Source organism: Eucalyptus grandis, chromosome 3, assembly GCF_016545825.1.
Source record: "Eucalyptus grandis isolate ANBG69807.140 chromosome 3, ASM1654582v1, whole genome shotgun sequence".
Lineage (NCBI taxonomy): Eukaryota > Viridiplantae > Streptophyta > Magnoliopsida > Myrtales > Myrtaceae > Eucalyptus > Eucalyptus grandis.
Window position 1 is genome coordinate 23,652,613 of NC_052614.1, and position 144,179 is coordinate 23,796,791.

Here is a 144,179-nt window from a genome sequence, read left to right on the forward strand (position 1 = left end):
ATATGAGAATCCCATACTTCGTGGAAATGAAAAAAAAGCTTCAGATGAAGAGAAGCGCTTTGGTTCTGATGTTGCAAAGGTATTGAATTCTTTTTTAGCAGTATGTCTTTTGTACTTTAATGTAGTGGTTTCTTCATTAAATGATTTGCCATCTACTTGCCAAAGAGTTAGAAATTGGGCGTCGCTAAGTCAGATGAGTCAGAGCAAGAGTTGGGAATACGGGCTTGACTAAGTCAAATGAACTAGAAAATGCTGTATAAACGGCATCATGGAGTCAGAGTCAGAACAAGAGTTGGGAATATGGGATGAATTACAAGAACACTGTATAGAGTGGACTCCATTATATCTTTGTTTTGATGGAGGCTGCTCTCTGTCCACATGAATCATTGCAGATTGCCGATATATGCTTTCCAAGGAACAAGTTTAATGGCAGGAAAATTAGGACAATGGCTCTGAAACAGGAGCGACTTACTGAGCATATTTCACACTTCACAGTCTTGCAACTTATAGATTTTCTTTTGGCCAGTGCAGAGGCCCTATAACCTTGGTATAGGCAATGTTGAACCATATTGTATAGTTTTCTGGTAAATCCTACCAAATTAAATTCTCTGTTGGAAATATGAATTGCAGTCTTGAAAGTGAGATTTTGTCTGTTCATTGTCTTGTGCTACCGCAGTTTCTGTTGACTATAAAGCTTAGTAATTTTTTGTCTGTTCATTGTCTTGTTTCTTATTATGCCGGGACTTTACAAGTCGTTAGGTTGTCTAATTCTAAGGCATAAGTGTCCCTGCATGAGAAAAAAACGAAGCCACTTAAGAAAGTATTGGTACTGTTGAAGTTTGAGCTGAATAGATTTCTCTAAATTGACCTTGTCTGTTGATTATTGTGCTTCACTCAAAACTTTCTTGTAAGTGTTAACTTTCATTTCTCTGTTAATCATGTGGGGTTTTTTTTTTTTTCCTTCTCTGGTTTCATATTGTATATCAGGTACTGGCTTGCTTTACTTCTGTAGAATTTGTGCCAAAAAAAAAAAAAAAGATCAAAAAGAAATGGTGGAGTAATTCCTTTTGCAACAGGGGCTGAGGGAATGCATTCAACCTTTTTTTTTGCGACGCCTTAAGAGTGAAGTTGCCAAATTGTCAAAGAAGAGTGAACTGATTGTGTGGTTAAGATTGACAAATTGTCAGGTACAAGTTGCATTCTTCAGCCTAGGCTCTTATTGCATGGTGTTGGTCCCAGGGTTCAACATGCTGACCCTAAAATTTTGATATTTGCAGCGACAATTTTATGAAGTCTTTCTGAACAGTGAGATGGTTCGTTCTTCCTTTGACTGCTCACAACTTCCTGCATTGACGGTATCCTCTGACTATTAACCTTTGTCTCGTTCTTTCTTATGTGCTCTAACTTTCTCTGTGCATGAGTAATGGCTCATAAAAAAGTGAAATTTATTCAGCATCCACTTATTATGCCTTGCTAATGTACAATACACCAAATGGCATGATGCATTCTTAGACAAGTGATGAGTGATTGAAAATAAAGTTTCATCTCATCTGTTATTTCTATCTCTTTGATTGCTAAGAGGATAGATGCAAATCCTATTTCCTGACTGTAAGTTTATCATTCTTTCTATGCTACTTAAGCCATTTTTAGCGAAAACTTAACTTGTTAGAGAATGGGCCCCTATATTTGGCGTATTTTTCAACACTTACTCTTGTGTTTCCATTGAATCTTACATGTGAAACACAAGTTGTGGATGTAATCACATTGACAAGATAACCAAAGACCAGAACTACGAAAGCTAAGGGCTTGTTTTTTTGTGTCTTTTAAAATGCAAAAAGCAACTTTTTGCCTTGACACCACAATTAAAATTACTATCCAAATTTCAAAAAATTTCGAAAAAATTGTATGGGGATCCACGCGTCAAAATTTGTGTACTTTGAACGTTTTCAGGTGTTTTAGGCTAAGGAAAAATGAAAGTGAGTCGGGTGCAAGATTTAGATTTTTTTAAAAAAGTGAAGGGATATGTGCAATGAAAGTCCTAAAACTGGTCACAATATTGCAATTTAGTTCTACAACTAAATAAGTGCGATCAAGTCCCGAAACTTTCAAAATTACAATCAAGTGCTATAATTTGTTACGAAAGTGCTATCAAGTCCTAAAATTTTCAAAAAATGCAATCAAGTAAAACACTTGATTCGACCAATTGAAAGTTTTAGGACTTGATAGCACTTTCGTGACAAGTTGTAGCACATGATTGTATCTTTGAAAGTTTCAGGACTTGATCGCACTTTTTGAAGTTTTAGAATGCAATTGCACTTTTGCAATAAGTTTGAGGACTTCTAGTGCACTTATCCCAAAAATTAAAGTATATCCATACAATGCCTTATTAGAATAATAGTAAGAGAGAGTGCCAAGACTCACTCTTGACCTGTGCTAAGATGTATTTTAGGCAAATTGCCTTTTTTCTTTTCCAAAAACTCAAGTTGTTAGAAGACACGTAGACAGTATATATCATACATATAATTTGACAGTACTGTTTGGTTTGTTTTGTTTTCAAAACAAAAGCTTGTAACTGTACACTTCTTTTGATCAGAATTTGAAGAAGATATGTGATCATCCACTGTTGTTGACAAAGGGAGATGCTGAAGATGATCTTGAAGGGATGGCAGAGAAATTGCTGATGCATATGGCTGATGGTGAGAGAGATGAATTTCAGGAGGCAAGTGACAGAATATCATGCAAAATATCTTTCACAATGTCATTACTGGTAGGTTCCTGCATATCTATAGTTGATTGATGAAATTGAAAGAGACTACCATAAATACATTTTGACGCTCTTTTATAGGACAAATTAATTCGAGATGGCCACAGTGTGCTTATCTTTTCTCAGACTCGCATGATGCTCGATCTTATCCAGGTTTGACTTGGCTATGCTTGGAACTACTTTTGAGAAGTTGCAACAATGATTAGTCAAGTTGTTTTGGGGAATGCAATGTTTATCCTTTGCTGGCACATCTGATTATTCCATGTTGATTTTAAATCTCACGAGGATGAGTGTATATAGATATATACCACTGGTTTTTATTCTCCACTGATACAATGAGATTCTCCAGCAATACAATGAAACTATGTTTTGATATCCTGTGGTGGTTGATTTGCATATTGCCTTAAGGCTTTTTTTTCCCTGCTTCCTTATTTTACGTTTGGTGAAGTGTTCATATTGGTTTTCGACAAAGAAATTTGTCACAATATAAAATCAGTTGTCGAGAATTGGCTTGTTGGTTGTGAAAGTCTATTGAGATCATACTGAACAACTATGCTTATTTGGAGCTTTTCTTTGTGCAGTAAGTAGTTCGAGATTTTAATTTTCCCCTTTTCCAATGTTCAATATTGATACTGCATTTTTCAAGTTGAAATATCTCCAAACACTTGGGGAGTAGTAAACTGTTGATTGGCTCGATACAGGCGATTGATTTTTCTGAATCCTTTTGCAATTAGGCTTCCTTACTGTCCCGTGGCCATGAGTATTTACGCATTGATGGTACAACAAAAGCTAGTGACAGGATCAAGATAGTAAATGTAAGTATCTCGCTAATTTATGTCTGGCTTGTAAATTCGACATGCTTATGTGCTATTCTCATCTTATGAACTTAGAATTTCCAAGAAGGCACTGGAGCACCTATATTTCTCTTGACATCTCAAGTTGGTGGTCAAGGCCTCACCCTTACAAGAGCAGACCGCGTGATTGTTGTTGATCCAGCATGGAATCCGAGGTACCACTGCTTATTTTATTGTCAGCCATGAATTCAACTACTTTTGCAAGTATATGAAAGAGGAAAGAAGAAACGGAGAATTTTTTTTTTTTTTATTACATTGTAAGGTTATATTCAATGCTATTCCTTTATTATAGGATTATTAACTGTTCCACAACTTTTAAGTAGGAATCTGTGTACCGTTTGAGTTCTAACTAATACTTGTCATAGGTAACATCATTATGATAGATGATACAAGTTCTTACCCAACTTTAAGCTTCACACTGTTATACTAAATAATATTTCATGATACCAATATCACTGAACTAATGATGCAGACGCATGTAATAAACATCATGTCAGCCTTGACTTGATCCAATCATCAATTTTGACACGAGTTAACTAGATGCCCCCTTAGTTGACTCAAAAAAAAAAAAAAAATTTGACGCAGCTAAAAGCTACCATTTTAATGATATAGTCTTATGTTGTTATTAGCATACTCCCTGGAAGGAAAGGTACTTTCTTGACATTAACTTCTACTCATAGGCTTCTACATATTGCTTCAATTTAAATTTACTTGGAGAAACTCATGGCACAATACAAGTTTGTGCTTGCATCGGCTGTTATTTATTTTCTGATGTCCTAATAGTGTTATCACTTACTGCAAATTCTTTTGGTTATTTGGCAAAAGGTGTATTTATTACTTTAAAGCTAAGTTCTTTTTCTTTTTTTTGTGGGGAGGAGGGGGGAGGGAATTTTGCCCATCAGTTTTCCTCCTCTCTTTTCTCAAACGTAGCTCAGATGTTTTGCAGCTGTTTTTTCAAATGAATAAAGAAGCAGATCTTGAGCATATTTCTGTTAGTTTACGTATGCATTTCTTATTGACAGTACGGATAACCAAAGTGTTGATCGCGCCTATCGAATTGGACAGATGAAGGATGTCATTGTGTATAGGTTGATGACGTGTGGAACTATCGAGGAGAAGATATACAGAAAGCAGGTTTTGTGTCGTTCAACTATACTATGGTCTCAATTGGTGAAATGGAAAGATATTTTTGGGGCTTGTATGCAATTTAAGATAAGAGAAATGACTTAAGAACTGTTGTGGTAAACAACGTGATTATATTGGAGCAGATGTTACTATGAAATGCTATGATCAGGAGCCTTAGGTGTTTCACTAGAATTCTTTGGCTTTCGTGTGTTGATGAGCACAAACGATGCATGCCTCAAAAATACTGGATGTATCTGCTACTCCATTTTTCACTGCATGCATTGTCAAATAGACCTATCAAAGATAAGATTTCTTTTCTAGTTTTCTCATAAAAAGATAGTATCTTATTTAATGCAATCATGTTTGTCTTTTTATGAGTGGCTCACTATATCGTATAAGTAGTGTATTGCAAACATGCCATGCTTGCTCACTGGCATGGACGCACAGGATGGAATTTGCCATGATACCTGTCATTTTATTGTTTCTCCATTCTGTTTGGTTCAGATATTCAAGGGAGGATTGTTCAAAACAGCAACTGAGCATAAAGAGCAAATTCGCTACTTTAGCAAGCGGGTACTTACTTATTTGTATTAGATCATCTCTGATAAAACTCTTCAGATTGGGGTTGGGTTTTCTATGTCCTCAATTTCCCTTGAAGAGCACCCAAAATCATGCATATCTAAACTAGAGGTCAGGGTTATTTGGACTGATTTCTTTGGCTGTTCCAGGATCTGAAGGAAATTTTCAGCCTTCCAACAGAGGGTTCGACATTTCTCCAACTCAGCAGCAGTTGAATAAGGAGCATGATCACCAAGTCAAGATGTACTAGCTTTTATTCTCTACGGTTTAGTATCGTCACTGGCCATAAGGGCTATTCCTGTTCTGTGACATGGCTTGCTTTCCTCCACTTTCAAGACATTTGGCAGTTTAAAAGATGAAATATCATAAAGCGGCTGATATTTCTTTCTTTTCTTGAACATTTTTGTCATGCATACAGTTTGGTGGGGACTGGGTATTTGGCTTCTTATTTATTAAGATTTTTTGTGCTCATAGAACAGCTTCATCATAATTGAATCAGCTTGATTTTTTATCTCTATGGGTCACTTTCTTGTATCGACTTCCTCAGGGATGAGTCTTTAAGGAGCCACATAGAGTTCCTCAATACTTTGGGCATAGCTGGTGTTAGTCACCACAGTTTACTCTACTCGAAGACGGCACCGGTGCAAGATGCAGATGAAGAAATGGAAGGCAGATGATACTTTACAAATATTGTATACTTCAGCTACTTTCAATTATTGCATTTAATTCAGTCTAACAAATGGGTCAGAATGGTTTTCCTTTTTGTGAACTGTTTAGTTTCTTTCTGATTGTCTGCAAAAGCATATCAAGATAAAAGAGTTAAAAGCATTAGTGATATAGTAAAAAATTTATTCCCTCATTACTCTGGATTGAGTACAGAAGTGTTTTTTTGTCTTTCAAGTTCAGGAGTTGAATTCAGACCTGTAAGGGTAAAATTGTTTAAGGCCGGGGAAAAGAATCAGTAGAAGCTATAGATGGTCATCTGGTGGCATAGCAGAAAAGTAAATGTAAACCATCAAAAGTGGACTTTTACCACTATTACTGAATCCTATATTGTTCAATGTGTAGAACATCTACTATGACATCTGAAATCAATCTCATTGGCCTTCTCACTGTGGTTGCAGGATCAAGGCTTCTGCTCTTGTAGGTAATTCATCATCAGGTGCTCCAGTGGAACTATATGTTGATGGGTATGTTGAAAATCATCATGCAATTTCTTGAAGCCATTGCTTACAACATTATGTTTGTCCCTACCTTTAAATTTTGTTGCCGGTGCCAGAGATGTATTGTCTTTTATGTCTTTTATGTTATGTGCAATTAGTGCATTGGAGATGATTTTTTTTTTTAATTGAATATATTTATCGAGTGTTGCGTGGAGCATTTGTTGAAAAGGATATTTTTTAAATCGCGAGTCAATAATTTATGTAATGATATAGTGATCCAACTCTATTTATCACCTAGATTGATCTATGTATACAAGTCAAAACTTAAATGCCTACTTTTTGGGTTTTCCATTATTACCTTTGCATCAAAGTGTATAAAAATTAAGACGAGTCACTGCTCTCTTCATCAAGCGACCATCCAATTGATATATGTTTATGAATTATCTACTCAATTAAGTAGCTCTTCAATTTTTCCAAAAAATTGATTATCTGTTGGCAATCACGCATGCTAGTGGCGTGGGTCTTAATACTAGTCTATATTTTTAATCCAAAAGTGGAGTTTGTCTCACCTTTTGCTTTCCAAAATTACGCATTTATCAAGTAATCACCCTTTAATGCATAATTACCATTTTGTCTTACTTTTCACGAGGGTCGACATTGTCTTTGAGAATAAACAAGTTTTTAACCCATGCTTTTAGACATGATCCTCATTTTCTTCTCGCAATGATATCACTAAATAACTATAAAAAGTGGAATTATCACGAAGAACTTTTGCCTCGCTTCTAATTTTCAAATTAACCCTTGCATTATCTAGACCATCTTTTAAAGGTACGACCAAGGACCAACGAAGAAAAAAATATAAGTAAGGGGCCGAAATCTTAATTATTTTGTGAAAATAGTCTAAACATTTGGACCAATGTGCAATTTTCCCTAATTTATACATCCATAGATATGCACAAGATGAAGAGTCAAAAAAAAAAAAAAAATTCATCGCCGGCAGCATGGCGGCGTTCAAGCTGAGACGCGCCGTCACCCCACTCACTCCCGCCATCACGCTCCCTCTCCACCGCCTCTGCGCTGCCGTCCTCGATAGCGCAGCCCCCGCCTCCGACACCAGCCTCCCGAGCCCTCGAGCGATGCCGACTCGATATCCCAAATGCTCCTCCACCATCATAACCCCTTCCACGCCATGGAGTCGTCGCTCCAGCTCCACGGCGTTGCCCTCTCCCCTCCCCTCCTCCACCAGACCCTCCTCCGCCTCCACCACAGCTCCAAGATCACCGTCGCCCTCTTCAACTACGCCAAGTCCCTCCCCGACCTGCCTCTCACCTCCGCGTCCTACAACCTCCTCATCGACATCCTCTCCAAGGTGCGGCAGTTCGACGCCATCTGGCAGCTCATCGTCGAGATGGACCAGAACAACCTCCACCCGACGACCACCACTTTCTTCATCCTCATACGAAGGCTGGTCACGGCCGGGCTCACGCGCCAGGCCGTGCGTGCGTTCGACGACATTGGTAGCTTCGTTGAGCGCGGACCGGGTAATAAGGTTACTATTACTTGCTCGACACGCTGTGTAAGTATGGGTACGTGAAAGTGGCTGTGGAGATTTTTAACAAGAGGAAGGCTTGTGGGAGTTTGACCCGGATGCCAAAATGTATACGATCTTGATTTATGGGTGGTGCAAGATTGGCAGGATAGACATGGCGGAGAGGTTCTTGAATGATATGATTGAGCGTGGGGTCGAGCCTCATTTGGTGACGTACAATGTGTCGTTGAATGGGATTTGTAGGAGAGCGAGATTGCATCCGGATGTGAGGTTCGAGAGGACGTTGAGAGCTGCCGATAAGGTGTTTGATGAAATGCGCGACAGAGGGATCAAGCGCGACTTGACTAGTTATTCCATTGTGTTGCATGTGTATAGTAGGGCGCATAAGCCGCAGTTATTGCTCGATAAGATGAAGATGATGAAGGAGAGGGGAATTAGCTTGAGCATGGCGACATGTACTTCTGTCGTTAAATGTCTCTGTTCGTGCGGGAAGATCAATGATGCAGAGGAGTTGCTTGAGGACATGGTGAGGATTGGGGTGAGTCCTTGTGCTGCTACATATAATTGCTTCTTTAAGGAGTATAGGGAAACTGAAAAAAAAAAAAAAAAAAGGAGTATAGGGGAAGGAAAGATGTTGACAAATGCGCTAAAGTTGTATAGGAAGATGAAGGAGGATAATGTCTGTGTGCTCACCATGCATACCTACAACATTCTTATAGCCATGTTTGTGAAGTTAGATAAGATGGGGATTGTGAGGGAAATTTGGGAGGATATGGAGAGAAATGGTGTTGATACCTAAATTTGGACTTCACATTTAGTCGTTTATTGCATAAGAAAATTAGGGATTAATTTTTAAGCCATAAAAGAAAAAATTGCATAACATATAATTTTAGGGGCATTATTGCATTTCGCATTGAATCGACGATAGTGAATAGATTCGAACGAATGATTATGAGCTTAATTGACATGGAGATATTCAATTCTTTGATGCGACATATCTTTGTTTAAAACAAGAAATAAAGCAAAAGAGAATGAACATCTTTGTCAAATATTTCGGTTAATGTCAAATATTTGGGTTAACGTGAGAATTGAAAATTCACAATCGAAATAAGACGGAAGGAAATATTGTGCATATCTTCATAGATCCCATTCACGGCTAATTAATTGAGGAAAAAAGAAAAGAAATAGAAAGGAAAGGGTAAAGAATTTTTGCTGATCTGGTGAATAAATAAAAGTGCGGACAAAGGCATCGAAAAGGCCAAATAAAGAAAGATGTCAACATTATTCGGTTGTTTGAGGAAGTAATGGTCTTGTGCTAGATTTGTTCAAAAGGAAAAGGGAAATATAAATTGAAAGGGGAAGAGACAAAAGGGTAATATATTTTAAATATCTCAAGAAGATTTGGCCTCTTTCCTTGGACCTAAGCTTTCCCTCTCTATATATAAGAGCACACTCATTACGAATGAAAAAAAAAAGGGAGGGAGGCACACATCCTCAGGGATCTCGGACGATGGTGCAGTCCTCTTGACGACGTCCCACAATCATCATACTTCATCGATATTGACGACAAGCATAAAGCTAAGTCAAGCATTTTTTTAGTTTGATTGTGTGAAATTTCATTTCGCTATTTAAAATATTTATTTATTTTCGTGTCTTCATTTCTTATCTAGATTAAGCGCTGAGAAGAGGATCTCATGAAGATTCATATCTCCGTCTCATTCAGCAAGCACTCTCGTGATATCTTCACTTGACAATGTTCAACATATTCCCAAGAGGTCATCCCAAGATGGAGCGCCGTCAATGCAATCATTGACGCCACAGCGCCAAGCAAGCCCGATCCTCACCAGACTTTGTCGAGCACACTTCCTCGACCTCTGGAGTCTCTACCGGCAGTCCCGACATTCTAGATCAGTCGTGCTCAAACCCATCGCAATCGTCAAGATTCCCTAGCTAGCCTTGCGAGACCAGTGGAATTTCTAGCAAATTCTGATTTTACTAGTAACTCGACGAGTTTTCCAATAGTTCCGTAAACTCACGCCGAGTATCCATTTGTTCTTGCAGGCTTTTCAGCGAAATCTTCACTGGGGAATTGTGGCTGCTCACCAATGAATTCCCCCGATCAGCTGTCCTTGCCTCGCTTGTGGTATACTTTGATTAACCTTCCATAATGAATTGGCTCCATTACATTTTTTATACACAATTAAGCCTCAAGCCGATTTGGTCCTGTTCAATTATTCCCTATATTGACCAAAGCATATTGGCTTTTGGACCTTTAGACATTAAGATCGAATCTCGGTATCGCTTTGTGTGGCTTGCTATAGTTGATTTGATGTGGTTATTTCTAATCATAACGTGTATATCAATGCATCGTTATCGCATGTCATTGTCTCATACATGTCTAGAGTTTAGAGTGCATCCATGATTTAATTTTTTTTTAGGCCAACACATGTTAATTAGAGTACATATAAATTTAGAATAATCCATAATTTTCATTAAAAAAATCAAATTAAATGTCATTAGAATTATGCGGATTGCACGTAGGTTTAAAGTTGTTTAGTCTCATAGCATGCATATCATTCTTGCCTGTCATTTAGTGACTAGTGCATAATTTCCTTTTAAAATAAGACTAGGACTTTTCCTTGTTTTTGTTAAATTAGGCATGATAATAAAATGAAAAGAAACAGTATAGACCGCATGTTAATTAGTTAGAATTTCATGCAAAATCAGGCATAACGTGCATGCATTCCGTCTGCATTTTTTTAATCACAAATGTAGTAACTTGCCCCTAATTATGGTTTTGATTATCGGATGTTATCTCATTGTTTCCATACTTGCGTGGTCATATCTTACATATTAGTGGTATAGTATAAAAAGTGGCAAAGATTACATGCAAAACATTTTCAAAATAAAGAGAAAAGATACCAAGTCTCCGTACCCATGATTTTTTGGTTCGTGCCCGCATTTTACTTGTGTGTCTAATCAACCAAAAATCGATTAGTGGCGGCTCCAATAGGCAAGATAATTCGAGTACCAAATTGCAATTGGTAGAACTTGGGAGACTCCGTGCTAAGCATTGCGCTTAGTAATCCATTAACTTCCTCCGGAGAGGTTGCGACAGCTTGGCGACTCCGCTGGGGACTTGAATTAAAATTCATAATACACTTTAGGCCTAAATTTCTCTTTTTTGAAAAATGTTTTTGTTTGGTAGCAAGGAAATCCAAGTATGTCTCTAATATCAAGTGTTAAATCTTCTTGTAGATAAGAGATATAAGGGGGAGTAGTCTTTGCTAATCCTTATCTTGCAGGGGTTGTTGGGATTAATGATTCATTTTTCCTAATTAGAAGTATTGTTTGCATTTAAATTGTTGTGCATGTTTTATTACTTTTAGCACTACATTACTGTGCACACAACCTGCTGCCGGACCTAGGCTGCGATAGGATTTTTAGGATGGTGTTGAGAATGACACTTCCTCAAAAGCGAGACTTAGACTGAGACTGCTATGTAGAGGTTGACCTTCTCTTCTCCGAAAGTTTTTTATGGTGTTGACTGTGTCTGTCCATATCCGCGAGACTACGTGAGTATAGGACATTCAATTCGACTGAGCCGGAATTAGAAGGACTTGACACGTTAAACGTGAGACTACGACGGTCAGATCATCCTCTTAGCTCCACTTTGTTAAGCCATTTAGATAGAAATCGAGCCTCACACTTCATGCATGTGTTTATGTAATTGTCATCCCTTCCTGGTGAGGGTAAGTTGTTTGAACTCTCACTTTGCAATTTACATACTTTGTTGTAATTTTGTCGTTTAATGCAAAAATGTTTTGTAATCAAGTCTCATTTTATATGCGATGGGGAAAACTGTCGTACAATTCATCTCAATTCTTGAGGTTTCAGATGCTACCATATGGTCTTGGAAGAAGGAGTCAAGGTATTCGAAGGAGGTCCCGTTCGATTGGATTAGGGCACCATGGAAGAGGTGAAGAAAGTTATAGAGGGTAGAGACAAGACATGCAAAACTCGCCATTTGAGCAAGGGCGAGGGACGCAAAACTCGTTGCCTCCCAACATTCGCGAGACATTTTCTGGCTCTCCTAGAATGATGTAGGATGGAGTGGAAGTGATGGACATCCTGGGACAGCCAAGTGGCAAGTTCGACTATTACATGAAGTATTTGGCTCCTCCCAGCTTTTGTATTGACTCTTAGGATATTGTCTTAGATGGATGGGGCGGCATGGACGATTTGGCACCTCTAAAGTCAAAGAACCCTGATGATGCATGAGAAGGAATCACGAGCCTATTTGATGACCTCCTTATAGGCATCGTTGACAAATGACCATCAGAAGAAATGGGCCCTAGCCCACGAGAGTGACTCATTTATTACTTTCACACATTCCCCTGCGTGAGAATTTTTATTACTTTCTAGGAAATGTTTTCGCTTTCCATTTAGGGATTGAGCATTGCATTTACCATTTAATAAATGTAATTCAATTAATGAATATCAATAAAATTACAAGTTTTGTTTTGATGACATGATAGGGTATGCCAAACCAACCTGGTGGCAATATCCAACAATGAAAATAAAATATCATCCATGGAGAAATTCTGAGGACTAGTCTCCTTCATGCTTCCTCATCCAAAAATTCTCAAATAAAAAAAAAAAATCATTTTTGAAACCATTTTCAAAAGCATACATTAGGTTATCTCTGTTTAATTTTCTAACTTAATTACTTCATGTTTCAGAGCATTACTTTCTTGGCTTGATGAGAAAACATATGAAAAAGGTACATCAGGTGGCAACGATAGATCAATTGGCTCAATTGTTACTTAACAGATGACGAATTGGGAGCACTACAGTTCTAGTAGTGATATGACGAGATAAAATCTTGATCCGAACAAAAATGGATGTGCAATTTGAATTCACTTTAATGTCGCATAGTATCCTATTCATGCACGTTCTCTTGTGTAGGGGCAAAAGCAGATTTTCAGTCTTGACTGATAATGACAACCAAGGACATCGGCAGAAGTACAGCCCAAGTGCCGTAAGCTTGGCTGAAGACTGACACTTAAGTGCCATAACTTTAAAATGGTACACTTGAGTGCCAGTTTGAAGTTAAATGGGACATAAGTGCCACTCCGGCGAAGATCCGGCCAAATGGCTTACGTGGCGACTTTCCGGCGAGCTTGGTCCAAAACAGCGTCGTTTTGCACGACGTGGCGGAGAAAATGCAAAACGCCGTTTCATGTCTACGTGTAAATAATAATATAAAAAATTAATTAAATTAAATTTAAAATATTCAAAAAAAATTAAAAATTTTAAAATTTTAAAAAAATTAAGAAAAATTTTAAAAAATTTAAAAATTTTAAAAAATTAAGAAAATTTTAAAAAATTAAGAAAATTTTAAAAAATTTTAAAAATTAAGAAAAACTAAAAAATTTTAAAAATTAAGAAAAAAATTTTTAAAAAGGGGACGGGGAGGGGGAGGTCGAATGGGGCGGCTCCCTCGCCGCCTCCTCCCGCCGTCGCCGGAAGGGCGGCGACGGAGGGGGAGGTCGGCCGGGGCCGGGGTCGCCAAACCCACCGACAGCGGCGAGGGCTCGCGGGCCCTCGGCCCCGCCTCCCGCCACCGCCGGGAAGGGCTGGCGACGAAGTGGGGAGGGTCGGTCGGGGTCGCCGGGCCACGGCCGGGGTCGTCGGGCCACGGCCGAGGCCGGCGGGCGGCCGACCGGCGGCGAGGGCCGTGAGCCCACGCCCGGATGCAGGGTGAGGGTCGCGGCCCTCGCCGCGATCCGGCGAGGGCTCACGGCCCTCGTCGTCGATCGGCCGGGGCCGGCGACCTCGGCCGACCCTCCCCCTCCGTCGCCGGCCCTTCCCGGTGACAGCGGGGAGGCAGGCGGTGAGGGGAGCCGCCCGTTTGACCTCCCCCTCCCTTTTTTTTTTTTAAATTTTTTCTTAATTTTTAAAATTTTTAAAATTTTTCTTATTTTTAAATTTTTTTGAATATTTTAAATCTAATTTAATTAATTTATATATTATTATTTACACGTAGACACGAAACGGCGTCGTTTTGCATTTCTCCGCCACGTGCGTGCAAAAACAACGCCGTTTTGACCAAACTCGCCGGAAAATCGCTACCACGTCAGCCATTTTCACCGGAGTGGCACTTAAGTGTCACATTTTTACTCCGATATTGGCACTTAAGTTTACCATTTTAAAGTTATGGCACTTAAGTGTCCCTCCGTTACCAAGTTATGGCACTCCGGGTGTCCCAACCTCCAAGGACATCCATTGCTGAGGCAATCCCATTGTGGAACAATCCCCCGCATAAATGTTTGAAACCATTTTTTTTTTAGTGTGGTAAATTGTTTTGAATTTGACAATTTTTCATGCTTAAAACTGTCGGGCTCTTTTACAAAAGGGATTTTGCATGGTGACTTTTACATGTTTTGTCCACCAATTCTACTAAAGAATATTAGAATTAACTAATTTAATGAATGATGTGGAATGAATTAAGCATACTAAATAAGACGAGTCGGGATGATGAAAGAAGAATTTTATCCTATACAGAGTCCCTTACCCATATACTTATGAAATGAGTGTAAGAAAGTTCCATATCCGCAAGATGAAAAGTTCTCTTGCAAAAGGTACGATAACCGAAATGATGAGGGGCAATTCATTTCTCTATCCCAAACACTACAGGTGATCCATTGCTTAACCCTTTTGAGTCTCATACACTTATGGAGATTTTTTCAAATTACCATTGTTAGGAACCACCCCCACATTAGGGCAATTGAGAGGTAAGATGGCATCATGAGGCGAGGAAAATGAAAAGAAATTTTCTTGCTTTCACTTGCATCAATCTTCAAGTCATGTTATTACATTGAATTCATGTGATAATTTAAGTGCTTTAGGATGATGAAGAACATTTCTTTCTCTATCATATATACTTATATCCTTTGCATAGCCCACTTGAGCCTACAATTTTATTTCTTTAAACTCAATTGGTGATCAGCCCCCACACTAGGACAAGGCAAAAGACAATCATTCAAGGAGCATGGTCCAAAGCATCGACAAAGTCCAAATGTTGAATCATACAATATAGAACTAGGGGCATGAAAAAGGCATGAAAAAGCAATGTGCTTAGTAAAAGCAAGGTTGATGCCCATAGGCAAAAGATAATGAAAATTTTGAGTATCGAAAAAGCAGTGTGTTTGGTAAAAGCAAGGCTTATGCCCATAAAAAAAGTGAAGGAAAAAAAAAATGTGTCAAATAGATGACTATCAATTGCAAAAATTGTATCCCAATGGAGCAGTACTCAAAGAGTCAAGATCAATGATGCATTTATAATGACAATCCCTGGTGAAAGAGAAGACCGGCGACAATGCCTTGATGATCATCAACTTTGACCCTTATACACATCTTTGAGCCTAACAATTTTTCATTTCTCAACCCATAAATCTAGTCTACGTTACGTTCCTTGCAAAGCCTCTTCTGATTAGGACACTTGAATTACCTTAGGGGTTCACATGTCTTAAGCACTGCTCGAAGAAGTGCGGGCAATATTATTTCTTTCTTATTTTGCAGGGTTTTTGACTTGTAAATCCAGAGATGATTGCGAAGTTGTTCTTTCAATAACCTTGACACAAAGAGTCCATTTGTTAAGCCATTAACCAAGCCCACAATACGGTTCCTATTAAAGACCTCTCAGATTGGTAATGTCATACCGCTTGCGAGAATACTTGAACCATTGTCAATATGGTGAGATGGAGTGATTATCATAAAATAGACATTCTAAATGAGAATGAGTGAAAATCTTTTCTAACTGAAAGTCACATTTAGTATTCTTAGAAAATCCATGTCATGAGTGAAAATTGCCTTGAATGATAATTCTCTCTTGTAGAAATTTGGGTGATGCAAAGGTCATTATGCATAAACCTTGGTTGAATTGATGAAAACCTCACTAAATTTTGAAATGTGCATTTTAAAGTGTCTCAGATTGTCTGCCTCTTTAATGAATGCATACCAGTTTTTGCTCTAATCATGTCTGACAGATAATATTTCCTTGAAGATGCCTGACATTCAAGTTGCTCTCTGAAGCCTTGAAATTTGTCCCAAACATTGTTGAATTTTATCTCTACAAGTAATTGACACGGCATGCTTCTGTAGCCCGATATCCCTTTATATTGACCCGGTGTGCTTGTGTAGCCCTAAGCTCATTTTCATCGACTCAGCTTTTATAGCTCGATGTTCCTCTTTATTGACACGGCGTGCTTCTGTAATCCGATGTCTCTTTATATTGACTTGTCGTACTTTCGTAGCCCAGAGTCCCCCTATCAAATCGGCGTGTTTCCATAGCCGGATGTCTCTCTTGATTAACACGAGGTGCTCCTGTAGCCCGGAGTTCCTGGCCCGGTGTGCTTCCGTAGCCCGGAGTCATTTTCATCGACTTGACGTGCTTTTATAGCCCGTGTTCCTTTTCAGAAATTGGGAGTTTGTGGATTTCACAAAAATCTTTCAATCCGTTGTTGACATCTTAATTTGGATCTGAATGTTACAAAATATTTTTATGTAAACATTTCACTCTGAATGTGAATGTTTTTGATCATTCTCGTTATACCTTAGTCTGGATCTAAGTACTTCGAATTCCCAAATCTTGACATCTCATTCTAGATCTGGATGTCTTAATTATTTTCATTTAAACATTTCACTCTAGATGTGAATGTTTTTCGATCTTTCTCATTATACCTTAGTCTAGATCTAGGTACTTCAAGTTTCCAAATCTTGATATCTCAGTCTGAATCTAGATGTCTTAATTTTTTTCATTTAAACATTTCACTCTGGATGTGAATCTTTTTCGATCTTTCTGGTTATACCTTAGTTTGGATCTAGGTACTTCGAATTCCCAAATCTTGACATCTCACAGTTTGGATTTGAATGTCTTAGTTATTTTTATTTAAACATTTCATTTTGGATGCGAATGTTTTTCGATCTTTCTCGTTATACCTTAGTTTGGATCTAAGTACTTCAAGTTTCCAAATCTTGACATCTCAGTCTGGATCTGGATGTCTTAATTATTTTCATTTAAACATTTCACTTTGGATGTGAATGTTTTTGGATCTTTCTTGTTATACCTTAATCTATATCTAGGTACTTCGAATTCCTAAATCTTAACATCTCGATTTAGATCTAGATGTCTTAATTATTTTCATTTAAACATTTTACTCTTGATGTGAATGTGTTGACACCTAAATTTTATAATTTTATTTAAGACTTAATCGTGTACAAGATTAGGAATTAGCCACTAAAAAAAACAACAAAACAAAAGAAAATACAAAAAAATTAATTAATTAAAAAAAAAAAAAAAAAAACGAGAGAGGCCATTCTCTCTTTCTTTTTCCCCCACGCGTAGGCCCTTGTGCGGTCCATCTTCTTTTCTCCCTCGCGTGGCCCACGCGCGGCCCATCTTCCTCTTCTCTCTCCTCGGCTCGGCTCGTGCCCAGCTTTCTTCCCCTCTCAGCTGGTCTTCGCTCGAGGACCTGCAGAAAGACAGAACAGAGCAAGCAGCGAAAGCGAGGAGCAGCAGAGGATCGGGTGGTAGACGGCCAGTGTGATCCGCGGGTCGGGAGCGGGCCAGTCGGCAGCTGGCATGGCTGGTCTTCGCACGATAACCTGCAAAAGAAAAACGTGAAAGGGGGAAGAAGAGGAACAGAAGGGGGTTGAAGCGAAGGAGAGAGGGTGAGAGAGAGATGAAAAAGGGAGTTCGAGCGAGAGTAGCCGAGAGAGCGAGAGGGCTGAAATTTAGCCCCGGCCGAGCGTCGTCTAGCCGTCCTCGACGCAAACCGACGCAACGGAGCTCGCAGTTCCCCCCTTCTTCCACGTCCTCCGACGTTGGTTTTGGCCGAGAGGGACCAACAAGAGCGTGAGCCCAAGAGAGTGATCTGCTGTCGTCGGTGGTTCGTTAGTCAGTCACCGTCCGCCGCAGTACCCCACTGAACCAAACCAGGTAGGTTTTCTCTGGTCATGTATGCTCCATTTTTGTAGGGCGTCGGACCGGAGCTCATGGACAACCCATTCGCATGAGCTTTTGTCCCTCCAACCCCCGTAGGTCTTTATCCAAGTCTTTGTGTGTTTTTGGTCGTTTTCCGAGAATCCCGATCCCATTTCGAGTCCCGATTGAGTAAGAAATCTAAACATTCGGTAATGTTCGCGAACAGTTTGTATAAATGCCTAAGTGAAGCCCGCATAACTATCTCTGAATATTTGTTTATTATAGGCGTCCGTCGCTGCTAGACGTGTTTTGTTGTTGCTCTACACGCTTTTGTTTCGTCCATTCCAAGTTTACATTGTCGTGGTTAAGACTTATGGCCATATGTTGTTATTTGGGCTTATTTTTGTGCAAGTTATGTCCCGTCTTCCTCCTTGACCGTTTAGGGGAGAGAGTGGGTGTTAGCTCGGCGGTGGTCCGAGTGCGGGCGGTGTCGATGTGGGTGATGAAAAATAGGGAGGCTCGTTTAAAATGGTACTGGTTTATCGATGAGTTTCGGTGAAAGAGGGTGTAGGAGAGAAGGTGGCTTCAGCGTGCAGAGAGGTCGCTGGAAGAAGAAGACCAAAAGAAAAAAAAAAATAAAAATAAACAAGAGAAAGAGAAAAGTATTGAAAAAGTGAAAAAGTAAAACAAAAAAATTGAAAAAGAAAGGAAGACGTTTGTCTCGTGAAGAAGAAGGTCAGAAGGGAGGACGGAAAGAATAATAATAATAAAAAGAACAAAGAAAAGCCAGAAAATAGCAAAACAAAAATTAAAAAAGAAGAGAAGAAGAGGAAAACCCAAAAAGAGAAAAAAGACAGTAGATGGGAGGTGTTCGGTGAAAGTGTCAGAAGTGAAGTGAGGAAAAAAAAATAACAAAAAAGAATCATTAAAAAGGCTGTAAAGAAAAATGAAAAAAATGTTTTTTTAATCCGGCTGGGTTGGATCTGGTTTTGGGTTGGGTCCACGGGCCGAATTGGGTTTACCCGGTCCGAACCCATTTTCGTGAAGTATAAAAATATTAAATATTAAAAATATATTAAAAATTTCAAAAATTTCAAAAAAAAAGAAAATAAAAAATTTAAAAAAAGGAAAAAGAAGAAAATTTCAAAAAAATTCTGAAAATTCAAAATCTCAGAAAACATTAAAAAATTCAACCTTTAAAAAAATTAAAAATTAAAAGAAAAAAATCCATTTTTTGGAAAATTCGAAAAGTCTTTTTTTTTTTAAGAATAGAAAAAAAGAATTAATTTTCCTCAAAAAGGTTGAAATTAATCTTTAGAGTAATTTCTCCCTAAAAATAGGAAACCTCTCAATTTGGAATTGTGTTTAAGTTTGATTAAGCCTTTAGGGCTTTACCTTAAGGTTTCAATTGTCCTTGGGAACAAATGCCTTTGAATGCATAATATTGATATGTTGATTTTGGCTTCTCTTTAATTTAGTTAGGATTAGTATTTATCTTTTCTTTGGTGTTGAATTTTTGCTCTTTCATGCTATTTATTTAATTGCTTTCCTTAGTTGCTAATTGTTATTTTAATGATTGTGTACCTATATGATCACCTCACATGTTAGTGGATAAGTATAAAATCAATTGATCGCTTGACTAATTTTTTTTTTTTTTTAAATGAACAAGATTAGGTACCGAAAGGGCACTAATTGGTTAATTAGTGTAATCAAGTCTCCGATCCTAGACTCTCTGGTTTGCATAGGAAGTAAGCACGCTCCCATGCCTCACTTGGTTTCTAGCCGACCCCAATAGGTTAGTTGCAACTCCTTTTGTGCAAAATTTTTAGAAATATCCCAATGTCACATGGCGTATGGGCTTGGGAGAGCCCGTGCCTAATCATGGGCCTTAGGTCCGTCCTTTAGGCAATACCCCTAAACTTGCTCCCTCCCCCGGGTAGGTTGCGACAGAATGTTTTTCGATCTTTCTCGTTATATTTTAGTCTAGATTTAGGTATTTCAAGTTTTAAAATCTTTACATCTCATTCAGGTGACCGTAGAAAGGTACGGGTCCTGGAAAAATGACTTCCCATTTAGGCGACTATAGAATGATACAGGTCGTAAACTATAGCTGTTTCCCATTTAGGCGACCATAGAATGATACGGGTCCTATACAATGTTTGTTGCTCTAACAGGCGATTATAGAAAGGTACGGGTTCTGGAAAAGCTATTTTCCATTTAGGCGACCGTAGAAAGGTACGGGTCTTAAACATTATATTTGTAACTCTTACAGACGACCGTAGAAAGGTAAGGGTCCTGGAAAAGTAATCTCCCGTTTAGGCGAATGTAGATTGGTACGATACTAGACAATATTTGTTACTCTAATAGGCAACCGTAGAAATGTACAGTCATGGAAAATCATTTTTTGTCTAGGCGATCAAAGAAAAGTTCGGGTCCTAAACAACAAAATACTGCCATACTAGGCGATCGTAGAAAGGTACGAGTCCTAGAAAAGCAGTCTCCTTACAAAGCCTCGTTGCTATTCTGGGCGACCGTAGAAAGGTACGGCTCTTGGACATGTAATATCCACTATCTTGAATTGTTTTACCCTATTTAAAGGTAAGTCATTTCAGGTATGTTCTCTTATCATTTGCATTAGCATTTCCATGCATTATATAAATTGCATTTCAAAATGGGATTCATTTTCCCAAAAAAAAAAAAAAAAAACTTTGAAGGTCATTCGGTTCATGTACATGATCAAAATTTAGGTCTCAATTTTTCTTTGAAGACAACCTCTACGAGCTCACGTTCAAAGAGGGGCAGCTGTTGACATCTAAATTTTGGTGACCTTAAAGAAATAAAATAAAAATTGCATCAGAGCAAATAAAAGGAAAAAAAAAGGAAAAAAAAATGGAAAATCAATCTGATTGATTATGCATGGAAGGTGGGATTTCTGACTAGCTATTCTTGCTTCAATTAGATAATCAATCAAGGATCAAGAAATCAAGTGAATAGAAAGTCAAAATGGAAACCAAATTCAAAATCGGTGGAAAGAATGGCCAGATTGATAAATCGAAGGGAAAGTATCGATAAATTATACTCATCAGATGAACTGTTCACAAAAATAAAAAATGAACTTGAATGCATTTTTGGTAATGTGAGTGAAAAGAATCGAAGTGCTACTTTACAATGGCAAATCGGGGCTGAAACTCGCTAATCCCCACAATCAAGGAAGTGTACTTTCGAACTTTCTAAAGGTAAGCCGGGCTTTTCACTATAAAGAGGGCCACAATACGTGCGAAGAAAGGGGCACGAGGAATTCGAAAAATTTGAGAGAAAAGTTCGTAAAAAATTTCATAAAAGAGAGAAATGCAAACGTAGAGAAGATAAGAAAGAAGAGTGAGAGAAAGTGAAAAAAGAGAGGAAGCCCCCTCCCTTTTGTCATCCAAGAAGTGTCTTTTCTTTTCCCCTCTGACAAACTGTAGAGGAAAAGAAAGAAGCCTGCAGCAGCAGAAGGAAAAGTCCACCGAGCATAGGGAGATTTTTTTTTTTTTAAAAGAAGAAGATTGCCTTCTTCCTTGGACTCTTGCAGCGCCACCGAACCTGCGATCTCCGAGCTTGAATTGGGTCATTTGGTCTAAGGCATTTAGATTTGGCATGAGGAGCTAGCGTCACGGGACTTTGCGAGTGAGGGTGTCTATTGTCGGGGCAACAATGTCGTCATGCTTGAGTGCAACATCAATTTTGAGAAGCTACAATCTTCTACTTAATTGAAAGACAAATCAGAAATAAGATACATGTTGGCATAAATATATTAATAAACGGGCTTTTTGATAAATTAACTATAAAAGGGTGTCTCTATCAATGGTTGATATATGAAACTTTTTAAAGTAGGCCCAACACTTTGGCACTATTACTAATAACATAATATCTATATAGCTTGTCCGGTTAGGAGAAAAAAAGTTACAGTAATTGTTGATATTTGAAATTCTTTAGCTCGCTAAAAATTAGTATCTACACCTTTTAGGAATTACAGTTGTTTTCTTTCCCAAAATATCTTCAAATAATTATTTTGTGAATATTCCTATCAATGGAAAAATTCCTAAATTAATAATTTCACTTTGCCTTCCACGTATTTCAATTATAAAGTTTTAATCATTTTTATCAGATAAGTTATAAATAATCTTGCAAAAGAAATTCCATCGTTGAAATAGTTTTCACTTTCCATGTATACATTGTACACAAGTCTGGCATATTGTACCAACAATCTATTTTTGATCATCAATAATTTAAATAATTATTAGTAAGGGAATTTTACTATTAGTACTAGAAGAAGCCTTATTACTGATTACAAAGATTATGTATTAGTACGCTGAAATGTATCGACTAGAATTAAAAAAAAGAGAGGAAAAAGCTTCTTTATTTTTTCTTAATGAAAAGAGAAATACTAGTTTTATTCACCAAAAAAGCTTTGATGAATAATACTTTCATTTACTCAATTTGATGATATAGGCTTGGTTATTTTTTTTCTCTATTTTTGATAATATATAATTAAACCAAACAGATAAGTTTTTGGTGCTTGAAGATATTGCATTCAAGACAACAGTGATCCAGCATTCTTCTCTTGCCAAAAATAAAAATGGAATTAACTTTCATAATTCCACTGTGGTACTCCGCACAACATATTCTTTATTCATCATCCATATTGCAACTTATCTGTTTTTATACTACACAAGCAATCGCACCTCAAATAAGGCTTATACTATCAAATTGAGTAAATAAAAGTATTATTCTTTGATGCTTTCCGGTAAGTAAACCTACTATTTTTCTTTTCTTGAAAAAATGAAAAGAAGCTTTTTCTCCTCTTCTTTTTTCTTTAATTAGTAGAGCAATGTAAGACTTAATATTTAATTAGCACAATGTAAATTTTAAAATTACTTAGCGTATACTATCCAATTGAATAAATAAAAGTACCCGTGTTTTTCTCAATTTTAAAATTTAATTACGACAACAGTGCTTTATAAAATTTTGAAATTTACAGAGAACCCCAAAAGAACCGAGATAAGCGCTCTCATCTAGTCGACGCCCGTAAGACTCTTCTTCCAGACTAAGCCAAACCGACGGTGACAGGCGTGCGTAGAGTTGGCGACCGAGACAAGCGCTCTCGTCTTAACTGACCGAGACTTTTGAGGGGCATTCGTTGGGGGTGATACGATTCACAGCCGAGAGAACACCAGAGCAAGAAGAGTTCCTAGAAAGCTCTCCCTGGTTTGTTTTAGGTTTTGCAGACCTCCATCACCTATCTGTTCACCGCTACACGGTAGTCTCGCTTGAGATTTCTTCCCCTCCGGGTTGCCGACCACCGGCGGAGATGCTTCCGGGACGTTGAGTTCTTCGTTCGACCGTTGTTCGTGACCATCTACTCCATCTCCGAGGTAATTATTGCATCTCTGCTCTGGTAGGTCGAGCCCGAGTTATTTGACCGAAGTCGGAGAAGAATAAACGATGCCGATTTAGGATCTAACGTTAGCCTAAACACATTTTGATGCCGTCAGGATTGTATGGATCTGAACTTGTGCTTCGATGTTGCCTCTGTATGTCCTCGCTTTCGGATTCCTTACCTTCTCCGATGTCCTCAGGCCGTGGCTACTGCCAACTGTCCGTTGGCGGTGGCGGTCTCAGGCTCAGCTGCAACTGAACCGAGGCCATTCAAACCAGAACACAGAGAAAATCCTCCCTCAATCCGTGAAGTTACCAGAAGCTTCTTCACAAGCAAAAGACAGAAGTTTTTTGCACATAAAAATATGAAATAATAATAAAGAGGTAGAGTTCCCAATTCATTGGTATGGTCTCAATGATGAGCTTCAGTGCTAGGCTTAAATCGAATTTCATGTAGTTTAGGATGTTGTCTTTTGTTACTTCACTGAACACGAGTTTCTCTTGCAGCTGTACCACTGATTGACATGCCTCAATTGCCAATTGAGTACATTGCAAGTCTTGGAAGACAAATTTTGTGATTTTTTAAAGTTGATGGCAAATGTCCAACCCTAGTTGATTGAGGACTTCCATCCTCCGGTGAAGTGGCGTCGGAAGAAGTATGTCATCGCCTGCTCTGTTGTGGCCTTCACGAGCTCCCTTTTGCTCGATTATGGTCAGTCCACCGAGCAAAAGGGGGGTCATGGGGGCACGATGGCGTAAGCAAATGCAAACTTGTTCAGGCCTGGCTTGACCGGAGGATTCGAGGGCTCCATCGACTCCGGTTGGATGTTGCCATCGACTTTAAAATCACTGTGTATGCCTTTTAATACTTGCAAAGTAAGTCAATTGACACCTTAGCTAAGTCAATTGTTGATGTATGGTTGCAAGAAAAACTTGTGTTGAGTAAAGTAACCAAATATAGCAGACCAAAAAGGTAAAAAGATGACAAATGATACGAGAGAACATGATTCCCTACAAAAACAAATTGAAAATCTCACTATAAAAAAGGAAGAGAAAAGCAAACTTACATTGATCAATTTTTTGCGAGCTTCTTAAGTTCATTATTGCCATTACGCTCCTAACTATGATAGCTCGATTTAGTGCTTCTACATCCTCAAGATTTCTTTGTTACCTCATATTTGCTAGCAAAATAACTATTTTCAAAATTGAAGTATCATCCACATCTTTCATGTGCTTTGTGACATTTAATGATCCTCTCAATTGTTCGATTTCCAATTTCAAGGCTTGTTTGTGCATCGAGTTGTTTTTTACAGTAGAATTATTCGATTGGAGAGTTACTCTTTTTGCCTCTGAACACCATAAGTTTTAAAAAAGGAAGAATATGAAAAGATATGTATTAACTTCACAAGAGAAAAATATATGAGGAGAACATCTTCTGTTATTCAGCCAGTTTCAAGACTTTTTTAGTGACTTTTCGTTGCTTTAAGGCAGCCTATTTAAGCGAACTATTCCTCAGGGCATTCTGTTATTTTCTAATGTAAAAGCACGTTAGCACGAGTAGCGGTTAGAGATCCTGATGACAAGTTAGATTTCGATTCATTGTTGTCTCATATGTTGGTGGTTTAATCAAAATTATCAAAGAGTGATTGCACATCATCTTTTTGAAAGAAAATGTAGAGAAAAAGCATTAGATTTATTTAGCGTAACCAAATCTTATTCTTATGACATCTCTTGTTTGCAGGAGTAAAATATTTTTTCACATTTTACTTGGGTTTTCAATTGATCCATAATAAATTAGTGGTGACTTTAAATTAAATTGATTTGCATGTTTAATTGATTAAATCAAGATCTCAAAGTTCAACCCTAAAAAAAAAAAAAAAAAAAAAAATCTCAAAGTTGCAATTGGTATGGGTTTGGGAGAGTTCACACTAATTATTTGTTTAGTAATCCATTAGTTTTCCTTTGATGGTTCGTATATGGGAAGGTCGTGACAAATGAAAAAAAAAAAAAACGACGGGTTTGTTAGGCAAACTTCTTACTATTTGAAGTTGACATAATCATATATTTCTTGTTATTATTTGATAAATGTAGAGATTACTTATTTCCAGTTGTGATGATATAAGGAAAGCTTTATTACCATCCACAGGACCCAAGATAGGTAGTGGAAAGATGTCAAAGAGTTGGAAGGACCTGGTAAAGGACAAACAAGTCTAGGAGAAGGAGAAGTTTGTGAAAACTTGGAGATACCATAATAAGGTGAAAAGACTGAATGATTTCTTAGTCATTGATGTACTTAGGAAGGCCAATTGACGATAGTTCGTTTGGTGACCTCTAGTGGGAAGTTCAGATATAGTCACCCTCTCGCCAATGAATGCACTTCCCTATACCAATATCAACTAATGATTTTATCACGTGTTACGAATTTGACAAGAAGATATATATATATTACAAGTTTTACATGTCAAAAGAGATTTAACAACTATCTTGAAGGCTTGGAATTCTGGAAAGGAAATTGGAGCTAAATCAAATAAATTGTTATCTATTTTTGAGAAATAGAGTATTACTAGGAGTAGCCGACTTCATTTTGGGAAACCTAACCATTATGGGGAATATTTGATTGTATGTGCGATTGAGTCTCTTGTGATTGTGTCCAATAATTCAAACAGTTATTTGATCGTGTTGGGAATAACGGATTCCCTAAAACGGGTTCCCTAAAATGGATTCGATACTCAATCGAACTCCTAAAACGAACACGAAAGACGAGCCCGGGAGTTACATATATCACCAATCAAAGATACATTACGGAATCAAGCGTACTTTGTTTTTCATAGATTAAACACCAATGTTAAAGTTCGAGAAAGAATTTTGATCCCGTTTTACGGAAAAGTGCACTGTTGTTTCGAGGGGGAGAAAAATTCTAAAGAGACGTATGTCTGTTTTTCAGGAGCGTTGTTACTGACAGAGATGTATTCACTTTCTATCTAAAACGCTACTTCAAACAACGTAACTCTTCGTATCTAAACAAAGCAACCTTTTACATGGTAACCGTTCCTCCATGGGCCCTTAACCTGCGGGCCGGGTTCTTAGGCCCAACATGGGCGGACGAGCCTATTTAGGCCCATCAACACATAGAAAAACCTATCAGATCGTATTGAAAATTATCCAACGGCTAGATTGGAGAGTAAATACCATATAAGAAGATCAATTCAAGCCAAAGGAGAAATGAGAAAATTGAGAAAGCTACAAACACTTGGTAACTATTTTGTGAATATTCCTATCAATAATCATAAAAAATTTAATTATTCTAAATTGTCCACCACATATTTCAATTTTAAAGTTTTAATCTTCTTCATCTCGGTAAGTTATAAAAAATCTTACAAAAATTTCAAATGTTGAAATAGTTTTGGCTTTCTATGAAGATATGTATACAATTTCGTCCTATTGTACCAATAATCTATTTTCGATCATTAATTATTTAAATATTTTGTAAGAAGGGAACTTTAGTGCAAAATATTTAAATTACTATTTTTTATTTTTTTGCATCCACGTGATGCAAATGTATTTTTGTTAATAATAGACTAGGGGTGAGTATGGTCTGAGTGACTGAGAACCACCCTAAAACTTAGAACCGCTTACTAGGACCGATTTTGAAAAGTTAGAATTGAGAATTGATTATTGATTCCATAGACCCACTTGTGAACCAGAGCAGTTCTGGGTGAGTCTATGGAATTAGTTCCACCAAGCTTCGAGCGATGCCTAGCTATGATGTAGTTACCTACAACAAAACCAACGACTTCTAACGCTCCACCATAACAGTTTTGCAGCAACGGACTGCTGTCAACATTATTGATTAGTTCCAGTACTTAGCATGTTCCAAGCATTATTGTGGCTTTAGTTGCATTAGCCCAATTCTTCTCGACATTTCTAATCTCGACAATGCAAGCTCGACAACATCGGCTCACCGCCTTCCCCTTTGGATTCAGAGAGGAATTTCAAGCCAAAGTAAAGAAAAAAAAAACAAATATTAGGGACTTAGGATTTTCATTTTTTAAAAAATTAATAATTATATATTTACTTATATAATCGGTCCAAACTGAAAGGGCAGTTGCATGATGAGACTAGTATCCATCTATTTCAATAAATTGGATCCGGAAACAAGTCCCTTAGGAACCATCATTTTTGTACCAGTCCGGTTCGATTTCGAGCGGTCCTAGGATTGTCGGGTCCTTTGCACGGGTGTATTACAGGAAGCCTTATTATTGGTTATAAAGATTTTGTATGACAAGCATCAGAACGCTCAGAGCTTCCGTTGATTTGGCTGCCCGTCGCCCTCCATCTCCATCTCATCTCTCCCTTCATAGAATTCGTGATTCAAACCCAGCTTCGCGTTCGTTCGCAGCATTCTCTGATACTCCCTCCCGCGATTTCTCTCGAGGTTTGATCGATTCTTCCTTCTCATCCTTCTTATTCTGTATCACCTTTGATTTCACGGATTTGATTTCAATTTTTCCATTGCTTGCTGATGGAGTTGTCATTTTCTCCGGACTAATTGCTGGTGGATTCGCCTTGTTCTCGGTGTGCCACTTCCAGAGCTTGCCAGTGATCATCTGGGTGGAAATAGGTCTGTACAAGCAAGGAAATCGACACTTGCACAGCCAAACGAAGCGAAAACGCTCTTTTCTGGTAAGAACAGGTATGGTTCAGCTAATTTTTCTTCGGGGAAGTGGTTCAAATCCTCCAATACTCGATGTCTCCGTCGCATTGTTGCTGCAGATGCGTAGATAGCGACCGTATGTACGTAGGTTGGCAGAACTAAATGAGGGAATGGTGATCAGGCTTTAATCGGGCATAGTGATGAACGAAATGTGATTTCTTGGTGTTTGATTTCGTAAGCCTCTGTCAATATTGATCTGATAAATCTGTAAATGTGCGTTGAAATCTTTGTGGGTTTGCTCATCTTCGAGTGCTCCTTTCGTTCTTCTGGTCTTGTTGGGTTTATCGGGACATAAGCATCTTTCTTTAGCTGGTCGACATTAGAATTGTGGGATCGGTGTTCTAACTAATGGTCCCAGCACTTTGTTCTTTTTCATTTTGGGTTTTGTGACAGTTCTATAAATGTCGTGTTCTTTGGATCCCCTTCAATCCTGTAAAATAATTCACTCCTTCCACAACTCATCATCAAGCACATAGTTAACCCTGAACTCTCTCTCTCTCTCTCTCTCTCTCTCTCTCTCTCTACAACAGAGGATGTTTGGAATCCTCAGAGAATAAATTTTAGTCCATGGTTGGGTTGATGATTTTGGGAAATTCTTCTTGTGAATGCAGACACCACTATTGGCTTATGAAGTATATAAAGCTGGTAAAATATTTGTCTTTTGGTGACGTAAAATTTGTTTTAATATTGTATTGATACCACTTCCGCAAGTATCTAGGCAGATTCTCAGGCTTTGGCAGAATGTACTTCTCTGTATTTTGCCAATTTAATTATACTCTAGTTTTTGGCCCTTGGCTGTTAGGCTGATTAGTGAGGCCTTTAGATTTTGTCTCCTTTTGATTCTTTTTTGTCTTTTTGAGCATAAAAATTCTGAAAAATAAGGGCGAAACTTTGTTCTGTATTTTGTCTCAATTCTAATTTTGTATCCGTAAAGACTTTGGCTAAAGAATTGATTTAGCTCGGCACATCCCTAAGTGCTATTGAGCCTTGTGAACTGCAACCTCATTTTCTGTTAACTGTTAATCGAGTTACGTTTGTGGAATTTGATAAATTGGCTTCTATTTTTCGTGAAGATTCATTTGAATTTGCTATTCTTTTGTGGATGCACTTTTAGATCTTAAATTCTCTTGTAAATAGAAGAACACTAGCTAATCCTGCACATATTTGAGTTACAAATTAGACTTTTACTGTTCTGTTTGAAGTTTCTGAGAAACTAGTTAATGTTTGCTTGTCCTAATGGGAAGAAGATTTGCACCATGAAGCTGATATATGTTGTTTTACATATGTTAACCATTAAACAGTGACATCATTTGATTTTATGCAAAGTTGTTTCGTAATTTTCAAATTCATTTTTCATGTACATGAAGAACAGTAATGCGATTGACATGGGGAAGAGAGGGAGTTGGTTTACTGCATGAGGTCTTGGAAGAAGTAGAAGACTTTTGTAATTCCTATTTTGGCAATTCAGTGAGAAAGGATGAACATGAGAGCCATTCTAGTGGATTTGCTTTCAATCTGACAGGAATATCTTCTCACAAGTATATTTTATGAATATCTTGTCACAAGTGAATTTTATGTTGATCAGTATTAGTACTATGCGTAGTTTTTATCTGTGATTGAAGAAAAATGTGTTTGACTTCACCTCTGTTGTCTGGAAAGATCTATCGTTGATTATAATGGAATTTTATGCTTGAATTGGGGCATATGTTTGAAATAGCCCCCCTCCCCACCCAAAAAAAAAAAGAAAAAAAGAAAAAGGAAACCCAAAACCCAACCTGACCCCTTTATATTCGGTTCCGGTCACATTTGGGTCAATACATGCACACATCCATATGGTTCTGTTCAGGTATCATGGAAAACCGAACAGAACCATTGCGACCCTAATTATCATGGGGAATATAAAATTTAAGTTTTGTATTAAAATATCATGGGATTTTAATTTTCTTAAAAAATTTCCTGACTTTTCAACTTATCGATGATGCAACCTTGAATGTTATTATCTGATTTTAGCATCACTTGTCCTCTTTTTTTGGTTTTATTTTCTTTTCATTTCTTCTGCATCGAAATTTTCTCACATGTTGTATTCTTGATAGGCAGGTATTGCCTTGGATTCTCCTGTACATTTAGATTTCCACCAGAAGAAGGCAACAACTACAAGCAAGTGGTTACTGTTCCCAGTCAATGAATTACTAATTTATATGCAGCTTGCTAAGTTTGAATTATTGGTGCGGTTCCGGTTGCCAACTGGTTCAATTATATAAATCCAATCAATAAAGAGGCAACGGGCAACAACAAGGCATTTTGTGTTTCTAAGAGGCAGTTTGGTTTTCTTTTCAATAAGACCTGAAAGGAAAAATTAAGGGTAGGGTCAGAGCAAAGACGAAATGCATCATCTCATTTTTGGGCATTCTTTTGCCGGGCTCGTGGCCCCGATCCTCCTCTTTGGGCTTGCGTTCCATTTTCTCAATAAGAAGAGAACTAGTGTGCGAAGAAATGCAGAAGATGCTATTACTTGTGCATCTGATTTGTTGACTGTGTCAACAGAAACTAATTCTGGTGGATCTAGTTTGTCTCTGACAGAAACTAATGGTGCATCTAATTCGTCTGCCATGGCAACTGGAAACCGCTACGAGGTGTTCTTGAGCTTTAGAGGCTCAGATACTCGAAAAGGCTTCACTGATCACCTCTACACCAGACTTGTTGATGCTGGAATTCATGCTTTCAAAGATGATAATGAGCTTCGCCATGGCAAGAAGATTGGGCCAGATCTTTTGGCAGCCATCAAGAACAGTAAGATCCTGATCCCCATTATCTCCTCGAATTATGGTTCGAGCCGTTGGTGCCTAAATGAACTGGTTCAAATAATGGAGTGCCAGAATAGTAACATCGGGCATCTAGTGTTGCCTATATTTTACAAAGTGGAACCAACTCACGTGCGTCGTCAAATCGGGAGTTTTGGAGACGTGTTTCGTATGCATGAGAGGCATTCTGACCAGGCGATTTTAGAGAAATGGAAGCTAGCACTCAGTGAAGTCAGTTTCTTGAAAGGATGGGAAGCCAATGGGTAAAGTTTTTCACCAAACAATTCTCTATGCTTTATTTTCTCGCTTTTCATTTTTAACATAAAAAAGGGAAGCAGTGAGATCCTGCCATGCATGAGTTCTATAAGTTATTCTTATTTTTTAAATTACTGTAATGATATTGACCAATCTAATCATAGATTTATTTTATGATCCTATTCGCTTGAATAATGTAAGATTTTCTAAATGAGATTCCGCTCCTATATCCAAAGATTTTGTAACATCGTGCTGTTTTTATTTTTATAGTATAGGCTGCATTAAACTTCATCTCAAACCTTTCTAGCTGTATATTTATTTGAGATTAATAGCACAATTTATTGGCGGCTCCTATCGAAAGCCCGTAACACCATATACCATACATGTTGATTGTTAAAGCCATAATTCCTTAACCTCCCAAGTTACATTTATTAAATCATTAATGTCATGAATTAGTTCCTATTAAAATTATTGTTACAAAATAAATAATTCATTAGTTATATGTATGGTGATGATAAATAGAAATGGAAAAACGATTGTCATATTATATGTTTGTTTAAATAACTTCCAATTCATTTTCCTATCTTCAGCGCATAATTTTAATCTCATACACCTGCATAAATTGAAGCAATGTTCTGGGGAAAAAATTATTCTTCTACTTCCCAATGAATCAATGGTAGATTAATTAAAATCCTAGAACATAGAAAATACTCAAAAGGAATATAAAGTACAACCCTTGATGCAATAAAAATTGATAAGAACACAAATCTAGAACATGCTATACTCCCAGCACGAGTAGAAACTTGCAAGCATGTAGAATTGCATAGATAAGGAGAAATCTTCTCAATTGTATCCAAGTAGTTCACAATATAGCACTCTGAAAGACTTTTTGGATTGGTCCTCTTACATCAAAAGTTATGTCCTAAATATTGACTGATAATTGAACTCTCATACCGGACTAGTTTATTGTATATTTGCTTATTCAAACACCCCAGAAACTTTTCAAAGTCACACTCGTGTCATACTTAATATCTTTAACAAGCAACAAGTTTAAAATTTGATTCAAATGTGTTACATATACAATATTCAAGATTTATAAGCAATACCCTCAAACTTCTTCCGGCTCATAAATAGAGTAATACTGGAATGGGGTAAGCCATGTGAAGCAACCACCAGCATTTTCTACTTTAGTCTTAGCATGTAAGATAATATATAGAAATATGGCAAAAACACTACTTGAAGTGTTTTGATTTATCCCCTAGATGTACGATATGATATAAATGTTGCCATGTGTGATAGGTATGAAGGAAAATTGGTGAAATCAGTTGTCCAAAAAGTGTTGAATGAGCTGAAGAAAGAGTTTGAGCTGGTTATTCCCGATAATTTGGTTGGAATTGATAGTCATGTGAAGAACGTTATGGAATTTCTAGATAACAATTCTAGTGCTACCCTATTTGTTGGCATCCATGGAATGGGAGGCATTGGTAAGACAACTCTTGCTAAAACCATCTACAACAAGCTCTCCAGTAAATTTGAGTATTGTAGCTTCATTGCTGATATTAGGGAATCATGCAAGCGTAATGGCCTTGAGTACTTACAGAATAAGTTAATCTCGGATATATTGAAGCAAAAAAATCAAGTTTATAGTAAGGATGAAGGGACCAGATTTCTCTCATCTAAGTTTGAAGATAAGAAAGTCCTCATTCTTCTCGATGATGCAGACGATGATGATCAGTTGAAGGCTTTGGCTGGAAATCATAATTGGTTTTCGCCTGGAAGTAGGATCCTTATTACCACCAGAAACAAGGCTATTCTTGACAATGCTGCAGTGGACTTCAACTATGAACATGAGGAAATGGATGGTGATCAATCTTTGATTCTGTTTAGTAGACATGCATTTCGTAGTAACTCTCCTCCAAGTGAATTTAAGGACCTCGCGCATGAAGTTGTATCCACCACTGGAGGCCTTCCCTTATCTCTTGAGGTTTTAGGTTCATTGTTGTGTGGAAAGAGGCCAACACAATGGAGAGGTACGATAAAGAAGTTGAAAAAAGTTCCAAATAGAAAAGTGCTAGAAAAGTTAAGGATTAGTTATGATGTATTAGAAAATGGACAAAAGAAATATTTTTGGATATCGCTTGTTTTTCATTGGCACCGACGGAAGAATTGCATCTTACATGTGGGATGCCTGTGAATTTTTTCCAGAGGAGGCAATTGAAGTATTAAGATTTATGTCATTAATAAAAGTTGGAGTTAATCATGAGCTCGAGAATGCATGACCAATTGCGAGATCTTGGTAGGGAAATCGTTCGCGAGGAAAACCCACAGGAGCCTTGGTACCGTAGCAGGTTATGGGAATCCAAGGAAATCCAAAAAGTGCTGAAGGGAAATAAGGTGATTGTTTCTCTTCTTTTCCTCCCTTAGTCTTTATAAGTACTGTTTATTGGCAAAAAAAATGTCATATCTTTACTTTGCTAACTCTAAAAGCCATTGATGCACGGTAATAGCAATATGAATGAATGATATTAGGTTACATTAGTTGGATATAAATAGTATTAAAAAACGTTGATTCTCACTTGTAGGGATCAGAAAAGATCAGGGCCATTTATCTTAACAAAGGCAGCTCAGAAGACTTTGGCGAGACACCTGAACATGCTGGCCATATCCTTACAAGCGAACAATTCAAGAATTTAACGAGGCTAAGGTTTCTTCACGTGAACGGGGCACATTTTAGTGGAGATTTTAAAAACTCAATTGAGGAGTTAAGATGGCTTCAGTGGCAGAATTGTCCCTTGACTTTTGAAGCAGAAAATATTAATTTAAAGGAATTAGTTGCACTTGATTTGTCAAAAAGCAAGATTTCAGATAAATGGGGAGGATGGAATTCCATCATGGTAAGATGCAGAACAAGTCTTTGTTTTCCAATTTTTTTTTTCTGGCTTTCTGTTGAATTATAATCACTCTGTGCTGAACCCTCGACGATTATTGTATTTTTTATCAGATGGCAGAGGAGCTAAAGTTTCTTGACCTTACACGTTGTTCATCTTTAGAAGGAACATTCTTCCTATCAGCTTTTAAGAATTTGGAGGTTCTTATCCTAAAAGGTTGTTGGAGATTGGAGCAAATTGACTCTTCGATTGGAGACATGAAGAGTATGGTTCGCTTGGACTTGACGGGATGTATTAGTCTCAAGGAGCTGCCACTAGAAGCGGGTAAATTAAAAGCATTGGAGCAACTCCTTTTACAAGGTTGTCAAAATATTTCTGTAGTACCAGACGAAATAGGGGCTCTGCAGAATCTAGAAATTCTGAATATTAGTGGCACTGGGATAAAAGATTTACCCTATGGTATTGGAAAGCTGAGAAACCTCCGAATCTTAGATGCTTCAAAGCTGCTATAAACTGGGAGGGAAAATGTCGAAACAGAAAGCATCCGTAGTCTTTCTTCCCTACCACGCCCTCATTTTCATGGTTACCGAAGGCTCCAATTGCTACTGGAGCTTCCTTCTAGCTTAACATGTTTGAGCATCACCTGTCAAAGTCGCAGATTGCCTTCACTTTCCCACCTAAACCATCTCAAGGAATTACGACTTCTTGACTGCAAATTTCTTGAGTGCATCTGGGAGCTTCGATCGACACTATTACAACATTCAGAATGCTCTCAACTGACAGATGTTGAAGAATCAGAATTACAAAAATCCCCTTACAATCCCTTCAAGTTGGAAATCTTAGAAATACGTGGCTGCCAATTTATGAAAACACTGGATGTTTCCCACTTAAACCATCTGAGGACATTATCAGCCGAGTGTTACGATAATATACGTGAAGTTCAAGGTCTTGACAAATTGAAATATTTGGAAAGCTTGAGCATTGCAGGGTGTGCTTCAGTTAAAAGGTTGGACCTTCCAAATTCTGAAGGCATGAAGAAAATACATGCTGAAGATTGTGAAAACTTAGTGAAAATTAAAGGTCTCGATAGGCTGAAATTCTTGAAAGTGTTACATATTTCTAAGTGTGCTTCAATTGAAAGGCTGAAGCTTGCAAATTCTGAGGGCATGAAGAAAGTACACGCTGAATATTGCAAAAATTTAGTTGAAATTCAAGGCCTCAATAAGTTGGAGTTCTTAGAAGAGCTATACATCTCTCATTGTGCTTCAATTGAAAGGCTGTACCTTCCAGAATCCAAGGGTCTGAAGGTATTAAATGTTAAAACTTGTGAAAACTTAGTCGAAATTCAAGGTATTGATAAATTGGAGTTCTTGAAAATGCTATGTATCTTTGGATGCACTTCAATTGAAAGGCTGAACCTTCCAAAATCTGAAGGCCTGAAGATATTAAATGCTAGAAATTGTGAAAACTTGGTTGAAATTCAAGGTTTTGATAGGATTGAGTTCTTGGAAGAGCTAGATATCTCTCAATGCGCTTCGATTGAAAGGCTAGACCTTTCAAAATCCAAGGGCATAAAGAAATTGCATGCTGAATGTTGCAAAAACTTAGTTGAAATTCAAGGCCTGGATATGTTGGAGTCCTTGGAAGATTTAAATATCTTTCGGTGCGCTTCAATTGAAAGGCTTGACCTTCCAAAATCCGAGGGCATGAAGAAACTACATGCTGAATATTGTGAAAACCTGGTCGAAATTCAAGGCCTTAGGAGGTTGGAGTTCTTGGAAGAGCTATATATCTCTCAATGCACTTCAATTGAAATGTTGGACCTTCCAAAATCTAAGGGTCTAAAAAGATTAGATGCTGAAAATTGCAAAAACTTAGTTGAAATTCAAGGCCTTGATAGATTTGAGTTCTTAAAAATGCTGCGTATTTCTGGGTGCACTTCAATTGAAAGGCTAGACCTTCCAAAATCCAAGGGCATGAGGACATTATTTGCTAAAAGTTGTGAAAAATTAGTCGAAATTCAAGGTCTTGATAGGTTGGAATTCTTGGAACTCCTATATATATCTCGTGTGCTTCAATTGAAAGGTTGGACCTTTCGAAATCCAAGGGCATGAGGAAATTAGTTGTTAAAAATTGCAGAAACTTAGGGTGCGCATGGAAACAACACTTCTTTTCTTTTTTATTCCCGGAACAAAAAAAAAAAGTGTTTATTCGGGAACAGTTTTGAACAAAAGAACACGTTTGGTAAGTGTAAAAAAAAACCGTCCTTGGAATAAAAAAAGAACAGAAACATGTTTGGTAATCGCTGCGATCAATTTCTGTTCCTAGAATAGAAAAAGAACAAACACGTTTGGTAAACGTAAAAAAAAAATTTCTGTTTTTTTTTTAAAAACATTTTTTTAAATAAAGTTCACACAAATTCATCAATAGTTTACATTTCTTTAAAATAAAAATAAAAATGAGAGGCCAAGTCCTTTTAATTTAAATCTTTGGATAGAGATGGAGGAGGGACCGATTGACTCAGCCTAATCCAACCTGAACATGGCCTAATAAGACCTTCGTCGCCCGATGAGCGCAACATACTGAAACCAAAGAATTGATAGTAGATTGATAGGCCATCCTAAACTCAGCCGACTGTAAAAGTAACATTTCTTTATTCCGAAAATTGGCGGTTATTTGAATATCCAAACATTACGTTCCGAATTCACATCATTAGATTTGATAGGATTCACCCGGTGACGGGAGGATGAAGCACCCCAGAAACATAGCCCTTATTTTAAAGACTCGACCGTGAACATTAAGTGAAGTATTTATCAACTCCGTGCCCTTTCATTCGTGGAAAGATAAAGATATTGTCAGCTTCCTCGAAAGCATGATTCTGTATAGGATACACCTCCGACTTTTAATCTATTTTGAGGCGCTTTTTCTTCCCTCAACTTATGACTTCACGGATTGAAAGAGAGAAAAAAGACATGAATTTTTGTATTAAGAACCTCAAAAAATTTTCAGGGAAAAATTATCCAAAAAATCTTAAATCTAAGTTCAAATAACAACCCACAAGCATTACAAACCAAACGACAAAACAATCCAAACTTTGAGAAGTCTTTAGCTTCTATTCCAGATCCTGACCCAAACAAACCATCCTCGTCCGGAATAAGGACATAGTATTACATATTTTCCAAAGTACCCTCCATATTTGTCATGTTTGTCATTCTGGGTCCAGTGCTTCAACCTGAGTGCATATGAGGAGGAGGAAGTTGCCCTTGCTGCCTAGGTACTTTTCTGCCTACTTGTGTTGATAAAGTTCATAATCGCTTTATCGTATCGATCCAGCTTCTCCTTGAAAGTAGGCACTATATCAGCTTTGTCAACTTGCAACATTAGCAATTACGCGGTCCAACATCGCTTCATAAATTTTCAATTTTTCAAGCTGCTTTGGCTTCCGCTTTCGCTTCCGCTTTGGCTTCAGCTGTTGCGGAAGAGACCCATGCTGGTAATGTATAAGAACAACATATGATAAGAAAGAGATCAAATAGGATGATAGACCATTAAAAAATTTAAAAATCAATTATATAGTCTGCCTTTCTTAAGAAATGTTTACTCCATGTAACAAAATTATGAAAGAATCAAAATTAAGCGATAACTTTCTCAACAATGCTTAGTCGGAACGTTCCCAATAACAGAGTTTCTTTACATACCGGCCGTAACCTCATCGAGATTCCCTCCTTAATCTTATTCAATTCAGGCGTAAATGATTCCCTCATGGATGTCAACTGCAACAAAAATAAGTAGTGTATTGATCAATCCAAACTCCTCCCGGGTTGTTTTCTTCTACAAATCAAATAACATATATCTTCCAATACTTTATTGAGAAAAATAACTAGACATTCACAAGCAGAAGACTAAAAGGAAGTTCCACTGATAGTATTTCTCCAAGGCTAATTAGCATACGATCTATACATTTTTAGCTATAATCGTCTTCCAAGAGCAAAGAAACTTGAAATAAGGAACAGGAAGAAGTATGAAAGAGAGGACAAAATGAATTCAGCATTTTCAGATTACCGGAAACAGATAATCACATGTTAGTACTCACAATAAATATATAAATAAAAACCAACTCTTATATAAGACTAGACCGCATCAGTGTCGTTTATACATAAGCCAAGTATGAAGAATAAAAAAGATTAGCAATTTCCATAAAGCTACTGTTTCCATCAGAATGCCAACCACCACATAACATTAAAAAAAGCAAGTAAAACTGGAAAAGGAAATTAACAGACACGGACAAAATTATGTAATTTCTTTTCTACATTAAGACATCAATGGTTTTATCTTTTATTGCTCCTTGATAAAGGAAAAACAGCAATTTTAACACGATTTGGTAGTTAAATGACTTTTCTTTCCATTGCACAAAACTACTCTTTTTTCCCTCTTGATAATGTCGTGGGAAAAAGGGGAATGCCGATCAGAAAGCACTCTTTGGCAGCTTCTCATGCTTAACTTACAGATTAATAGCAGCATTATCGATACCTGATCCTCACAAAATGTAAGCTTGGCTAGACATTGCAGTTTTTCATAACAAGAATTGTTAGATAAATGTTAATGCGACTGGCCTGGAGTCACTACATAATTAGAAATTCACCTTTGGTGGAGGAATTCCTAGGTTTACAAACCATAAGCACCCGTCCATACTACACTATGTAAAGAATTCGCTAACCAAATTTCACTCAAGGGCTTTCAAATTTCTCTGAGAAAAATTCCTGTCACCAAAATGTATGATGTTCTACAAATTCTAGCAAGGGAATAGGCTCCTGTTCAGTGGTTCTTATTGTCATGCTGGTTAGTGCACGAGGCCACATTACTATCCCCAAATTATAGTTCATTATGCAAATTCCCCACATTCTGATACTTTGGACAAAAGATTACGCGGCCGACAGTTTGTTGCCGAATACCCATTTCTGTCTCACAGCTATATTTGCTATCAAGTCAATTTCCAAACCAATATTCTCGAGCAGCTGCTGCTTGCTGGAGCAGCCTGTCCACCTCGCTAGAGCTGCTGCTCGAGCAGCTGCAGCTCGCTGGAGCTGCTGCTCGAGGAGCAAGGCTCTCGCCAAGCGAGGCTCGAGCTGCAGCTCGCTGGAGCTCGAGCGAGCTGCTGCTGCAGCTGCAGCTCGAGCAGCTACAGCAGCTCGAGCGAGCGAAGGGGGAGCTCGAGCAGCTGCAGATCGAGCTGCAGCTCGAGCTCGCTCTCGAGCGAGCGTTGCTCCCCCTTCGGCGCGACAGATCTGGGCGAGCAACGCTCGCCCAAGCCTTGAGTGAGCATTGCTCGCCCAGATCTGCGGTAGATCTGGGCTAGCAACGCTCGCTCGAGGCTCGAGCGAGCTGTCCCAGATCTGTCGCGCCGAAGGGGAGCAATGCTGACCGGAGAAGGAGCGCCGAAGGGGGAGCAACGTTGACCGGAGGAGGAGCGCCGAACGGGGAGCAACGCTGACCGGAGAAGGAGAAGCACCAGAAAAGTACCTGGAGTCGCCGGAGTGAGGAGTCACCGGAGAGCCAGCCGAGTGGGAGCCGCCGGAGAGATGGGAGAGACGCCGGAAAAGGAAGAACGAAGCTTCAGCCGACGAGAGGAGCGACGAGCACGCACGAAGGAGAAGAGCTTCGCCTTTGTTCCGATTTTGTTTTTTGGTTCTTTTGGTTTTTGTTCTTTTGTTCCGTCGAAGAAGTGTTTCTTTTCAAAAGGAACAACTTTTTTTTGTTTCTTTTTTCTGTTCCTATTTCGTTTCAGAAACAAAAAAAAAAAAAACAAAAACGCAACCAAACGCGTTTTTGTTCTTTTTTGTTCCCTAAGACACTTTCCGTACAAAGTGTCTTGGAACGTTTCTTAGAAACGTTTCCATGCACGCCCTTAGTCGAAATTCAAGGCCTCGATAAATTGGAGTTCTTGGAAGAGATATATATCTCTAGGTGCGCTTCTATCGAAAGGTTAGACCTTCCAAAATTTGAGGGCCTACCTGAAAATTGGGAAGAGTTAGTTGAAATTCACCGCCTCGAGAAATTGGAGTTGTTGAAGGGGTTTAAGTTTTTCCGTCCTAGCCTTTTAACGCAAGACGCTCTAAAATTCGAGGGCTTGAAGATATTATGTGCTAAAAATTACAAAAACTTAGTCAAAATTCAAGGCCTCGATAGTTTAGAGTTCTTGGAATTGCTATATATATATCCCAATGCGCTTCAATTGAAAGGCTTGACCTTCCAAAATTTGAGTGTTTGAAGATATTAAATGCTGAAGATTGTGAAAACTTAGTCGAAATTCAAGGCATTGATAGGTTAAAAATCTTGGAAGGGCTGTATATCTCTGGGTGTGCTTCAATTGAACGACTGGACCTTCCAAATTCCGAGAGTCTTGAGATATTACATGCTCAAAATTGCAAAAACTTGGTCCAAATTGAAGGCCTTGATAGGTTAATGTTCTTAAAAGAGCTATATATCTCTCAGTGTGCTTCAATTGAAAGGTTGGATCTTTCAAAATCTGAGCATCTAAAGATATTAAATGTTGGATATTGCAAAAACTTAGTCAAAATTCAAGGTCTCAATAGGTTGGAGTTCTTGAAAGAGCTATATATCTTTGGTTGCGCTTCAATAAAAAAGCTGGACCTTTCAAAATCCAAGGATCTGAATATATTAGATGCTCAATATTGCAAAAACTTAGTTGAAATTCAAGATCTTGGTAGATTGGAGTTCTTAAAAGTGCTGAATATCTCTGGGTGTACTTCAATTGAAAGGCTGGACCTTCCGAAGTCCAAGATCATGAAGAAATTATTTATTGAAAATTGTGAAAACTTAGTTGAAATTCGAGGCCTCAATAGGTTGGAGTTATTGGAAGAGTTATATATCTCTCAGTGTGCTTCAATTCTAAGGGTGGACCTTCCAAAATCTGAGGGCATGAAGAAATTATTTGCTCAATATTGCAAAAAGTTAGCCAAAATTCAAGGCTTTGATGGGTTGGAGTTCTTGGAAGTGTTGAATATTTCTTGGTGCACTTCGATTGAAAGGCTAGATCTTCCAAAACTCAAAGGTTTGAAGAAATTATATGCTCAAAATTGCAAAAACTTAGTTGGAATTCAAGGCCTTGATAGGTTAGTGTTCTTGGAAGTGCTGAATATCTCTGGGTGCACTTCAATTAGAAGGCTGAACCTCCCAAAATCTGAGGGTTTGAAGATATTAGGTGCTAAAAATTGCAAAAACCTAGTTGAAATACAAGGTCTGGCTAGGTTGGAGTTCTTGAAAGTGCTGAATATCTCTGGGTGCACTTCAATTAAAAGGCTTGACCTTCCAAAATCAGAGGGTATGAAGATATTAGATGCTCAATATTGCAAAAGCTTAGTCGAAATTCAAGGCCTGAATAGGTTAGAGTTCTTGGAAGTGCTCAATATCTCTGGGTGCACTTCGTTTGGAAGGTTACCAGATTTATGTTGCTTTGACACCTTGCAAAAGTTGGCAATCAACTGCAGTGACAAGCTTGATGACATTCAGAACCTAGAGGGATTCACGTCTTGCGCGAGTTTATGGATTGAAGATTGCAAGACCTTAGCAAAATTCCCAAACTTGTCAAATTTTCCTAAGTTACAGAAATTGTTCCTGTCTAATTGTCATGAACTTCGGGAGATCCCAGGGCTTGAGGAGTCGACATCTCTAAAACATATTGCTATCTCAGGATGTTCCTCGATTGAGATCTTACCAGATTTGTCATCGTGTAACAACTTGATCAGTCTGGTTGTGCAAAATTGTGAAAAGTTGACTGAGCTTCGAGGGCTCCAGAATTTGGACCACTTAGTGGAACTGGACATTTCTGGATGCATGTCACTTAAAAGAATACCAGAATTGTCTGGAACGCGACTTTATCGAAGTTACGAGAAAATGCCGTTTGCCTCAATCGTGGAACGATAGAACTTGGAGAAAGTGACTGGGATGAGTCAGAATAGTTCAGATGATCCACATTTCCTAACAACGGTACATAAAGCAGGTAAGCTACCTTTTCTCTTTGAGATCTATCATTCAAGTTTCATTTTATTTCCCGTTAGAAGATTTATAACCTTTTCAATAGTGACAGTGTTATCATTTTCCTATGTGAATTCCAGGAATCCGCGGGAGATGTTCGGGGGAAGTTTATGTGTACTCTGGCAAAATGTTTCTGCTGGTCATGCCAGTAATGGAAATAGATCAATAGGCCTTCTAAGTGCATCATTTGCCATTAGTCTTCAGGTAAGATTCGACATCCTATGCAGAAAAATAAAGAGTCTCCACGTGTGATTGATTCCGGAATGCTGGAATTACAGAATAAAAACTGATGTATGTGGGCTTTTTAATAGAATGCTAAAGGTAATTGTGTAGGTCAAGAATTGCTAAATGAAGTACCCTTCATGGAGATCCTTCTGATATTAGGTTTTCGTTTGCTCTGCACTCACCATGCATTTCATGACTGCATGTTTCTAAGGTATGCTTAAGATTGAATTTAAGGTGCAAAAGGAACATATTTAGTGGGCATCCCCTAGTGTGCAGACACTACTGACTTGGGACGAAGTTTGTCCAACTATTGTGTTCCGCACATATTATTTCACCAAATCGTTTGCATTAGTTGATTAAGGTAATTGTATCGGTTGAGAAACTACAAATGCAAGAGCAGACTCTTCTAGTGATGTGGTCGTGAATAAACAAGAAAACAGTTCGGAAGCAAAACTATCGTGACTTATTTGAATCAGTTGAGAAAATTGCAACTGGAATTTTGCTGACTATGAATCCATGTTCATTTGCTTTGAATCCAGGATATTCCTAAAAATCCAAGCCAAACAATAGTTTAGCCCAAAGAATACTTCTTAATGTCTGTAGAGTTAGTAATGCCATATGTCATTTGCCTGAACTGTTAAGAGTCTAGCAAATAATCAAGATGGAAGACATGAATAATAATGTCTTTTGACACAATTGACTTCACTGTGAAATAATCCCTTACGTTGTGCATAAGCTCTTATTAGTGCATTTACTTGCTGAAAAGAAAAACATGGAAAGCGTTTCCATCAATTTCCTAAAGAAACTTCACTTTGTCCTGCCATTTGAAAACTGTAAGGAAAGAATTATACTATATCCCACAAAAGCAAGCAACTTAAGTTGTATAACTATACTAACTTGATGAAAGCTTCTGGGGTGGATGATTTTGGATTCCTATTAGTTGGGATTGGAAGAGTTCAAAAGGAAATCAACATTGAGTTTGACAAACAAAGATCTGTAAACTTTGGGGTATTATTAGTAGATGCCTGTCAATATTGATTTCATTTGGTTCACTGACAGGATATGGTTATTATTGTGCTGATTGTGAAGTAAACGCTGAAATATCGAAAAGAGCTTCCGAAAGGCACTTCTAAAAGGAAACAAAGTCATCAGAGGATCAGAAGCTTAATTTCTTGGACTTTTCCTAATTGCTGACGATGAACCCTTCGAACTGTAAAGGATGTTTGCACTGTTATCCGACATTGCCCTGATTACGTTCAACAGAGGCATGGCAGAGCTAAAACTGTCAGTTAACTTACGAGGTTTCTGTACTGAAATTTGGACAATTGTATTTCAATTTGTTATCATAATTGGCACCTGCATGGTGGTCTTTTGGAGAGAGTTGTTTGTGATTCAGGTTTGGATCTTCATGCTAGAGTGGAAGTTATTTGAAGTCTGCCTGCTGAACTTTGTTGGGTTAATAAATAGCTTGGAGTTTCTTACTTTGGGAATGCTGTCTTAAAATGGATGTATCCACCACGGTTGGAAGTCTCAGAATCAAAATTTTGTGACATTGAGATCTTATTGCAGAGGTTCTGTATCCAAATTTGAAAATATTTCTGGTGTGAAGAACAAGGTTGCTAGAATTGAGTGATTGTGCTTTTGCAATTGCGCCTTATTTGGGATATTAAAGCTTGATTGATATTGCTTTAGCTTGTAACAAAGATCATCTCTCGTGAACATGCTACTTTGGAATCTAATTGATAATTTAGTTTCTCACGTCCCTTGTCATTAATTGGAGTAGTCTTCATGTGCTCACATTGCTCATCTTCCCAGTTGCACTCGAGTTTAAGTTGATGCACTTCCTGTTTTTAGACTTTTCTTCACCTGTCTAGATTCGACGGATGCCATGTATCTTTCTCTATTTTTCCTCCTTGAAATATTATTTGTTGAATTTCTCTTACAGCTCGGCATTATATCATAAATTAATAGGAGGAGGTCTAAAAAATCAATTCTCTCATTCAGTATCGGCTAATAATGTGCACCCCCTTTCACTCATTTGGCCTTTCAGTGATAGAGAACCTTAGGTGGCACCAACGCCTCGGATTGTGCCCGGTAGGCCTAAAGAGATAAGGATAACAGAGGAAGGAGAATCTAAATATGGATTCAAAGAGTCAAGACAAGGCACAGAAATCGCATGCCATTTGTGCTTCAAGCAAGGGCCATGACTCAAGATATTGTCCATTGAATCAGAAGAAAAAAAGTGAGGTTCAATCATTCTGTGTTTCCAGTCTGTGTTTGTGTCATTATTTTCTTACTTTCATCTTTGTCAAGTGAACAGGATGAAGTAGTCAGACAAAGAGAAGCCAACCAACTTGTCGCAGAGATGCATCATAACAGTGCCACCGCTCAAAAGGTACTTTTAACCTTACTTTTAAGTGACTGTATGTAGTGGAATGATTATGAGTGCCATTTTAACTTGAGTATTGGTTGGTTCTTAATAGCCTTAATGGGAAGGCAGTTCAGTCACTTCTCTACTAAGAAATTCCAACAATGTTGTGGTCAATGCTAGGACAGTAGAGGGCGTGCATATTTATCTCTACTGTGAGATTAGAGGTACAGCTTTATGTCAGTAAATGAGTTTTGTAAAGATTTAAAATTTGATTTCATAGCATGCATTTCTTTCGTCCAGCAGCAAAGGAAGACAGTATGAAAAAGAAGCAAGAGAAATGGAAACAAGTGGGGGAGCATCTGAAGGACGGCATTGGAACTGTTGGATCAACAAGATCTCCAAGAAAGGGGAAAAATCGACCAGAAGCAGCTCTGTAAAGAATTGGAAGTCTGATATGTTCTAGTAATTTTTGTTGATGTGATAATCTTCATTTTAAAGAGACGGAATTTGTTTTCTGTATTTTCTGCAAGATGTGGCAATGATACTGTTGAGACCACAGGCATTCTGGGCTACAGTTTATTGTGCTTGGCAGTACGTTTGATATTTGAAGAGAAGTGCAGTTGACCTTATTTCTGCCTGTCTGTTGGCGTTAAAGACTTGGCCGTGTCCACAATAACGAGCCAAGCTTGTTTAGATGCAGGGCATGAATTTCCTAACCTAACAAATTCTACAAATTGTCTTTCTAAAAACATCAATCTACATCACCAAAGCAGTGAAGGACTATGACAATTTATTCTAAACAAACGAAGTTTTATTGCAAAACACCGGCAATTTTGTAGGCATCATTATTAGTAAAACTGGAGAACCTAATCCTCCAACTACTCAGCAGTTCCAGCAGTGGAACGTTGCTCTCATCCAAGTAAAAACCCAAATGAATCGTTTTTTGCTTTTTAATTCGACCAATATGCACAATTAAAAAGGTGAAGATGATGTTTTAAAGCTAAAGCTCTTACGTGGTAGACTTTCTTTTACATTGATCATTTTTGACCTTGTCAATTAGTTAGGCTTAACCACTGTTGTCCACCCTTCTTACATGGGAATGAGTAAGTGAAGAGTTTGATTCTCCACCTTCTTAGAGTTTTAGATGTGGAGTCCGAATCCTACGGATTGCAAATAGGCAGGATGAAAGTTTGAGAATGAGTTGAAAGCTAAAATAAGAAAAAAAAAATAGTTGGGCTTCATTTTTCGGTCGGAGGATTGCCATAAGAAAAAATAATATCATTGATTGCATATTTTCCAATTTGAAATGGAAAGATAAAACGAAAAATTTTAACCCATAACTCTAAAAAGCCACGTCACATGCACCATTTAAGTTTTGCCACGAATATAATGATATCATACTACCTCATTTTTCAAATTAGAAAAAAAATCAACCCACTACTCTAAGCGAAAAATGCAATCCATGCTCCTCATTCCATCATAATAAAAAATATTTTAATGCAATAGGCGTTGGAATAAAAGATTTAGGTTAGCAATACTACGAGCATAAACACATTCATTTAAGATTGTAATGTATATTTTTAAATAAGTAGCAAAATGTTCAATGGTACAATTATAGCTAAGAATGTAATGAGTAAAGTCTGAAATTAATTAAAACAATTAAACAAATCCTAAATATACTTCGTCACTTTGTTCACTATTTAAATGCATTTCATTTTATGTATTTTAATATAGATAATAGTAGTTTTTAGGTGAAAAGTGGTAGAGTGGTGATTATATTTGTGTTTTGTTCAACCTAAAGTATAGTGAAGAGTTTGAGTTAGTCTCATTCTCCCCTCGCTCTCTTGTTGATTCTATTTATATTTTCTTGTTTATTTTATTTTATTTTTCTTCTTTTTCGATCTAAATATGAGAGCTCTTTTCTCTTGGTTCAATTCTAGATTTGAGAGTTTGAATTCTCACAATCTAATTTTAGATCTAGGAGCTATGTGTTTATTTAACCTGTTGTGGCTATATTTGTACGGTGATGGTGTCAAGGAAGCCAAACCTAGGCATACACTGCGAATTGACAATGCTATAGTTATAGGAAAAGAACTTTTCAGCGTGTGCTTATTATTGACAATGATATAAGATTCAGTGATTGGTTAACAATTATTTTGCTAGACTAATCCATTCTTATGGAATAAGTGTGTGGTTAACCTTGGTGCTCTGATAATTTTCCTTTTTTTTTTTTTTGGATTTCATTTTGTCTTGTAATTATCTGGACTTTGCTTTACTTCGATTTGCTTTTATTGTGAAGTTTACGTACTTCTCATGTATTTCCATAAAAAAAAAAAAATGAAAACAAAAGCAACATCCGGAATGGCGAAACTGGTAACTACCAGCAAAGTTAACGGTAGAAGCATAAACACGGTGGTGCGTTGTTCTGCATTTTCCCTACTATTTACACTCAGTTTTTTTTTTTTTTTAATGAAAGTTGTAAAGTTTCGTGAGTTTTTATTTTTTTATTTTTACTTTGCCCCCATTAACTTGAATTAATTTTATAATAGGGTTAATATAATGCAAAATTCCAAACTGATATATCTGTGACAAATTCACAAAAGATTAATTTTTTGTCTACAAAAAAACTTAAAACAGTACACGCGCGATATATTTGCCATTCATAAGCTTCTGTCAAATATTGCCATAAATTGCTAACATAGGTGACATGTGGACTTAATGCCGATCAATTAATAGGTTATATCACGAAAAAATCAAAATTAATATACTTATGACAATTTTGTCCCAAAACGGTATGCCGCGACAAATTTATTAAAAATAATTTTTAGATTATCAAAAACTCCAAACTAGTGTATTCTTATAACACATTTACCCCACATTAGCTTCCATCAAAATTTATCATTAAATTTTTGCGAGAACGCTAAAATGTCTTCCTCTTCATTGAGTCCTTCATCGTTGTCTTTGTCTAAGGTCGTGGAAACTGCAAACATCATTTAGCGAGATCGCTTTGGTGATACTTTTAGTAACTCTAGTAGTATTTGACAAAATGACTTGACCAAGTAACAATATATGGCCTAATCACTTCCTCCCCATGACTGTCAATGGAGGTTGTCCCTGGGTCCTTGTAGCCTCGGTTCGAGATTGAGATTTGGATTTTATTTCTATAACTTTCAAAAAAGGTTCATCACAAGAGTGCCTTTAGATTTTCAGCATTTGGGGAAACATTTTAAGAATTTTTAAAACTTAAGTTATCGATTGAAAATTATGATATTCAAATAAACGTTCTTTTTTAAAAATTTTGACACTTAAGCAGTCGAAAAAAAGTTAATATCTATATACCTTGTCCGGTTAGGAGAAAAAAAGTTATAGTAATTGTTGATATTTGAAATTCTTTAGCTCGCTAAAAATTAGTATCCACGCCTTTTAGGAATTACAATTGTTTTCTTTCTCAAAATATCTTCAAATAATTACTTTGTGAATATTTCTATCAACGGAAAAATGCCTAAATTAAAGATTTCACTTTTTGTCTTCCACGTATTTTAATTCTAAATTTTTAATCATTTCTATCTGATAAGTTATAAATAATCTTACAAAAGAAATTCCAACGTTGAAATAGTTTTCACTTTCCACATATACATTGCACACAAGTCCGGCATATTGTACCAACAATCTATTTCCGATCATCAATTATTTAAATAATTTTTAGTAAGGGAATTTTATTATTAGTACTAGAGGAAGACTTATTACTGATTATAGATATTATGTACTAGTACGCTCTCTTGTATTGACTAGAAAGAAAAAAGAAGAGGACAAAAGCTTTCTTTCTTAATCGAAAGAGAAATAATAGTTTTATTCATCAAGAAAGCTATGAGGAATAATACTTTCATTTACTCAATTTGATGATATAAGCTTGGCTTTTTTTTTCCCTCTATTTTTTATAACATATAATCAAACTAAACACATAGGCTTTGGTGCTTGAAGACACTATATTCAAGACACATTCTTCTCTCCCCAAAAATAAAAATGGAATTAATGTTCATAATTCCACTATAGTATTTCGCATGGCATATTCTCTATTCCTTATCCATATCATAACCTATTTGTTTTTATACTACACAAGCAATCGCACCTCAAATAAGACTTATATTATCAAATCGAGTAAATAAAAGCATTATTCTTCGAAGCTTTTTGGTGAGTAAGACTACTATTAAGACTACTATTTCTCTTTTCTAAAAAAAAAAAAAAAACAAAAAAGAAGAAGCTTTTTCTCCTCTCTTTTTTTCTTTAATCATTAGGGCAATGTAAGATTTAATATTTAATTAGTACCATGTAAATTTTCAAATTACTAAGCTTATACTATCGCATAGAATAAATAAAAGTACGCTTATTTTTCTCAATTTAAAAATTTTTTTAGTGACAACAGTGCATTATAAAAGTTCGAAATTTACAGAAAACCCCGAAAGAACCGAGAGAATCGCTCTCATCTAACCGACGCCCCGTAATGACTCTTCTTCTTCCAGAACAAAGCCAGTCCGATGGGCGTGCGTAGAGATGGCGACCGAGAGAAGCGCTCTCATCTTAACTGACCGAGACTTTTGGGGGGCATTCGTTGGGGGGGATACGATTCACAGCCGAGAGAACACCAGAGCAAGAAGACAGAGCATCAGTTTTGGAGTTGCAATGAGTCCCTGGAAAGTTCTCACGGGTTTTGCTTTTAGATTTTGCAGACCTCCACCACCTCTCTGTTCGCCCCTGTTCCGCCAGAGGGTAGTCCGGAAAGCTCAGATCTCGGTCGAGATTTCTTCCCCCCACGGCCCGGACCGTCGGTGGAGATGCTACCGGGACTTTTGAGCTCTCCGTTCGATCGTTGTTCGTGACCATCTACTGCGTCTCCAAGGTAATTATTGCATCTCTGCTCTGCACTGGTGGGTCGAGTCCTAGTTATGTGGCCGAGGTTTGAGGGGAAAAAACCATACTGATTGAGGGTATAACGGTAGTTTAAACACACTTTGATCCCATCGCTTTCCCGGAGTTTCTTCACGGTTAATTGACGTCAGCATTCATGGTCCACCATTTCAGGATGTCGTAACCCTGCCTACAGCGGCTGTTCGTCATCGCCGAGCTGCTCTGGAATTTTCCAGCTTGTCCCTGTTTTTGGAGTGCCATTGTTGAATGAAGAGTTCGACCAGTTGCTGCCATTGACTCCTTCGCAAATTCAAGCCTTCTAGAGCGCCTCGGTGATTGTTTTGTTCAAAGCCATCAGTCGTTGCTGCAGGTAATTACCTTTCGCTAGATCAAACTGAGTATCTTCTGGTTTAGATGTATGAAAATGAAAACAGAGGATGAGAATCTAGTTTTTCCTAGCTTTAAAATCAAACGCGTCACAGCTTATATCCGTGATCTCAACTCTACTGTGATGGTTTCATGTTGAACGTGTCTTGATTTCCACCAACTTGTCATTGTGTTGTTCTCTGACTTGATGCTTACTAATTATTCGTTGAAATGTCTGAACTGCGTTACTAATAGACGTAACCTCCGGTCTGACCATGATCACCTCATCTGTTTTATTCATCCACTGCGCTAGTTGCATAGGCTAGATGAATTCATTAGGTATATACTGAAATTGAAGAATGATATTATCGAGTGTGAGAGTCAATTAGAATCTCCTAGTGCGAAGACACCACAAGTCTTGCCATAACTCGCACGGACACTTAAGTCGCCATAACTTCAAAATCTAGTGACACTTAAGTCGCCACTTTTTTTTTTTCGAGTGGACACTTAAGTCTGCCACTCTGGCGACCACCTGCTTAGGAATCCTACGTGTGATATTTTATTATTATTTTTCTACGTGGCTCATGAGCTCCAAATCGACATAAAAATTAAAAAATAATTTAAAAAAATTAAAAGTTTTAATTTTAAAAAATTTTAAAACTTTTTTTAAAAAAGAAAATTTTTAAAATTTTAATTTTAAAAAATTAAAAAATTTTAAAAAATAAGAAAATTTTAAAAATTTTAATTTTAAAAATTAAAAAATTTTAAAAAATAAGAAAATTTTAAAAATTTAAAAATTTAAAAAAAAGAAAATTTTAAAAATTTTAATTTTAAAAATTTTAAAAATTTTAAAAAAATTAAAATTTTAAAAAAAAAAAATTTAAAAATTTAAGAAAATAATAAAATTTAAAAATTTTAATTTTAAAAAATTTAAAAATTTTAAAAAATAATAATAAGAAAATTTAAAAAATTTAAAAATTAAAAAAAGGGGGGGGAGGCGGCGGCGGCGGAGGTGGCTGCGGTGAGGGAGCCGGCGGTGGCGGCAAGGGAGCCGCCCGTTCGGCCTCCCACTCCCCACTTTTTTTATAATTTTTTATAATTTTAATTTTTTAAAAAAATTTTCTTAATTTTTAAAAAATTTAAAATTTTCTTAAATTAAAAAAATTAAAATTTTCTTAATTTAAAAAAAAATAAATTTTCTTAATTTTTTAAATTTTTTAAAATTTTTTAAAATTTTTAAATTTTTAATTTTTTTAAAATTTTTAAAATTTTTTAAAATTTTTAAAATTTTTAAATTTTTTAAAATTTTTAAAATTTTCTTAATTTTTTTAATTTTTTTAATTTTTCTTATTTTTTAAAATTTTTAAAATTTTAACATTTTTAAAATTTTTCTTAATTTTTTAAAATTTTTAAAATTTTTCTTATTTTTTTTTTTAAATTTTTGAATATTTTAAATCTAATTGAATTAATTTATATACTATTATTTACACGTAGACGTGAAACGGCGTCGTTTTTGCATTTTCTCCGCTATGTCGGCGTGCAAAACGACGCCGTTTGGGACCGAGCTCGCCGGAAAGTCCTCACGTCAGCCATTTGGCCGGATTTTCGCCGGAGTGGCACTTAAGTGTCCCATTTTACTCCGATGATGGCACTTAAGTGTACCATTTTAAAGTTATGGCACTTAAGTGTCCCGGCGTGCCAAGTTATGGCACTCCAGGTGTCCCGCACTCGATATCTCCCGCGTATGTGTTTGTGATGACATGTTAGATCACAAATTGTCTTTGCTGAATGTGTCTTCTGTATAAGTGTCGTTTGAGTGAATGCATTTTCAATATATGCAGATACATGCGTTCTCTCTCTCTCTCTCTCCATGTGTTCTGGGTGAATCTCTTTTCTTTGTGTGCAGACGACACTTGCCTCCAAATTCATGGGTTTAAGGGTGCAGATATGAGTGAATTGCTTGAAGAATGGTGAGTGAGTTGAGCGAGAATGAGAGAAAAGATTAATGAAGGTTTGAAGAGATGGGAGCTAGCTGAACTTGAGAGTGAAAAGCGTTCTGGGTAAAAGAATAATGAAGAGAAGATTAATTAGTTTAGGGATGAAGGGATTAATTAAAAATACAAAGAAAGGCCAGAAGTTCCGTGCACATAAAGATATGAAATAATATTAAAGAAGTAGAGTTCCCAATTAATTGGTAAGGAATAATGAGCTACAGTACTAGACTTAAATTGAATTTCATAAAGTTGAGGATGTTGTCTTATGTTATTTCACTTAACATGAGTTTCTCTTGTAGCTATTGTACACCACTAATTAACTTGCCTAAGGTGTTAATTGACTTACTTTGCAAGTCTTAGAAGACAAATCTAGTAATTTTTAAAGTCGATGGAAATGTCTAACCTAAGTTGATCGAGTAAAGCTACTTTAGAAGAAGTATGCCCTTGTGTCCGCTGTGGTGGCCTCCATAAGAGAGAGTAAAACAGTAACGCACAATGATATGAGAGTAAGAGAGAGTAAAACAATAACACACAATGATATATAGTAATTCGGCTTTATCTCCAAGCTTATGTTCACTCTTTAGACTAATAGCCACAAGTCTGGCTGGATTGCATGAGTAAGCTACTCAGATAATTACAATAGGCAAACACTAGTCCTATTATAAGATAGATCACACTATCAAGACCCAACTGCTATTCTTACCCTTCTACATTTAATCTAGAACACAATTACTCAAATAGCATGAATACAAAACTTAGTGAAACACTTTGGACAAGAGCGTATCGTTAGGCACAAAGCATATTGCAAATATTTAGGTAATATTGTTCTCTCTCTCCTTCTTGGCTTCTTAGGTCTTCTCTCTTATATTCATCTCCAATTTGTCTGTTAAGAGAAGATCAAAGAAGCAAGGAACCATTGGAGTCTATCCAAGAATAGAACTGCCCACGCATTTCTTTTTTCCTAAACATTTGTAGTCTACTTAAGAATAGCATTTGCCACTGTCTTGTCACTGCCGTCTCTGATAGACTTATTTGACGACTCGGCTTCTCAAATTACTACTTTCAACTGGGTTCTATTGTTGTGCAAATCCTTAGCAACAATGGCTAATTTGCTAACCCAACAAACTTCGCCAGATGTTCATGGTTGTTATAACACCAACGACTTGATATTTGTAGCTGCGATATAAACATCGTCATCAGTTGGTAGTATTTAGACAAAAACCGTTTTTGGACTTGATTTAAGCAAAATATTTTTAGGGCATTCTAACGTGTTCTAATGTAAAAAGGACGTTAGCCTTACTAGATTGATATACCCTAGAAAGCATGCATATATAATCTCACAATACCAAAAGTCATTTGTAACGACAAATAGTCTATCAGTCAGTGTCAATTTGCGAGCAGCTTGTAAATTTAAAGATATAAATGTCTGAGTTGTTATCTTATATCACACATGCACAGACATATGACCATACTACATCCATATAACCAAACTATATGGACAAAAATGGATAAGAAAAAGTACATATTCCAAAATTGAAAACTAAACTCAAATGCAAGTGTAAAAGAAAAAGTGAAGGTTTACACATATTTGTGAATTCTTGGTGCACACGCATTTACAAAGAAGTGAAATAGGGCCAGGAACTCTGAGAAATCAATTTTCCAATATATGAGAACATTGGGCCTACTCGGCATAATTTCCATAAACTTTAGAGAGTGCAACATTCAAAAGGCCGTCGTATTTGTTGAGATTAACAATACAACCTAAATAGGGGTGAATATGTTGTATAATGATATTATTTTAGATTTTCACAAGTTATTTGAAACTGGACTTGGATATAAGTAGGGAAAGCTTGATGTTAGCAGACGTAAATATGCTTATATGCAATGCAACATGCCCTTGTTAGAAAAATATTGAAAAACAAGCGAGGAGATAAAAAAATATTGCAAATTACATTTATCATGATTTGGCTTATATCAAGTCTATGTCTAGTCTCCTAGACTAATAGCCGCAGTAAAGCTGGATTCCATTAGTAATCTTCAAAATAGACTATGATGAAGTTTTGAGTAGTTCCACCCTTGAAACTTAGATGGAACTCATTATCAATCCACACTCCCAGTTTACATACTTGTACACCTATCAACTCACGCTGTCCATAACATATACTGGATGAGAGCGACCTGTTCCTAGGAAATGATTGGAATGCTACATCCTCAATCGCACGAGATGGCGGCAAAGGAAAGGGAAGCAGCGGGGGAACTCCATCACTTCGACAAAGGAAAAAACAACACCATGCTACTCCTCTAGTTATCGACAATAATCGAGCCACGATGTCGCTTATGTTATTCAATTGGAAAGTCGGGAGATAAAACTGCCAAATGAGTAACAGCTCAAAAATTGTAAGATCAGACTAACATCTACAACGATACCATTAGATGCCGACTCTCTCTCTCTCTCTCCTTAAGAGAAACCTCTTCCAGCACCAAGATGTGCATATTGGATCGGTGGTCAAAACGCTATGACCATGCAAGGAGTCCGTTCAAGATCCTATATCATTCAACTGCATCAGAAATAAAAAAAAGACAACAAACGCCTCAATGCCTCCGAACTATCCTAATTCCCTGCCTCAACACGGCGCGGACAAACCCAAAATGGGTTCCTGTTCGGACTTAGAATCCCTGCTCTTTCAGACACACTCGAATCAAAAGCATCCCCTACCCACCACCCAAAAGGAGAGAAATCTGACGCGAAGCACCACATTACCTCAACCTAAAGATAGCTAAACTAGCTAACAAACACTCGTCACTCGCACGCACGCAAAGCAGCAGAGAACGCAAAACAAAAGGTGGATTAACTAACGGTACAAAGGGTCCGTTCGAGAGAGTTCGGATTTGGCTTTCCTGGTACGCTTGTTGAAAATGAAAGCAGGGAGAGGGAGAGAGAGAGAGAGAGAGAGAGAGAGAGAGAGAGAGAGAGAGAGAGTCGACGTGAAGACGTAAGGCAGGAGTTGCATCGCGTTGGATTGGACGGTGCCGTATCATGGACTGATCAAGTTAATAGAAAGCCCTTGCATTGCAATATAAATTGATTTTTTGAATCAAGATATGCTTTTTAGAAACGTAATATTAGGCACATTAGGGATAAATGCTTTTTGTCCAACTGGGTCTTTAAAGTATATGTTCTTTTTCTTAATATTTGAATTGGTTGTTTTGTTATAACAAAAACCGAAAATACTAAGGCGAGTTGACACATCAGCACGACGTTAGCGTTGACCGGGCAATCTGGTGCTTACATGCGAGTTTCTGAGGCTGGATAAAATATTGACAAAATCTTGTTCTTAAAAAAAAAAAAAAAAAAAAAAAAAAAAAAAAAAAACAAAGCCAGAGAGAGAGAGGAGGGAGAGAGGCCATTGTCCTAGACTCCTAGTTGGGGTCGCGAGATGCTAGCCAAGGTTTAATTTGGGCTGGGGCTGTGTAACCCTAATCATGGATCACCGAGGTCGCACAACACCCGGTCGGGATCTGCTAAAGTCAAGCAACAGTGCGCCACTTCCCTCCCTTGTCCATACCTTTTTTTAACCTTTCGAATTTCCCTTTCTGTTAATGTTTTTAATATTTACTATGTTTTTCAATAATCCTTATTTTTTATCTCTCTTTTTTTAAACATGTAGAACGTCAAGTAAGCACTTTAGTCCATAATTTACACTCGACCAATCGGACATATAAATTCAAATTCATTGTTACGTTATTGTAAAATTAATGCAAGAACTCATATCTTAAATACATCTTTAAGTTGAATTTTCAGTGCAAAATTGTAGCTACTCCCAACGTTCTGTTTCTTTTTTGCTAATTCAAGTCTTGGTGAAAATTTCCTACTAATTAGGGGTAATTGATTTGAAGATAGGTAGGTTCTAGGTTTCGGAACTTCAAACCTATCTTATTAGAACTATTCTTAGTTTTTGAACCTGAGACCTATCGCGTTTATTTTGGAATCAAACCTAGAACTTACCTTGTTTGTCCATTATGATTCTAGGGCCTGCCTAGGAAGCGATTTTTTTTTTTTTTGGCTTCATCATTTTTTAAAAAGCTAGACAAATAATTGTCACAAGAAAATAGTATCAGCAACAAAATGGATCAAAGTAAAATATCGATGTAAAATAAGAAAAATATAAATTAATAGGGAAATTAAGCTCATTTAAGAAAGATAAATCATCTTCTTCCAACTTCATAGAACATGTACTAACCGATTCTTGGATGGATGGGTTTAGCACCCAAAACCTAAAACCTAACCACATGCTATTGGTTCAAAAAATTTAGAACTTAAAGCTGAAGTTGTTTCCACTGGAACTAGAAATTGGACCTGTTTCTATGGCCTGTTTGATCTAATTTTCGAGTAGAGTTGGACCGGTTGCACTACCCTACTACTCATTGCTTTGGCTTTGGAAGTTTAACATGGCATAAACCACCATCGTAATATAGCAAACTATTGATTTGCCCAATTGTCAATATAGGGTGTGTTACTGGGGAAGTATACATAAAAGACAGTTTTCTTATATTCTATAAGTATGTTCTATTTTATTAATATTAGATTAGTATTAGTTAGTGATTCTGGTGGCTCAGTAAGTCATTGATTTCACGATTCACTTTTAGCAGTAGTCTTAACATAGAAAAATAAATATTATAATAATTAATATATACGTTTTCTTTGGGGCAAGGGCGTCCAAGTTAGTCAACAGAAAATTTATTTATAGTTGAAGAACATATGTATTCTTAAAGTAGGAAAACAAATTCCCTAACCTGAAAAGAGAGAAAAAATATTTTCAAGAAAAACTGAATTTTTGTAAAATATTGTCCTTTTATCTTGAAACTTTTTTTTTTTTTCTTTTTTGGAAACAAACGCACCCACAGATTCAGAATTCTAACTTATCATAAAGGTTTCCCATGATGCCCGTGGTTAAACTATCGCTAGCTATTTTATTGAGCTTATAGAAGAAACTAATTTATATGAGGGGTGTGGAATTGCAGCAGCATTTTCCAAAAGTAGATTCACACTGAAGGTGCTTAAATCTCATCAAATGTGAGCTCAGTTGATACCGTCCATCTTTAACCCTACTAAGGTTGCATGAAGAAGCTTCATGTTAACTGTGACCAATCTTTAATAAGTTTACCAAAAAGTAAAAAAAGAAGGACCGACCTTCAATATGTTGGCCTGAGTTAAATGGGCCATCTTCCATGGGGTCATGAGCGCGATTCACGTTATGAATAAATCTCCAAACAGCTCGTGCTATGTTGTTTAGGCACGACATCTGTTTTTGCGGAGAAACTTTCTAATTAACAGCATGCCTATATGGAGACAATAACAAGCTTGCTATTCTTGAACATTTGCAATCCCCAAAGTTTGTGCAATTGATTAGGAATTGGGGGAATTTCCGATTAAGAAACCACAGGTCAGCCATCTGAACTCCACCAACCATGCCCAAATGCTAGATTAAGCTATATGCATTGGCCAAATAGATGGACTTAATATATGCATAAAGCTTGCAAAATATTTCATGAGCTTTAAGGTAGTCAAGTGACCAACGCTCGTGACCTCAATTGTCAGAAGAAGAGAAACCTTCGGATCACAAATGATGTATAGTACTTAGTGGCTCACTCCAAATACTTTGTAATAGGCGCATGAATGATCTCAATAAAGTCCAATTTATTGCTACTTCTAGGCCAACGATACCTACCCCTTAGCTCGTTATGAAAAAATAGGATTTCACATCATAAAATTTTTATATGCAGAAATTACTATTTAAAAAAAATCACAGACAAACATTTATCTTTCCAATCATAAGGTAGATTGATTGTTACACCTCCGATATGAAAATAATTATATATCATTCTCATACCGGTGGTAACTTTGAATAGAAATTAAATGAGTCCGTGCACCAATATCTAGCATAATGGGGCCAGATCATAGTAGATGAGAAGATATACAACTCAACTCTAACATAATTACTCTAATATAACTGGCTCTTTTAAGTTCATACTCATGTCAAAAAGTGTGGGCCTACCAACAGTTACATTTCTACGAAAAAGATAATAGGAAAAAACCCTGCCTAGACCGTTGAAGTTGGCGAGGTTTATTAGGGCAATAATGGTTGTAGTTCAATAATTGGAAGTCGTTTGTTTAAATGATTTCATTTGCGACCTACTCACTGTCAAGCGATCCATGCGGATCAAAGGCTTCAACTTAACTGAATTATAGGGCTCGAAGGGTGTTTTAAGATCCACCGAAGTTGCTTGGTTATTGAGAGAGAGAGAAAAAATCACTACGACAAATTGATGAGCCTTCTTGTGCTCCTTCTAAATTGGCAACATTAGGGTTAGGTCCACCCCAATTGTCAAGGTCTCACTATGATTGTGGACCATACGTTTTGCAGTTCCTAGTGACATCAATGGGAAATTTGAGATTTTGAGTTGGAATATAAGTTTTGCTTCCCATATTTCAATACTCGACATACCTAATTATGCCACAATCTTCTTACAAATGTTTTACAAATTTGATGTTGCACAATAAATTTGTTGAAAAATTACGCAAAAATTCCCCCAAATTTTGGAGGTAAATAAACATTATGTATTAGTACCAAGGTGTTGGGCCTGCTTGTAAGTTATATGTTGAAAAATTAATGGGAAAAAGGAAAAATGTTATGTTTATTAAGATTAGTTTGCAAAAAGGGTGGTGCTAAAATTCTTTGATTAAAAACACCCCTTTATAGTTAATTTATCAAAATGCCCTTCATTGATGTATCCATACTCGCATGTATCTTCTTCGTGGTTTGTCTTTGAATCAAGGATAATATTTTGGCTTCCCAATGTTGACGTTGCACTCCGAAAACACAGCATCGTTGCCCCGACCGTAGGCACGCTAACCCGAGAACTCCCATGATGCTAACTCCCTCTACCAAATCCAAACACATGGACCACTTAAACCGATTCTAGGGTAGATCTTCTTTGTTAGAATCACGTTCGATTTTGAGCTTTTTGTGAGTAGTAAAAAACAAGTTTGGTAAGCATTCTTTCCGCTCAAAAAATTTCTCTCGAACGGACAAGTAGTGTATTCTGATCTTGGAGTTAGCTAGTCAGTGGAAAATCAACAACATTATATAATCATAGCTAGAAAGCACGATGACCTCCACTATGAATCAACTTATTCTTTTTCATTACGACAAAAAGGGTGAGAGTTTAACGATTTGATGATTATACTTGTGAGAATCGTGCGAAAAGATAGACTAAGTGATAGACATGACAAAGAGGGGTGAGAGTTACGTGTTGTGTTAATAATTACTTTATGTTATGATATATCATCTCTTCATGCTTCTGAGTTTAGAAAAAATTTCATCGCTTTGGTCTCACTATGTTCAGTGAAAATTCCAAAAGACTCTTGCCTATTATGCTGAAATTGTCAGAATTACTGTTAAGTGGTTACTTCTTTAAACAGAATGTATAGGACTTCCTTTTACGCATTTTAGTAACGATGCATAGGAATTTCTTTCCAATTCTCAGAGAATGTATAGGGATTTTCTTTCGCAAATTTTGATGTAACTAGTGAAAGCCTCCCTTTCGTGTGTTTTTAACAAGTTCTAATGGAATATGGAATGGGCATTTTGATTAATCACCATGCGTTACCTCTTCAAACTTATAAAGAAATTTTGATAAGAGATTGGGCTTTTACAAAAGTCACTATAAGAAAGGATAAATTCGAAGAGCTGTATTATTTCCACTTCTCTTCCATATACTACCTTAATCTCTTTTGACTTTATTTTGCAAAATCAATGTAATGCAAAACGGCCAAAGGAAAATCTTCGATTTGAACGCGTTCAAAAACAAGAATGGAGAATGAAATTGAGAACTCACAAATGACTAATATGGAGAATCAATTGGATGCTATAGTTATGCGGAACGAAGATCATTGCTATTTTTCAAAACTTATATGATTCTCTATGATAAGAATGGAGATGGAAGATCACTGCTATTTTTCATTATTGTGCTTTTTTGTGAGAATGGAAATTTGAATGGCCAGCAAAAATCAAGTGCCAACATTAGGTCATACGTATCAATTTTACTCGAGCATGATTAAAGATTAATAGATACCCATTTAATTTGTAGAATTTTAGGGTCATTTGTATTTTTGTTAATAAAAAAGAGAAAACAAAAAATTCGACCGCATTAATAATTTTTTGTATTATTCATACAGCACGTCATTCAGTGGGTTCACATGCCGTTTAGGATTAATTTCTTAATTGATGGCTCACATAGACGACATATGCATGTTCAATTCCAATACATCAATCCGTAATCGGCACCCTGTGGAGGCATGTCTTAATTCCCTTTTGTTGTAACGACAGGCCAGGCCTCTCATGATTCGCTCAAAGTCAAGTTAATATATAAAAATTATTTTATTTTTCAACGAAACCGACCGACTTCTCCCCAAAATGGCGTGAGTCAAAATGTGTCATGATAGTGGTCGTTTTTAGCACTCAAAGTCGAATATTTTCATGTCTCTGAAAGAGAAAAAAGCACCCAAGGGAAATTTCTCTCTCCATTCACTAATCAGCCGTAGATTACGTGGAAGATTTCACCCATTTTGGTTTCCCTTCATCCACGGCCGTTGGATGAAATGATTTGCGGTCTTCATAGGTACATTGAGGCCGATCAGATCTCTGGGTGCGGGCAGTGTGGATCCCGGGGAACGGAAATGGAGCTGACGGCGGATCTTCGGGGAGGGGCGTGATTGATAGTGAAGTACTTTTAGTTCTCATTCATGTATAAGACAAATAGCTCCTAATATGGAGTACTAGGTAAGTCAATCTATGAACGTGCAAGGAAATTTGTCCTATAGTGAAAAGCATAGGGTGATATCTCGTGATAGCAACTTTTTTTTTTTTTTTTAAATGGTTATTCGCATATGTCAACCAATTCAAGTCATGATAGTAATTTCATTAGTGTGCTAATAATTTGCTCCATGAACATACTAGTAACATAGCTCTATTACTAGAATGGTATGTATGTCTATCTTTGTTGCTCAAGATCTAGCTCGAGCCACCACATGTATGCATTATTACATACTTAATTGATCTAATTGCTCAAGCCAAGGCCAGACAAAGCTCGGCTCAATTCGACCCTAGATCGTGCCTTTCTACTTCTCGTGCCACATGGCGCCTTGTCTGAAGCCTCACCATTGCAAGCTTCCCACTTGTCACCAAGCTAGGTTATTCTATTTTGTGGGGGGCCGTGGATGAATAGGACAAAAGGGGTATCTGGGATTACTTTGCACACAAGGGAGGGGTCAACAGCAACAAAAGCACATAGGGTCAAAAAGAAAAAGCGCACACTATTTCCGCTTCTTATTGTCTCCTAACACTTTTGTCACATTGAATTGACTGCAATATTGCGATTCTTAATCTTGATTTAAGATTTTTTTTTCACCTTTTTTCTTATTTTTCTTTTGTCTCAACTTTTTTTAAAAGACAAAATTATCTATATTCCTTTTAAACACTTTTTTTAAGCTCGTGCTATTTTCATCCCATTATTAGCTACCACGCCCCTTCGTCATATCAATTTGACTACAGTACTCTTACAGGTCCTACCCTAAATTAAAATAGTTTCTTACCATTTTTTTCTTTTATTTCAATTTTATTAAAAGACAAAATTACCCACGTCTCTTTCGAACAACTTTTTTTTTTTTCACTTTAGTTGTTTCTTCCAAACCCATTTTATTCTAACTTTTCTTCATGTCTGTCTTCTTTTAAATTTATTCTGCCCGTTATTAACTTTATTTCCTCAGATAATCCTCATGATTGAAAATTTTTTTATTTCAATTTTTGTTGCAAATTTACAAGAATTTACTCAAAGATTGAGTATTGTGGTTACTTGATGCATTATACACAATTTAGTCATATTTCATTGTATTGTTCTTTGTAGTGTAGTTATTATGTGTGGACAATATTAAAGAGAACCCAAATTACTTAAATGTATTTATTGATGATGAAACTACAAATGAAAAACATCAATTAATCATGTCAACAAATTCACTTGGAGCTCCTCGCTTGATAAATTGAAAGATATACCTTGATATATATTGCTTTAAGTGAATAATGAGTCTCTTATTAATATAATAAAAAAAATTATTTATGATTCGGGTAAAGTATTTTTTTTCAAGAGAGTTGAACCCTATATTTAATCTTAAAAAAATGTATTTGAAAGGAGTATGATTAGTTTCGTCTATAGTAAAAGTTAAGAAAGCAAATGATACTATAGTCACTTAGATGTGATAGGCATGTCAAGAGCTAATAAGGAGTGGAAATAGTGCAAGCCTTGTTTTTGCCTAACTGCTTCGTTTACACCAATTACATTTCAATATTTCTTTCATGTTTGTTTTCTTCTGAACTTATTATCCATTATTGTAATCTAGACGCACTAATCACGCATTAGAGTAAAAAATGTTAGTTTTATCTGTAAATTGTTTATTTATTTCCTTAGATTGTCCTCATGTTGGTGAATTTTTCAACTTCGATATTGTGGTTGATATATGCATTATACACAGTTTGCTTATGTTTCATTGCATTTTTTTTTCTAGTAATGTGGTCACTATGTAAGACAATATTGTTTAATTGACTAAATGTATCCATCGATGGCAAACTGCAAATGGAAAACAATAATTAATCAAGTCAACAAGTTCATTTGAAACATTATGAGGTAATTTTCTAATGTGAGAGTTTTTTTTTTTTTTTTTTTTTTATGTAGTTTGTAGACGCATCTTCTTACTTAAGGTTATGTTGTCTTTATAAAAGAGTCAAAGAGAGACAAATATGTTCTTCTTGGTTGCAATAGAAGAGGTAATTATCATGATTTGCGTAATATTTTCATTATACAATAGAGAAGAAAGATTGGATCATGTTTGATTGACTATAATTTGGAAAAGGAACTGATCAAGGTCACTTAAAATATTTAATACGTCACACAATATAATAATTAAAAATTTGACTATCAAATTTACTAAATAAAATGAAAGTTGACGAGTTAAAATACACGAACTACAACATAATGACACATATAAATGAAATGCATACTAAAATTGGTAGATAGTTCTTTTTCCCTTTTACTTGTGCTTAGGCTATTTTTTGAATAATAGTTCTTAGTAAAAAAATGAAATATACAACTATTAATACAATGATTAGCTTTTTTGTTAAATAATTAGTATTTACCGATTTTTTTTTTTTTTTGTGAAAAATAGAGGTACGCCAACTTTGTTTCAAATGGAGAAAGAAACGGAAAAAATCAAAAAGAAGAAAAGAAAGGCAAAGATAATCTTAAAATCAAGAGTGGTTTAAAATTAATAATTATTGTTTAGGAGGAGTATGGATAGTTTCATCAAAGTGAGAAATAAACCTAAGTTAAGAGTAAGACTTATAGTGGATAATATAGTCAATTCAATGTGAACAATGGGGTTGAGGAATCAATGATGGAGTGGAAATAGAGCAAGTTAAAGTGTTCAAAATGAAAAATGGAGATTTATTGCAGACAAGGTCGGGGAAAAGAGCAAACGGGGTCTTCTTTTTGCTCATCTCCATCCTCAAGCGCACTCTCTTTTTTCGGTTCTAAATCTCACCCGCTCTTTTCTTCTCCATTCCCCCTTACCTCTACCTCACCGTCGACCACCCTCCTCCGTCCATAGCCTCAGTCGCCACCACCAGTCGCAGCCATTACCGGCGCCCCCTCACCGAGCCATCTGCCTTCTCCTCCTCTCAGTCCCACATCTCCCTTTGCTTGTTTCTTTGGGTCTCTTTCTCTCTGGACCTCACCCGACCGGCTACTTCCACTGCTGCCGTCCAACAACCTCCCGCCGGCGTCGTTTCTCACTACTTCTCTCTCCTGATTCTCAGCATTTCCGGTGAGTTTCTTTAGTTGCTCTGTTCGAGTTCCTTAATCCGAGGATTGCAGCTTGGAGACGAAGGGAGGCAGCCGGCTGTAGACTGACTCGTCCCGAACTCATACTATGGCCGTCGGCTTCGAGCCGGGTAGGAGTCTTAGCGGTTAAACCCGGTTCCCATGAACCGTCGCCCCCTTTTGGTCCAATCGGAGGCCGAGACTGGTATTTTTTCTGATCCATTCGCTGGGTTCGAGTGAGTTGATATGGCTGAATTCGAGTGTTTCTTGATGATTTCTTTGGGTCTAGATCCGAGTTCGAGGTCTAAAAATGGTCAATACCTTCTCCTCAGCCCACTTACGCTGCATGTCCGACGAAATGCAGGAACCGAATCCGTGTCAGTTTATTCCCGATTGTAAATTACCTTGAGTGCATATCTATATGTTTTGCGTGATAAGACGCCTTCTTAATGCTTGTTGAACATCACATCTTCTGCCATATTGCGTCGTTTCTGGGAGTGTTGCTGCGTTCACTTCCCTTCCATCTGTTCTGTGCTTTGCCCTACTTCATGGGGTGGCCGGCGATGATAAATTTCGGTGGCCGGGAGTGGTTGACTGTGGTGGTCTGGTAACGGCATTTCGTTTGATGATCGGAGGTTAGCGATTGTTGCCAGTGACAAGATTTGCGGGAGTAGGTTTGGTTTAATGCACCTTTGGGGTTTTATCGATGGAAGTTCTGAGAAGTCCAGGGCAGAGGCTCGTCCATCTGAGGAAGGAGGAAGATGATGGGAACAAAAGAAATAATAGAATAAAAGGCAGAAGGTAAGAGGAAAAATGCAAAAAGAGTAAAATGGTAAAAACAATGCATAACCACTTAGGCAACGGGCTTCCGAGTTAGAGGCACCAAAAGGGCATTAATATAAATATTAACGTAATCAAATTCTTGTATTTAGAATCTCTTGTTAGGTAGAAAATGAGTCAAGCCTCCCGTATTTTATATGGTTTTTAGCCTATTCAAATTGCTAGTGGGAACTCTAGGATTTAATTAGGCTAAAAAGGACTTAAAAAATGAAATCTCCAAATGTTACAAGAGAGAATGGTTGGGGAGAGCCTGCACTCATAATCGAGAGATCATTTGGACCGTCTTATGAGTAATGCCTCTAAACCCCTCAAAAGGTTCAAACCTTGCTGTCGGATGTGCTTTGAGAGGGTTGCAACACTTGTGAACATGTTTCATGTGAAAGGAATTTTCTATTAATTGCTGAGTACGTTTTCAGTTAGATTTCTTTGTTAACAAAATCGAATCTGAACGTTTTCTTTTATATATGTTTTGCGGTTGCAGCAGAGCTTGTTATGATGATGGCTCTGTGGTGGTAATGTGTGAGGAATGGCCAGGAGTTAGTGAAGCATTCAATGGTGCCCAGAGATAAGCTTTCAACAACATCATTTTCCTTCCGTACGTTTCCATTGTTTCTGTTCATGCGTTGGTTATTTCCTCGACAAGGTGAGGTTAAAAATCTTTGCACGTTGGGTTTGATTTGGGACGGGCTTGACTCAGCTTTTTAATGTTTGGCCTGGGTTTGACTTTTTATGAAATCGGTTTAGTTCAGTTGAGTGGGCTTGATTTAAGAGCCCAATAATGTCCCAAGCTTAAGATCCAGAACCCATGATACTAGAGATGTGGCCCTCGCCAGGCGGAAGCGTCCATTCCAACTTCAGACCGGGCCAGAGGACCAGCCCGAGCCCCCTCTACTATAAAAATAATAATTTCTAACAGAAAAATTCGATAAATTAAAAAATTGTATAATAGCTAGAGATAGAGATCTTGATTAGGTTGTTATGTTTAGTGCTAGATTTAACTACTAGGGGTTAGTCCGGTAGACACATTTCTCACTTGAAAAGGGGGAGGTGTTGAGTTTGATTCCCTCCTTTTCTCAGGAGCTGAGGGGTAGGGACATGTGAGAGAGAGACTAGGGTTTCATAACCTACACAAAGTATACACAGTGACTTATAAAGTAGAAATAAGACGACCCGATAAAAAAAATAAAAAATCCAGTGCTAGATTTAGCTTAGTTTCATTTGGTTAGTATGCATTTAGTTTAGGGATTTTAGTGAACACCTTTGATAGAGTTTACTCTTAGTAGATTAATCTGTTTGGAACTCTATTCTTTGATCTCCATCATTGACATATCTAGGAACTCTGTTCTTCGATTTGCTCTCTTCCAAAACTGAAACTCAAGGTATGATGAGCATAGACTCATATTCTATGTTCTGATGTTCTCTGTATAAAGCTGAGGCTGAGAAATTTTGTTGTGATTTATTTGAAATTAGCCTCCAATTGAGGATCTGTTGGTGACTTGAGCTTGTCCTGCTGATAATTCGGATGTGAATCGTTGTTTCACAGCTGCAGCTAGATCCTTTGACTGAAGTGCTTACCACAGGTTTGATTATATTCTCGAAATAGAACAGCGAACATTGCAGGTTAGGTTTTGATCGAGAGTAACTTGTTTACTGTCTCCTGTCAATGAAGCTTTGCTTGAGTTTTGTTTTCCTTCATTGAGGATGAGTCTAGTGGTTATACTCTGAGATTTCTTGCTCATTATCCTTTGTATATGCTGCTTATATGTGACAGCGTCAATGAAGAAAAAGTTGAATGTATATATGTATGTGGCGAGATGCTGGCGAGTTCACCGTGGGCATGTTCTGGGATTGTCATGCCATTGATAACCGATAGACGGTTCTTTTAGGTCTGTTTCATGCTAAAATTTTCGTTTGTTCCATGCAATCGTGTAAAGCAAACGTGGCTGGTTTGTTCTTCTTATGCTTGCTATGAGACGCATTGCATGATCACTGTTAGAAGGTTCTTTTAAATAGGCCCCGTAAGCGTAGCAAATAAGTGCTGTTGAGGAACTCTTTGTGGGCTTGCTCGTATTTTGTGCGTGATGAGTCATGGAAGGTCAATGGGATTGGTTTAAAGGACCAAAATGCGTGTGCCTGACGATTTGTTGATGAGAAGTATCACAGGTTTGGATACTCATTGAGATTAATCAGGTTATTCGACCTAGTAAATGACCAAATCATCAAAAGGAATTAACTAATGAAATGATCATGACATTTTAAGCTTCGTTTTGATAGATTATAATCCCAAGTTGAAGATCATTTACTAGGTCAAATCCACCTCAAAATCTAGGACAAAGATAATAGAAAATTGAAGTTGAATCTGGAATTAGAAGTCTGATCAGGCGTGCTGGGTATTTTGGGATTTAGGAGATCTTAATGACAAAATCTCGAAATATCATGAATTACAAACTTTTAAAAGACTTCCAGATCTTTCCATTCATTCAAGTTTCATGAAATTCCAAATTGAATTGCTCAGTCAAATGTCTTCTCAAAGTACCAGTCAGAATGTCAAAGGCCAGTCTGACCTTCAAGGCTGTTTCTGCAATTTCGTTAAAATATGGGCCGAATCTCAGTAAATGATAAACTACAAAGTTTTAGAAGACGTCTTAAGCTTTCAAACAGGACTGGTTTCATAATTTTCTGAGGTGATTTACAATTTCGGGTTTTGTGGCTCTGATCATGAAAATGGTTATCTGAGAAACTAAAGTAGACTTAATAAGCTGCAAATTCATGGGTGTTTCATCAAAATTGGACCTCATTTGTTCAAGCGATTAAGTGTGTTGATTCTCCTTGCTTGATATGCTTGATGCAGGAGATGTGCTGAGTGCCAATTTATTGATTTTTCCTAGCTCTTTGGTGGTCAATTCTTTTTGTGAGCATTCTAATGCTTTTATTGATCGTGGTGCATGAGTGAGTGCAATGAGACTATGATAAACCGAACTGTGGAGGTGGATCGGAGAAGTTTGGAGATTTTCATTAGCTTTAATTAAGATTAGAGTTAGTTCTAGAATTCGAACTCTAGATCAGGCTCGATAATAGACTTAGTACAGTCACGTTGAATAAAAATAGTAATATTTGGTTTAGTTTAGGATCCACTTGGGATCGGTTTAGCTAATTAGTCTTAATAAATGAAATAGACTTAGTTGAAAAATATAAAGAAAAAAAATGAAATTAGTTGTTTAGAAACATAACTATGAGAAAAAAAAAACCATAGTAAATAGCTTAGTTGAATTTAGGATTCACTTCAAATAATTGAATAACCTAGGATAAACTTGAGGAGGACTAAGTGAATACCTAATATCCAAAAGTTGGATTGGGATCTGACCTCGGACGACAAAGTACCGATGTAAGGCTTTATTTGTCTCTGAAAATTTCGATTAATCATATTACCCATTTTAAGATAAAATAGTTTCTGAAGTCAACCTCATAGGGATTGTTGTCCTAAGGCTTAATAACAAGGCCATGTCATGTTCTTTGCCCTACTCATATCAGATTACTTTAATACACTTTACTTTTGTTCGTTCTTTTACTACCTTTTTAGTTCAATTGATTGTATATCTTTTATGTAGCTTTTTTTGAGTTTTGATTTTGCTTGTTTTAGCTTAATATTTTGGGTACATTTCAAATCATTATAAACACAAAAGCATTGCTTGTTCACTTAGCGGATGAGAACCTTAAGATTTATAATTTTGTAAAAATACCTAGGTAAGTAATTAAGCTTAGGGATTAAAAGGGCAATAGTTAGATAACTTATGTAATTAAGAGTGCGTTTGGTAACGATTTTGTTCATGGAAGTAGATTTTGATAAGAAATAATTCTTTTTTATTCTGTTCTTAGAACAGATTCTAAGTATTTTAAGCCATTTGGTAATTGTCCAAAATTTTGATTCTGGAATAGAATTGCGTTTGGTACCGTGCTTATTAATTCTGTTCCAAATCAATTTCTTTTTAATTTTTAAATAATTTTTACATTTTTTCCTTTTTTTTTTTTTTTTTTTTTTTTTTTTTCCTATTCCTCTTCTTCTTCTTCTTCTTTAGGCCGGCGACCTCACCGGAGCATCACCAGCTCTCGGCGAGGCCGGCCCTCGTCGGTAGCTAGGCGAGCCTTGCCCAGCCCGTGCCCAGCCCCGCCGAGGCTCGGCCTCGCCGGGCCGGGCGAGGCTTGCCCGCCACCGGCGGGGCGGGCGAGGCCCGCCCGGCCACCGGGGCAAGGCGAGGCCCGCCTCCACCGGCAAGGCTAGGCTTGCCTCCGGCGAGCTTGGGACTGGTTGCCGGCGGCTAGTGGACATCGGCGATGGACGGCGGTGGACGGCGGTGAACGGCGGTGACGGTAAATGGTGGACAATGGCGAACACCAACGAGAGGAGGGGAGAGAAGGGTTCCACTTTTTTATTCTTTCTTTTGTTCCCGAACAAGAATCAATTTTTTTTTTTTATTCTACTCCAAATCTGTTCTCGGGAACAAAAATTTTACCAAACGCGATTATGTTCTCAAACTAATCCCGGGAACAAAAATTAGAATCAGCCACTATTTGGATGGTTACCAAACAATGCCTAAGTCTCCGACACAACAACACTAGGATCTCTAGTTACGTAGGAAGTAAGGTATCTCCCATACTTCACTTGATACTCGGCCCTAATAAGTTAGAGGCAACTCTTCATGTATAATTCTCATATGATTAATCAAATTAAAATGGAAATTCAATGTTGCGTGAGTTAAGGATATGGGAGTATTCACGCTAATTGAGGACCGTTGGTCCCCAACTCGATATTACTTCTAAACCCGTCATCTTTATCTCCCAATCTGGTGTTGAATATTATGTCCACATATGCTAGCCGAGTATGTGTGTCATTGTAAGCAGATAAAAGAGACGAAATAAACAAATGCTTGTCCCTCCATAACAACCTAAGAGATCTTTTTATATATTTTCCCCTCTTTTGCACTATATGTCTCTTCTTCACGGACACATTCCTCTCTCGGCTTCTCATAAAGTCAAAGTCCATCTTGATCGAATCCTTCCATCTTTTGTTGCCAATTCATGTACACCAAATTTCACTTAATTTTGCATGCAAATATATCTAAGCCTTATCTCGAAGGTCGAAGTATATTCATCCAGATTCATTCATCTTTAGTCGACCATATGGGGGGTAATCCGGCGTTCCCCGGTGTGCCGGAATGGAGATAAATTGGTAACTGCAAGCAACAACTTAGTAACCAACATTATCAATCAGGAGTGGGGTGCAGAATTGAAACTCTTCCTGAAGATGGCCAGTCATAGTGCCCACGTTTGCATGCATGACGGTCCATCATAATATCATGTGGGGTCATGTGGCTTGGATGTGATGCATGACTTAAATAATATGTGAATATAAATTATGATCATTGTACTTTTGTTATGGGGTTGGGTTAATCCTTAATTTTTCTATGCGATAAAGAATTAAATATGGTGGCCAAAATTTAAGTGTCAACTTCATCTATTTTATGGGCAGTTCCGAACTCCTTCCATCAAGCTGCTTTTACTGCACCATCTTTCGATAATCGAGAGAATGTCTGAGGGCCTGAATATGTGGTTGAGTCTCGATGTGTGTCATTCAATCTTTTTCTTTAGAATGGAGAGTCCTTTGTTCTGTCGTATTCCCCACTTTAATAGCAAATTATAGCATGAACACCGATAGCTTATCCGTCATAGAGAAACCCACATTGACAACTAGAGGCGGTCGGATGGAGTGGACATCTATGTGAATCGAAAAGGATGGTGAAGTACGCAGAATTCTTTTTTCCTCTCTACATGTCCTCTCAAGAATATTAGCGGTGTGTAATGGGAACCGTCTGAACTGATAACTGCCTGAACTAGATTGGACCAGCTGGTTCTAGGTGGTTCACAAGAGTGCTAGTCTAGTTCCTGATTCCATGAAATTGGAAACGGTGATGGGTGATCCAATTTCTGTTTTTAGGGTGGGATTTGGACCAACTGAACTACCCGGACTGGATCAATTTTTTATTCCTTTGAGAATGCTTTTCTTGATTCTGTATCCTCCTTTTCAACCCTTTCATTTTTTTTTTTAAGAAAGAAAAGAAGTGAACTGTTTTTCTAAGTCTTCTCTACAAAGTCTCTCTCTCTCTCTCTCTCTCTCTCTCTCTCTCTCTCTCTTTTGTAAAATTTTTATAAAAATTTATAAAATTCTCTCTCTTTTAGAAAATTTAAAAAAATTTTAAAAATTTTAGAAAATTAATTAATTTTAATTTAAAAATAAATTTATCTATCTCTCTTTTTTGTATCAATCCATAGTCTCCTCACATCAATTCATACATAGTCTCAATTAGTGACCTCTATGCTATATACTAGTATCCTTTTGCAGATTCATGTGAACTGTCATTTTTCTAGTCCTGCATTTCTCTTCTAGTAGCTTTGTTCTGTTTATCTCTTTCGTTGAGTAGTTCTCCATTTTCATTATCTGCTGATAATGGCACTACCAAACGACCCAGCAAGCCACTCTCCATTGTCCTCTGGACCAACCCCCAACGGAACCCCTTCGACCTCTCCGAAGGCAAGCTCTCGGTCAACAGGGTCCCCATCCTCACCGAAGTCCCTAGCAACGTCCCACTGAGTCACTAACCCACTTTTCCTTCATGCGTCGCTCCTCCATGCGCCCGTCCCTGCTCCCGCCGGGCGTCGAGAACGTCCGTGACATCGGTCTCTTCGGCAACGTCCCAATCATCTCCACCCTCCACCTCTCCCTCCGGTGGTTTGCCTCCCACCCCAAACCTCCCGTGACCATCCTTTCTGACTTCTCACCCTCGACTTGGCCAACAAGCACTGTCCATCGTTTTTGTTGGACAGTCCGGGAATCGGACCAGAGCTGTCGCTCCAATCCAATTCTCGGTTCCAGAAATGGGGAAGCGGATCGGACCAGAACCGATCAGCCTAGAGAATATCCCACTCTTGATTTCTCTGCAATTTTTTTATTCCACGTGTGAAATGGGCTCTAGCCATTCTTTCTTCCCTACTTTTCTTCTGGCCGAGAATTACTTGCCACTTTAAGCGTGATCTGCAGCTTTAATACTGGAAAGTTTTGGCCGGTTAATCCTCCTTGATGTCCTTGCCTTGTTCTTTGAATTAGCATGTGCTCACTCGACCGTAGATTGAAGGAATCATAACATGAAAATTCCTCGTTTGTCATCGATGTAATTGCAGTTGCCCTTTATGTAAATGCGGTAGTAACATAATGTATCTAGCACAATGGATTGCCGGACTAATTCTATGATGGCACTTGTCTTTTTCTTTTTGGTACTACTTAATTTGATTGCTTCTGCATCTCACATATTCTCTTCTTCCAGGGCAGGTATCATCTCGGATTTTCTTGGGCATTAAAATTCCACCACTTGAAGGCAAAGAAGAAATGCATCCTCCCATTGAGAAATGCAACGTCGGTGTGCATAGAAATGCAGAAGATGCAAATACTGGTGCGTCTGATCTGTTGACTGCGCCCACAAAAACTAATTCTGGTGGATCTAGTTCATTGACCGCATCAATTGGAAACTACTATGATGTGTTCTTGAACTTTAGAGGTGTAGATACTCAAAAGGGTTTCACTGATCACCTCTACAATGGGCTTCTCGATGCTGGAATTCATACTTTTAGAGACAATAATGAGATTCGGCAAGGAGAGATGATCGGCCCAGATCTTTTGACAGCCATCAAGAATAGTAAGATCCTAATCCCGATTCTCTCTGTAAATTATGGTTCAAGCAATTGGTGCATGGACGAGCTTGTTCAAATAATGGAGTGCAAGAAAAGTGACAGCGGGCATATAGTGTTGCCGATATTCTACAAAGTGGAACCAGCTCACGTGCGACATCAAATCGGGAGTTTTGGGGATGCATTTCATAAGCGCGAGAGGCGTTTCGACACAACAATTTTCGATAAATGGAAGCAAGCACTCGTTGAAGTTAGTTCCTTGAAAGGATGGGACGCTAATGGGTAAAATCTTTCACGAAAGCATTATGTACCTTCTTTTAATTTGTAGGGGTGTTTCCTGAATCTGATTCCTACTCGCTTATTTTTCGTTTTTATTGGTTAGCAGCAAGATTTTTATAGTAGTAACACATGGCGATGCATAAGTTCCATAAATTATCTTTTTCAGTTTCTTAATAAGATGATATTGACCAATCTAATATAGATTTCATTGTTATGATTACAATCGCTTGAATAATATAAGATTTTTCAAATGAATTTTTGCTCTTATATCCAAAGATTTTGTTAGATTGTGCCTTTTTTTTCCCATGTTTACAGTGTAAGCTACATCAATCTTCATTACAAACTTTTCTATTTACAAATTTATGTGAGATTGTAATTCAACTAAGCAAGTCAAAAAAGAGATGGTTGAGGAAAAAGTATTAACTTTGTAATACGTTTGCTCAAATAATTTTCAATGCATTTTCCTATATCAAAGCGATGTTCTCTTTTTTTTTTTTTTTTTTTGCGAAAATTTATCCTTCTACTTCCCAATAAAATCAATACATATAATATAGACACCAAAAGGAAAGTAAAGTACACGTTATCAACTCTTGATGCAATGGAAATTGATAAGAACATGAATTTAGAATCAAAATTCACAACACGAGTAGAAACTTGCAAGCATGTAAAATTGGGCAAATAAGGAGAAATCCCCTAATTGTATTCAAGTAGTTCACAATAAAGCACTTTGAACGACTTTCGGGATTGGTATATAAGACTTAAATTCCTCTTGCATCAAAAGTTGCAACTTGTTTGTTAATTGGTGGCTGAGCTCTCATACCATGTTGCCTAATTGAATTTTTCTTATCCAAACGCTCTAAAAAGTTTTCAAAGCCATGTCCATGTCATCCATAATATCTTCAACAACAAGAAGTTTGAAATATGATTTCAATCCATAGTATGCTAATATATGAAGGTGGACAAAAATGATTGTTAAAGTATTAGGATTTATCCCTAGACTTATTTACTACTGTGCTCTCATTAGATAAACAATATAAAATTATATTTACGATGTATTTGAACTCCTGTTACACTTGATAGGTATGAAGGAGAATTGGTAAAATCGATTGTCCGGAAAGTGTTAAGCGAGTTGAAAAAAAAGTTTGAGTTGAATATTCCTGAGAATTTGGTTGGAATTAATAGTCATGTGGAGAAGATTATAAAATTTGTAGATAAAAGTCCTTGTGACACCCTATTTGTTGGCATCCATGGAATGGGAGGCATTGGCAAGACAACTCTTGCTAAAACCATCTACAACAAGCTCTTAAATAAATTTGAGTATCATAGCTTCATTGCTGATATTAGGGAGTCATGGGAGCGCTTTGGCATTCATTGCTTACAAAATCAGTTAATCGTTGATATATTGAAGCAAGACAATCAAGCTCGTAATAAGGATGAAGGGATTAAGATCCTCTCATTAATGCTTAAAGGTAAGAAAGTCCTCATTCTTCTTGATGATGTAGATGATTATGATCAGCTGAAAGCTTTGGCTGGAAATCATCATTGGTTTTCTTCAGGAAGTAGGATCATTATTACCACCAGAAACAAGAGTATTCTTGACAATGCTCGGGTGAACTACAACTATGAACATGAGGAATTGGATAAGGATAAATCTTTGATTCTATTTAGTAGACATGCATTTCGAAAGGACTCGCCTCCAAGTGAATATGAAGACCTCGCTTATGATGTTGTGTCCACCACTGGAGGGCTTCCCTTATCTCTTGAGGTTCTAGGTTCATATTTGTGCGGACAACAGCCAATGCTATGGAGGGATACGATAAAAAAGTTAAGAAAAGTCCCTCATAAGAAAGTGCAAGAAAAGTTAAGGATAAGTTATGAAGCATTGGATTATAGACAAGAACAGATATTTTTGGATATTGCTTGCTTTTTCATTGGGACCAGCAAAAGAATTGCATCCTACATGTGGGACGCTTGTGACTTTTTCCAGAGGAAGGAATTGAAGTATTGAAGTTTATGTCATTAATAAAAGTTGGAGATAATCATGAGCTCAGAATGCATGATCAATTGAGAGATCTTGGCAGGGAAATTGTCCATGAGGAAAATGAGCAGGGACCTCAATACCGTAGTAGGTTATGGGACTCGAGGGAAGTCCGGGAAGTGCTTAAGGCAAATGAGGTATGCGTTTCTCTCTTTTGCCCTCTCAATCCATGTTCTAGTGTCAGATTGATATTGGTCTTGTACTTAGTGCTTGCTCTAGTGAGCAGAGAACTGTCTACTATTATTGCCCTTATGTCGTTTCATTGACATGATTAGAAAGTATGAGGTTGCTCTCTCTTATTTGAGATTTTTCTTGAACAAGCGTGCATTCAGAAGTTGCTTCCAAGTACGAGCTATTTTCAAATTTATTAGATACTTGATAGAGGTATTCTATATTGACAAAATCCTTAACTTCTAAAATTTATTCAATTACATCCTTGACACATGCAATAATAACTTTGACTATGCTACTTTTTGTAAACCATAACTTCCTTAGGATATATAAATCATAAAATTCTACTCTCTAGGTGTTAGAATTGATATAGTAGGAGCAATCATGCCCACATTTCTCATGAAATTTCAATCATTATAATGTATTTGAGAATGGAAGGGATATTTATTTTATGTAATATTAAGTTAGTAATTCCTTTTACCAAAATTCACATAATAAGGACTGATTCAAAACTTACCGAAAATATAATTAATAGAATATGAACATAATGTATGCAGATATATATGACATTAAGCGTATTTGATGCAATGACTATTGAAAAGAGAAATGTCTTATTTATTTCATATAAAAAGTCCCAAAGGTAATTACTTTAAAATTCTATTTTGTATGTAATTATGTGATTGTATTGTATGTGTGAAATTAATCATAGTTTTGACTCTTAATATTCTTGATCCATCATTTGTTTGACTCGGAGTTGTTGCTCAAAAACTAGCACATATTTCCATTTTCAACGTGCAACCTATATATAATCTCAAGAGCTGATTTCTATGTTATCATATTAAAGCCAATGTTCATTTGTTATGTCTTCGTATTACATCATAAAATAAACTGAACTAACTAAAAGAAAAATGAATATGCTGTATATTTAAGTCTAGATAACTTTGGTATTGATGGCTTTACAAACTAAAAAGGTACGTCATTGGTCGTAATTATTTCATAATTCTTGCTGGGTTCATTTTTCTTCTTCATTCATGGCACTGTCATTACTCCAAGTTAAAGCGGCTGAGACAACTGATACAAATATTCTTGTAAGTTGATTCCTACATCCGATCAATATTAGAAGTTATCGTCATGTATGTCATCGAAAACAGTCAATCTCGATATTCGTCATGTGAAGTGCAAAGCATGGACAAGAGCATTGGCACGACTTACAAAATAAACAAAAACAAAAGACATTTAAAGCATAATTAGAACACATTTATAACTCATTCCTCGGACATTATTAGTGAGTGAACTGCCAAGTGAAAATAGTGCAGCCTTTTGCACCCTTGACAATAATAACACAACCTAAAATATCCTAAAAGGAAGCCCAAGCAAGTGTCACGGGCCGATCGATCAACTCTCGATCAGTCCAAAGCGGACAATATCACACAGTGGGGCCTGGTTGTTACACAAGCATGTAAACTGATAATAACACCACCTTTCGAACTTCCCAGGGAAAAGCTCAGCCCTTCTTCACTCGCGATACAAAAATGGCATCTATTACAAATTCTACCTATTCTCCTCTCACCTTAAATAGACACACGACACCTACATGGCTCATTGGGCTGACATGCACAAAAACAATTTTAATTATACGGCTTTTTTTTTTTACAAAATGCTAAAAATTTGATAACAAAGATTATACACTAATTTTGTTGGCAAAGATTATAAATGAAAAAGCAACGTCGTTCTTCTGTGCTGGTTGATGTGGCTCGCTGTGTACGTCAACACAGTGACCCATGTAGGATATTAGTGGCAATTTAATGAATGTAATTTACAATAGATGTCGGTTTTTCTCCCGGCTAAAAGGTTGGGCTTTGTTCCATGTCAACATGTCCCCGATACATTAGGCTTTTTTTTTTTTTTTTGGGACATTTGAAAGATTGTGTTACTTTTGTCTCAAGTACAAATGGTTTGGCTTTTTTTTTTGGGGGGATTTGACCATGAGTGTTACTCAATTTTGACGACAGATAGATTTCTTCATATTTTGAGAGGGAATTTTCTCATGGAAATGACTAATCTGAGTATGTTTACTTCTCTTGGAGGTTGCTTACTTTTTTTATAATTACTCTTCTCATGGTTTTCTTTTAGGTATAAGATCTCCACTGATTATGTCATTCTCCTCTGAGTTTCCATGAAATCTTAAGAAACATTGTAAATACAATAAGAAATTTTCTGGTTTGAATAAACTGACATGGATCTGGAAATCCATGAATTGTTGGTGCTCCTTAACTTCTTATGCATAAGTGATTTTTCTTGGTGAAAGCTTGTTGCACATTTGGTTCGCAGGAATAACTATCATGTTTTTAATTCATTAAAATTGAAGCAATTTTCATTCCTTTGATTCAAAAGTAGATTTGAAATAGCTATTCTCTCAAAATCAGGACTAGCTATTCCTGGGGGCCAAGGAGTTACTCGCTATTTCATGTAGCCAAGAATAAGTTCAATTTTTAAAATTCCGAAAATACTATACATTTTTAATAATTAGTTATATACAAATTAATCAAAGTTAATAAATTAGGACTGTTTATTATATTCATTATAATTGTTTTAGGACAATTATACTTATTATACTTGAATAATTCAATTTCTGATCAATTTATAATATAGCCAATTGTGATCTGCAACTAAATAATAATTTATGCTAGTATGATAAGTTATAGAGAGCATAGATATAATTAATGTCATTATCTCAGTTGCTTATAATTAGAGATTAATTATTGATAATAATTCAAGTTACTATTAATAAAAAAAATTACATATGATATTAAAGTAACTACTATCACAAGCTTAGTTACGTACAATTAGTCATTACTCCATTGGAAAAAGCAAAAATGAGTATAAGTTATATTTTTATTAATTGTAAGTAACACAGCTGAGTAATATACACGAAATTTAAACACAAGAAAATACGGAAAAGAAAAGATGGACTTCATAAGGATAAATTTTTTTATATTAAGAGAACTTTTTACCCAATTGTCACAATAATCACAATAACTTTCAATTTTGCGCATTGTGATTTAATTAAATTCCATGCATTGCATGTGCGTCCTAACTAGTATAGCAACAAAGCTACATTACAAGAAAAAAAAGAGGATTTACAAGTTGTGAAGTTTTACCCTATAGGTAGATCAAAGGGTAATAGTACGTTTATAATGGGTATAAGAAACTGTAAACTATTATACATGATAAAATAAAACTAGAGAATATCATAATTCTTTTAAGATCAAAGTACTTATGGCCAAATTTCAAAGTCAGAATTGACATCTTTCACTTTGTTAGCTTTTATAAATACCGTTTATCTGCCAAAAAAGGATTTGCTAGTCTCTTGAAGAGATCGATGCATAATAATAGCAATATGAACAAATGATATTAGATGACTTAAGTTGGATATAAATAGTATTAATGGATGTTGATTCCTACTAATAGGGAACAGAAAAGATTGAGGCCATTTGTCTTAGCTGTGGTGAAACCATTGACCAAGGTGACAATATCCTTAAGGGAAAACAATTCAAGAAGTTAAGGAATTTAAGGTTCCTCGACGCAAGTGGAGCACATTTTAGTGGAGATTTTGAGAACTGCACTAAGAAGTTAAAATGGTTTCGATGGCACAATTGTCCCTTGACTTTTGAAGCAAAAGAATTTAATGTAAAGGAATTGGTTGTACTTGAGTTGTCGAGAAGCAAGATTTCTAGCAAATGGCAGGGATGGAATTTTGTGAAGGTAAGATGGTTAAACAAGTCGTTTCTTTCTTTTTTCGTATTGCTTTCCGTTGAATCAAAATTACTTTTGGCTAACCCCTCCACAATTATTACATTTTTTATCAGACGGGGACAAAAGCTCAAGTTTCTCGACCTAACACATTGTCAATTTTTGGAAGGAACTTTCTTCCTTTCAGCTTTTAAGAACTTAGAGGTTCTTATCCTCAAAGGTTGTCGAAGTCTGAAGCAACTTGATTCTTCTATTGGAAACATGAAGACTCTAGCACGCTTGAACTTGTCGGGATGTATTAGTCTCGAGGAGTTGCCGGCAGAAATGACTAAATTAGAAGCACTAGAGCTACTTCTCCTAAGAAATTGAGGTCACATTTCTTCCCTACCGGACAACATAGGGGCTATGCAAAATCTAGAAACTTTGGATATTTTTGGGACTGGAATAAAGAAATTACCCAATGATATTAGAAGGCTGAGAAAGCTCAAAAAATTAGAAGTTTTAAAGTGCTGGGAGCTTCAATGGCTGCCGGAGCTTCCTTCCAGCTTAACATATTTGAGTGTCACCTGTCAAAGTTTCAAGATGACTTCACTTTCGCACTTAACCAATCTCAAGCAACTACACCTTCTCAACTACAAAATTCTCAAGTGCATCTTGGAGCTCCCATCAACACTACTAGAGTTTTCAGAATGTTCCCAACGATCTCTAAACACTCCCTTCAAGTTAGATTTGTTAGAAATCTTGTTTTGCGAATCAATGGACACACTGGATGTTTCGCAATTGAACCATCTGAAGACATTATCTGCCCAAGGTTGTTGTAATATACGTGAATTTTCTCATCTTGACAAATTGAAATATTTGGAAAGCATGACCATCAAAGGGTCAATTGAAAGGTTTCCAAAATCCAAAGGCATGAGAAAACTAGAAATTGAGAATTGCAACAGCTTAATTGAAATTCAAGGCCTCGATAGGTTAGAGTACTTGGAAGAGCTGTGCATCTCTAAGTGCACTTTAATTGAAAGGTTGGACCTTCCAAAATCGAAGGACATGAAAAAATTACATGTTCAACGTTGTCAAAGCTTAGTCGAAATTCATGACCTCGATAAGTTGCAGCTCTTGGAAGAATTATGTGTCCTCGAGTGTGCTTCAATTGAAAGGTTAGACCTTCCGAAGTTTGGGGGTCTAAAGATATTACATGTAGAAAATTGCAAACACTCAGTGGAAATTCAAGGCATTGATAAGTTGGACTTCTTGGCAAAGATATCTATCGTTGAGTGCACTTCACTTGAAAGGTTGGACCTTTCAAAACCCAAGGGTCTGAAAATATTGAATGTTCAAAATTGCCAAAACTTAGTTGAAATTCAAGGCCTCAATTGGCTGGAATTCCTAGAAGAGCTCTATTTCGTCAAGTGTGCTTTAATTGAAAGATTGGACCTTCCAAAATCTAAGTGCATGAAGAAATTAAGTGCTCAATTTTGCCAAAACTTAATCGAAATTCAAGGCCTTGATAAGCTAGAGTTGTTAGAGAAGTTATCTATTGTCAGGTGCACTTCAATTGAAAGGTTGGACCTTTCAAAATCCGGGAGTTTGAAGATATTGCATGTTCAATATTGCAAAAACTTAATCGAAATTGAACATCTCCATATTTTAGGGTCCGTGAAGGAGTTACTTTTCTTTGAGTGTTCTTCAATTAAAAGGCTAGACCTTCCAAAATCTGAGGATCTGAAGGTACTAGATGCTAAAAATTGCAAAAACCTAGTTGAAATTCGAGGTCTCCAATGGTTGAAGTCATTGGAAAAGCTTAATATCTCGCGCACTTCAATTAAAAAGCTGGATCTTTCAAAATCCAAGGGTCTAAAGATGTTAATTGCTCAAAATTGCAACAACTTAGTCGAAATTCTAGGTCTCGATGGGTTGGAATGTTTGACTAAAGTTAAATTGGAAGGCTCGACCATCCAAATACCCAAAGGTCTGAAGATATTTGGACGAGATAACTAGGATGGGATGAGTCGGAATAATTGAGATGATCCACATTTCCTAATAAAGGTAAATAAAGTAGGAAGCTCCCTCTTTCTCTTTTGAGATTTACTGCCCAATTTTCATTTGTGTTTCTTGTTTGCATTTTCTTTTAAGATTTGTTACCTTTTTATTAGTATATCATGGTTGGCAGTTTTATAATTATCTTATTTGATTTCTAGGAATCCAGAGGAGATGTTCCTAGAAGTTAATGTGTGCTTTGGCATGATATTTTTGCACATCATGCTAGTATCGGAAGTAAATCAAAAAGTCTTCTAAGTGAATCATTTGTCATTAGTCTTCGGGTAAGATTCTTCATCCGATGCAAAAAAATAAAGATTCTCCACGTCTGATTGATTCTGCAATTCTGGAATTACTGAAAAAAAAACCTAATGTATAAGGGCACCTGATAACATGCCGAAGGTAATTGTATAGATTGAGAAATGCAAAATAAATGATTCTCCACTCTCCCAGCTTCGTCTCCGCATATCCCGGCAACGCTTCCCGCGGTTTGTCCGTCCACTAGAGACCCGCCAACGTTGATCTTCAGCCAACCCCTTCTCGATGGGTTTCACATCTCGGGTAAGAGTTCCTGCTGCTGTGTTCGTTTTTGCCTTCTATAATTCCATCTCTCAAAGTTCTTTTGTGCAGCCATGGTCGCTTCCACTATGCTACTCTAACCTGGTTTTTGATGGCGCAAGATGAAATGGTTCCAAGCCTTCCAAATGTTCCAGAGAACCCCTACTACCAAATCTGGTGAAGGTGAGTTTGCATTTGAGTTTTCTCATTGTAGAGTCCTCTTCTCCATGCGACTGATCTCCTTGCCTGTGATTCTGATATCTAATTTTGGGTGATTCCAGACCTCACGAGTCCAGTCGCATCATCGAAAAATATGCTCAACTGTTTCTTGGGTCTTTTGGCAAAGGGGGCAGATGGGTTTAGGTAAGACTTTCCATTTGAACAAGTTCTCTAAAGATGGGATTGCATTTTGGCACTCGTTCCAGTAAAGAGCCTCATTTTTGTGTTAACATTCATGTTCCAAATCAATTTCCATTGCTATCTGGGTGTTTGATATGAGGATGTTAGTTGTTCTGCTTGCTGCTTTGCTTGCTGCTTTGTTTCTGTTGACATTATGTGATGGTAGGCACTTTTCACTGAGTTAGAGCTTGAGGTTGTGCATGTCCAAACCATCTTGTCTTTGTCCATGGTTGAGCTGATAGGAACAGCTAGGATTTCATTCGTAGTTCTTTCGTCAAATATCCCATTAATCATATGCTCTTTCCACTTGAATTCCTCTTTGTCAATTAAGCCTGCCACTAGTTTGGGGGCTGCCTCGCCACCAATGACTCCAGATCTTAGCCAGTCATCTTTTCTTATTCTGATTTCAGTCCCATCTCCTACCGACCATCTCGTGCATTTGAAATGTGATCCCTTCCTGTCAAGACACTTTGCCATCCCCAAGACGAACAGGAGCCCCTTCGCAGTACTAGATCTGCCTTCTCCAGATGTATAGGTTTGAAGTTTTTTGCTCATTCGAGTGACAAGCTTTCTGACCTTTACCCTAGATCCTGGTTCTCATGCAATGTAGCAAATTGAGAACTTTGGGAAATATCTGCTAGAATGGTGGGCTTTTGGACATATCTAAGATAAATGCATAATGCGGATACTGTAGTTTGGGTTTCAAAGTAGAATTCTGGGATCTCTATGCTCATGCTCTGCCTTTTTTCCCCCTGCACAATGAAAGGAGATTTAATCAAGATGGTAAACCATGGCACAGAAGAGAGGCTGGTTCATATAGGCTAGTGTACATGAAATGGAACAAGATTCCTATTGCTGATGATTGCTGTCGGAAGAGGATTACTAAAGTAGCATTTGCAATGATTAACAATAGATCAACGTGTTGTTCTAAAGCAACAGTCCGCCATGGCAGTAGATGGCAGAATTTACTTGTTTCAGGAAACACAAATGAAGTGGTTGCTTCCTTAACTGTTTGTGTAGGCAAAATTCCTTGGATGTGAGCTATGATTCCGTTTAGTGGAGCTTTGGCTATAATTCTAGGCTTAAAAAAGAAAGATTATTCCTCTCATTCTCTCCATGCCTCCCTCCAACTTAACCCACCCATTTGATTCATGCACATGGAAGCATATGCTCATACCGCCTGAAATGGGAAAATTTGGACTAGAATCATGAAGACAATTCGATTTGTGTTGACTCTTGCATAACATGTGGAATAAATGAAAAAGTTGGTCAATTAGCCTGGATAAATACCTTCTTCATGAAGGTTCTTACTTAAGGACATATATGTCTGTCCTCAGCAGATGTACATTATGGAATCATCTAGTCAACTTGAAGGTATTTGTTTTGTTGGAAGAGCCTTCTGACAAGAAAAGTCTCATGAGTCAGCACAGTTGAATGTCTGAGGCTTGAGTTATTGGCAATTTTCGAAGAAAGCTTCAAGCAGAATTGTAGGAGGAGGTAGTATATCCTTGATGGACAAGTTTTGCTCTTGCAATCTTTTGCCATATTCTGTTGTCTTACTTCATTTTAGAGCAATTGGATTGTGTGATTTTATTGGCTTTCACCAGAGATGGGCTCATTCATGGTCGTGTTAGGTATGCTTTGTTCCAGACTTCAAGGAATCAAGTGATTATGACACACAGTTCCTTATTACCTATGGCGGGATGCCCTGGTGTTCCTCAATCCTTCACTTATGTTATTATATGAATCTTTTAGATCTACTTGTTTTGACGATTCCTTCAATTGGAGCACTGTTGATTGGAGTTGTTCCACATTGATTGAACGGTCTTATTGCCGATGTCAAATGGTCTTGAGCCTTGTAGATGAAATCAATGTTGCAAAGTCTCCTTGCTTGACTAGCCAAGTAAAATTCTTAGGAGGTTATGGAATGTTGATAAGTTTGCTCATCTCTGTAGGTGCTTCTCATCGCTAGCCTAGGTAGTTGGTAGTCTCAGCAGAGTCAAACTAAAATGGATGAACTAGCTATTGAAAACTAGGGTTTCATCAGTTTGATACAGGAAACCTTCAGCATGTCATATATAAAGAATTCAGACAGACGATGGGCTGGCAGTCCTTCAGTAGATGGATGTGGAACAGATGCCTGTTGAAAAAGCTGAAGAAGATGCTAATGCTACCGGGTTGCTAGAGAGAGGGTACTCGCAGTATGGTAATCTCGGCTCATTTTTTAGCACTATCGGTTCCAAGTTAATTCCCATCGACTTTCAGTTGATATCAAAGTTGCTACTGCTGCAGATGTCCTCATTACTGGTGCAGGTGCTGCATTATGGCCCCTTGTTGCAGCAAGATCTTTAATTGCCATCACTGTCATAATGATGTGAAGGTGATCCCTTTTGCCCTTCGTAGACTTAAGAATGCTTGGTAACTTCCTTTGTCATGACATGAAGAAGGCATTAGATGTCTATCTAGGAGATACTTTAGAGTAAGCTTGGTTAATAGATTGCAATTAAAGTTTTGCTTGCCATACATTAGAGAATGATCATCAACCAAATGGAGGCACTGCTTCGGATGCCTATAGATTTTGGGTACTAACGTCTTATCTTCATATGAGATTACATTTTGACCTGATGATAACTTTGAAATGTGTGCGCTTATATTGCGATATGTTCAAGTTTCCATTTTTATGTGACAAATATGTGCAGAAGGTTGCCATTGATATTCTCTAGAAGTTAATTCACTAGTTAATTGCATCAGACTTCCTTTGTATCATAAATCAAAGTCACCATGTGGATTGAGTTCTGATAAGTACTCTATAGTTCAGTGAATATGATGATGAATTGTGATTCTTCAATCTTTAGCACACGGACGTGCTTTCCATAACCTAACATACTGTTCTCCTATGCCTTGAGTAGTCTCAATGTAAACAAAAAGCATAAAAAATGAGCAATGGGCAATCATGTTAGAAAGGAAATTTCTTATTTGCATTGTACATAAGTGTTAGGTGTCATATCCTGCAGCAGGAGACAATATGATTACGTGGACCTCGCGTCTTACTTTTTTTTTTCTGCAGACATTTATGCGGTATCGTTAAATTATGTCTCGAGTATAAGCCGTTTATGGAATCCAACCATATTGAATAAATATCCAAGTTTGACAACACAATAAAATTGAAGAGTTGGACTCACCTTTGCCAAAGGTTGGACGAATGGGAGGAAAGAAGTCCCCTGCCACTGCAAGACAAAAGGAGTTCCTCGTTGTGCGAATAGCTGCCAGTTGCTTCTTTCTTTGAGAAGCGTGGAGTGGGTTCCTTAGCAAAATGCAGCCGCACAAGAAGAAAGGGAGTACAATGGCCGCACCGTGATTTCCTGGGGAACGCCGCATGAAGAGCGAAAGGAAGAATCCGGGAGTGAGGCGCTTGTTGCTTGGCCGTAAACGGGGGCTATACACACCGTGGATTTGTGTTGAGTATTTTTGCGAACACTTTAAATTTGAGTCTAATCTAGGTGTGAGAAACATTTGAGTGTGTGAGCGACTGCAAACGTGGATTTTCCCATTATTAGTGAATTATCTGCTGCAAGCTCTTTCCGTGGATGTAGGTATCAACACTCGGTACCGAACCACGTAAATCTTTGGTGTCCTTTATTGTTTTTCATTTATTTATCTAATAATTTCGCGTTAATTTCCTGATAGCTTATAGGATAATATGTTACAACCAGTATCATTGCGATGGATGTGGCATTTGCTGGTGTGGCCACCATTGGAAGTAAGACTCAACAGTGTCAAAGCAATTATCCATGCGAATGATGGGAGTGTTAGTATTTGTAATAAGATAAGGAACACTCATAAACACATGGCACAAGGTGATTGGTCAAAGCAATTAAGCATGCGATTCATGAGAGCTATTTGCTGCCTCAGTGCACAACATTCACTCTTGAGTGGGTTCAGTAGTTGGGGTGTGTAGAGATGCTCACGGGGTGTGTAGAGATGCTCCGACGGCCTTCGTACCTGAAACCTTGGCAGTGAGAGAAGCCTTGGCGCTCCCGTTGAAGGTAGGTTGGAACTGATTTGTGAGGAAAAATGGTGATTTGTAGGTGAGGATAGAAAGTGATAGCTTATCTACAACTCTACTTATCTCAGGCCAAGCTGAAAGCCCATGGGTAGTCCAGTCCGTTGTTGAGGATTGTCAGCATCTTGTGGCCCAAATGGAGCCATTGTCTCTGGCCTTTTGACCCAGGGAAGCTTATCAGCCCGCGAACTAGGCTTCAAAGGCCCATCAACATAGCTTGCTGAACTCGAATCGGCTCGTCAATCTCTCCATCCTCTTTGGTTACATTCGGTTGTATGAATTTTCAATCAAAATAGAACTAAATATGATGTGATATAAAATATTAGCATTTTACCATATCATATCCACTATTTGGTATCGTAATAATAAAATCGGATATATTATCATAATATCATATATATTATTTGGTATAAATGACATATTAATATAAATGAACATAAAAATTAATAAACGGAAATAGTAAAAAATTTCGTGATTGCCTACTTTATTTTTATTTTGTTTTTTATTATATTTTTCTCTATTTTAAAATAGTATTTTATTTTTATTTTTTCCTTTCCATTATTCTCTAATAAAACTTTATTAAGCAATAATCCGTAATAACATACCTAAAATATTAAAATACCTAAAATATGTAATATATATATATATGTATATATACATATTTTTTATATATCGAATTTGTATTATAAGATATAAATGAATTCAAATATATAAGTAAAAATAAGATTAAATTAAAAAATAAATTATTATTTTTTGTCATTTTGAATTTCTTATATTGGACTTCAAATATTAGTTATTTTGAAATATAATTTTAATTTTTCTAATTTAAGAAGTTTGTTATTCGAAAAAGAATAATTTTTCAATTATGAATATTCGAAATCTTATCCACTTTTATCAAACTTTCCTCATTGAATAATTTTATCGATTTATATTTCTCTTATATCTGATTTTATCCTATCCCGATCAAATATCAAACATAAAAAATAATAAATTTATCTTATTATGAAATTTATTTTGATTGCTAAATGCAGTCTCATAAATTATTATCTTAAAAACTATTTTAAAATATATATTTGACACGTGTAAAGATTATCATTTTGGCTGGGCCTGTCAAGGGTGGCACGTGTGAAGTCGGCCAAGAGCGGTCAAGCAAATAAAAGAAGAAGAAGGGATTGATTTTCTCGGAAGGAGACAGGGACGGTGGGAGAATTTAGAGAGAGAATATAAATTAAAGGTTTGTTCTCCACGTAATAATATCCACCAAAGCTGGATTTGACAATCAGATTAGAAGCGGAAGGATTATGTGGCATTATTTTGTGTTCAATCACTCCAACACAATCTTTTATCATTTTGATGGCAGATTTTTTGTACTCACCAAGGAAAAAAAGAAAAAAAAGAAAAGAAGAAAAGAAGACTTGTGAGTTTGGGTTACGGGATGAGAAATTGCTGCTAAACAAAGGACCTTCTCGTAGTGACTTCACAGACATCGCTATGATAAACTAATTATGAAACTTATGTACAATATAAATTTGGCTTCTCATATTTCCACACCCAGCATACCTGAAAACACACTAATCTCCTTGCGAATATATTAGAAATTCGGCATTGCATAATAAATTTATGGAAAAATTATACAAAATTGCTCCAAATTTTGGGGCAATACATGTTTGACATAAACTTTCCACTGCTACACATTACTTCTTGAACTTTTATTTGGTTATAGCCATTAACATTTCACTATATTCTCCAATCACACGTGCAATGCAGATGATATTAAAGGGATAAACTTGTTCTTCATCTCATTTATCGTGAAAGAAGGCTGCCTTTTACCGTTGATTTCTGTAAGAAAAAACAATACAGAAAATGGAGAAAAACAAACTAAATTATCTGTACCATAAAAATGACTATCAATAATAATATAGATAATAAAATTTGGTAGAAAATTGATGGATATATTAAGAACTAGTAGGTATTTGAAGAAAAAGAAACGCAATTAAGTAGAAAGAAAATATGCCCCAAACAACAAAAAAGTCAAATAACAAAAATTTGACGCTCATTTTGTGTTGTTAAATGGTTAATTAATGTAAGAGAAAATTGATCAATAAAAATATTTTATTGATAAAATCACCTTAGATTTTGATTCATCTTTGTCTTTTAAAATAAGAGGAAGGGAGTGGAGAAAGTATAGTAGAAAAAAAACTTATACAAAGCTATGAGTTAAGGACATCATTCTCATTGATAACTTCTTTCTAGGTTTTCTGTTGATCAATCATTTTACATTAATTAAACCTTTATATGTACATAATGCATAATCAAATATTATCATTTGAACTTTTTGTTATCGAGGCCTTTTCCCCTTTTCATTTAATTTGTGTTTCTTAACTTGAGTTATTACATAATTTTTTTTTTTAAACTTTTGTAGATCAACCCATTCATCCCTTCATTAGGTTGCATTGTTGACCTCAATAATTGGCATTAAATAATGCGTTGCTTGTACTTTGAAGGGTTGTTTACTTCTGATTATAAAGATCCTATTCTATGGCTACCAACCTTAGTCCAGTTGTTTATGAGGCTCAATCTACCACCGGACCTCCATACTTCGACAGAACCAATTATGGTCACTGGAAAACAGGATGAACGTATTTATCCAATCAAAAGAGTTGGCAATGTGGACGTTGACACCCAAATTTTTGCCGCTAATATCGGACTTAAGCCCAGATCTCTTAAGATTTGTCCAATAGCCATCGAAAATGCTCAGCAACAGAAAGGAGCTGAAAAATGGAGCCCATCCTAGGTCCAAGGCCCATGCGGAGAGGAGGCCCGGCCTCTTTCCTTCCCTAGTTTTATCTCTCTCTCTCCCTCTCCCCTCGAACAGAGAAACGTCCTCTCAGTCCTCTCAGTCCCGCTTTCCCTCTAGTTCCACAGCCGCTCCATTTCGGATCAGGCGATCACCGCCACTCCTTGCTCATAATTAAAGTTGCATTTCCTCCTCATCGGCCGCCACTCGGTTCCCACCTGTTGCTACAATTCCAGCACTGTCCAATCGTGTTTCCGACCGTGCTCTGTTCTGACCGTGAAGATGCTATTGCTACTGATTTGTTAGTGAGCGGTACTTGCCGTGCAAGTAATGTCTCGACTCATTCTTGAGCAATAGTAGTTCAAGCTTTTTCCTTCTCAACTTTCAATTAATATCAAAGTTGCTGCTACTGCTGCTGCGGCAAATGTCCTCATTACCATCGAAGGTGCCGCATTAGAGCCCCCTGTTGCAACCGCATTTTTTATTGCCTTCACTGTCTTGATAATGCAAAGGTGATTCCTTGTGCCCCTCCTAGACTTAAGTGTGCTCGAGAACTTCCTTTCGTTATGACATGAAGAACGCACTAGATATCTATGAGATACTTTCGTGCAAGCTCAGTTGATAGATTGCAATTAAGTTTTTACTTGCCGTATATTAGAGGATGATCGTTAAACAAATATAGGCACTGCTTCAGCTGCCTCTAAATTTTGGGCGCTAGTGACATGAGTTATCTTAGGATGAGACTGCATTCTGACTTGTAGTTAACTTTGTAGTGTGTGCTCTAATATTTTGGTATGTGCAGTTTGCCATTACTGCATGACAGATATGTGTGCAGAAGTTGCCATGTCATTTGAGTTCGGATGAGTAGTGTTAACATATAAATTTTGGCGACCCAGTTATGGATTTTTTGCATAAAAAAAGGGTTAATTTTAACCCCTAAAAAAAAAATTGCATCAGAGCAAATAAAATGAAAATAAGGAGAGGATCAATCTGATTGATTATGAATGGAATGTGGAAATTTTGATTAACCATTCTTATTTCGGTGAATGTTCAAATCATAGTAAATATGGAAGCAAATTCTCAATCAAATAAATTTGGTGAATAAAAAAAGCAATGAATTTGATAAAAGGAAAGGAATTGAAACATTCAAGAAAAGATCAAGCCGATTGCAAGATTTTGTTCTAATTTACAGACCATAGATTAAGGCAACGGAAATAGGAAGCTCGAAAATTGCCATGAATTGGGGTTTTCAGAATCACTATAAAAAGGAGCAGCAATTTCGTGACCGGGGACGAAAAGAGAACCGGGTGAGAGAAAGCGCGAAAAGAAAGAGAAGAATGGAACTAACCCTCTTCTCGTCCAAAAAAAAGTCAAAAGAGTCATTTTTCTTTTTTTCTCTGACAGGCTGCAGAGAAGAAAGAAGACAGCAGCAGCAAACTGCAGAAGAAAAAGGGAGTGAGCGGACGTGAAAGGGCAAAGAAATTTTTTTTTTTAAAAATAAAATAAGGAAAAGATCTCTTCTTCAGCATTTCCTCTGCAACTGCTCGAGCCCCGCCTGTCCTCTGCTGGTCGCCGTCTGCAACACCGCTGCAACCGAGCAGCATCTCCGCCACCGCGCCTCTCCCCCGCCGGTGATCCCTGCTACCCGGATCGACGCCCACTGCCGCGCCTCTGCACCCGCGACCTGCTGCTGCCCAGCCCGACGCCGGAGCTCCGAAGCCTGCCGCTCCTGACCTCGCCGCGCCACCGCTCCGCTCGCCTCCGCCTGCACCGATCCCCGCCGTGACCTGCTCGCTTCCACTCACTCATCTGTTGCGAGCACCCGACGCCGGCAGATCTGAACCTCAGCTCCGACCCCCGACGCCCGCGCCAGCAGCCCGCGCTGCCTCCGCCACGCCTCCGCCACCGCCGCCTCGCCGGACTTGCCCCTGACGCACAGCAGCATCGCCGCCGCGCCCGACGCCGTGGACGCGCTCACGCCTCCGCCTGAGCCCCGCTCCGAAAGCGCCTCTGCCGACGCCACCGCCAACACCCCCGTCGCCGCTCGCCACCGCGCCGGAGCCCCTCCCTCAGCCGACGCCGTATCCGCACCACTGCGCGACCAGCAGCCCAAACCACATCCGATCCTCGCGTCGCTTGTCGCTGTCCTTCCTGCATTCCCCGTTTAGGTAGTTTGTTTTATTTTTCATTTTACTTTATTTTATTCATTCCTTTATTTTTCAAGTTTTGTTATTATTAAGTTGGAATATGGTTTGTCAATGTTAATATCTGTGCATTTTGCAGGCATTATCCACTAGGATTTTGTCCAGAATTATTGTAATTATTAATTTAATCCGAGTGACATCGGATTATTATTTTAATTATATTAATTTTTGGGCTTTTTGGTAGAATTTTAAATCATTATAATTATTAATTTGATCCGTAAGACTTTGGATCAGATTTTTAATTATTTTGATCATAATGTCGTGATAATTAGGGTTAGGATAATCGTTAATTTGACATGTGAGACAAGATGTTATTTTTTCGATTATTTTAATCCTTTATTTTGTTGATAGCTTAGATTTAATATTTATTCAATGATTACTGATCTTAAAAAAATTAAAAAATCAGAAAATCAAAAATCAAAATTCTGCATGAGCATATATAATTAGTAAATTAGACATGTAGGTTTAGTAAATTAGGATTGCATTTTTAGATAATTTTTGGAATAGATTAGGATTGATTCAAGATAATCTTTGCACATTTCAATAATCTCATTTTTCTAAAAAAAAATAGTTTTCTAAGATAGGATAGGGTTTAAGTCAAATTAATCCCTAGAATAAATTAGAAAATTATCCTTTTAGAAAGATTAATTAGGGTTGTCATAAATTCTGAATTTCAATAAAAAAAATGCAAAAATACTAGGCGTATGTTAACTAGTTTGCATAATAGAAGCATTTAATCAGAATTTATTTACTAGTAAAATTAGGTCATGAGGTGCATATTACATAGTTTGCATAATAGGATCATTTAATTAGAATTTGCTTGTTAGTAAAATTAGGTCATGTAGTTAGAAATGCATTTTATAAAAAATCTAAGAAAACCCAAAAATTGTAAGCCTCATGTGATACAATTTATTTCATTTGTTGAATTTCCAATAATTGTTGAGCACTCGTGTGATCGCCTCTTTGCATGATAGAGATTTAGGTTAAAATAAATCCAAGTAGTCTTCAAAAATATTTTTGAAAATTAAAAAGAAATTGTACCAATTGTACCGAAAGGGCATTAGAGAAATCTAATGTAATCAAATCCCCGTACCCTTAGTCTCTGGTTCATATAAGTAAATTATTTTACTTAGCTGTTTAATCGACCTACTATAAACTGATTAGTGGCGACTCCTAGTTATTAATCACTCACATGTTATATAATTGAACCTTAAGTCGCAATTTGGTATGGGTTTGAGAGAGCCCGAGCTAAATTTAAAGACTTGGTAGTCATTAACCTAATTTTAGGTGGTGCACCCAAAAAATTAGGTTGCGACAAGTAGTCCACAGTTTGGTGAATATGTCAAATATTCAATTCTTCAATTATTCAATCTTCAACCTGTGGACATGCTTTTCATAAGAAGACATACCATTCTCTTATGGCCAGAATAACACATCAATGTAGACAAAAGCAGCGCATTGACTCGCCTTGCCATCAAGTTCAGCAGATGGATGCTATCGAATTTCTAGCATGTTTATAGACCGACTAATTACTTGATGTTCCCACTTACCTACATATTTTGTTTCAGGTAGTATGTTCAATCTGTGATGGTGCACAAGAGGTAATTTTAAACATTCTATCCTTCATTACCTACTTTGATTGCACTAAAGAGCTTTTTGAAGGAGGGTAAAAATGTGAAGTTGTTTAAAAAGACTGGCCAAAAATAAACTACAGGGCAGATGTTGATTCTCAACCTTTGGTTTCCATGTTCACAGGTGGTGTTTGCATGGGGAAGTACTTTTGTTGGACTTGTAAGTTTTCGATGATGATATGCATCAAATCTTTCTTATCTCGCTGCTCGATTTCTTTCATGTGTCTTGGACAGTGACATTGGTCGAGTCTCTCTCTATGTCAGAAGTAGTCTCTGTCCGCCCTCTCCCCCTAGCAAATATTTCAAAACCTTGAGCATAAAAATGAGCATTAAAATGTCGCATAACGTGCAAACATGTGAAGGAAAAAGGTTCGTTAATTGCATTTTACAGATTCTCAAAAGTTTTGGGTGTTGTATCCTGCGGTTGTCCTGCGGTTGAAGACGATATGATCACATGGACCTGACATCTTACTTTATTTTTTCAGCAGACATTCAAGAAGCAGAATCGCTGCAATGGATGTGGCATTTGCAGGTATGGCCACCATTAGCAGTGATACACAGTAGTGTCAAAGCGATTATGAAAACATCATGCTTTAAGAGCATCCAAAATTATTTCACAAATAATAGCTAGATGATTAGATGTAGTATGAGTCCACGACCCGAACTAATAGTTTGAGGATGTCAGATAAAATTCCTAGATGCATTTCATTTTCTGTCAATCATCACTGTTGACACCTAAATTTTGACGATTTAATTTATTTATTTATTGCATATGAAATTATGGTTTAATTTTATTAATTGCATAGCATATAGATATAGGTTGCATTTATTTTTGTTATTTGCATTTTATTGGACGGAAGGCGGATGGTTTCAAATTAGTTGGACTAAGCCCATGAAACGAGCAAGTCAGCCCAAGCCCATATTTTTAATGATCGAAAATTATCTCGTGGGAAAATTAATTTTGAAATTTTAATCGGGATATGAATTCTTTTAGATAGGGCAGATAGGTAAAAAAATATTGCGATTTGGCTTTGAAAGATTTGGATTTAGAGAAAATTTTTATCTTAATCTCAAATCCTTATCAATAAGGGATGAATTTTGTGAAAAATATTGCGGATGTTGATTCGAGGAATAATTTGAAAATCCAATTCCTTCCCTATAAAAGGCCATCCGCGTATGAGCGCAATGGGGGGCTGGGCTAAAAAAAACTGCAGAAAAAAGAAAAGGTCAGCAGGAGAGTGACGAGAGAGAGAGAAAGAGAGAGGGGGAAAGGTAAAAGTAAAAGGCAGAGGTGATTTGACTCCTACTGTTCATCATCTTCCCCACATTCGCTGCCCCCATCCTCTGTCCCCGCTTCTCTTCACCGCGCTGCGGCTGCGCCGACGCCATCACCGCAAGCCGCTCGGACTCCTTCGCCGTCCGATCCGTCGCGCCTCCGCAGCCGTGAGCACCGCCGCCGGCGTCCAGCGACCGCATCTCGGACGCCGCGGTGCCGCCACCGCACTTCCGTCCGCGAACGCCCTCGCCACACCCCAGGCGCGTCGCAGCCAGCTCACCCGTTCGTCGCTGCGGTCGCCGCACCTCCTCACCACCGCACCAGCACCTCTGCCCGGTCGCCGTTGTTGCTCGATTGCGACCCACGGAGCCGGAACGAACGCCGAGCCACTACGCACCGTGGGACAACATCGGCTGCGACCCGCAACCCGCTGTTCGCCGGTCACCGACGCCGCGCCTCCGTTCTTGCTGCCGCCTTGATCCGCGCCAAAACTCCGACGCCGGCTGTCTCCTTCGCCCGTGCCGCTCTGTCTCGCCCGACCCGTGACCAGTGGGCTCCTTCCATCGCGACACCCGCACTTGGAGTTTTCCGCCACTGGCCGATCATCCGTTCTTGGTCTTCGCCGGAGCTCGACGCCGACGACCCAACCTCCGGTGATCCACCGAAGCCGCTCAACCGTAGGTGAAGAAAGCGGGAAAAGAAAAAAAAAACAAAAAAAAAAAAAAGGAAAGGGAAATTAGGTAGTTTTATTTTCTTTTTCTATTTATTTTATTTTATTTATTTCTTTTAAGTTTAAGAGTGATATTTATTTCATGGATTTTGTAGGCATTATCCACAGGTATTCCCTAAAATTATTGTAATTACTAATTTGATCCGTAAGATGTCGGATCATTTTTTAATTATATTAATTTTTGGGGTTTGTTGATAGTGTTTTAATTCTTTGAATCAATGTAATTATTAATTTGATCCGTAAGAATTCGGATAAGGTTTTTAGTTATTTTGAACTCTTTGTCGTGATAATTAGGGTTAAGATAATCGTTAATTTGACCTGTGAGACAACGGGTTATTTTTTCGATTATTTTAATCTTTATTTGATTTCTTGATTGTTTAGATTTAGTTAATTGATTGTTTTTTTTTAAAACCACTAAAAAATCTAGAAAAATATTTGAATTAGGATTCAGTTTGTTTTGGAATATTTCTTGTTATCTTGCATATCTAGAATAGGGATTTTATTCCGAATTTTAAAAAAATAAAAAATCAAAAAAGAAAGTGATTCATTTAGGTTGTTAGTTTTTATTTGAATTGCATGTTTCATTTTAAATTTAGATCATCTTTTTAGATAAATTGCATCTTAGATTTAGATAATGTCTTAGTTTAAATTAGGATTTAATATGACTTAATCCTAGTTTAAATTAGATAGAATCTTAATCTAGCTAGATCACTTTTGCATTTTTAAATTTCGAATTTCATAAAATTTGTCTTAGGATAAATTAGTTGCAATTTCCAGGAATAGATTGCAATTTTAGAATAGAAAAATCATGTGCACGTTATATAGAATTAAGTCCATGAAATGCACGTCATTTTAGTGATTATTGTTAGGTTCATTTCTAATTAGAAATTGCCCGTCATTAGATTATGTCATTTAATAAATGTCGCTTGACATATAGGTCGCATGTCATTTTAGGTTAAATAATTTTGTATGTCATTGCATTGCATTGCATGTCATTAGAATTAGGTCATTTAGATTGCATTTAATTATTGCATTTCTTCATGTCATATAGTTTAGGTCATGCTGCCCCGTCATATTAGATTATTAGCATGCATCGCATGATTTTCATTAAATAAAGTGAAAACAAAAATTGAGTAATTGCTTGTTAATTAGAAATCATATCTAGGACTGCTGATGTGGATTCTGATTTAACAATGCAGATGCTTTCGTTGCTCCTAGGTATGTTTTGCAATATTTAATTGTTTTCTTGAGTGTTAAATTGGTGGTATGCGCACATGTATGATCACCTCACACGTTAGGAAGTTAGTTTAAAATCAATTCAATTGCCAAACATTTTTGAAAATAAAAAGAATGGTACCGAAAGGGCATTAGAGAAATCTAATGTAATCAAGTCCCCGTACCATTAGTCTCTGGTTCGTAGGAGTAAAGTAATTCTCCCATTATTTTACTTAGGTGTCTAATCGACCTACCATAAACTGATTAGTGGCGACTCCTAAATAAAATCAATTTTTGAATCTAAGTCGCGAATTGGTATGGGCTTGGGAGAGTCCGAGCTAAGCTTACAGACTTAGTAATCCATTAACCTAGTTTTAGGTGGTGAACCCGCGAAAAATTTAGGTCGCGACAATCACCCTTGGAGAAGATTATTGGTTTCATTTTAGGTATTTATATTTCAATTTATACAGAGTTCCCCGCTTTTGGATGTTGCTCTCATCATTTCGTTGTCGTTGATGATGTTGCACGTTTAATATATGTCCAACTCTATTTTCTTTCTCAGAATTGTGGGGCGAGAGAATGTGGTAAGCTTTAGTTATCCGGTGCTTAGGCCAGCATAAATAGTGATGGAAAGAACTGAAGTTAATCCCCTTCACTTATTGTCATGCTGTACAGGTTGTTGCTATTCAATCTTGCTGAATTACAGCCATTGCATGGAAGGAGCGACGCGTCATGACTCTCCTTTTTGCTTTGAGCTAAAGCTCTGTGACTGAACGGTTATTATGCGTGCATTTGCAGAATGTATAAATTGAAGGCGGCGGAAATGGCGATGTGCAGTTTCTATTTGATTCGAGAAATGACGTGACAGTCTTGCCTTGCTAGCACAAATTCGTAAGAGAACATTCGCTGGCGAGAGTTGTTTGTTGAAAGATGTTTGCTGTTCTACAGGTTTGGATCCATTGCGGGAAAACATCACCAGCTCCATACGGCTAGGACTAAGAAATTGTGATTTTTATGAATGTCCTTACTCAAGGCTGTGAAGTCGGATGTCCATCGATTTTTGTCGGGCCAACATTGTAATGGGCTCACACTAATCATGGACCTTATATTATGTGGTTCCTTGGTTACTTTGATGGAAAAGTTGAGACGCTTAGTTAGAATATAAGTTTGGCTTCACATATTTCTACACGTAATTTACTAAATCCACCCTACCCTATCACCTTGCGAATAATGTTTTAGAAATTGGGCATCACATAATAAATGTACGGGAAAATTAAACAAAAATTACCCTAATTTAAGGGGTAATACAAGGTTCCCTCTAAACTTTTAATTGTAACACATTACTCCAATAAACTTCCATTTTATAACCGAAGAACAAAGTGATGAAACCATCGATCCAAAAGACCCACTAAAATGGTTGGAACGGGCTGGAGCTGGACATGCAAAAGGAGACATCGAAGCAGTCCATAGCACAAGTTAATTATTTATCCCTCTGATCTATTTTAAGAGCTTAGCTTAGCTACTCTCTTTATCCACACGTATGCGATATCACACGCTAATTACAATAATTAAATTCCTGAATAGCATATTTAATGGATTGTCTATGCAATGGATTATGTAATCCATGTGCTAACTTGAGGGATTTGTTAAGAGATACTATGTTTTTTTTTTTTCGATAGAGCATTCCTCGGAAAGTTTTTCTGGCTTATGATGTTTTTTTCTTCCGTCTGTGCGTGTGTGTGTTACGAAAGGCAGACCCAATGGCAAAAATACGATGAAACTGTTGAGGGTATCAGAAGTTCCTTATAAGATTTAGTACATGAACTCTTGGTTTACACCATGACTCAAAGCACATTTAGCCGACCAATTGCATGAAGGGCGTACAAATTATTATTATTTATTATTGTTTTCATTGTTATTATATTATTGCCATGAAATGTTGCACTCTTTTAGTGAGGTCCATTCTTGATTTCTTCTGATCATATCTCTGATTAGTGGACTAAGTATAGGTGATGTCCATGTTTGTGTCGCACCACATTTAAGAGTGGCTTGAGGAAAGAAAAGAAGAAGAAAGTTTTAGACCTCCCTTTTATCACAAAGAGCTAACAACTCATGTTATTACCAGGTCATTGAATCTGAATTACAATATGGGTTCATCATCCATTTTTTCACCTCTAGTGATTAGCATATATTATGCATTTTTTTCATGACATCCGCTTGGTTTATTATGCTAGCATGTCCGGTCTTTGATTGAGGCGGTGAATTGCTTGTTGATTCGGTGATCTACTTAGTTTAGTAATGAAGCTGACTCACTTACAGTGTTTTGATATTAATCAAATTGAGTAGGGTAAGGTGGTTCTTCGAAATCCTGTGATAAGAATATGAAGCGTAAATTGAAAATTTAGGCACAATCCAAATAATTACAAACGCGTCAAGGTGTTCATATCGTAAATTTGGTGAATAACTCCACTAGAATATGAGTTCTTGTGTTTAATGAATGGATCAGATGCTTTTAGTTGCTCCTTTTTCTTTTTTTCTTTTTTAGGTAGAAGTAAGAAATATATTGAGCAATAACCAACTATACAAAATCGATCACAGCACCAAAACCTACACTCAAAATGAGTAGGAATCATTATGAGTGGAAGGATGCCGAGATGTAAAAGGAAGCCACAAACGGCTAACTAGCTACACAACACTAGCACTAGCTACTCAACACTAGCATGGCATGAACAACCGCGAACCATATACAGCATAGACACAATGGCCAGGGAAGGAGAGAGGAGAACCCGTAGATCCTTGCAGCAAGCCGTAGCAACCTTGGAAGAAGCGGTAAGCTACCACAGCACAAAAGCCATCGGGCACCAATTGAAAATTAGGAAGGCGGTTCAAGATCTCCAGAAGAGAAGATAATCGGGTCAATACCCCAACTGCGCTGCAATCTCCTATTCCTTGTAGTATCCTCCACATTCTTGAAAGTGATAGCCTTGTTTTTGACAACTTTAAAAAGGTGGTTCTTCATGGCCCGGATGGCAAGAGATTGCTCTCTAAAAAGGATGCTGTTCCTATTTTTCCAAATAATATGACAAAGAACACCAAAGGAAAAGTGGGCAATGCATTTATTAAAATCCTTGCCCGAAAGCAAGGTTATGGCCTAATGGAGATTTTCCCCCCAAGACCTTACACCACGGAAGATTGCATCTGATTGCCCAAAAAAAATGCAATGTCGACCGTGATGTGACACCCAAAAAATAGATGATCAATAGAATCGAGCATATCATTGCAAAAAGCACAGGAGCCATTATCTATTCTACCATAAAATAATAAGAGAGCTTGGGTAGGAAGTCTGTGCTTGGCAATTAGCCAAATGTTTACTTGAAACCGTGGCGTGATGGAGTTGTTCTAGATGAACACATGCCAATGGACTTGAGCCTTCTTTTGCCTAATGGTCTCCCAAGCCGTCGCTACCATGAAATGGCCCAAAGAGCCCTCCATCCAGCAAAAACAATCCGAGCTCTGAGAAAGGATCGAGAGGGGGTGCTCCCATGCCTAACACTGTCTTGATAGCCTGGCCAAAATCAGCCAGAACTATAGATGAGCAAATCCGAAAAAATTAAGTTCAGAGGACCCCTAGGGTGCCAATTGCCAAACCAGAGAGACACCGAGAGGCCATCTCCTATCCACCAATAGAAGGCATTCCGAAATTCCCTCCTGAGATATAAGATCTTCTTCCAAGCCCAGGAACAATAGGTTGACTTTTGGTGACCCAGAAGTTTATCCTTTTTAAAAAAGTTGAGTGGATCCACTTACATCACAAACGGTTAACTACCTACACAACACTAGCACAAGCTACTCAACACTAGCACGACATGAACAACCGCGAACCAGATAGAACACAAATGCACCAGCCAAGGAAGGAGAGAGGAGAACCCGCAGACCCTTGCAGCAAGCTGTAGCAACTTGGGAAGAGGTAGTAAGCTACCGCAACACAAAAGCCATCGGGCACCAACTGAAAATTAGGGAGGCAGTTCAAGATCTCCAGAAGAGAAGATAATTGGGTCAATACCCCAACTGTGATGCAATCTCTTATTCCTTGTAGTATCCTCCACATTCCTGAAAGTGATAGCCTTGTCTTTGACAACTTAAAAAAGGTGGTTCTTCATGGCCGGGATGGCAAGAGATTGCTCTCTAAAAAGGATGTTGTTCCTGTTTTTCCAAATGATATTGCAGAGAGTACTAAAGGAAAAGCGGGCAATGCATTTATAAAAATCCTTGCCCGAAAGCAAGGTTATGGCCCAATGGAGATTCTCCCCCTAAGACCTGTTACGCCACGGAGGATTGCATCTGACCACCTAAAAGAAAGCAATGTTGGCTGTGATGCGACATCCAAAAAATAGATGATTAATAGAATTAGGCATATCATTGCAAAAAGCATAGGAGCCATTATCTATTCTACCATAAGATAATAAGAGAGCTTGGGTAGGAAGTATGCGCTTGGCAATAAGCCAAAGGTTTACTTGATACTGTGGTGTGATGTTCCAGATGAACACATGCCAATGGACCCGAGCCTTCTTCCACCTAATGGTCTCCCAGGCCGTTGCTACCGTGAAACGGCCCGAAGAGCCCTCCATCTAGCAAAAAGAATCCGAGCTCTGAGAAAGGATTGGGAGGGGGTGCTCCCATGACTCTGACACCGTCTTGATAGCTTGGTTAGAATCGGAGAATAGGTTTGCCACTGTTGCCCGCCTAGAAAGGCCAGAACTATAGATGAGCGAATCCGAAAAAATTAAGTTCAGAGGACCCCTAGGGTGCCAATTGTCAAACCAGAGAGACACCGAGAGGCCATCTCCTATCCTCCAATAGAAGGCATTCCAAAATTCCCTCCTAAGATGTAAGATCTTCTTCCAAGCCTAGGAACAATTGGTTGACTTTTGGCAACCCGAAAATTTATCCTTTTTAAAAAAGTCGAATGAATCTACTTACACCACAACGACTCCTTGTCAAAAAATAGGAGCTAGATATGCTTAAGCATGGCTGCCTTGTTACAAACCCGAAGTCTCTAGATACCAAGGCCTCCCTCCTCTTTTAGGAGGTAAACATCATCCCAGGATACCTTCGCACCCCCTCTACCTAAGTCCGGGCCTTTCCAAAGGAATTATCTAAGGATTTCTTCAATTTAGTCCAAGACAGCTACAGGTAACATGAAAACACTCGCCCAATAGGTTTGGATAGCATGAAGAATCGACCCCGATCCGCTAAAGCCGATCGACAAAGGATAGAAGTGATGCGTTCAAGATTATACTCTCGTTGTAATGCAATTGACCAGAGCACAACAATCCGCATTCCCGAGCCTCGATGTAATAATGGGAACCCTCGGATAACGTATCGGTAAGTTCCCTTCATGGGTCAAGAAGGATTTGATTCATTAATGATGGCAAACCTTCTGCCAAGAAAATCTCACTTTTGCTTGAGTTCGGTTGCCAGCCACTCCAATTTGAGAAAGTTTGGAGGCTTTCTTTGAAGAGTGTCACCGATGGCATATTAGCTCCACAGAATAGGAAGATGTCATCCATAAAGAATAAATGTGAAAGGTTTGTTGCCTTGCATCTCCAAAAGTATTTAAACTCTGGCTTCGAAGAGCACCTAAAAAGGATTCCAGAGAGCACCTCCATAACCAAAGTAAACAAATAAGGAGAAATGGGGTCACCTTGCCGTAGGCCTCGACCACTAGCAAAGAAACCATGTAAATCCCCATTCAAAGCAACGGAAAATTTAGGAGTACGCACACAGGTCATGATGAGTTGAGTCAAATGCTCGGGGAACCCAAAGGCAAGGAGAACTAGTTCAAGAAAGTCCCAATCAACTGTGTCGTAGGCTTTCTAGAAGTCCATTTTAATTGCACACTTAGGTGAATAGGGGTCTAAGTGGAAACCGGAAAAGAGTTCTTAAGCCAACATGATATTATCCCTAATCCGCTGACCCTTAACAAAAGCACTTTGAAAGGGGCTTACTACATCCTTCAAAACTGCAGTGACCCAATTGGTCAAAACTTTGGTAATACACTTGTAAATAGTATTACAATAGGCGACGAGCCTGTAATCATCCACAATAGTCGCATTAGGTACTTTTGGCACCAATATCAAAATTCTGTTGTTAATCTCCCTTAAGAGCCTACCCATGATGAAGAAGTCTCTCACCATTGCCGTGATCAATTGTCCAACCGTCCCCCAGTTGTGCTTAAAGAATTCAATTGTAAAACCATTCGACCTAGGGGCCTTACCTTAAGCTAATGAAAAAAGAGTATCCTGAATCTCCAGATTAGAGATGGGCCAAGCAAGAGAACTAACTTGGTCGTTAGAAAGAGGACACAAGATAACCTCCTGAATCTCCTAAACTGAAGGTCTTCGTTGCACAACCCATGGCGTCAAGAGGTCCTGGAAATAGTTGACAAAATGCTACTAGACCAGCTATAGTTCAGTGACTTGATTACCTAAGGTATCCATGACAGAGAGAACTCTGTTTCTCATCTGCCTTTTGTTGACATACTGATGGAAGAACTTTGTGTTGCGGTCTCCATCTTTAATCCACTTGATTCTAGATTTCTGTCTATAAAAAGACTCGTCCTTAGAACGAAGGTCTGAGAAGGTGCGGCGTTGATTCTTCTCCAAATCAGCAAGTTCAACACTGGTGGGGTCTTGCTAAAGGCCAACCCGTGTGATCTTTAAAGCCACCCTCGCTTCTGACGTCCTAGCAGAGATGTTGGAGAAAGACTCTCTATTAAGTTGCTTGAGGCGGCTTTTGAGGGACTTTAGCTTGCACACAAGTCTATACATGGGCACGCCCTCTCTCGGATCCTCCTAAATTTGATTAACGATTGTATTGAACTCCGGATGCTTATTCAAAAATAAAAAAACTTGAAAGGTTTCCTCCGAAGTATTGGGTTCAACACTTTGACCACCATTAGTGTATGATCAAAATTTCTCGGAGCAAGGAAGGTAAATTCTGAGTAGGATAAATCTTGGCTCCATCTGGAATTCACAAGGACCTTGTCAATCTTCCTTGTCTTCTGAGAAGTTCCAAAAGAAGTTGTCTAGGTGTACCAAAAGCCAACATACCTCAGGTCATCTAGCTTAACTTGAGCTAAGCATTGGCCAAACTCCTCAAAATACGGGATCTATGTGTCTAAGCTACCTAATATGTCAAACGGGTATTTTATAGCATTAAAGTCACCCGCCACTAGCCAAGTCGAATTTTGCAAGGCATTGCTCTTAAGGATAAAGTCCTCCCAAAGAGGCCTCCGGGACTGAAAAGTGTGTTCAGCATAAACAATTTATACGCAACAGACCTCACCTGACACCAAAAACTTGAGGTTCCCATGAACCACCTGGTTAGTGACTGAGAAGGCTTCAAAATTAACATGTAAGGGATCCCAACCAACCCAAATCCTTCCCTTATGGGACTACTCATAATTTGCTAGCCAGCACCAATCCCTCAACAGCACCCTAGAAATGGAATTGAAGAGAGTCTCTGGAACTTTTTTTTTTTTTTATACCCAGGGAACCCCGTATAGCTGGCAGCTAGCGGGTAAACCCTGGGGTGACACTAGTGGAGGACCCACCACCTTGACGTTGCGCTTAAGATCCTGTGCGTCCTTCAGGATTCGAATTCCTCCGTCCTGGGTAGACATCATGGGAGCTCTTATCCAACTAGGCCACCACAGGCGATGGAGAGTCTTCGGAACTTTCATCTCCAACAAATCAACCAAAGACAACTGATTTGTATAAACTAGGCTATGGACCTCCATTTGCCTAATGGGGTCAACAAGGCCCTTAAAAATTCCAACAACCTATGTATATATAATATATGATTAAGGAAGGTGGGTTACATCCTCTTGGAAGGCTTGCGCCAACTGGGTACCGAAATAGCATGGGTCGTAGAAGGAGGCGGGGTTGGAGGTAGGGTCAGCAGCTTATCTTGTATGGTATCGACCCTCCTACTAGCAGGAGGAGCTTTTGGCGATGGACAATGAGAGAGTAGGTCATTATCCGAGCTGCTGATTAGGTTGGCCGAGTCATCTGAATTTGCGCCAAGACTGAGTGGAACTAAAGTCGAGGCATCGGCAGGGCTGATCATATCGTCCACTGGGATGGAAAGGGAGATATCCGACTTCAAAAGAATTTTGAGTTCCCTTTGAGCCCTGCGAGTTGAGGTAGAGGGCAATCCCTTCTTCGAGGCAATAGCCTTCTATTTGAGAATACGCCCCTCTTCACTGGAACTAATCGGCTGGGAGGAGGCTCCTTCTTTCGGTAGAGGAGGCCTTTTCTTCTTCCCCTTAACCTATTTCCAACCTTGCTTAGGCTCTCCAGGGCCATCCAGCACCGCCAAAGTAGGGTTGGGGAGTTGGACAGGAATCGAGGAGGTGGAATTGGTCTGGACTTTCTGCATGGCTTTGTCCAAGCTAATGGTGGTTGGGGAATCCACACACTTGTGACTAAAGGTGCCACACCTAGGGCATTCAATCGGTTTCCATTCGTACTCAATATATATCGACCGTGACACCCCATTCAAGACCACATCAACCAAAGTACACCTTGGTCGCTTTACATGAATCTCTATGCATACCTTAACAAAAGAAATCATTTTCATTTGCTCTGTGCGTTGATCTACATAGATGGGCTTGCCAATAGCGCTTGCAATGCCACTTATCACTGGCACCAACCAAAGATCGAAGGGAAGATTCTTCAATCTACTCCATACTGGAACTGAGGATTGATTGTCTTTCTTTAACTCCAAGAGTGGTTTCCATTGTTGTAAGATAAGGGGGACCCTTGCAACCGTTAGGGGTCCATCTTCCAGGATCTTTTTATGGAATATGGGATCGGGGATATGAAAGAAGAAGAATCCCAAATCATTCGCCATCACTTCCACAAGCTTCGGGCCCCAGGTGTGCTTCAAAGCCTGTTCCATGAGCTTAAAAGGAAGTTTCTTCCCTACATAATACCTAATTAGGCACTTATACCACTTGGAATCAATAGCCTCTAACACATCCTCAGAGAGGTTAACAATTGGCTTGTTGTCCATAAAGGACAGTGGAACATAGGTTAGGTCATAATCCTTTGTTGCAAGTCGCGCAACATTAGCCCAAGAGCGGGTAGGGGGAGGTTTCAAACTTCTTGGTTGCTAGTCAGAAACCTGGAGGTGCTTGGAGGAAGAACACGAGTGACTACGACCTCGAGAATGACCTACGCAGGCTGGAGCCTTAAGAGGCTCTTGCTGGTTCTCCAATGACATAGTAGCAGGGGATAATTTGAGAGGGTTTGGCCTAACCTGGGAGCTTAGGCTGAACCATATGGTTACGGGAAGAGGGGCTACGCCCCTTTAAACTACTAAAGCCCAGCTGGGCCTCACTTAAAAGGCCATCCACCTCAGCAGAGGAAGAAGCCATAAATGCAGTAAATACCCTTAAAACAGCCTACAGACCCTACCGCAGGAAAGGCATAGCAGAGTTTGTAGGCATACCAGGTATACAGACGAGTCTATTCTCCTTACCTAAGGCCCATCGAACAACTCTAGCACCTAAAACAAGCAGAAACCAGGGCGGGAAAAACAACAAATCAATTGCACCCTAGGGTTAACTAGATCTGGACTTGTGTGGCAGATTAGATCAAACGGCTTGATAAGAGGGAGGAGGGAGGTCAAACAAACCTATCCTCCAAAGCTTGGCCCAAATGAACGGCTAAATTCTCCGAGACGAGCAGAACACCAGACGGGATGAATAGGAGCAGAATCGCGCCCTCAAATGGAATGAGTTGTTTCCCATGTTTCTTTTGGTTGCTCTTTTATGGGTCCAACAACTGAATAAGAAATATAAGGTAAAGAACTATCTAAGAAGGAAAGATATAATACAAGCCCGAACTCACAAAAGCAAACACGTAGGATCAACAAAATGGCACAAGTTACTATTTAAGATAATTCGGTGAGAGTAGCTTGTTAGAGAAGACTCCTTATTGTTTTGAAGCTAACAAAACTTTTCCAATTAGTCTAATCTGAAGGGTTGCATACTTAAGTGTTATAGTCTGAAGAACTCAAGACTCTTTTGTAACCAATAAACTTTAAGCTTAAAGTCTAACAACATTGACAGATTCCAGATCAACGAGAGAAGACTTATTTGGATGCGAGTTTATATTCAAGGATTCGGTTTGTGGAAGATCTTATAGCTAGAGATAGCACCTTGTGATCAATTATTCCTTTTGAAATCAATTCGGATAATCAGATCTTTTGAAAGGCGAAGTATACTCGAAAGGTTCTACTTATGGAAACCAAGATCCTGATTGTATGGGCGAGCAGGATTGTGGGCTATCATCACACTCTTTAAATGACTCGAGATCTCCTTGATTGATTCTGTCCAACGAGTAGATTGGAGGAATTTCTTTGAAAAGTGCCAATGGATGTAGAGGCATGGAGAAGTATATAAGGAAGACTCTTAAGTTGTTCGAGGGAGTGCGTGAAAGAAAAATTCCAAAGTCTGAAACTCTTAGTTCTTTACTATTTCAAAGCTTAACTTGTAATCAAAAGAGAGAACAAACATTTGTGAGACTTTGAAAAAGTGTAGTAGAGTTTCTACACTATGAAGTCGACGACATGAGACTGTAAAATCTCTTTTGATTCATAGTGAAATCCAGCCAGTGGGCTGTCAGTGCGGGAGAGTGGATATAGGCTTAATCTAAGCCAAACCCCTATAAACCTTGTGTTTCTATTCTCTTTCACTAAACTCCTTACTTTAATTCATAGGTTTATATAATTGCTTGTAGTCATTTAAATCTTCAGTATATTATCTTCTAAAGATGATTTGATTTATTAAGTCTTGAGAAAATTTCCTTTAACACCTATTCACCCCCCTCTATGTGTTATTAATAGCCATTTCAATTGGTATCAGAGCTTGTATGCTTATTTATTGAAATGTTTTTTACTTCTTAAGCTAAAGATCTATAGCTAGTATTGGCTCCAGGATTGGTTGAAGGCCAAAGCAACACCAGACCCCCTTACTTCGATGGGAAAGAATGCAATGTTTGGAAAAACAAGATGAATGCATTCTTGAGATCGAAAGATCCCCTAGAACTGGATGTGGTAGAGAAATGAATCATTCCTAAAGCTACATCAACCTCAAGGAAGGAAGTTGCAGATGCTGGAGAACTGACACAAGCGAAAATAACCAAAAGACAAGCTCTTGATGCTAAAGCCATCTACTCTTTATACCGTGCTTTATCTCCTGCTGAATATAACATAATTTCATCTTGTGAAATAATCAAGGAAGTCTGGGACAGGTTGCACGTCACCTATGAAGGAACTGATCGAGTTAAAGAAACAAAAATCAACATCATACTCGGACAGTATGAAGCCTTCAAGATGAAGCCAGGAGAATCCATTACTAACATGTTTAGTCGTTTTACAGAAATTGTAAATGATCTAGCATATCAAGGATAGCCAATCTCAAGACCAATGAATGTCAATAAATTGCTGTGAGGACTCTCCAAAGATTGGAATCACGTGAAGACCTCTATAAGAGAAACCTAGAGGATCATGCCTCTTTATGCAGACGAATTGGTTGGCACACTTCAATTATATGAAGTAGAGCAAATTAATGAGGAAGAAGATCCCAAAGTTAAGAAGTTAATTGTTTTAAAATCTAACGGTGATTTTGATGTTACAAATTCAGAAGATGACTTGGACGATGAAGAGCTAGCACTAATGATAAGGAAGTTCAGAAAACTAAACAGGAAAGGAAGAAGGTTTAACTAGAAGAAACATAATACTCAAAGATTTCAGAAGAATTCAACTGAAGACAATGAGACCAACAAAGATGTAATTTGCTTCAAATGCAAGAAAAAGAGGCACATCAGACCCAACTGCCCTCTGTTGAAGAAAAAGAAAGAAAAAACAGAGAAATTCAAAAAGGCTCTCAAAGTAGAGACATGGAGCGATACTGAATGTGAAGAAAGCGATGATGAATATGCCAACATATGTCTAATGGCAAATTCAAAATTAGACTCAGACTCTAAAACAGATATAGACTTAGACTCGAGATGAGGAAGTTGAGGTTAGTAATTTAAAGATTCCTGCTAAAGTCTCAAAGTATATAGATGATCTCTATCTTAATCTCAAAACATCTCTTAAAAGAATTTCCGAGCTAAAAAATGGAGAATTCTAAACTGAAGCAACATGAAATTTCTTGGAATGAAAAGTTTGAAAATATAGACAAAATTTTTGTTGATTTGAAGGAAAATGCAAATTCTCTTTTGAAGGAAAATATCTTTTGAAAGAGGACATTTCAAATATTACAGAAATGTTTACTAAAGGATCTCGAGAAGTTGGAAAAGATTCTCTCAAAGACAAAGACCTTATTTTAACGAATCTGGTTTAGGAATGACACCAGAAACCATTACTTTAATTGATTTTCCAAAAGTAAAGGAAACAAAGACCTACAAAAATATTTAACATAAATCATTTTCAAAAAGTTTTTGTAAAACTTGTTGGCCGAAGTGCTCTCAAATGTTCAAAGTGTAACAGCTCAAAACATTTTGAGAAGGAATGCCCCAAAGTTTGGAGACTCGTTAAGAAGGATTGGAAAAAGATTGTATTTTGTACTAACTCCCCTAGACCCAAGAAAGTGTGGGTACCAAAGAAAACTTGAGTTTTTTTATTTTATTTTTATTTTATTTTATTTTTATTTTTTATAATTGCAAGTCACAATTAAGAAAAAGATCAAATGGTATTTGGATAGTAACTATTCGAGACACATGACTAGAGATTTAAGTTGTTTCATTAAGGTTGTGCAAATAAATGGTGGAAACAGCAAAGGAAGAATTGTTGGATGTGGAATTGTGAAAATTGGAAGTTTCACAATCAACAATGTTTCCTTGGTGGAAGGTTTGAATTACAATTTACTCAACATTAGTCAACCGTGCAACACTGGGTTCAAAATCAATTTTCAAGAGAGAATTTGTTCGAGAACTAGCAAAGATTTTTCTCAATATTTCACTGGACAAAGACATGAGCATATTTATTTTTTGGATATAAAACCAGAAAGCTCTTAGTGTCTAATATCAATTCAAGATGAAGCAAACCTTTGGCATAGAAAACTTAGCCATGCTAACTTGAAGCAGATTGCCAATATCTCCTCCAAGAAGCTTGTTCGTAGACTGCCCAACATAACTTATCAAAAATCTGAATTATGCGCACCATGTGTTTTGGGAAAACATGTTAGAAGTTCTTTTAAACCTATAAATCAAGTTTCTACTAATCGAGTTTTGCAGCTTCTGCATATGGATATTTTTGGACCAACCAAAACTCAAAGCATTGGTGGAAAAAAATACTGCCTAGTAATCATGGATGATTACTCTCGCTTTACCTGGGTATTTTTTCTAGCAAGTAAGTCTGAAGCATTCTCTTATTTTTCAAAATTTGCTAAGAGAGTTCAGATAGCAAAAGGATATGCTATTTAGAGCATTCGTATAAACCATGGAGGTGAGTTTGAAAATCAAGATTTTGCTAAATTTTGTGATGAATCTGGTTTCTAGCATTTTTTCTCTTCTCCATATACTCTAGAACAAAATGAAGTTGTGGAAAGAAAGAATAAATCTTTGCAAGAGGTGGCAAGAACCCTTTTAATTGAAAGCAATATTTTTCTTGTTTTTGAGCTGAAGTAGTTTCTACAGCTTGTTATATTATTAACAGAGTATTTTTAAGACCAAATATAGAGAAAACTCCTTATAAAGTATTTAGAGGGAAAAAGTCAAATATTTCTTATTTTCATGTGTTTAGTTATAAGTGTTTTGTTTTGAAAAATGCAAATGATGGAACTAGTGAGTTTGAAGAAAAATCATATGAAAGAATTTTTCTTGGCTACTCAACTTCAAGCAAAGCCTACATAGTATTCAACAAAAAGACTTAGTCTATGGAAAAATCTATAAATGCCAAGTTTCAAGACTTTATGCAAACTCAAGTGGACCGTAGACTCAACTTAAAGAGTTTGAATCGACTCTAGACATCATAAAGTCTACTTCCCCTGAAGTGGTTCAAACTTCTGAAGTTCAACAATAGGAAGAACCAAAATAGTCAACTGAAGCAGAAGATCAGCAAACTTTTAGACCTACCAGCAACTTGAAGCATAAGTCAAGTCATCCCGAAGAACTCATCATTGGCAACATTAATGAAGGGATTCACACCAGATCCAAATGACGAGAAGAGTCTAGTGCTTTGGCACTTGTTTCTGAAATTGAACCTAAAAGTATAGAAGAAGCCTTAATTGACGAAAGCTGGATTGAAGCTATGCAAGAAGAGCTTAGACAATGTAGCATCAACAATATTTGGGAGCTAATTCCTAAACCTAAAGGTAAATCTATTATTGGAACTAAATGGGTTTTCAGGAACAAGGCGGATGCGAATGGAAAAGTGATCAGGAACAAAGCAAGACTCGTGGCCAAAGGATATATGCAAGAATAATGGATAGACTATGACGAGACCTATGCACCAATAGTAAGGTGAGAAGCAATTAGATTATTACTTGTTTTTTATCGTTATAAAAATTTAAGGTTATTTCAAATGGATGTAAAAAATGCATTCCTAAATGGATTCATCTAAGAAGAAGTCTATGTGAAACAACCACTTGGTTTTAAAGATCCAAGAAAGCCAGACTCGGTCTATAGACTGAAAAAGGCCATGTATGGATTGAAGCAAGCACCTCGAGCCTGGTATGAAAGGTTAAGTAAATTCCTAATTCAAAATGGTTTTGTTAAAAGTAAGGTAGTACTACTTTGTTCATTAAAAGAGAAGGTAAAGATTTTATACTTATTCAAATATATGTTAATGATATCATTTTTGGATTATCTAATGAAAATTTGTGCAAGAAATTTTCTAAGTCTATGCAAGATGAATTTGAGATGAGTATGATGGGTAAGTTATCTTTCTTTCTCAGATTACAAGTGAAACAATCGAAGGAATGAATTTTCATTCACCAAGAAAAATATGCAAAAGACCTCATTAAGAAGTTCGGATTGGAGAATTGCAAAAAAACGAATATACCAATGTCAAGCTCTTCGAAGTTGGACAAAGACAAATGAGAAAAGAAAGTTGACTAGAAGCTCTATAGGAGTATTATTGGTTCACTTCTTTATTTTACTGCTTCTAAACCTGACATTTTTTTTAGTGTTTGCATTTGTGCTAGATTTCAATCAGATCCCAAAGAATCTCATCTAAGCATCGCAAAACGCATCATCAAATATGTTACAACTATTTCAAAGTTAGATCTGTGGTATCCAAAAGAGGGAGACTTTACTTTTCTTGGATATTCAGACGCGGATTTAGTAGGTTGCAGAATTGATAGAAAGAGTACTTTTGGTACTTGTCAATTACTGGGCAACAAGACAGTATCTTGGTTCTTAAGGAAACAGAGTACTGTAGCTCTTTCAACAGCAGAAGCGGAGTATGTGGCTCTTGGAAGCTATTGTTCTCAAATTTTATGGATAAAGTAACAGTTGAGAGACTTTGGAATCGAAGACTCATGCATCGAGATCAAATGTGACAACACCAATGAGACAACACCAGTTCATTAGAGATCATGTTCAGAATGGATAAATTATGATACAGTTCATTGACTCAAAGAATCGGTTGGCAGACATATTTACAAAATCACTGGAGAAAAGTCTACTTGAGCCTATTCATACCATACTGAATATTATATCTTTTAAAGTTTGAAGATGATCAAACTCAGAATAACCAAAAGTGACGACTGTAAGTTAATTCTGTGTTAGTAATTTAATTTCTCAGTCAAAATTTAAAATGGTATGTTTACTTTTTGAATCATTACTTACTTATTTTATTTTTTGCAATTATCTCTTTAATTTTGAATTTATGGCAGTTTTTCATTTTCAAAAAGGCAGTTATTTTCAAAAATGAAGTTTTTACTTTTTCCTTAATGACGATCCATATACCTCGTTTTTCTCGCTTTATATACTGTAGATTTTCTTCTTCTTCGTTTTCACACAAACCCTAGAATACAGAACTCCATTTTCTCTCATTTTCTCTCTAGTTTATTCCAAAAAGATTTCATTTTTTTTTTTTTTTTTTTTACGATTGAGTTCAAAAATCCCTCAAAGAAAGTGACAATGTCTTCTCAAAGAAAGTCTTCTAGAATCGCAAGTAGGGGACCATAGCATATGCGTGAGGGTCCTACGCACTTTGATTTGACTGAGGAAGAAGACTCTCCATTACAGCAGCAACAGAGTCACAACAACATTCTCAACCGCGACAGTCTTCTCAACACAAGACACAAGATCTTCCACAGCAACAACCGGAAGAAGAAATTGTGGAAGATATTGAACCTGTAAGAACACAAAAACCCCAATTTTTGTTTAGACTCTACTCAAACTTAAAGATGGGTGGTTCTGCAATGACTTTGATCGATGAGTTTTTGAAATCAAATTGTTACAAGAACGAAACTTTCTTCTTAAATACCATGGAGAGGTTAGGCATTGCGCTTGTTAGTTCGGCAGCAAGGGCTTTTGCGAATTTTCCAAGTGATCCACGATACGAAACTTTTAATCAACCTGAAGGTAAGGACGATGATGAGAGGTTGTATGCACTTTTTCAGCCTAGGATGGGTGTCGCTGCAAATGTTCGTAGTGAAAGGACGAACCATTTTCGTTCTAAAGACCACAAGAGAACTTATTCTAAACTGCTGAAGCGAGGGGTGATGAACCCTAGAAGTGTTGATTTTGATTTTCTTGATTTGTTGAAAGTGAAACTGAGGGAGAAGTTTGCAATTGTTCAACTTAAACGTTTTTGTTCAAAGACGACTATTGCTCAACCAGAACTTACATCTTACTTCTATTCAAATCTATCCTTTTTAGATGCGAATAGATTTTCCTTTAGTGTTAGAGACAGGGATTTTGTGGTCGATGTGGACACTCTGGCTAATGTGATTGGGGTGGAAAGAGAGAGTTTCCAACCAATCAGTGTATTTGCTACTCACATTACTTTGGAACTTGTTTGGGATAGGGTTGCTGAAGGTATGATTTCTTACTCCATAATGAATGCATCCAATATCTTGCTTTACAAGATTGTTATTAATTGTCTCGGACCCAATGCCACATCAAAGACTAATGTCTCAAACTTTGAAGCGAAGCTGATGTATGCAATCAACATCGGATTCAAGTTCTCTCTGCGTCATACCATTCTTATGCACATGTATAAGATAGTGGTGAAGGACAATTGACAACTTCCTTATTCTGCTATTGTTACTCGTTTATTTAGACATTTCAACATTTAGTCTCCCAAGATTCTGTGTGTTCGAATTATTGCTCCAATGGTAGTAGGATTGAAAATGATTTCCAAGATGCATCTGAAGGAGCTGAACAAGGTTTTGGAGAGCATTAAGGTGAAGTCCCCTGACAAGGCAAGACAAGACTCTGCAACAGGAAAAAGGAAAGGCAAAGAGCCAATAATTGAACCAATTAAGAAGAGGAGAGGACTCATCTTGCAGGATGAAGAAGATGAGGATGACATCACTCTCTTCGCTTTTTCCTTAAAGAATTTATATAGTTTTGTTAGTTTTACAGAGACAGAGGATCGAGAGAACAGAGAAAGAGAAGAGACAGAGCTGAGAGATGCGATGAGGACAGAGGAAGAGGAAGAAAGAACAGAGGAAGAAGAAAGAGGAAGAGAACAACAAGAAGAAGAGGGTCATGATGATTCTCAAGTAAAAGAAGAAGGAAGACATCACATTGATGCTAAAGAAGAGCAAGAACAAGAAGAAGAATACTTTTCTCTACCTGAAGGCATAGAAACAGGGGGATCTGCTGATAAAAGAGGTACTTCTTTACTCACTTTTACTAGTGATGATATTAGTCGTTCTCCTGTCGATCCAGAGGATGTGTATGCCTCTTATTTTCCTGAAGATGTTAATGAGGTTTTATCTCCAAGTTTGGATGTTCATGCTAAGGTTCCATCATCTATTAACACTCCTCAAACTACACGTGCTGAAGTGAGTACTCAAACCGACAATACAACAGACTTTAAGAGACTACTCGATCTTCTTGTGGAGATCAAAGCTCAGCTTTATGGATTAGAATGTGAATTTTAGAACATGTAGTCAACTTATCAAGCCACTTCAGTTTTTTTTCCACGATTAGGTACAAGCCCTTAAGCTTCAAGTTCAAGCTATTGCAAAGGGTGAAGATATTCAGCAACTGAAAGAAGACTTGAGGAAGCTGGAGGAGACTGTCAAGTCTATTGGAGATTTCCATATTGTTCGCATCCCCAAATAGCCATGATTTTATCCAATCTTCTTTTTAGTTTTCTCCATTTTTCTTTTTTTGCTATTGACAAAAAAGGGGAGAAAGTGCAGTTTTGATTTGATCTTTTGATGACTTTTTGCTTGATTTTGTTGGAGAAAATTTCTTTATCTGTTTTGAAGTTGACAAAACATTTCTATCGTCTAGTCTCGAAGACTTGCAAACTCTATCATCAAAGTCTGAAGACCTCCAGACTCAAGATTTAAAGTCTACCCTCACTAATAGTTTCCAGACTGACAAAGAAAAAATTTATCTGATGAAGAAGACTTATCCAAATGCAAATATATCTTTAAAGATTTGGTTCGTACGGTTGAAGAAGATCTCAAGGCTGGAGATAACATCTCGTGATCAATTATTTTTATTGAAATCAATTTGAATAACTAGATATGTTGATTGGTGAAGTATACTTGGAAGGTTCTACTTATGGAAACCTAGATCCTAATTGTATGGGTGAGTAGGATTGATGGACTATCATCACATTCCTTAAATAACTCGATATCTTTGTAATTGATTCTATCCAATGGGTAGATTGGAAGAACTCCTTTGGAAGGTGTCAACGGTTATAATGGCATGAAGGAGTATATAAGGAGGACGCTCAAGTTATTCAAGTGTGTGTGTGAAAGAAACATTTTAAAATCTGAAACTCTTAGTTCTTTGCTGTTTCAATTTGTCAAGCTTAAACTGTACTTAAAAGAGAGATTAAATACTTGTGAGACCTTGAGGGAGTGTAGTAGAGTCTCTACATTATGGAATCAAGGATGTGAGACTGTAAAATCTCTTTTGGTTCTTAGTGGAATCTAGCTAGCGGGCTGTTAGTGCGAGAGAGTGAACGTAGGCTTGGTCTAAGCCGAATCACTATAAACCTTATGTTTCAATTCTCTTTCTTTAAACTCTTTACTTTAATTCGCAGTCTTATATAACTGTTTATAGTCTTTTACATCTTCAGTCTACTGTTTTCATAAAAGTCGAATTTAGTTATTAAGTCTTACAAAAACTTTTGTAACATCTATTCACCCCTTCTAGGTGTTCATTCTAGCATTATCAATTGGTATCAGAGCCTATGTGCTCATTTAATTGAAGTGTTTTTACTTTTGAGTTAAAGATTTATGGTTTGTATGTTGGCTCCAGATTTAGTTGAAGGTCAAAGCAAACACCAGACCACCTTATTTCGATGGAAAAGAATACAGCATATGGAAGAACAAGATAAATGCATTCCTAAAATCGAAAGATCCTCTGGAATGGGATGTGATAGAAAAATGAATCATTCCTAAAGCTACATCGGTTTCGAAAGGGAAAAGAAGTTACGAGACGCTGGCAAGATGATTCAAGAAGAAATAACCAAGAGACAAGCTCTTGATGCTAAAGCAATTTACTCCTTATATTGTGCATTATCTCCTACTGAGTATAACAGAATATCTTCTTGTGAAATAGCCAAAGAAGTCTGGGATAGGCTGCATATTACCTATGAAGGAACTGATTGAGTAAAAGAAACAAGGATCAATATTCTACTCGGATAGTATGAAGCTTTCAAGATGAAGCCAGGAGAATCTATCACTAACATGTTTAGTCGTTTTACAGAAATTGTAAATGGTCTAGAGTATCAATGACAACCAATCTCAGGACCCATGAAGGTTAACAAATTGCTGCGCGAACTCTCGAAAGACTAGAATCAAGTAAAGACTTTAATAAGGGAAACACAAAGGATCATGCCACTTTCTGTAGACGAATTGGTTGGCACACTTTAGTTCTATAAAGTGGAGCAAATCAATGAGGAAGAAGATCCCAAAGGTAAGAAGTCAATTGCTTTGAGATCTAATGATGATTTTGATGTTATAGATTTTGAAGATGATATAGATGATGAAGAGTTAGCTCTTATGATAAAGATGTTCAGGAAACTGAACAAAAAGGGAAGAAGATTCAATTGGAAGAAACAAAGCACTCAAAAGTTTCAAAACAAATCAATTGAGGATGATGAAGCCAATAAAGATGTGATCTGTTTTGAATGCAAGAAAAAAGGACACATCAGACCCAACTATCCCGTATTGAAGAAAAAGAAAGGAAAAGTTGAGAAATACAGGGAAGGCTCTCAAGGCAGAGAAATAGAGTGATACTGAATGCGGAGAAAGTGATGAAGATTATGCCAATATTTGTTTAATGGCAAAATCAGAATCAAACTCAAATTCTGAAATAGATATAGACTCAAACTCAGATAGTGAAATCGAGGTAAGTAATTTAAAAATCCCAATTAAGTCTCGAAATACATTGATGGACTTTGTCTTAGTCTCAAAACCTCTCTCAAGAGGATTTCTGATCTAAAAAGGAGAATTCTACACCGAAGCAACATGAAATTTTTGGAAAGAAAAGTTTGAAAATTTAGATACAAGTTTTGTTACTTTAAAAGAAAATGTAGACTCTCTTTCAAAAGAAAATGCATTTTTGAAAAATGACTTTTCAAATATTTCAAAAAAGCTTTCAATAGGATCTGAGAAGTTGTAAAATATTCTTTCGGTACAAAGACCTTACTTTAACAAATTAGGCTTGGGAATGACTTCTGAAACTATTCCTCTACTTGATTTTCCAAAAGTGAAGGAAATAATCAAACAAAGGTATACAAAAACTTTTTATAGAAATCATTTTCAAAAAGTCTTTGTAAAACCTATTAGCCGAAGTGCTCTCAAATGTTCTAAGTGCAACAGAACGAAACACTTTGAGAAAGAATGTCCTATAGTTTGGAGACCTGTTAAGAAGGAAGGGGCAAAGACTGTATATTGCACTAACTCCACTGGACCTAAGAAAATGTGGGTACCAAAGAAAGCTTGAGTTTCTTTTTTAATTGCAAGTCACAATTAAGAAAAAAAAAGTTAAATAGTATTTGGATAGTGGCTGTTCAAGGCATATGACTGGAGATTCAAGTTATTTTATAAAACTTATGCAAATAAATGGTGGAAAAGTCTCTTTTGGTGGAAACAGCAAAGGAAGAATTGTTGGGTGTGAAACTCTAAAAATTGGAAGTCTCACAATCAACAATGTTTTCTTGGTGGAAGAACTCAATTATAATTTGCTTAGCATTAGCCAATTGTGCGACACTGGATTTAAAATCAATTTTCAAGAAGGACTATGTTCTGGAACTAGTAAAGATCTTTCACAATCTCTTACTAGACGAAGACATGGGAACATCTATCTTATGGATATAAAACCAGAAAAATCTCAATGTCTAATTTCAATTCAAGATGAAGCAAATTTTTGGCATCGAAAGCTTGACCATGTCAATATGAAGTAGATTGCTAAGATCTCTTCTAAGAACCTTGTTCGAGGGCTGCCCAACCTGAAGTTTCAAAAATCTAACTTATGCACACCATGTGTATTGAGAAAACATATTAGAAGTTCTTTTAAACTAATAAATCAGGTTTCCACTAATCGTGTTTTGTAGCTTCTACATATGGATCTCTTTGGGCTAACCAAAACAAAAAGCATAGGCGGAAAAAGATATTGTCTAGTAATCGTTGATGATTATTCACGATTCACTTGGGTTTACTTTCTAGCAAGTAAGTCTGAAATATTTTCTTACTTTTCAAAGTTTGCTAAGAAAATTCAGAACGAGAAAGGATATGCTATTTCAAGCATACAGACAGACCATGGAGGAAAGTTTGAAAATCAAGACTTTGCAAAATTTTGTGATGAATCGGGTTTTCAGCATGTTTTCTCCTTTCCATACACACCATAATAGAATGGAGTTGTGGAAAGAAAGTATAGATCGTTGCAAGAGATGTCAAGAACTCTTTTAATAGAAAGTAGTATTTCCTCTCATTTTTGGGCTGAAGCAGTTTCTACAGCATGCTATATTATTAACAGGGTCTTTTTAAGGCCAATTTTGAAGAAAACTCCTTATGAGTTATTCAAAGGAAGTAAGCCAATTGTTTCTTACTTTCATGTATTTGGTTGCAAATGTTTTGTTTTGAAAAATGCAAATAATCGAACTAGTAAGTTTGAAGAGAAATCAGACGAAGGAATCTTCCTTGGATATTCAACCACCAGCAAAGCTTACATTCAACAAAAATACACAGTCTGTGGAAGAATCTACAAATGTCAAATTCCAAGACTCTTTGCAAAATCAACTGATTTAGATTCAGCCTGAAGAATCTGAAGTTACTCTAGGCTTTACAAAGCCTAACTCCCCTAAAGTAACTCAGATTTCTGGAGAAAATCAACGAACGGAAGTTGAAGAATCAACTGAAGTAGAAGAACAGCATTCTGCCAGATCAACAAGCAACTGGAAGCACAAGTCTAGTCATCCCAAAGAACTCATCATCGGTAACATTTGATGAAGAGATTCGCACCAAATCCAAAAGGCACGAAGAGTCTAGCGTCGTGGCACTTATTTTTGAAATAAAACCCAAGAGCATAAAAGAAGCTTTAGTTGACGAAAGTTGGATTGAAGCAATGCAAGAAGAACTTAGACAGTTCAACATTAACGATGTATGTGAATTAACTCCTAAACAAAAAGGTAAATCAATTATTGGAGCTAAATGGGTTTTCAGGAACAAGTTGGACGAAAAAGGAAACGTGATCAGGAACAAAGCAAGACTCGTGGCCAAAGGATATACGCAAGAAGAAGGGATAGATTATGATGAAACCTACGCACCAGCAGCCAGGTTAGAAGCAATTAGATTATTACTTACTTTTGCCTGTTATAAATATTTCAGGTTATTTCAAATGGACGTCAAGAGTGCATTCCTAAATGGATTTATCCAAGAAGAAGTCTATGTGGAACAACCTCTTGGATTTGAAGATCCAAAGAGACCAGACTCATTTTTCAGACTGAAAAAGGCTCTATATGGTTTAAAGCAAGCACCTTGAGTATGGTACGACGGGTTAAGTAATTTTTTAATGCAAAATGGTTTTGTCAAAGGAAAAATGGATACTACCTGTTTATTAAAAGGGAAGGTAAAAATTTTCTACTTGTTCAAATTTATGTTGATGATATTATATTTGGATCACCTAACAAAAACCTGTGTAAGAAGTTTTCTAAGTCTATACATAACGAATTTGAGATGAGCATGATGGGTAAACTATCATTCTTTCTCGGATTACAAGTAAAACAATTGAAGGAAAGAATTTTCATTCACCAAGCAAAATATGAGAAAAACTGACGTGCGGACCACTCAAGTGCCTTAACTTTGCCCAAAGGGACACTTAAGTGCCATAACTTACGAAAGGTACACTTAAGTGCCAAAATCGGAGTAAAAGAGATCACTTGAGTGCCAATCCGGCCAATATCCGGCCAAAACGCCAACGTGGCGTTTTTCCGGCGAACTGGCCAAAACGGCGCCGTTTGCACGTTGACGTGGCCAAAACGGCGTCGTTTCGGCGACGTGGAACAAAATAAATAAATAAATAATTTAATTTAATTTAAAATTAAATTTAGTTAAAATATTTTAAAAATAATATTTAAAAATTTAAAAAACTTTAAAAAAAATTAAAAAAATTAAAAAAAAAAAGGAACAGGGGGAGGCGGGGAGGGGATCGGCCCTCGGCCCGCCGGGAAGAGCCGGCGACGGCGGGGGAGGGTCGGCCGGGGTCGCCGGGCCCGGCCGACCGACGGCGGGCTCGCGAGCCCTCGCCGGCCGGATCCGGCGAGGGCCGCGAGCCCTCGCCGGTGATGCGGGCGAGGCTCGCGGCCCTCGCCGGCGGGATCAGGCGAGGCTCGTGGCCCTCGCCGGTCGACCGGTGGCGAGGGCTCGCGAGCCCTCGCCCCGGATCCGGGCGAGGCCGCAAGCCCTCGCCGGTCGAGACCGGCGGCGGCGGGCTCGCGAGCCCTCGCCGGGATCCGGGCGAGGGCCGCGAGCCCTTGCCGCTAGATCGAGGGGGCGCGCGGCCCTCGCCGAGATCCGGCGAGGTCGGCGGCCCTCGCCCGGCCGGGCCAAGGCCACCGCCGCCGGGCGACCCCGGCGGGCGGAGGCCCTTGGCCCGGCCGGCGAGGGCCGCCGACCCTCGCCGGATCTGGGGCGAGGGCTGCGACCCTCGCCCTGGTCGGGCGAGGGCTCGCGAGCCCTCGCCGCGGTCGGCGGGTCGCCGGCCCCGGCCGAGGCCCGGCGACCCCCGGCCGACCCTCCCCGCCGTCGCCGGCCCTTCCGGCGGCGGCGGCGGCGGGCGATCCTCGCCGCCTCCCCATTCCCTTTTTTTTTTTTTTTAATTTTTTTTAATTTTTTTAATTTTTTAAAAATATTTTAAATAAATTTAATTTTAAAATTATTATTTTTAAATATTTTAACTAAATTTAATTTTAAAATTAATTTTTTAATTTTCTTTTTGCCACGTCGGCCCAAAACGACGCCGTTTTGGCCACGTCAACGTGCAAAACGGCGTCGTTTTGGGCGCTTCACCGGAAATACGCCACGTTGGCGTTTTGGCCGGACTTTGGTCGGAGTGGCACTCAAGTGATCCGGTTTTTTCGAATTTGGCACTTAAGTGTACCTTTCGTAAGTTATGGCACTTAAGTGTCCCTTTGGCCAAAGTTATGGCACTTGAAGCGTTCTTTTGCCGAGAAAAACTTGTTAAAAAGTTCGGATTGGAGAATTGCAAAAAGAGTGAGATACCAATGTCTAGTTCTTTGAAGCTGGGTAAAGATGAAGGATGAAAGAAAATTGACCAGAAGCTTTACAGGAGTATTATTGATGCAAATTTAGCAGGTTACAAAGTTGATAGAAAGAGTACATCTGGTACATGTCAATTGTTGGGAAACAGAACAGTATCTTAGTTCTCAAGGAAGCAAAGCACTGTAGCTCTTTCAACAGCAGAAGTAGAGTATGTGGCTCTTGGGAGTTGCTGTTCTCAAATCTTATAGATCAAACAACAACTGAGAGACTTTGGAATCAAAAACTCATGCACCGAGATCAAATGTGACAACACTAGCGTAATTAATCTCACAAAGAATCCAATTCTTCATTCAAGAGCAAACCATATAAAGATTCGACATCACTTTATTAGAGATCATGTTCAAAATGGAGAAGTTATGATTCAATTCATTGACTCAAAGAATCAATCAGCGGACATATTTACAAAGCCTCTAGAGAAAAGCCTATTTGAGTCTATTCACACTAGACTGAACATCATATCTTTTATTCAGTAAAGTCTGAAAGTGCTTAAGACTCAGAGGTAAAGTCTGAAGTTGTTCAGACTCGGAAGACCAAGAGTTACGACTGTAAGTTATTTCTATTCTAGTATTTTAAAAATGTACGGTTACTTATTAATTGCTAATTGATTGAAATTATCTTTCCAATTTTTTTCTTTTTCAAAAGGCAATTATCAATTTTTAAAAAACAGTTATTTTCAAAAAGGAAGTTATTATTTTCGAAAAGGTATTTTTATTTTTCCTTTTATGTTGTTTCGATTACCTCGCTTCACTTGCTTTATATACAGTTGAGATTCGTCTTCTTCGTTTTTACACTGAAACATTATAATACAAAATTCCCACTTGCTTTCACTTTCACTCTCCATTTATTCAAAAGTTTTCACCTTTTTCAAGCAATCTTGAGAATCTCTCCCTTGAAGCGACAATGTCTTCAAGAAAGTCTTCAAGGATTGCAAGCAAGGGACCATGACATATGCTCAAGGGTCCTACACATTTTGACTTGACCGAGGAAGAAGATTCTTCTCCACCACTACATCTGAGTCAGCAACAATCTTCTCAGCAACGTCAGCCTTCTCCACAAACTCAACTAGACAAAGAAGTTATAGAAGAGGCTAAACCTGTAAGAACGCTAACTCCCAAGGTTACTTTCAAACTTTACTCTAATTTGAAGAAATGAGGAAGACCAATATCTTTGATCGATGAATTTTTAAGAGATAGAGGATACAAGAATGAAACCTTATTCTTACAGGAGTTGGAAAGGTTAGGAGTTGTAGAGAGAAGGACGGCTAAAAGAACTTTTGCAAATTTCCTGAGTGACCCTTTCTATGGTACTGCAAATCAACCTCAAAGTCTGGATGACGATGAACCGATTTTTACCCATTTTCAGCCTAGAACGAGAGTGACTACAAATATTACTTATGGTTCCAATCTGTTTAGATCAAAGAACCACATGAGGGGTTTATTCGAATCTGCTAAAGAGAGGGGTTATGCACCCTAGGAACGTCGATCTTGATTTCCTTGATTCAGTAAAAGTCAATTCGTGAGAGAAGCTTGCTCTACAAAATTAGAGCACTTTTGTTCTGATTCCACTATTGCTTATCCTAAACTCACAGCTTACTTTTACTCAAACTTATCTTTCATAGATGCAAACAGCTTTTCTTTCACAGTGAGAGATAAGGAGTTCTTTGTGAATATAGACATGTTGGCTGACATAATTGGGGTGGAAAGAACAAGTTTCCAACCAATTAGCGAGTCTATTGCTCATGTTACTTTGTCGTTGGTGAAAGATAGGGATATTGAAGGCAAGATTTCCTACTCAAGGATGAATGCGTCTAACATCTTACTGCACAAGATCGTAATCAATTGCATTCGTCCCAAGTTGGCATCCAAGACTAATGTCTCTCGATTTGAAGCGAAATTGATGTAAGCCATCAATGCTGGATTTAAATTCTCTCTGCCTCACATGATCTTGTTTCATATGTACCGATCAGTGGTGAAAGATAAGGGACAACTCCCTTATACTGCTCTTATCACGCGTCTCTTTAGACATTTTAAAATTCGCATCTCTGCACCTTTATGTTCGTCAACTATTTCACCAATGGTGATTGGTTTTAAAATGGTCACAAAGATGCGTTTGAAAGAGCTGAACAAGGTGTTGGAGCGTATGAAGGAGAAATCTTCTGTCAAAGCAAAATAAGACTTTGCTACAGCGAAGAGAAAAGGCAAGGAGCCCATGGCTACTCTAGTAAAGAAGAAAAGAATTCTCATCTTGCAGGATGAAGAGGATGATGAAATGACTCTTTCAGTCTTAAGAAATTTGAAGGGTTTTGTTAGCTTTCAAGAGACTCGAGAAGAGCTAGAAGAAGGAGAAACAGAGAGAGAAGAGACGAGAGAAGGAAGCTGAAGAACGAAGAGGACAAAGGAAAGAAGAGAAGAGAGAGAAGAAGAGGAAGAAGAGGAAAGAAGAGGAGAGGAAGAAGAAGCAGGAAGAAGAGAGAGATAGGGGTCAAGATGACTCTTTTGAGCCAACTTTGGCTGTCTCTTTGTCCAGTGAATCTGAAATGGCTGAAATTGGGATTGCTGGAGCACTTAACATAGCTAAACATCACTCTGAAGTTGAAGCTGTAGTTGAAGAAGTTGTTTCTACTCATCTTAAAAGCAAACAAATAAGGGGAGCTGTTGAACAAAAATGTACTTCTTCACCTTTATTTACTAGTGATGTAAGTCACTCCGCTGCAGATCCAAAAGATGTATATGCTTCCCATTACCCAGAAGATAGCCATGGTGGATCATCCGCTGAAGTTCCATCCATTCTCAAAATCCCTAGATAAAAGTCAGATCGAGCAATTGCTACTCTTTGGTTGATTGTGAATGTTTGAAAAACATGTTATACAAGGTTTGTGGAGAAACATATATGAAATTGCTGCGACTGATTTATGGAAATGTTTAGGATGATTTGAAAAACGGATATGAAATGGATGATGAGCTATGTTGCAAAATGTTATTTGTTTGGTTTAAGATATTGATTTCTAGATTGGATTTTTGGTATTGGATAATGGTTATTTATGCTCAATATGACTGTGAACCCAGTGAAGGGTTTTTGGGGTATGCATACCAGGTTGAGGATATCCTTCTGGGCCCAACCACTGACTTTGTAGTTGGAGACCTTACCAAGGGGAGAATCTTGGTCGCCTTGTCACAAGGCGTTGTATCGTGACCATGGTTAGTTATTAAGCAAAAGATTGATCAATGGATAGACTATTGATATGTGTTTTGATGGAGATTATTCAATGGATTCGACCATTGATACTTGACTTGATGGCGATTCAAATGAGTTTTCCATATTACTATAAATCTTTGATGATAAGAAATAACTCTTATAAGATTCAATACGTATTTTATATATTGAGTTGGCGTAATGAAGTTTGGTATTGCTTTGTATACATGCATAGTGGTTGTTAGATCTGCTTAGAAGATATGTACTACTCTTGAGCTGTGGTTGCTCATCCCATTCCTCCTTTGATCTTTTTAGGTTCCTCAGCTAGCGGCGAATAGAGTGAGTGCGCCGTCGTGGGAAAGTTTTGGAGAGTTCTATTTTGTTTTGGTATGGTTTAAGGAAGTGGTGCAAATGATCCTTACTAGTGGTTGGATCATCTGAGTTTTTAAACGTATGTCTCTTTTCTCTTTTGGTAGATTATAGAAAGTCTGATGTTGCAGCCAATTTGAAGGTTTATCTTATATATATATATATATATATATATATATATATATATATATATATAAGTTAATATCAGTTTGTTGATTGTGTTTGAGGCTGCGTCCTTTGTAAAGAAGGACGGCCGTGTCATCCCCATTCTTTGTAGTTTTGGGGTGTGACAAAAGTACCACTTAACGTAACCCATTATGAATATGCAGCATTTCATTTTCTAATTCATGAGCAAATATTTAGTGATATTAAAGCACCACATCAGCTACTAAGGTGGCATGCATTTACTTAGTCAAATTCACTCACAACTTGACGCATGGCAAATGATTAGGAGGAATATAATAAAAGCAATTTGCAAAAAGTACCACCAATGCACAAGTAGTTCCTAGGAAATTGAAATGCCCTTGGGCCCATTTCTTTGTCTTCTACCCATATTTTAAGTTTCTTTAAGAGAAAAGCTTTGTCCTTCCAAGGAAAATCCTGCAGCTAGGAGGGATTTCAGGTCATACTTTATTTGGGAAGTGGGTGATGGTTGCTTTCTGTTTCTCTATGGTTTGATAACTGGCATAAAGAAGGACCCATGTGTTTTTTATTCCCGTTTCTCTTATTGAGGGCTTTGGCCTCTCAAAGCTAGACGGTGGCAAACGGCCTCTCAAAGCGGTGGCAAACCTCACTTCTGATGGGCGAGTCTTCAGGTCGCTCTTGGGTGTTGGGATTTTTCCATCTCGGTTCTTACTCGGAGTGCCTAACGGTTCTCTTGGCGCGGTTCCTCTTCTGGTATTTTCTCGGTGGCCTCTGCTTGGGATGCCATAAGAAGCAAAAAGAATCAGGTCCGTTGGGCTAAGTTTATCTGGAACAATGCCATTACTCCCGGATGTCAATTCCACCTTTGGTTAATCACCAGGAATCGCCTACCAATGCAGGCTTTCCTCCTATCCTATGGTAGAATTGGCTATGAAGTATGCGCTTTTTGCAATGTCACTCCAAACTCTATCGACCATCTCTTCTTTGTTTATCCGGAATCTGCGACTCTTGCCTTTTTTTGGGCGGTAGATGTAATCTTTCATGGCATAATAGATCTTGGGCGGAAAATCTCCTTTGGGCTTTGAATTTCCTAATTGGTAAGGATTCCATTGCTAAGTTCTCTTTTGGAGTCATGTGTTATTTAATTTGGAAGAAAAGAAATATCATCATTTTCTAGGGTGAAACGCTTGAGGTTTCGGCTTTGAAGAATCAACTTGTCAAAGTTGTTAAAGATAAAGTGTTGACCTTCAGCAACGTGCCAGGCAACTTTTGTAATAGGCATCTTCAACGAGGGTGGGGCTATGACTCTTTTGTTTTTCTTGGCGGCCTGCCCATTTTCCTTAGTGGTGCTTCTTCTGCTAGGGTTGATCAGTTGGTGATGTTCCTTCTGGGTTTGCGGCCACGTTGCTATGTTGTGCTGCCTTGCTGACAATTGTTTTTTTGGTTTGCTTGGTGGCGGTTTTCTTTTGGTTGCCGGTTTGTTTTGGCTTCCTTTGTTTCCGTTGTTTTTGTTTTCTTTTACATCGGCTCACTTTCACTCTTTTGCTCATGCATTATGAGTGAAAGTTTTTGGCGCTGGGTTTTTGTAAAGTTTGCTTTTGCTCTATATATTCTTACCTTACCAAAAAAAAAAAAAAAACTTTGTCCTTCCACTTTATTTCAAAAGGAGCTCCATCAGAGAAAAACTTTGTCCTTCCATTTCAAGTTCTGAAGAGCTCTAAAGATGGGCTCTCAAAACTAAGGAAACCACGTTTGAGCACTCCGCTCATTGCGACCATTGCGAAGGTTGAGCACGTTCCATTTCCGATCCAATCTTCAATGGCCTCAATCCACCTTTCCGGGCTTTATTTCCCGTTCTCGGCCTTGTTTGACTCCTACAATGAGACCCATGTTTCATTCCCTACATATCTGCATGAATCGGCAACTATTTCCCGGTTTTGCGGGTACTTGCTGTATATGTGGCCGTGATGTTTCGGCCATAATAGGTTCTCTCGTGTGGATGTTTTTAGATTATTTGGGCACACTTTTATGTAGTTGGCGGTGACTAATAAGGTGATAAATTACTCAAGCACCCTCGTGCTCTAGTTATAATAGGATCTCTCTCTTTATGAGGGATGCTTTTAGATTTCTTGGGCACAATTGACGATGACCGACCAGGTAAATGCGCGCCACATAAATCTCTCCGTAACGCATTGATATCACTAGACATTTTCTCGGCTCATTGTCGACCAGAGTGGCAATCTCTTTTATATTAGTCGTCAACGTTGTGCGGTTTGTCCAACTACAGAAAAATGCACCAATCTCGTTGACCCCACCCCACTCCGTTCCCATTTCATCAAATCACTCAGAGAAAAAATTCTCTCTCCCCTCACTCTCTCTTCAATGATGAACATGGACAATTGGCCTGTGCTGAGTCGCCTCAAGAGGGCCGTGAATAAGGCGAGACTCCTCTTTAACTTCCGCCGGTGGCGCCTCATGTTGATGATCGCCGACACTTCAGGCAGGAACTGGCAGCGGCGCTGCTTGAGCTTCAACAACCGGCCTGGGCTGACAGGTTGCACAGACAACGGCCGCTCTGTGTCTGAGAGCTCAGGCTCTCGCCAGGAGCTCCAAAGGACGATGAGCTGCCTGTTGTCATCGGAGGATGACATCGACAGAGAGCGGACATGTTCATCTCAAACTTCCATCGGCAGCTTCGGATGGAGAGGCAGATCTCTCTTCAGCTCAGATATTGCAGGGCAAATAGTTTTGGCCCCATGTCTTCTTGATGGTTTTTGGGCTGTGAGATGGTATTTGATCTAAGCTTCAGATTAACTGGTCTGGGATTGTTATCTATATTTTCGGGTAAATTAAGATGTTCTTTTTTTCCCTGTTTCCGGAATTCTGTTGATTATAGATTTGTTTTTCCATTTGGTGTTAATTGTAGAATTTGTTTTTCTTAGTGAGTATTTATTTGGAGTAACAGTCGAGTTTTGCGAGAAAAGGACACCACAAATGCCTAAGTGCTCACTTAAATTGTTAAAACTATTTCTTTGAGATAATAACATAAATAATCCCTGAATTTTGGATTAATGTGTAATGCAGTTTCTAAACTTTTAATTTGTTCTATGTGGTCCCTGAACTTTAATCCAATATGCAATGTCATTCTGAACTTTCAACTTATAACAATGCAGTCTCTAGACTTTTTGTACTTATTCAAGTTAGTCATTTGGCTTTATGAAAATATCTAATATTGTCCCTGAACATCAAATATCTTTATATAGTCCAAGGACTAAATTGAAATATCAGAAGTTGAAGGACTACATCAAACAAATTGAAAGTTTATAGACGACATTATACATTAGACTAACGTTCAGGGATTACATTGAACAAATTAAAAATTCAATAATGATATTGCATATTGGGTCAAAATTCAGGAATCGGTTGTGTCATTTTCAATAATTTGTTTTCAAACACTCAAATGTCAATGTTTATTTACATGATGCCACGTCAGGTTTTGGGCCACATGACTTGCCAACAGCATTCAAGTGAACAATTTGTGAATAATGCGGTAGCTTAGTGATTTGAAAAAAGTTATAGCACTCAAAGGAGTATCACACAAAAATTATAATACTTTTGCCGTCCTTTTCTTGTCAAGTCATATTAGTTATATACCCATGCTCGATGATTATGAATCGACTTCATTTACATTGCACCTGGTATGCATGTGCAATATTCAGCGCTATTATTTCGTAGACAAGAAATGGAAAGGTCAAAAGTAATTTCACGATCAACTTCTTCTTATTAATTAATTTAATGTAGTTGTTTGATGGGTGTTTGTATAAAACTTTTCTTAGTGGACAACAGCGTTTATAATTAACATTTCATCACTAATTTCGGGTCGCATTTCAGTTACATAGGTACAGACCATAATCACAACGTAAATAATTAGTAAGAGCACGAGTCCACTTATACATAATTTACGATGAATTTTAGAAAAAAAGTTCACCTAATCATGGGTTAATACCATGAATAATTTCAAACGATACACATGTTCCAAATTTATCTTAAAATAATTTTTGGGTCACCAAAAATCTAAAATACCTATGACAAAATTTACCATAAACTAAATTTTAAGTTATCAAAAACCTCAAACTAGTACACTTATGTCATATTTACCCTTTGTTTGCTTCCGTCAAATTTTACCATGAAATTGTAGAATCGGATGAACATGCAATAACATGCAATAATGGCAAATCCATGTGGAATCCATATCAATTCGGGTCAATTTATCATAGGTATATGAGTTTGAGGTTTTTGGTAAGTTAAATATTAATTTAGGGTAAAGTTGTCATAAGTATATTAGTTTGGAGTTTTCGTGGTATTAACCCGTCAATTATAGACCTATTGTACAAATAACAATTAATATAAAACTTTTCAAATTTTGCTAATTTAATCCTAAAATTTTGCGAAATTCTAGTATAGTTTTCCAACTAATTTTGCCAAAAATCACTAGGTATCCGTTCATTAGGTTTAGGGCTAATGGGACAATTTCCCATTTTAAAAAGCAGCGGAGTTTGGTTAGTTTTAAGTATTGAAGAAAAATACCTAATTGGACTATCAATATATCTTTAAGAACCAAATATCTCTTTCACCACCTGAGCACTATTTCAAGCTTATAGAATTTCCAAAAACAAAAAATTCTCACCATTCAATCTCTTAAATTGCTTATTCCCAATTAAATTCCTTCACTTATAAATCCGTAACAAAATATTAAAATTATGATTATATATATATATATATATATATATATATATATATATATATAATAATCATGTATATGTATGTATAGGCTTAAGCCTTTGCCTTGGCTACTCCTTAGCTAAGTTTTGGGCTCTTGTTATTTTGACAAGTGGACAGGTAGTTTTCTACAAATGGGTTGAGATTGGTTCAATTAAATATAATTAGTGGTTTAGGCCCAAAAACATTGCTAGTGTTTCCAAATGTCGCTTCTAATTTGCCATAGCTTCATTGAATAGTACTAGAAATTTATCCGTTAAAACTTAGTAAGACCTTAGTCCATATATATCATGATAATGCACTTAAATTCCAAAACTGTCATTTAGTGAGTTTAAGTCTTAAAATACTTACAACTTCAATACATTTGAGTTTCTTGACTCAATGGACGGAAAGGACCGGTAAGATGATTAAAAAAGAGCCACCTAAGCTTGAAAAAATAACTAAAGTGAAAGGCATGAAACATGTTCCATCCATAGAAACCGATGGAGTTAACGAGAGGAATTAGCGCATCGATTTTCCCAAGTTTGAGGAACTAAATACAAGAAATGAAAATTTTGGACTTCTAAGTGCACGAGCACTACAAATTATAGGACTTTTGCTGTTAATGTCCTTGCGCATATTCATTTGACTGACCTTTTCTTCTCACTCACTCCTCTGGAAATTTTTCTCTTCAGCATCACTTCTTTTTCTTCATTAATGTTGGATTAGGTTGGCCAAAGATTTTCCACATTGCAAGAAATTACCCCACCTGGTTCCACATCCAAGGTTAGCCAACTTTGTCCCTTTGTCCTTTTCTTTGGTGTCTCTCCTTCATCCTTTCATTTCACTCTCCTCTTTCATTGCTTTCCCTTTGTTAAGTGCTCTCATCCTCATTTCACTTCCTTCGTTTCGTTAAGTGCGCCATCCTCATTTCCTTTTCGTTGTTGTCTTCCTCTTTTCACTCCTTTGGGAAAAAGCCAAACAAGCCAATCACATAACTTTTGGTTTAAGAAAGGCTCTCTTGTTGTTTTCGTTGGAGTTGAACTTCGACATGCACTTTTTATCTTGGATCGATCAATTTCCTTGGCTTGTTTATGTTGGATGATAAACATTTCTCCTTCGCTTTTGTTATATGTTGCTTTTCCTTTAGCTTTTCATCTTGCAGCTCACAGTGAGCATTCTTTTCCGTTGGGAAGATATGACATGTCAGAGAATTTTGGACACTCAAACCTCGGAGTGCTAAAAGTTGGCACAAAAGAACACTTAAATGCCAAAAGTTACGAAAGTGACACTTAAGTACCAAAATGGAGCAAAATTGATCGCTTAAGTGTCAATTCGGCCAAAACGCTGATGTCAATTTTCCGAGCGAGTGAAAATGGCATTATTTTAGTGCTAACGTAGTAAAAATTAATATAAAAATTAATTAAATTAAATTTATTTAAAACATTTAAAAATACAAATACAAATATTAAAAAATTAAAAGGAAGGCGACTAAGGGCTTAGGGAGGTAGCGGTTGGGGTCACCAAGCCCAGCCAAGGCCAATGACCACGGCCAATCGGCGACAAGGGCCTCGAGCCTCGCTTGGTCGAGCCAAGGGCCGCCGCCTGGGCGACCCTAGTGGGCGGTAGCCCTTGGCCTAGCCCGGCGGAGCTGCCGACCCTCGCCCCAAATCGGGCAAGGGCTCGCAGCCCTTGTCGCCGATTGACCAAGTCGCGGCCCCGGCCAGACCCGATGACCTTGCGGCCGCCTCCCGAGTCCTCAATCGCCTCCCATTTATTTATTTATTTATTTAATATTTGTATTTGTATTTTGAAATGTTTTACATTAAATATAATTTTAATATTAATTTTTTATCACGTCGACACCAAAATGACGTCATTTTTGCATTGTTTGGCCACATTAGCGTGCAAAACGACGCCATTTTGCACTCACTTCGTCGGAAAATTGACACGTTAGCGTTTTAGCCGATTTTGGCCAAGTGACATTTAAGTGATCTATTTCTCTTCGATTTTAGCACCTAAGTGTCGTTTTGTAACTTTTGGCACTTAAGTGTCCCTTTGTACCAACTTTTGGCATTTGAAGCGTATTTTTGCCAGAATTATGACTAGAGGGCATAGTACTAATTGGATAATTTGAAATCAAGAGAGCTATAAGTTACATAATTTGCTCGAATCTGAGGCAATTGATCATGAGATGGATATAACATCCTTAAACTATGGCCAAGCTTGTGACATTTCCTATCAACAGGGCTTTTTCCCAAAATTCAACAAATAAATGCCAGCCTTCTTGGGAAAGACTCCTCTGTAAGAACTAAGCTTGAAATAGGCAAATATGTGAAACGTGCAGTCTTGCATTATCAATAAGACGATTTGCAGCTGAGAAAGAAATACGAGCCCAACTTATGGTTAAGTTAGAGCTAAAAATACTAACAGCATAAGCTCATATCAAATCGACAAGAATGAGAATCTGACCAAAAAACAACAAAAGAAGGAACAAAAACTTGAATAAAGTAGGTACAATTTTATTATTTGGTTGAGGGTGAGTGTGCTCCTTTTCTATTAAGACATCTTTTCTTTAATAATTGATCTCTGGAATCTATGTCCTAGCACCTATTCCCATGATTTGGAAGAGCCACCTTTCTTTTTTCGACGTGTTCCCCTCGTTTTGAACATGGGCCCCACGCATTGGTTTCAACTTGTAGTGACAGGTTTGGTATTCATGCTATTTACTTTTACCACATGCCAATCCCCTCCCACCACGTGCTTGACTAGAAAGTAATCATTTCTGCCATTTTTCTTAGCCTTCTAACCATTTAACATCAAAAAAAAAAAACCATTTAACATCCTGCCTGCTGCTTCTGGCAGGTGTAAGCCGAACGTTTCTACTACGCGTACACCAACAGCCTGTGCCATGTGTTTGGCCATGATCCCCACGTTCCGAGATTCTAGGATTATGGCTTAATTGCCTCTACTTTTCCATGTTGGCATCTTTACAAATGGCTAATATCGATATTTATAGTATTCATGGCAAATCTCCTATTGGCCAAACTTGTGCCAATCACAACTTGTTGGCATAATTTCGATGACGTCATAAAATTATAAAGTCAATATATTTCTTGATATGGTCGATGCCATGCAAAGCTAACGTTACTCTCAAAATTGCCAATATATAAAAATCGTATAATTAAAAAAGTCAAGATTAGGTCAAGTTAATTAATTGTTAGTAAGGATTAATATGTCAGGTTTTATGGACAAACTTCAAAATCCAAAAGAATCTCTGAGAACAAGTCTACAAATAGGTGCAAGACAAAATATCCAATCGTGTTAAATCTAATATATGGATGTCAATTCAATTTTAACTTCTCAATTTTTAATTTAATCTTAAACCTTTATGCGAAATTCCAATATAGTCGTTTTCATTAATTTTTGCCGAAAATTGCTAACGTGATAATTTAATCATTGTTGGCTATTCTAAGTGGCACAATGCAAACTTAGTTACTTTTTGGCAAAAATTGGTTGGGATGATTATATTGAAATTTTGTAAAAATGTTTAGGATTAAATTAGAAAAATTGAAAAATTTAGGAATAAATTGACATGCATATTTATAGATTTAGGATTGATTGAACATTTTTCTAATAAGTGTAGGAGACTCTTTTGTCTAGGCAACTCTATAAGAGTTTCCTAAGCTACAGATGGAATACAAATAAATCATTTATAACAGAGTCTCAAATTCAACGTCATCCAAATAGGGAAATTTTTTGAGTTAAATGCTTTGACAATTATACTCTTAGGGCTTGTTTGATAACACTCTTGAAAACAACTAATTATGTTTTTTTGTTCTCAAGAGCAAACAAAGAATAGAAATCCATTTGATAATTTTTTATTCCCAAGAACAAAAATCAATTTTTTTGTTCTTAGAAATAGATTTGGAATAAAATCTAGAAGCTGGAAAAAAGTTGTTTCTTATTCTGAGAACAATTAAAATCAATTCCAATTTTTTTTCTTTTCCCTTCTCTTTATTTATCTTTTCTCTTCCCTTGTCTTCTTCTTCCTTTGGTTGGTCACTAGCCTTGGATGAGGGCGTGACCTTGTCGGCCCAGCCTCACCGTGGCTAGGCTAGGCAAGGTCAACCTCGTCCAAATCTAGTGAGGCCAAGCTCGCCTAGCCACCGGCGGCTAGGCCTGGCCAGGCCACCTCCAAGTCGGGCGTCGCCTAGCAATGGTCCGGCGAGAATGAGCCTCGCCATTGGTTGGGAGAGCTCAACCTCGCTAGATTTGGGTGAGGTCGACCTCACCCAGCCAAGGTGAGATCGAGCCTCACAACCATGGCAAGGCTTGGCCTCGCCAAAAAAAAATGAAAAGGAAAAAGAAAATAAGAAAAATATAATAAAAGTATTAAAAAATTAAAAGAAACAAAAAAATTTAAAAATCTTAGCAAGCGCAATTCTATCATGAGAATAGAAATTTTGGACAATTACCAAGCGCATTCTTTTACTTAGAAATTATTCCGAGAATAGAATCAGAAAAATTCATTTTTGATAAAAAAAAATTATTTCCAAGAATAGAATTGTTATCAAACGCGATCTTAGACTCCAAATCATAAGGTCTCAAGAATAAGGGAGCTAGACTCAGGTGGGACATGCTTATGCTCAGTCTAATTTTTAGGGTTCTGGCGCGAAACAAAAGCATGCATGTACTTGAGTTTTAAATTTTCTTCATCCGTTTAGGTCTTAAAAAATTTGCAACTTCAATAGACTTGAGTGATTAAAAAAATCAATATGTAGATTTCAGCTCTCTTTCTTTTTTTCTTTTTTCCATAGCACTGCCCTTTTTGATCTAATTTTTGAAATTCTTAATGAAGTGGCTTTTATTTTCCTTCCACTTTTAATAAAAGATGAATCTTGGTTTTGTTCCTTTCCGTCCACTAATATTCCATTAAGCTTATCAGTAAAATCCTTGTTGATAAATTGTTTCATCGAGTAATCCAAATCAAAATGTCAATTTCTTATTTTTGAATGACCCTATTTTCAATTTTTGAACAGAAAAGCAACATTATTTACGTTTCATCATAAAATTTTAAAACAATAAAAACAATTTAATTGAAAAACTCAAGATGAAGAGAGTACATTAAATTATAAAAATAATGAAAATAAAAGGAAAGCATCAGGATGAGAGTCTGAACAAGGGACAGCAACAACGTTGCCGTCGCTAGGAAGGGTTGGCGACTCTCACCAAGATTGAGGTGAGGGTGGTCAGCCTTTGCCTAGGATGAAAGGGCCATTGTTCTGCCCTCACCCCTTCATCTCTATTTTTGCTTTTCTCGATTTCAATCCCTTTTAGTTTGTTCTAATGTGATACCGATTTGACGCTACATTAGCCTCATTCGCACAAAAGTATTAATAAAAAGATGCCAGATAGGTTGTCTAAGCAAAGGCTAGGGGGAATTTATGAAAGGACAGTGTCAAGTTTAGGATTTAAATGCACGAAAAGAAAGTTAGTGAATTCAAATGCATTATCATGACAGTTTTAGGATTCTCACCATAATTATCCTTTTTCTACCTTTTCTTGGGTAAAATAAGAAGATCGTACTCTTTGATTGTCCAATTATCAGAATGAGCTAAGCATGTAAAGGACCATATGACATGAAATACTATTTAAAATCACGAAATACATATTATGTTCAAACGTATGAGACGCGACTAAGACCTTGAGTTGTGTTGCTTTCGCATTAAATTAATCACTATTTAAAACCACAAGCTACAAATTAATTACTAATAAATTCGGTCACATCGCTTTTCTATAGTAATAAATCCGCGATGTATAACCACTCCACCATTATATATAATGCCTCCAATAATATTATTGAGGTTGTTGCAAGCTAAGCAGCCATCGTGAGTTATCCATTGCTATAATTGTATACTTGCATATTTCTAAAAATTTAATGTAACTATTAATTCTAACAATCTCGTCCGACATTCATACATTCCATCTCTGCCGGTCTTTTCTTGTGATCTTCATAATATGACGCAGTCAAATCCCACGTAATTTCCACCATCTTCCCTATTTTTTATTTGCAATATGGAACTGTTGACACAATCAAGATCTCAAGCAATCCCCAGATAATTTCATGGTTGTCGTCGTCTAATCAGCGTGGACAAAGACCGTGTCATGCTCCATAGTGGCTTCTAATCCTAATCAGTTGGTACTCAGCATAATATAATTAGAGATATTGAAATGACAACACATATTAGAAGTTTTCAATTAGGAGAAAAAAGCAGACGTTCTTTTATTCTTATACTTTATGCAAAGTTAAAGGAAATGTGTATTGATGCACCATCAACCTTTTCTTCTGTTGGCCAGTTTGCTTTCACCATTAAGCTTAAAGCGTGTGAATCCAAAGAATGTATTGAAAAATGATGGATTGATGCAACAATAAGCAAATCCAGTCTAACCAATGATGAATTCTCTTAAACATAGAAATATCTAACGAGGGTTAGAGTGGCCGTGGCATTGAAAAATTCAACCTTCTATAGAAATTGTGTGACAACTGTCCATTAATCTAAAATAGTAAACTATTGATTATATATATATATATATATATATGTATTGGCAAAAGAGAAATGCCTGATTACAAAAGGAAAAAAAGTATTTAAATTTGTGTGGACCATAGGGATGCAAATTAGGTTAGAAAAAGAAGTGGTTGATGAGAGATTTATATTCCATGTTGAAAGTAAGATGCTCAGGGAACTGGTTAACAACTAACTTGACTATTCTACCAATAACATAATTAAGTGCTTTCTTTTTCTTTTTTAAATCAGCACTTAATGAGATTGAGATTATTTGATAACCGTAATCAACAATGACTTAAAAATTCAATTAAGTCAAACAGTAACTTAATGGCAGTAAGTTAGGAAAGGATTACTTAATTCATTAAGTAGAAAAAGTGATTGATAGCAATTAAAATCTCACTAATTAAATTGCTAAAACATATCAGTAGTGGACACAATTCCATGCATGGCAAGAAATCCATGATATTCATCATCAATTTTCAATTACTAATGAACAATTTGTAGGTTCTATTTTCAGCACTTAAAATTATCAACACCTAAAATTTAGTATCTAAATTTATAACACTTGCCTCGTGGCTACCCTTTCCATTCGGGAATGGTGAGGTGAAAGTTCGATTTCCCACCTTCTCATGGGGGTGGGATTGGGGATGCGTGAGTAAGAGATTGGATTTTGCAACCTATGCATAATACATAGTACACACAATGGTTTATAAAATAGATATATGATACAATATGACTAAACGTAATTTTTTTCCTAAAACTTATATTTCAGATTTATTAAACAGGCCGAGATTCTATCTATTTTATTATCATGTATTAAAAGCATCATTACACCATTCTCCAATGTTGGAATCTGAATTCCACCATCCGACACGATAGCTTAAAATTAGGGGTGATCGGTTCCGGTTTGGTCTGGTTCCACCCAAGAACTGGGAATTGAATCAAGAGGACTGGTTCCCACTTTTTGGGCTGTGGACCGGACCGGTTGATCTTGGAATCGAGAACCGGACCGGAAGCAGTCGGTCTGGTCCAGTCCGGTTCTAATGAACCATCACTTGTTTTCATTTCATTTAACAAAAAGAGAGCGAGGCGTGAAGCGAGGCATCGGGGCAAGGCGCTCGGAGGAGAAAGAGAGCGAGCGTCGGGAGGTGTGAGGCGAGATGTCTCGACAAGGCACTTGGAGGAGGAAGAGAGCAGCGTCCAAGAGAGTGAGGTGTGAGGCGGGGACGTGTAACGAGGCACTCGGAGGAAGAGAGCCAAATGTCGGAGCGAGTGGGGCTGAGGTGAGGCGTTGGGGCGAGGCATCGAGCAAGCAAAAGGGGAGGGGTTATGGTTTTGAGAGGGAAAGGCAAAGTGAGACTTGCGGCAATTGCCGAATTGGATTGCAAAATTTGGGAAAATGGAAGTTGATGTGATGGCTACGTAGATTAGAGCAGAAACAAAAAAAAAAAAACAGAGAGGGGTTTAGGTTTCAAGAGGGAAAGGGAAAGTGAGAATTGCAAAAGTTGAAAAAGAAAACCTAATGTAATAGTTACGGTAGATTAGTTCAGAAATGCAAAAAGGGAAAGATTAGCTTTGAGTTACGAGAGAAAAATGAATTTGATGGTAATGGGTATTGTAGATTAGTTCATAAACTAATATATATATATATATGTATATGTGTATATATGTGTGTGTGTGTAAATGGTCGGTTGGTTAGTCGGTGCGGTTTCGACCCCGAGCGGGAACCGGACCAACCAGTCACCGGTTCAAAAATAGGAACCCGAGACTGGACCGAGACCCTCTAGAACCACTGAAACCAACCTGTCCGTTCCGGTCAGCGGTTCCGTTCGGGTGGTTTCAGTTGCACACCCCTACTTAAAATCTATTTGTTTTGCGATAAAAAAAATAGAGAACATTTTCGTAAAAATAATCACTTATATCATTTGAAATATTTAGTCAACAAAAAATAGTTTTATTATCGATAACAATTTATGTATCATAATTTGTGTGGATGATGAATTTTTTTATGTATCCATTTTTGCAGGCAATATAAGTAATTATTTTCATGGCGTTTTTCAAAACATTCACTTTTCGCAAAACAAGCACTCCTGTGCACTTAAAATTGTCTCTTTTTCGATCTAGAGATTTTCTTGTTTGAGAGAACCATGTTGGGACAGTTATTTCCAATTCATTAGCTTTTGCATTATAGCAAAGCTTGGGAAGCTCTTAGTCATTTACTCAAATCTTTTGTGCGACTGTGTGTAAATTGATACGACAACCCTTTGAAATTATAAACTACGAGTGCTATCTCTCTATTATACGGAAATTATTATTTCTTAAGTCAAAGTAGTGATTTTAAGTGTATCTTCATGACTGACAAATTGTTAGATAAATTATGTTTAGGGTTATTGATGCGGTTAATTATACTGGTCACATTGCTAAAATATATATGATGACCGTTTTTGTCTGCGACACCAATATAAGCGCCATTAGAAATAATTTCATTTACCAAATGCGGTTTTAGGTAATATTCTTCGGTAAAGAAAAAGTAAATTGCGGATTATTCCATCGAATATGAAGATTCATCATAGCACAACAGTACACTTAAAGCACACGTCACTTTCGCCTTTGTCCTCGAAACTTGGTTAACTCTATCACATCATCACTCTTAGGCGCATCAATTGTTGAGGCCAATAATACAATCTAGAGAGAGAGTGAGGGAATAGGTTGTTTAAAAGAACCATGAAAAATTTTCACGGAAAACTTCAAGTTTAACTTTGATAGACATGGAAATAGATTCATAATATCATATGCATGATCTTTCTATCAAATAGATACTTACAAAAATAAACAGATAGAAGATATTGCACATAAATATATAGTAGTTCAGCTTATAATTAAAATTACATCCACTCTCCGCCACTAATAGCCTCAACTCAGCGTGTAATCCACTTGCAATCTCAAGAGATGTTGTAAAGTAGCAAGTGCTACTTCAACCCGAAGATAGATCCCACTATCAACTTACCAGCCCTACTTTTACATTTGTACACTTCTTTTACCACCGACTCTTTATGCGGAGAGTCACAAACACATAAATAGCAAACTATTACACAGAGAGAGCCGATAATAACAAAATGCAAGCTTTCTCAATTTCCGCCACCCCCCTTGAGCTTGCTTCGATCCTCTTTTATGGACGTTCCACTTCCAATCTAACCGTTGAAGAGCCTTCAGACGGATCAAGTAGCGGTTGGGTGTTGATAGGAGTAATCGTTGAGGTCCAGGCTACCCATACAGTATGTTCCCCCAAGTAAAAGTAAGGTGCCCAAAAATGAACCTGCTACCACTTTCAAATACTTGTTTCTCCGATCTTTTGAATGAGTTGGCAAGAATTATTGTGACTCAACTGCAATCTCGCAATAAATTTCCAAATATCGTTAGCGGCTATTGTCTTTTAGTTTAATGATTAATTGAGATGCATGAGTCACTAAAACCTTTAATCATTGATGGAGGCAAGACATGACATGCCTTTATTCGCAACTCGATGTTTCTGTCCAATCCATTCTTTGGAAATTGACTTGTGATTTGCTATTGAATACCTCATTCTATTAGACTCGTTCTCCATTTATTAAGGTGTTCACACTTTGTAGACGTCCTTTGGAAATTTATGATGCAATCACAGTCTTCCTGATATTATCACCATGAATTGATTATGAAAAACATCTGCAATTTTCAAATAAACATTAAAAATATAGATAATTTTGATATCATCAAAATAAACGTAGGAGGTTTTCCAATAACCTCCCATTTTTTTATGATGACAAAAGTTTTATGCAATTGTCAGATAAATTAACAAATAGTTTGATTTGAGATTGCAATTGAACTTAAGAGTTTGCTCAATGGTTTCAAATAAGACTGATATTAAACAGAAGAATGATACTATCTCCAAATACTAATATTATCGAGGAATAACTCGAGACAATTGATGGAAGCATAAGAGAACAATATTGTCAATGCATTTTCTTCTATTCCAAGTAGATTTTAGGAATTAGGGATATTAACTATAAGAGCCTGAATAACATACCATCAATGTTGGGGTGTGATTTATACTCCCCATTAATAGGATGGCACGGGGTGTAGATAGTGTCCCTGTGACGCCAAAGGGTTTTATACTTCAAGCCCATATTTTATTGGTAGTTTGGGTTTAAGCCCATGAATAGTTATCGAATATGTATATATTATCTTTATCTTAAATGTGGGGTGCTAATTATAATAAAATTATCAATTGGACGTAGCTCTAGTTTAAGGGTGAACTAGAATAAAACCTTGCATTTTTAATTCTCTTAAATGGAGGGTGCAAATTATAATGAAATCCTCATTGGACGTAACTCTAATTTAAGGGTAAATTAGGATAAACCATTGCGTCTTTAATTCTCTTTTTCTCTTTACACTTTATTTTCTTTTTGATTGTGCCACAAATCCTTACAATCAATTGATAATATATTTAAAAATCTCTAACATTTCTCAATATTTCTCTCCCTTTCTTACGTAGATTAACATCTCCAAATGCTTGTTCGAATCATCAGCATAATTCTGCATAAATATGTTGAAAGCGCGACAGAACATATGCATTTATTTTCCCCTTTTTTTACCATAGAAAAAGATAGAAACAAGTAAGCACAAACAGAAGTTCCATAACACTGATAGCATCATACATCCCCTAATAGAGAGGGCAAAAATAAACACCAGCAAACCAGCAGATAATAGCAACAGCAATAAGAGTTCATTCTTTCCTAACTTTCTTCTTTTGATGAGAGGAAGGAGTAGATCTGGCAGCTAAGGAAGGATCAATGTACAGGCTAAGCGGGTCATAGCATTTGAAGGACTGGACAGCTTGTTCAAGTCGAAACAGGTGACGCCCAAAGCCATCCAAAGTGACTCGATCAAGGCCCTTAACTTTTTTAGCTCCGTCTGAAGCTCGACATTCGTAGGTTCATCCTTCTCAGCATCCTTCAATATCAGAATCTCCTCCTGAGCCTTTGCTCTTTCCACTCTTGGGGGTTAGTCAGGCAGGTATCTTCTTTATTGGCGTTTGCTTTTGGATAATAACGGGCTTCTGGAGTTTGCGCTTCTTACTTTGATCAGCGTGTTCCTCTATCCTATCCTCGAGAATTTCCTTAGTTCCAGCTTTATCATCACCATCACAGAATTTACCAACTTCTAAATTTATTGCAATGGTGCCAATTCATAGTTAAAATATTTAATTTAGAAAATTTAGTTCCAAACATTTTGATAATTTATCAATTGAGTCATTCCAGCCAATATTAACCGGAAATCACATACATGATGTCAATTTTCTGATGTGACACGATTAATGTTGGTGTGGATAATTTTATATTTTTAAAATTTTAGAATTCGTTAATTTTTTATTTTTATTTTCTTTTCCTTTTTTCCCCATTATGACAGTGCGCTGGTTATGGGGCAAGGGCCTGCCAGCCGCAATGGCCTTGGGTGAGACCTAGCCAACCATGGAGGCCTCACCCAAATTTGGTGGCCATTGCTTGCGGCCAGCTAGGCCACGAAGTCCCAGGGCAAATCCATCATGACCTCGCCTAGATTGTGTGAGGGCTAGTGACCAATGGGGCTTGTTGGCTTGTAGGCCAAAATGCAAAAGAAAATGAATAAAAAATTTAAGTTTTTAAAAAATTACAGAAATTATCTATGTCAGCATTGTCTTGCCACGTGCCAAAATTGAATGGAAAAATTCAATTGGCAAATTGATTAAAAGTTTATGCTTAAATTGACCAAATTAAAAAAGTTTAGAATTGAACTAATATATGTGCAAAAAGTTTATAACTTTATTGATAATTTCTCTATAAATTAATATAGAAACCACCAGACCTAGTGGCCACCGTTTTGACACAACATAGGGAGGTGGGGCGTTCGATCCCCCTACTGGACTTGAGGGGTTTATGAGTTTATTCCCTACAAACTCATTATTGTATGAAAAAAAAATAGACATCATTTGATAAAAATAGCATCCAACACCCAGGCTGGAGTCGACGAATTTCACCAGCTCTCCTCCAGCCACCGTTGCTTCTAACCTCCAATCAACTTCAGAATTCGCCTTTTGAGTTTAGATACACCTCACTAGGACGCCCCCCAACCAAAAAAAAAGAAAAAAGAAAGAAAAAGAAAAGTTGTTTAGATACACCTCTATTGCATTTAGGTCTGGCTTTACTTGTTTGCGTTCCGAACATTTTGCTGCCCTAACGTTTCGAACATCTCCTTCCAAATCCCTAGCCGTGTCGCGAAACCACAGGCTGAATCTGGGTAATCAATGGCACATACGCATTCCAACGAATGCGGAGCTCAGTCAAACCTCGACACAAAAGGACATCGCCGACGCCCTCGCATAAGCAGCGAACCGAGTACCTGGAAAATTTTAATGCGCGGGATGAGCAAGCTTTAAATTCAGTGATCTAACCAGAACAAAAATCATAAAGAATCTAGAGAGATGATCAATGAAGTTCACCCCACTTTTGCTTAGGTAAACGCTTTACCTTGTCAGATAGTCTCATAGGTTGGTGGCAATTGGTCAAAGTCTTCGGGTTGGTGGCCATTAGAAAAAGTGGCATCACTATTCCCCCATTTCACCTAGCCACCAAACTTAGAAAGACCTATCCCACTACAAGTAGCTCCAAATCAAAGAAAATATTTTCAAAATAAAAAAATTAATAATAAAGATTTTTAACCAAATAAAACTAGGTCTTAATCCACGTCAACGAATGCGTCACACAAGCAAAGCAAACAAAAAAGCACGTTATCATACAATGGTTTTGAACCTAACCAAGTATTTAAAGTGCATCATTTGAATTCTTGTTGAGTCTCGAAATTACCTAGATGTAAAAACAAGAAGAGGGTATTGCCGGATATAAGGCAAGAAAAACTCATTGTGCTAATTGGGGGCAAAATGACATTTTAGCATCGGTATATTAAAATAAAAACCTATTCATAGAGCTCATTGTTAGAAAAATTCCATTTTTTATTTTATTTTATAAAACGATCTTTTCCTAAACCAAGTAAAACTAGGTCGTAAGCTACATCATCGAAAGCGTCACCCAAGCAAAAGCAAACAAAAAAGCATGTTATCATACAATAATTTTGGATCTAAGCAATTCTTTAAAATGTATCATTTGAATTTTTGTCTTGATTTTGGGATCACTTGGATATAAAATAAAATAAAAAATGTATTGTTGAGTATAGGGCAAGAAAAATATACTGTGCTAATTGGGGGCAAAATGGCATTCCGGCACCAGAATCTTAAAATAAGAACGCATTCGTGAAGCTTACTCATCTGAAAAATTCAAAATTAAAAAGAAAATTGACCTTTTTCTAAACTAAACCAAGTAAAAGTAGGTCTAAAAACTACGTCACGGAAAGCGTCACCCAGCAAAGGCAAACAAAACAGCACGTTATCGCGTTTGCGATTGTCGTAGGTGAATGCCGCATGGCGCGTCCTTTTCCACCATGGTCCCCACACCGTCCGTCTCTTTCAGTTGGGTAGGTGAGGTCCGACGTGGCGCGACGCCGTTGGCCGGTGTCTGAACATCTCGCCATTTTGTCCGAATCCGAGCTCGTTCCCACTTGGCAGAATCACCGCACCATGTCCGAATGACGCACTCACGTGTCATGTGTTTCTCTACAAGAGATCTCATCGGTAAGTTTGGGAAAAAAAAAAAAAGATGTTGAGGAGATAAGATTTGTGGGTCCGATCCGGGCCGATTATTTTTGTACAGTGATTAATGATTCTCAACGACATTTATGTACAATAAGTAAATGCGTAAATAAAGATTGGACTTTTCTTTTTGTAATACGTACGGTAAGTGGTGGCGACGTAAACGCAGGCCTCAGCGTGGTCACTCACCTCCCACGACCTCCCTCAAGTCGCGCAACGTGAGGAGGAGGGATCGAACCTTCGTCGTGTGGCTAACGTGCGCCTAACTTCGCCGAGTAAGATTGGACTTAGTCTTTTCAAAAGTGAATAGAAAATACGAGTGTTTTAAATTATTCGGTCCGAGCAACATGGAGAAATTTCAACGCCCTCTCTCCAACATGGAGGACGGATGAAAGTGTGGTATGTGGGATTTGACGATAAGGTAGAGGCATGTACGAAAAGGGGAAAAATCTGGCTCCGATGCCATGTTCAAATGTCTACCTCAAGCCATGTGAGATGAATGGCTGGGCCGATTCATTTTTGTACATTGATTGATGGGTCTTGACATTATTTAGGTGCTCAAAGTGAACGTGTAGATAAGGATTGGACTTATTATTATCTTTATTATTTTTTTGGAAATGAAAATATTAGATTGTCGAGCCTAAATGACATGGGTATTTCAGCGCTGCTTTTTACATATATCAGAATTAACTAGTGGAATCTGACTAATAGAGAGCATGAATAATTTCGATGCCACGTTCGAATGTCCAGCTCG

The 144,179-nt window shown here is 37.5% G+C and overlaps 6 protein-coding genes, 2 long non-coding RNA genes and 1 pseudogene across 8 annotated transcripts in view; all 9 read left to right on the forward strand.

Annotated features, from left to right (window-relative positions):
• The window catches only part of LOC104439267 (protein CHROMATIN REMODELING 24), a 9,250-nt gene extending 3,243 nt beyond the window's left edge, over positions 1-6,007 (forward strand). Inside the window, 12 exon segments of the mRNA XM_039309472.1 lie at positions 1-79; positions 1,077-1,187; positions 1,278-1,355; positions 2,594-2,767; positions 2,846-2,917; positions 3,499-3,579; positions 3,655-3,773; positions 4,641-4,752; positions 5,248-5,316; positions 5,472-5,496; positions 5,499-5,565; positions 5,870-6,007. The exon segment at positions 1-79 is cut by the window's left edge and continues 12 nt beyond it. Of these exon segments, the coding sequence (XP_039165406.1) occupies positions 1-79; positions 1,077-1,187; positions 1,278-1,355; positions 2,594-2,767; positions 2,846-2,917; positions 3,499-3,579; positions 3,655-3,773; positions 4,641-4,752; positions 5,248-5,316; positions 5,472-5,496; positions 5,499-5,565; positions 5,870-5,999 (1,117 nt within the window). The 3' untranslated portion in view covers positions 6,000-6,007.
• A 289-nt stretch (positions 6,008-6,296) lies between these two features.
• LOC120291749 lies at positions 6,297-8,833 on the forward strand (annotated as a pseudogene).
• A 21,482-nt stretch (positions 8,834-30,315) lies between these two features.
• On the forward strand, positions 30,316-33,404 carry LOC104429058 (disease resistance protein RPV1-like). Its single transcript, XM_039309473.1, has 3 exons — positions 30,316-31,218; positions 32,510-32,694; positions 32,932-33,404. Exons 1-3 carry the CDS (start codon positions 30,539-30,541, stop codon positions 33,402-33,404), a joined length of 1,338 nt encoding a protein of 445 aa, XP_039165407.1. The 5' UTR covers positions 30,316-30,538.
• A 65-nt stretch (positions 33,405-33,469) lies between these two features.
• LOC104439284 (disease resistance protein RUN1-like) lies at positions 33,470-34,610 on the forward strand. Its single transcript, XM_039309474.1, has 3 exons — positions 33,470-33,604; positions 33,793-34,104; positions 34,212-34,610. The coding sequence occupies exons 1-3, from the start codon at positions 33,470-33,472 to the stop codon at positions 34,608-34,610; spliced, it is 846 nt and encodes a 281-aa protein (XP_039165408.1).
• Positions 34,611-34,961: 351 nt separating this feature from the next.
• On the forward strand, positions 34,962-36,212 carry LOC120291750 (putative adenylate cyclase regulatory protein). Its single transcript, XM_039309475.1, has one exon. It carries the CDS (start codon positions 34,962-34,964, stop codon positions 36,210-36,212), a length of 1,251 nt encoding a protein of 416 aa, XP_039165409.1.
• Positions 36,213-40,334: 4,122 nt separating this feature from the next.
• On the forward strand, positions 40,335-45,386 carry LOC108956696 (putative adenylate cyclase regulatory protein). Its single transcript, XM_039308592.1, has 5 exons — positions 40,335-42,118; positions 42,234-42,357; positions 44,429-44,620; positions 44,699-44,773; positions 44,862-45,386. Exon 1 carries the CDS (start codon positions 40,561-40,563, stop codon positions 42,040-42,042), a length of 1,482 nt encoding a protein of 493 aa, XP_039164526.1. The 5' UTR covers positions 40,335-40,560; the 3' UTR covers positions 42,043-42,118; positions 42,234-42,357; positions 44,429-44,620; positions 44,699-44,773; positions 44,862-45,386.
• Positions 42,064-74,809, forward strand: LOC120291751 (disease resistance protein RUN1-like). Its single transcript, XM_039309476.1, has 6 exons — positions 42,064-42,118; positions 42,234-42,301; positions 42,465-42,589; positions 71,262-71,371; positions 72,162-72,804; positions 73,882-74,809. Exons 1-6 carry the CDS (start codon positions 42,064-42,066, stop codon positions 74,807-74,809), a joined length of 1,929 nt encoding a protein of 642 aa, XP_039165410.1.
• Positions 74,810-81,234: 6,425 nt separating this feature from the next.
• Positions 81,235-81,723, forward strand: LOC120291339. The gene is made up of 3 exons (XR_005549339.1): positions 81,235-81,361; positions 81,431-81,541; positions 81,640-81,723. It is a non-coding gene; the product is annotated as an uncharacterized LOC120291339 (long non-coding RNA).
• A 30-nt stretch (positions 81,724-81,753) lies between these two features.
• Positions 81,754-85,319, forward strand: LOC104436929. The gene is made up of 4 exons (XR_005548862.1): positions 81,754-82,540; positions 82,578-83,963; positions 84,050-84,137; positions 84,825-85,319. It is a non-coding gene; the product is annotated as an uncharacterized LOC104436929 (long non-coding RNA).
• The last annotated feature ends 58,860 nt before the right edge of the window (positions 85,320-144,179 follow it).

Excerpts from the sequence above, each read along its gene's own strand:
- LOC120291751 (XM_039309476.1), top strand. The coding sequence starts at position 42,064 with ATGAGTCAGAATAGTTCAGATGATCCACATTTCCTAACAACGGTACAT. Across the intron at positions 42,119-42,233 it reads AACAACGGTACATAAAGCAG|GAATCCGCGGGAGATGTTCG; the intron begins GTAAGCTACCTT and ends TGTGAATTCCAG. Across the intron at positions 42,302-42,464 it reads TGTTTCTGCTGGTCATGCCA|AATGCTAAAGGTAATTGTGT; the intron begins GTAATGGAAATA and ends GCTTTTTAATAG.
- LOC104429058 (XM_039309473.1), top strand. The coding sequence starts at position 30,539 with ATGCATCATCTCATTTTTGGGCATTCTTTTGCCGGGCTCGTGGCCCCG. Across the intron at positions 31,219-32,509 it reads AAAGGATGGGAAGCCAATGG|GTATGAAGGAAAATTGGTGA; the intron begins GTAAAGTTTTTC and ends CATGTGTGATAG. Across the intron at positions 32,695-32,931 it reads CCATGGAATGGGAGGCATTG|ACGATGATGATCAGTTGAAG; the intron begins GTAAGACAACTC and ends TCGATGATGCAG.
- LOC108956696 (XM_039308592.1), top strand. The coding sequence starts at position 40,561 with ATGTTCTTAAAAGAGCTATATATCTCTCAGTGTGCTTCAATTGAAAGG.
- LOC120291750 (XM_039309475.1), top strand. The coding sequence starts at position 34,962 with ATGAAAACACTGGATGTTTCCCACTTAAACCATCTGAGGACATTATCA.
- LOC104439284 (XM_039309474.1), top strand. The coding sequence starts at position 33,470 with ATGAGCTCGAGAATGCATGACCAATTGCGAGATCTTGGTAGGGAAATC. Across the intron at positions 33,605-33,792 it reads AAGTGCTGAAGGGAAATAAG|GGATCAGAAAAGATCAGGGC; the intron begins GTGATTGTTTCT and ends TCTCACTTGTAG. Across the intron at positions 34,105-34,211 it reads GAGGATGGAATTCCATCATG|ATGGCAGAGGAGCTAAAGTT; the intron begins GTAAGATGCAGA and ends ATTTTTTATCAG.